Here is a 144,179-nt window from a genome sequence, read left to right on the forward strand (position 1 = left end):
AAAAAATGAAGTACCAGACTTTCGAGAAGGATATGGTTCAGTTGCCAGAGTTATTCCTCTAACTGAGTCCGGAGCAGAATCTCCTGAGTCCCTCATAGTAGAGTACAATTCTGGCTCAGTAGTGCAGGATCTCCAGCCCACACTCAACAGGCAAGCGGTGACCAAAATGTCTCCTACCATCTAGTTACTTTTGCCAGTGTTTACACTCAAAGTTGGAAAAGACATCACTCAAGCTTACCTTGGTGAGCTGAAAACCTTAGGAAAGTGCAGAGGGAAAGATTATGAAGAAATCTTGAGAGAGATGTTAGCACAGATCTGTGAAACGCCTATTATCGAGAGTAGGGGAATAGTTTCAGAGCAGGCTCCTCTGATACTAACCAGTCAGAAATGGCTCTAGCTGTTATGCAGAATAACTCGGTCCCTGTAATACAAACCAGTGATCAAGATATTCAAAGAGTCGTAGTGGAGCGCATTGTGCGCATTAATGACTTGATGGCTCATGGTAACCCACCAGTGAGACTCCAAACCTTTTCTGATAGAGCCCCTCATCCATCTAATGAGGCGGATTATGAGATTTGGTGCTCTAGTATTGAACTGCTCTTGCAAGACCCAAGAGTGTCTGATCTTCATATTACACGGGAAAATATGTGAAGGTATTCTTCCACCAGCTTCTGACATCGTCAATAAGCTCTGGAGTTTTGCCTGTTTATGCACAATTCCTAGATTCAGCTTTTGCCTTCGTGGAAGATGGTGATGAATTATTCATGAAATTTATGAATACAGTACAAAACACAGGTGAAAAACTGTCTGCTTATCTACAGCGGCTACAGGTAACGTTGACTCAGACTGTAAAGTGAGGCAGAGTTGCTGAAACTGAGGCTAACAAGCATCTCTTACAGCAATTTTGTGGACGATGTTGGGACTGCTCCCCAATCTTAGAGCTGTAGCTGGATCAGAAAAAAACAAAACCTGCCATAATTTCCCAAGCAATTGACATTTCTACACACCGAGGAAGACGAGCATGCTTCCAGAACTGCATGCATGAAAAGGCATTTAGGAACAATCAAACAATGTGCTGTTATACAGTCTCAGACCACAGGTGCTGGTGATGTGGTACAGCTAACTTCCTAACTGCATCTGGCAAGATAGCAGTGGCCAAGTCTCAGAAATCTGAGGGAATTGAAGTTCTTCCTTGGATATATTGGATTTTACAACCGACTTAAGGATTTTTCTTGTAAAATTAAGCCGCTCAATGATTTGACATTGGGGTACCCAGCTGCCAGAAGGAACTCCGAGGTAAAGAATGATAGTCAGTAATCATAATCCAAAAGAATCCATTTGGAGGCACGTGGACTACTGCATCTCAAGAAGCATTCGACCTAATCATAAAGGAAATTGCATCTGCTCCTGTATTGCCTTTTGGTACATGCGACAACAATAAACCAATTCCAATGGAAAACCATGTGCATTCAGCTCTCTGTAATAACTCACCAACTAATGACAAAGTAGTACTTCTGTGAATAAACAGAGTTGAGGAATCCCATTAACCCGAATTTCTCTTGTTCCATTATGAACAATCTCTTACAGCAGCTTGTTATGACAAGTTGTAAATTCCACTTAGCTTTGGTGAATGCCTGGGATAATTGGTTATTTGTTATTTTTTTTGTTGCACTCTCTTATTTATGCCTGGCTTCCTAAGATCCTGACCTTTCAAGTATTGTTATGTTGATATTCATGAGGGGAAGCTAATACATTTTAGACAACATGAAAATGCACATGAATAGGCTGAGTATAATCAGTTTCCTTTCTGCAGAAGAAGAAAGGCTGTATCAGCACAGCACAATTCCATTGGACAAGGGCCAGTGGGTATTTGATTGTCATGAGTTCTGCCTTTGTGATCTGACTTCCCTTTGTCTGTTCAGATACCTGTGGTAAAAGCAGTCCAATCTCTTTAAAAACAAAGATTCTATTCTGAACAATTCTAAAATTGTTTGTTAAATTGCACTGAAAAGTAAGCAGAAATCAATAATAAATATAAATGGATTTTGGTTGTACCACAGCTCTGTAGGTTGAGGACTGCTTTGTGTGATTGTTTGCACATTTTCAATGAGAATTTATCATTCCTAATTAAAGAGCATGGGTAAGAAATTCAGGTTCAGATTCAGAAATCCCCCAGCATTTTATGTGTGTGCCTTTGCAGCCATGCTTATAGATGAGAATAAAGTCACAGTCATACCGGCCCTTCAGCTACCGAGTTGCAATATATGTAGCCTGCATTTTAAGCATAGATTTATAGAAAAAATTTAACAATGGAAGTGAAAATTTAATTAGCAGTATTTCTTTATGCATTGGTAATATATCATGCATTTCATCTCAAATTCCTGATTAAAATAATGTCATATGCCCAGCTCTGATGGTGTTCAGGACACCAATGAAGGTCCTCCACCTCTTTGGCAGTGGCCACGGCTTCCTTCATTGCGTCAGTAGCTTCCTCGCGGTTTTCACTATTGTCAGTCATGCAAGTCCCAGGTGGAGATTCCGAAATACCATCACAGACAGATGTTGAAGGATTTTCCATTGCTGTTTTCATAATAGGTTTGTTTTACCAGTCAGGGTTGTTAGCCCTGATCTGGAGGACTAGTGGCCACTCTTAATCTGGCCCCTACCCTTTGACCTTTCTGTCCTACCAAGAGCCAAAGCACAAAGCCCTGACTCCAGCTCTCCAGACCATTGAAGCGCGTTAGCCTCCAAACAAGAGGTTCTGGTCCTCTTGGAGGATAATAGAATAGTATCTCAGAAACGGGCACTCTGGCTCAACTTGTCCATGCTGATCAGGACTAATCTTGAGTTACCCCACTTTGTCTGCATTTCATCCATATCACTCTTTTTATAAAAAAAAAAGTGAATGTTAAAAAGTAAACAGTATAATGCTACTGGCCCTTTATATGTGATGACACCTGGGTGGTGGGAAAGAGTTCAGCTCATTTTAAATGTTAAAATTGTATCTGTCTCTACCACTTACTCTACCAGCCTGTTCAATATACCCACATCTTTGTGTGAAGAACTTGATCTTTGGATTATCCAAAGGAAGATAAATGCTATTAGAGATTACAATCTTCATTCCCAGTTATCTACTGACTGATGAATGGAGAGACAACAGTATTTTGAGTAAATGAATATTGTTTATGTAATTATTCAGATGCCAGCTAGTGGTGCAGTGATACCAGCACTGGACTTTGAGGCATGTGGTCCCTTGTTCAAATCCGGCTGACCCCTTGCATGCTTTCCACCCGTGCTGGGTTGAGCTTTGAACTAGCAACTCCATCTTGTGAAAAACAGACAAGTGCCAAGGAGCAGCAAAAAATACCACTTGATGTGCCACAGCGTGCGAAAAGGAACGGCAGTTTACTTTGAGATACAGTGTGGAATAGGCCCTTCCAGCTGCACTGCCTGGCAGACCCCGACAATCCCGATTTAACCCTAATCTAGTCATGGGACAATTTACAATAAGCAGTTAACCTACCCAGTACATCTTTGGACCATGGGAGGAAACCAGGGGACCTGGAGAAAACTGAAGCATTCCATGGGGAGGATGTACAGGACTTTTTACAGAGGACACAAGTACTAAGTCTGAATTCTGATGCCCCAGCTATAATAGTGTTGCGCTAACTGCTGTTACCATTAACACTGTAATATGAATCAGTTGTTGTTACCTCTTTAATGGAAGATGTGGAAGCTTTAGAGAGCAAGTAGAGGAGATTTGCCAGGATTAGAGAAATGTGTTATGAAGATAGGCTGCTTTTCTCTTTGGAGTGAGCGAGGATGAAACGCAACTCAATAGAAGTATATAAGCTTATGGGAGGCATGATTAGGGTGTACAGCTGGCACCTATGGCAGCAAAGACCAGCACAAGAGAAATCATGTACAGGTTAAACGATAGCATAGCATAACACAACACTTTACAGCACAAGTGACCCGGGTTCAATTTCTGCCGCTGACCGTAAGGAGATTGCATGCTCTCCCCGTGACTGCGTGGGTTTCCTCTGGGTGCTCCAGTTCCCTCCCACATTCCAAAGATGCACCAATTGGTAGGTTAATTGGTCATTGTAAATTGTCCTGTGATTAGCTGGGATTAAATCAGGGGATTGCTGGCTGGTATGACTCGATAGGCCAGAAGGGCCTGTTCCGCTCAATCCAATCTCAATAAAACAATAAAATTGAGTGGAGAAAATTTTAAGGGAGGTATCAGCGCTAGGTTTTTACACAGTAGTGGGTGCCTGGAACACACTGTGCTGGAGTGGTGGTCAAGGCTGATACAATAGGGGCATGTAAAAGACTCTTAATTAGCACATGGATGTATAAATGGAGGGTTATGGGCTCTGTAAGAGGGAAGGGTTAGGTTGATTGTGGAGTAGGTTTATATAGGTCACCACAACATCATGGGCTGCAGGTCCCATATTGTGCTATAGAGTTCTATGTTCTATATTTTTGGAATAGCACATTTCTTCTGCAGTTACAAATAAAAAAAAACAGCTCAAGCAACAGCTGGCTGATATACAACAAAACAAATATGATTATAATCATAAATAGAATTAAGTAATCTCTTTGAATTAACAATGTGATGAAACATGGCAGTTTGATTCCCCATAGCCACTGGAGCAAGCTGTACTTTGGAGAACATTTTGACAGGCTGCATCACAATCTTGGGGGGCGCAGGGGGGGGTGGCTGCTGCACAGGATTGAAATAAGCTGCAAAAAGTTGTAAACTCAGTCAGCTCCATCTTGGGCACTAGCCTCCCCAGCAACCGGGATACCTTCAAGGAACAGTGCCTCAAAAAGGTAGCATGCATCATTTAGGACCCCCATCACTCAGGACATGCCCTCTTCTCATTGCTGCTATTAGAGAGGAGGTACAGGAACCTGAAAACACAGACTTAATGGTTCAGGAACAGTTTCTTCCCCTCTGCCATCCAATTTCTGAATGATCAATTTTTTTTTTTTGCACTGCTTATTTAATTTAACTATTCACATACTACTTACTGCAATTTAGTTACTATTATGTATTACAATGTACTGCTGCCACATAACAAAAATATTCAAGACCAATGCCAATGAAATTAAAACTGATTCTGTTAGGTTTCTAATGATAACAAACATCTTCAAAGGGGTTTACAGGATTAATTCTCTGGATGTATCCATTTGACAAATTATCAACTCTTGTCATTAATGTTGTTTATGACCACGTACCAAAGTTGAATGCACTTTGATGTAATAACTGAACTCAAACAAATGTATTCACTTTTAAATATCATTTACCAGAAACAAAAAAAAATCAGTTAGCAAAGAAGAACCAACTGTCTGATATATTGCAAAGCAAATATAATTAAGCAATCTGCTTGAATTAATGATGTGATGAAACATGGCAGTTTGATTCCTCTTGGCTGGTGCAACAGTATAAATCAGCTCTCAGCACACTTACAGTGATAATACAAACCATGATTTGATAGTTTGTACCTAACTGCTTAACACTCCACTAATTATTAGATTAGATTCTATAGTTATTCCAAGCTCTGTTTAACAAAAGGAAAGATGGTGCAGACTTGTGAAAATGAGTACTTTGTACATTACCAAAGAAAATACAAAGTAGATTGGTAAAGTTCAAAGTAAATTTATTAGCAAACTACAACTTTGTACATATGTCATCATATATAACCCTGAGATTCATTTTCTTGTGGGCATACTCAATAAATCTATAGAATGATAATAACCATAACAGAATCAATGAAAGACTACACAACTAGAGCATTCAACCAAAGTGCAGAGGACAATAAGCTGTGCAACTACAAAAAGAAATAACAGTAAATAAATAAGCAACACACATCAAGAACATATCGAGATGAAGAGACCTTAAAAGTGAGTCCAGTTGAGTGGGAACAGCTCAAGACAACATATACAAAGCTCTTAGAATATAGGGTGCATAAACTGAAGGAGTGGATTGTCACTTGAGACTGGGACATAGCGGCCAATCTAAGAGAAACATGGCTTAGAGAAGGGCAAGGCTGGCAGCTCAATGTCCTGGGATACTGATGGTTCATGTGTGACCAAGGAACATATGAAGTGGACTGAAAGCTGCTATTTTATTAGAGACGACATATTAGCAGTGCTTCGAGATTATATTCTCGAGGAATTAGCTAGCAAAGCCACTTAGGTAGAAATATCATGAGAATAGTAGGGTTGTAGCGGTGTGCTACACGCAGCGCTAAAATTACGACACGGAGTCGGTAACTGCAGTCGAAGGAAAAAACTTTATTCGAAATCTTCAGCCTCACTTTTAAGCCTCCCTCAACCGGCCCCCCGTGGCGCAGAGGCTCCAAAGCTCTGTGCTCGCAAACCCCCCCTAGGCTATCTAATTGTGAGTCGGTTCGGATGTGCCAGGAAATGGGTTGCCACATAACCCCCCCCCCCCCCCCCCCCGAACCGGCGATACACCCCCCCAATGTTCACAGTCTGGGCCAGAACCTGCTTGGGAGGTCGCCTCTGCGCCGAGGTGCCGGAAACTCGGCCGGTTGCGCCAGGTTCACATGGGCCGGTTTGAGGCGGTCCACCGTGAAAACCTCCTCTTTCCCCCCAACATCCAGCACGAACGTGGACCCGTAGTTCCGGAGCACCATAAACGGCCCCTCGTATGGCCGCTGCAGCGGTGGCCGATGCCCGCCCCTTCGTACAAACACAAACTTACAGTTCTGTAGGTCTTTGGGTACGCAGGTCGGGTGCCGCCCGTGCTGTGAAGTGGGTATGGGGGCCAGGTTACCGAGCTTCTCGCGTAGTCTGCCCAGGACTGCTGCGGGATCTTCCTCTTGCCCCCTTGGGGCTGGTAGGAACTCCCCGGGGACGACCAGGGGCGCGCCGTATACCAACTCGGCCGACGAGGCGTGCAGGTCATCCTTGGGCGCTGTGCGGATGCCGAGTAGGACCCAGGGAAGCTTGTCCACCCAGTTGGCTCCTCGCAGGCGGGCCATGAGGGCCGACTTCAGGTGAAGGTGGAAACGCTCCACTAGCCCGTTCGATTGTGGGTGGTAGGCAGTGGTGTGGTGCAGCTGAGTCCCCAAAAGGCTGGCCATAGCTGACCACAGGCTGGAGGTGAACTGGGCGCCTCTGTCGGATTGTAAGACCGTACTCACTCAGTCGGGTGCAGAGTTGACGGAGATGGGACAGATGCTCCTGATGACTGCTGCTGGCTATGAGGATGTCATCCAAATAGATGAACGCGAAGTCCAGGTCCCGTCCCACCGCGTCCATTAACCGCTGGAACATCTGTGCGGCATTCTTCAGGCCGAACGGCATGCGGAGGCTGGTACACCAAAGCGAGATATCCAGGTGGCGATCAGGGCTCGGGCGCAAGATTCGGAGGTGGTGTCGGTGAGCGGGACCGCCTCTGGCCATCTTGTGAACCGGTCCACAATAGTCAGGAGGTGCCGCGCTCTGCGCGACACTGGCAGGGGGCCCACGATATCCACATGAATGTGGTCGAAACGCCGGTGGGCGGGATGGAACTGCTGCGGTGGGGCTTTGGTGTGCCGCTGCACCTTGGCCGTCTGGCAGTGCATGCACGTTTTGGCCCATTCACTGACCTGTTTGCGGAATCCGTGCCAAATGAACCTGCTGGAAACCATCCGGACAGTTGTCCGGATGGAGGGATGTGCCAGGTTATGAATGGAGTCGAAAACGCAGCGCCGCCAGGCTGTCGGGACGACGGGACGGGGCTGGCCGGTGGCGACGTCACAGAGTAGGGTCCTCTCACCCGGGCCCACGGGGAGGTCCTGGAGCTGCAAACCAGAGACTGCGGTTCTGTAACTCGGAATCTCCTCATCTGCCTGCTGCGCCTCTGCCAGTGCCTCAAAGTCTACCCCTTGGGAAAGGGCATGAACGGTAGGGCGAGAGAGCGCATCCGCCACGACATTGTCCTTACCCGAGACGTGCCGGACATCCATCGTGTATTCAGAGATGTAGGACAGGTGGCGTTGCTGGCGGGACGACCAGGGGTCGGACGCTTTCGTAAACGCAAAGGTAAGCGGTTTGTGGTCCATGAACGCGGTGAAGGGCCGACCTTCTAGGAAGTACCTGAAATGCCGGATTGCCAGGTAGAGCGCCAACAGTTCCCGGTCAAAAGCACTGTACTTGAGCTCGGGTGGCCGCAGGTGTTTGCTGAAAAACGCCAGGGGTTGCTAGCGACCTGCGATGAGTTGCTCCAGCACCCCACCGACTGCCGTGTTTGACGCGTCCACTGTGAGGGCGGTAGGGGCGTCCATTCTGGGATGTACTAGCATTGCGGCGTTCGCCAAAGCTTCCTTCGTTTGAACGAAAGCGGCGGCGGACTCCTCGTCCCAGGTAATGTCCTTGCTTGGACCCGACATCAGGGCGAACAGGGGGCGCATGATCCGGGCAGCTGAAGGGAGGAAGCGGCGGTAGAAATTGACCATACCTACGAATTCCTGAAGGCCTTTGATCATGGTGGGTCGGGGAAAGAGGCGGACCGCATCTACCTTAGCGGGCAGAGGGGTTGCCCCGTCTTTAGTAATCCTGTGGCCCAGGAAGTCAATGGTATCGAGTCCGAACTGGCATTTGGCGGGGTTGATTGTAAGACCGTACTCACTCAGTCGGGCGCAGAGTTGACGGAGATGGGACAGGTGCTCCTGATGACTGCTGCTGGCTATGAGGATGTCATCCAAATAGATGAACGCGAAGTCCAGGTCCCGTCCCACCGCGTCCATTAACCGCTGGAACGTCTGTGCGGCATTCTTCAGGCCGAACGGCATGCGGAGAAACTCGAAAAGGCCAAACGGGGTGATGAGAGCCGTTTTGGGGACGTCGTCAGGATGCATCGGGATTTGATGGTACCCTCGGACGAGGTCTACCTTGGAGAAGATCCGTGCACTGTGCAGGTTTGCTGCAAAATCCTGAATGTGCGGCACAGGGTAGCGGTCCGGTGTGGTAGCCTCGTTCAGCCTGCAGTAGTCGCCGCACGGTCTCCAGCCCCCCGTCGCTTTGGGCACCATGTGCAGGGGGGAGGCCCATGGGCTGTCGGACCGCTGGATGATCCCCAATTCCTCCATCCTCTCGAACTCCTCCTTCGCCAGTCGGAGCTTGTCCGGGGGAAGCCGCCAAACGCGGGCGTGGAGGGGTGGTCCCTGGGTCGGGATGTGGTGCTGTACGCCGTGTCGGGGCATGGCCGCTGTGAACTGCGGTGCCAGAACCGATGGGAAATCCGCCAGGACCCTGGTGAAGTCGTTGTCGGACAGCGTGATGGAGCCGAGGTGAGGGGCTGGCAACTGGGCTGCACCCAGGGAGAACTTCTGAAAGGTCTCAGCGTGTACCAGTCTCTTCCTGGGCAGGTCGACCAGTAGGCTGTGAGCCCGCAAAAAATCCGCACCCAGAAGCGGTTGGGCTACGGCGGCCAGTGTGAAGTCCCACGTGAACTGGCTGGAGCCGAACTGTAGCTGCACCTGACGGGTGCCATTGGTCCTTACTGTGCTGCCATTCACGGCCCTCAGGAAGGGGACCCGGTGCCCTGCTGCGGGTGTCGTAACTCGTCGGAGGTAAAACGCTGATCTCAGCCCCAGTATCGACCAAAAACCGGCGTCCCGACCTTTTATCCCACACATACAGGAGGCTATCCCGATGGCCAGCCGCCATAGCCATCAGCAGCGGCTGGCCCTGGCGTTTCCCAGGAACTTGCAGGGCGGGCGACAACGGCGGGCTTCTGCGCCCCACCGCTGGTGGTAGAAGCACCAGTGTTCATTGGGCCGGGGGTTGGCGGGCTCTGCGGCCAGGCCTGGACTGGTTTGCTGCCGGGAGCGTGGCTGGGAGATCTGTGCGATGGACGCCCCGCTCACCTTTTTGGCGTTCCACAGCAAGTCCGCCCGGGCTGCCACCTTCCGGGGGTCACTGAAATCCGCGTCGGACAGCAGCAGGCATATGTCCTCGGGCAGCTGCTCCAGGAATGCCTGCTCAAACATGAGGCAGGGTGTGTGTCCGTCGGCGAGAGACAACATCTCATTCATTAAAGCCGATGGAGGTCTGTCGCCCAAGCCATCCAGGTGCAGTAAACGGGCAGCCCGCTCGCACCGTGAGAGTCCGAAAGTCCTGAGGAGCAGGACTTTGAATTCCATGTACTTGCCGTCTGCCGGGGGCGACTGTACGAACTCCGCGACCTGGGCCGCTGTGTCCTGGTCGAGGGAGCTCACCACGAATTAGTAGCGGGTGTCTTCTGAGGTGATCTGGCGAACGTGGAATTGGGCTTCGGCTTGCTGGAACCATAGGTTCGGGCGCTGTGTCCAGAAACCTGGCAGTTTCAACGAAACCGCATGAACAGAGGCGGCGTCGGTCATTTCTGGTCCAAAAATCGTTTGGACTGTCGGGGTCACCAATTGTAGCGGTGTGCTACATGCAGCGCTAAAATTACGACACGGAGTTGGTAACTGCAGTCAAAGGAAAAAACTTTATTCGAAATCTTCAGCCTCACTTTTAAGCCTCCCTCAACCTGCCCCCCGTGGCACAGAGGCTCCAAAGCTCTGTGCTCGCAAACCCCCGTAGGCTATCTAATTGTGAGTTGGTTCGGATGTGCCAGGAAATGGATCGCCACAGGGTGTGCTAGTCGGAATTTTCACTGATTATAGCAATGACAGGACCAACCGACTGCAGAGGGCCTGGAAAGGTAGAGTTTTTGTGATGCATCTGAGAAGTTTCCTCATGCAATATATAGAGTAACTGCAATACAGCATCTCCTCTCAGAGAGGAGGTGAACTGCAGTGGCAGTTCGGAAAATCCTTAGGTCCAGTGACCACAATCTGTTCTTGATATCCATTCCTTATTATTATTTTTATTTTCTTTTTGTATTTACACAATTTGTTGTCTTTTGCACATTGGCTGTTTGTCCATTTGTCATGTTTCATTGATTCTATTGTGCTTCTTTCCATTTACTGTGATTGCCTGCCAAAAGCATCGTTATGGAATAAGATAGAACTGGTCTACAGGTTAAAGTCCTGAACTCGTGCAGGGCCAACTTTGAGGGCATTAGGCAGAATCCAGCTGAGCTTAACTGGCTGATTCTATTTAAAGGCAAAGAAACAGTAGGCAAGTAAGAGCCTTTTAAAAGGGTCACGTTTTCAGAGTCCAGGGCCACGTATTCCAGTTAGGTTGAAGGGTGAACATACCCTGTTCAGGGAACCCTGGCTGCCGAGACACTGAAGCTCTGTAAAGAAAAAAGTTGGTGTACATTTTCAGGCAGCTGAGTATGAATGAATCCTCAACAAATATTTAAAAAACTTTAAGATGAGGCTTTAATTGGAAATCAGAATGGCAAAAAGGGAATACAAGACAGATTTGTTAGGCATGGGTAAAGATAATCCCGAGGTTTTCAATTACATTAAGAGTAAAACAAGTAAGAGTAAGACTAGGTCTTAAAAACTATCAGGGCTGCTTACATGTGCTTACTGGGGATGGTTATGACTTTTAATGCCTATATCCACTGTGTTTACAAGGGATATTATGGATGACAAAGGAATGTAAGTGTTAAGTAGTGAGATCTTGGATCATACACATATTAAGAAGCAGTAAGTATTTGCAGCCCTGAACCTAATTAAGGTGGGTAATTCCCTAGAACCCGATAAAGTGCATCCCCAGACCATACGGGAGGCCAGGAAAGAAACTGCAGAGGCTCTTGTAGAGAACGCTGCTGCAAGGTTAGGAGTAGGGACAATATACTGCAGTTATACAAGATGTTAGTGAGGCTGCACTTGGTGTATTGTTATAGGAAAGACATCATCAAGCTGGAGGGTGCAGGACAGATCTCTGAAGATCCCTGGACTAGAGGACCTAAGTTATATGGCAAATTTGACAATGTTGAATCTTTGGACACTACCTCACTACTTTTTAATATAGAGTATTCCTGTTTTTGCACATTTTAAATAATCTATTCAATATATCTAATTAATTTACTTGTTTATTTATTATGTTTTTCTGTCTGATAGATTATTTATTGCATTGAACTGCTGCTGCTAAGTTAACAAATTTCACATTACGTGCCAGTGATAATAAACCTGATTCTGATTTATTCCTTGGAGCACAACAGAATAAGTGGTAACCTCTTGGAAATTTGTAGAATATGAGTGGTACGGATAAGGTGGACAATCATTGTCTTTTCCCAAGGTTGAGGAGTCCAAAACTAGACAGCACAAATACAAGAGAGGAGAGACGTAAATAGTTTTTTTTAATATACAGAGAGTAGTGAGCACCTGGAATGATTTGAGGAAGGTACAATTGCAACATTTATTAAGTATTTTAATAGGTACATAGAGGGAAGGAGCTTGGAGGACTATGGCTGAATGCAGATGACTGGTACTAGCAGGAAAGTGGAAAACGATGAGGGAAGGATGATGGGCAAATAAACCAGTGGGGGCAGGGATAGAAGAATCAACTGAATGGGTGAAACTAGATGGGGCAGAGAACACTTGCCAAGCAGCATATGCTAATGACCATCTCGAGACTCCTGGCGGCATGTCATTTCATCTGATAAAGGGCATCAACCCAAAACAGGGGTTCCCAACCTGGGGGCCCAAGGATCTCTTGCCTAATGGTATTGGTCTATGGCATTAAAAAAAAAGGTTGGGAACTCCTGGCCCAAAACTGCAATTGTTTATTCTCCTCCACTGCTGCTGCCCAACTTGGAATTCCTTCAACATTTTGTATGTTTCTCTCCAGACTTCTAGTATCTGAATAATCTGCATTTATTTAATCTTCCCTTCCCAGTTCCTCACCAACCTTTTGACCTCAAGTCATCTCCTCAGCTATTTGAGCCTAAACGCAAACTAGCAATGTAACACCTCTTGTTCCACCAGGATAGTCTACAACCCAATGGAATAGAATTAAACAGGCACAGGCTCATTGACCTATGATATAATGCAAACTATTTTTTATTTTACTCAGAAACAGCATGGAGCAAGCCCTTTGAGCCAATCTGCCCAGCAAACCTGATTTAATCCCAGTCTAATCATGGGACAACTTAGTGACCGATTAACCAACTGATACATCTTTGGACTGTCGGAGGAAACCCATGCAGTCACAGGAAGAACAAACAAGGCAGCAGCAGGAATTGAACCCGCGTCATTCATAATGTGAAGCATTGTACTGATCGTTATGCTACCGTGTTGTCCCAATCTCAGATTTCAGTGAAATTTAATATCATGGATCAACACTGAAGTTCTCATTTTCAGGTAACCCACATCAAATGTTAATTTCACCCTTCTGATCCACCCAGGTTCTCTCAACCCTCTCCTTTCCAAATTCTGCCACCCAGCACCAAGTTACCCGTTTTTTTTCCTCTCCATCTTGTTCCATCTGCCCATCACTCACACACTAAAATTATTGGGCCAACATCCCCTACCCCATTGATTTCATTTGACCATCATCCTATCTTATTTGGTTCTTCTCATCATCTTCCTTCTAGTATTATAGAATCTTACATTGCTTACACTTCTAACTCCATTTATAAATTTTTAGATGATAGCACTATAGGGGACTGCATGACAAAAATGATGAGTTGGACAACAGGAAGGACAAAATTTCACTTCCCCAGTTCATCCTCTTAACAGGTTAGATTGACAACTTGAAGATACTGGCACCTTGTCCAGTTCAATTGTTCAGTGTTAAATATACAGAAATGTTAAATGTAGAAATGAAGAGTCTTAGGCTACTTACATATTTTTATTAAAACAAGCTTAAATACACTTTAATGACTAATTAGACTGCATATTAAAAAGTTTGTACAACTTATTAACATTTTTAAACAATTTTACACAGCAAATCCTCAATGCATTTACAATATCATACATTTACAACAGCTACCCATCCCAATTTTAAAGGGAATACATATGCTTTGAGCGTTCAGTTATGCCCCAAAACAAAGTGCAATCTTTATGGGCTATTTGCTCCAGAGATCACTTTACTGATTTTTCAACCAGACAGTGTTTAAGTGGGCTTCCTAGAATTAGGCTTTCCCCTCCCTCCCCCACTCTAGTGGTTCCCCAATGGTAAACACACAATTCTATACTGCACTCTACATTTGCTGTTATTCAAATCCATCATTAAACTCCAATTATTACCCCATTCAATTAAGACATCTAAGATATCAAACATGTTGTCACTTGCCCATCATTAAATATTGAGTACTTTATTTCCATTAACATTTGTCTTGTCAAGAACCAAATTAGTCTCTCAGGTTCAGCTCTGCACACTTTCAAAAAATATCCTTATCACATTATTATGAAATAGTTCAGTTTTAGTATTTTTAAATCCTGCCTTGCAAAATGGTCAAATCCAGAGAAAATGAGTACCAGGAGAACCCCTTTTCCAATGGGGTAACTAAAACAATACAATCACTCAAAACTGGGGAAAACATTAAATCTGCAACACATTAATAACCAAATTGAAATTTGTTTTCAGGTTTGCAGTAAATTTAATCCATAAATTGTTCATTAGTTATAGCTGATTTCAAGATGTCTGAAGTGGAACAAAGTCACCATTCGACAAGTGTAAACCTCCTTAAGCAGACCGGCTGTTGAAAGCAATCCTTTGACAGTGAGGCAAATGTTGGCAAATTCAAACGACTAAAGTGCAGGAAAAGATCCGTGTTCATTTGGTGACGATATATTTGTGTAATGGCACTTCTAAGAACAATTCTTGCAGGATTTTCTATATCCTCATGGAAAACAATTTGGGTTCAACTCAAAGTTGGGAGATTTATTTAATACAAGTTAAATTAACAATGTTTCAAAGGTGATGGACTAGCTTTGTGGCATTTGTAAAACTATTCTTCAGGCACTGACCTAAACAACTAAAAACTTGGTAAGCCCCAAAACAGGCTATTTTAATAAGAAAATGTGCATTTCATAAAAGTTAAAGATGAACTTTTTTCTTGCACTGTTGTTGATGGTATGGTAGAACAAGACTGCATCCTTGCTACTGTTGCCCACGTTGAGGTTCTGGTGCCCGCAAGCGAGGTTGTTGCTGCCTTTGTCTATATGCAATCACAGTTCCCAAAAGCAGAGCTAGTATAGTCATGAGGTAAAGATCCCACTCGGGGCCCAGTAGTGCATCCAAGTCAATCTGCATCCATATTTCTCGGAACTGCAAAAAAAAATCAAAATTTCATACAATGGAAAACTACTGTGTGGCTTTAGAATTAAACCAAGACTAATATGGGTAGGCCAGAAAGTTTTCAAATCCCAACAGGAGCTTTGACCACTTTCAAACCTTTAACAGATTAGCTTTGTCACCTGTACATCAAATAACACAATGAAATGTGATAGTAAGACATGAGCATAATTAGGCCATTCAGCCTCGAGTCTACTCCACAATTCTATCATGATTGATTTAATATCCTGCTCAACCCCATTCTCGATTGTCTTTTCCCCAGAACGTTCAATGTACAGACTAATCAAGCTCTGCTTTAAATACACCCACTGACTTGGCCCCACACAGCCATTTGTGGCAATGAATTCCACAGATTCACTCCTCTGGCTAAAGAAATTCTTCATCTGTTCTAAATGTACACCCTTCTATTCTGAGTCCCAAGCTCCCCCACTACAGAGAACAATTCTCCACATCCACTCTATCTAGGTCAGGGGTTCCCAAACTTTATGCCATGGCTCAATAGCATTATGGAGTCTGTGAACCCTAGATCTAGGCTATTCAATAGCTTTCATAGGTGTTATTCAACATCAACGATCAACATAGTCTGAAGATTTCTGGGGCATCCCGTAAATGTGACCATACTTCCGGTGCATGTCCCAACTCGCTCCAATCTGGTTAGAAAAGCGGAGCCAAGTATATTCCTACAAAAACGTCAAGTGGATTTTATGAAAAGATCTTGTTGACCCAACTACCTAGATGGGATATTCCCTAGTTGAAACATTAATGGTGAACTGCACAAGTTAAGCAGCCACATGAGCGATTGTTTAAGCCCCACCTGGAGAAGGCTTTTGCTCTGCAATACTGGTGGCGACATCCATGAGGCAAAGTATAGCACAGGATTGTCGGGGGGGGGGGGGGGGGGGGGGGACGGGACGGACGGAAAGCATAATGACATTCCTGGCACGGACATGTGGGATGACAAAAACCCTTCTAAGACAGTTTGAAAGCCACATTGCCCAGAATTCATATGTCCTTTCAAAACCTCCATTTACCATTGCTTGGAATTCTGAAAACTACCCAACAAATACAAGGATCATGAAAAGCTTTGGGCATTGTTACTCAAGTTCTTTTCTGAAAGGGATTAAGATTTGAGTAAAAGGCAATCTACTCAAGTTGGACTGGTCTCATCTACAAAGCTGATTTCTAAGAAACGATTCTCCTATATTGATGAAACTCAGCTTTGTTTAACTTCTGGTCACCGTAGGGTATACAAGTGCAATTTTCCATAATGGCATCATACCAAGTTCCTGACAGAACATTTCATCCACTAGATACTACACTTGCATTTAAGAAAAAGTAATTTCCGTTGTAATCATAAGGTAACAAGGATCCTTTATATTAATAATTGGAGTAAATGCACTTTAACATTTGTTTACTTACTTTGGTTTCACTCAGGTAATCCATCGAGTAGATCATTCCCAGTTTACAAAGCGCTAGGAAGACGGGTACTTGAGCATCAGGACTGGTCTCCGCAGCCATATCATAAAATCGCTTCGCAAGATAAATATCCTTCAAAAGAAGAAGTTCAAGGTCTTAAAATTATCAACTCTTGATAGAATATAGGATTAATTTCCTATGAACTAAATATGCAATATTCTCTAGAATGATTCCTCAATACAATTGACAGTGTTGCCATACAGAAATATGACCAGGTCCTGGAAATGTTACTGTACAGAAAAGTACTTAAACAGGATTCCAAAATATATGGAATTTAAATAACCATACTTCAACACTGTATATACTGACATGATAAGACTAATAGCCAACTCACTCGCTAAGATAAACTTTCCTTTAGCCTCCAAGATAGCAAACTACCAAATTAACTTCCTACACTACTTCCAAAGGCAACCTTTGAGATCAAAATGGCACTCCACGTTTAATACATAATAAATGTTGCATTTAAAAGGACTAATCATGAAAACCACATTAAATTGCGGGAGATTACTACGTGATTAAATTTTCCTTTCCAACTAACGGATCGGAAAGAAAAGAACATAAGATAGAGGAGCAGAATTAGTCCATTCGGCCATTTCATCGCGGCTGATCCATTTCCCTGTCTTCTCCCTGTGTCCCTTCATGCCATTAATAATCAATTGAATTGACTATTTCTTACATCCTTCATATACATGGAGTAAATATTGTTACGTTATGTCTCTGTCTAAATGTGCAGTTTATAGTAATTTGTAATAAATAGCATGTAAACAGCACAGTCAATATAATAAAGAAATTAACTGTATCAACTTGAATTAATCAGTCTGATGGCCTGGTGGAAGCTGTCCCAGAGTCTGTTGGTCCTGGCTTTAATGTTGTGGTACCGTTTCCTGGATGATAGCAGCTGGAACAGTTTGTGGTTGTGGTGACTCAGGTCTCCAATGATCCTTCAGGTCCTTTTTACAGACCCATCTCTGTATATGACCTGAATACTTAGAAGTTCACATTTACAGATGCGCTGGGCTGTCCACACCACTCTCTGCAGTCTTGAGATTGAGAGGAGTACAGTTCCCATACCAGGCAGTGATGTAGCCAGTCAGGATGCTCTCAGTTGTGCACCTATAGAAAGTTCTTAGGATTTAAGGAGTCATGCTAAGATTCTTCAACCTTCTGAGGTGAAAGATGCACTCTTCTTTTTTCACCACACAGTCTGTATGTACAGACCAGGTGAGATCCTCGGTGATGTTTATACCGAGGAACTTAAAGCTATTTACCCTTTCAACACCAGAACCATTGATATCAATGTCAGCCTGTCTCCATTCCTCCTGTAGTCCACAACCAGCTCCTGTTTTTGTGACATTGAGAGGTTGTTTTCTTGACACCACTGTGTCAGGGTGATGACTTCCTTCTCATTTGCCTCGTTATTATTTGACACGAGGCCAATGAACATAGTATCATCAGAAAATTTAATTAGCAGGTTGGAGCTGTGGGTGGAGAAAGTCATGGGTATGCAGAGAGTAAAGGAGGGGGCTTAGGACAAAGCCCTGAGGGGCTCTGGTGTTGAGGGTCAGAAGGGCAGAGGTGAGGGAGCCCATTCTTACCACCTGCTGGAAACCTGACAGAAAGCCCAGGATTTAGCTGCACAAGGCAGGTGAAGGCTGAGGTCTTTGAACTGCTTGTCAAGCCTGGAGGGAAATTGGTGTTGAATGCTGAACTGTAGTTCAAGAACAGCATTCTCATACAAGCATCCTTCTCCAGATGTGTAAGGATGGTGTGCAGTGTTGTGGCTATTGTGTCATCTGTTGATCGGTTGGGCCAGCAGGCAAAATGTAGGGGGCCCAGTGTGGGTGGTGGTATGCTGCAGATTTATCAACCTCTCAACCTCTGCCTGAAATACTCCCAATGACCAGGCCTCCACAGCCACCTGTGGCAATGAATTCTACAGATTCACCAAGCACTGGCTAAAGAAATTCCTCATCTCCATTCTAAAAGGACAGCCCTCTAAATATGGGCAATATATTTGAGAATATACTCAAGGAATGAAGTAATAATACAAGATGACTGCTTATTGGATTAGTAACAGGTAATGAAACACTGCCAGATTATAAAATTTAAACAGCATTCCATATAGATGTAATTCAAAGCCACTGGAAACCATGCTGGGAATCCACAGAAAACCTACAGCACATTACAGGCCCTTTGGCCCACAAAGTTGTGCCGGACACATCCCTACCTTAGAAATTACTAGGCTTACCTATAGCCCTCTATTTTACTAAGTTCCATGTACCTATCCAAAAGTGGCTTAAAAGACCCTATCGTATCCACTTCCACCACTGTTGCCGGCAGCCCATTCCACACAATCACCACTCTGAGTAAAAAAACTTACCCCTGACATCTCCTCTGTACCTACTCCCCAGCACCTTAAACCTATGCCCTCTTGTGACAGCTATTTCAGCCCTGGGGAAAAAGCCTCTGATTATCCATACAACCAATCATCAAATTATACACCTCTATCAGGTCACCTATCATCCTCCGTCGCTCCAAGGAGAAACAGCCGAGTTCACTCAATCTATTCTCATAAGGCATGCTCCCCAATCCAGGCAACATCCTTGTAAATCTTCTCTGCACCCTTTCTAAGGTTTCCACATCCTTCCTGTAGTGAGGTGACCAGAACTGAGCACAGTACTCCAAGTGGGGTCTGACCAGGGTCCTATATAGCTGCAATATTACCTCACAGCTCCTTAATTCGATTCCACGATTGATGAAGGCCAATACACCATACACCTTCTTAACCACAGTGTCAATCTGCACAGTTGCTTTGAGCATCCTACTTGGACCCCAAGATCCCTCTGATCCTCCACACTGCCAAGAATCTTACCTTTAATACTATATTCTGCCATCATATTTGACCTACCAAAACAAGCCACTTAACACTTATCTGGGTTGAACTCCATCTGCCACTTCTCAACCCAGTTTTGCATCCTATCAATGTCCCACTGTAACCTGACAGCCCTCCACACTATCCACAACACCTCCAACCTTTGTGTCATCAGCAAACTTACTAACCTATCCCTCCACTTCCTCATCCACGTCATTTATAAAAATCACAAACAGTAGGGGTCTTAGAACAGATCCCTGAGGCACACCACTGGTTACCAACCTCCATGCAGAATATGACCAGTCTACAATCACTCTTTGCCTTCTGTGGGCAAGCCAGTTCTGGATCCGCAAAGTAATGTCCCCTTGGATCCCATGCCTCCTTACTTTCTCATTAAGCATTGCATGGGGTACATTATCAAATGCCTTGCTGAAATCCATATACACTACATCTACTGCTCTTCCTTTATCAATGCGTTTAGTCAAATCCTCAAGAAATTCAATCAGGCTCGTAAGGCACAACCTGTCCTTGATAAAGCCATGATGACTATTCCTAATCATATTATGCCTCTTCAAATGTTCATAAATCCATGTCAAACAGATCCAAAAAGTGATACCATCCTTCAACTGAAACCATGTCTGTAAATACAAATGATAATTTTAAATGCATACCTGTTTGATGCCCAAACCCTTTTCATGCATGTAGCCCAAGTTAAACATGGCCTGTGCACTATGTTGTTGCTCGGAGGCAAGTCTATAATGAATTACAGCAGTTTCGTAGTCGATGTCTGTACCGTAGCCATAGAAATGATAATCTCCAAGCTTGATTCTTGCAACTGTATAACCTACAACAAAAGTCAATGTTTAAGTACTTTGAGAACTTGATGTTCATCATAATCATACAAAGATGTATGCCCACCCCCACCCCCCAGTACTCTTCCTTTATTCTTGTCATCTTAAGTGCAATAGATGTTATTTGAGCAGATTCTAGTAAGATGAATTATTCTCAAATTAGAGACGCCGAGCTTTCTGCAGCAATTTTCTATTGAACTATCTGAATGAGATGTGGATCTTGCCCTTATTCTGACTGCACTTTAGATCAAACACAGACTTGCTGCTTTTAATTTTAAGGAAATAATATAGTAGCCAAATTAGAATTAGTGTATCAGCTCGCTTACAAAGATTAGAACTGTTAAAAGCATTGGTTAAAATTTTCTTGGTTACAGTTGAGTGTCATTCAGAAAGTACACAAGAACACTTTGAAACTGAACATTTAATACGACAATGAAAAATTCTCATCTGAAACAGCATACCCCAGGCATCTAAACCAAATTAAAACAGCCAAAATTAATCTGCTCCCTAGGACAGTTTAAGTGGAATTAATGACTTGTGCAGGTGCTTTGTAAAAGCACCTTTGGAAGGTGCTTTGTAAAAAATCTGCTTCAACATGCAATCAAATTTGAATTTTACAGAATGCTACTTTATAATTTAAAGTGTACTGGACATTGCATTTGCATTTTGAAGTGTGCATAAACTCAGGTTTCTGAAGGCTTTGTGCCTTAAAATAGGAACGACTCAAATAGAGAATAAACAAGTCCTTCCACTCACTAGGGTTTCAAACATCAAACTGCAGTAAGACTGACCACAACTCACTATACAAGGCTCTTTATGTTCATCTCACCTTGTGCTGCTGCTCTGTTCCAGTGTAGCAGTGCTCGAGGATAGGTCTCATTTTCACCAAAAATGTTAGCTTCTTCTGCAAAAGAGAATAAGTATTTATTCTATTATTGAATTTTGAGGCTGCGAATATAGAGTACGTTACTGAACTTGATTAGATGACTCCTTACAAACTCAGCATACCCAATGGCTTATCCACATCCCCAAATTCACATTAACCCAACCCGAATAAAAATTATTTGATAGAATAGTAGTCAGTAATGATTCTATACCTTCAGTTATAAATAAAGTGTCTGCTGTGCAATATTTCAGAATTCCAAACTTGATTTTTTTCAAAAATAAGATTTGAACAAGCATAAGCCATAAGAGAATATTTTAAAGAGCTTGCTGTTTCTATCAACAACTTGGAGTTAGCAGTGCCACCGCCAGGCATTTCATGGTACAGCAACAAGCCCCTTTAATTAAATCCAATTAGAAGAAACAGTACAGAGGAAAAGGTCCTTCAGCCTATGCGCACATACAAAAACTGAAAAGTGAAGATGCTTTCAAAAATTATTAAATGAAGATCCTGAGAGTACTGGCTCAAAATACTGGCTGTTTACTCTTTTCCCTAGATGCTGCCTGATCTGCTGAGTTCCTCTAGCATTTTGAGTACTTTATTCTGCAGATTTTCTCATGTTTGTAAATGAAAAAGTTTCTAAATATCAAAACATTTATTGTAAAGAGTAAAAAAGGGAACAGTAAAAAAGCTAAATCAAATCAATAGACAATAGGTGCAGAAGTAGACCATTCGGCCCTTCGAGCCTGCACCGCCATTTTGAGATCATGGCCAATCATCTACTATCAATACCCGGTTCCTGCCTTGTCCCCATAACCCTCGATTCCCCTATCCATAAGATACCTATCTAGCTCCTTCTTGAAAGCATCCAGAGAATTGGCCTCCACTGCCTTCCGAGGCAGTGCATTCCACACCCCCACAACTCCCTGGGAGAAGTTGTTTTTCCTTAAATCTGTCCTAAATGACCTACCCCTTATTCTCAAACCATGCCCTCTGGTACTGGACTTTCCCAGCATCTGGAACATATTTCCTGCCTCAATCTTGTATGTTTCAATCAGATCCCGTCTCAATCTCCTTAATTCCAGCGTGTACAAGCCCAGTCTCTCTAACCTCTCTGCGTAAGACAGTCCAGACATCCCAGGAATTAACCTCGTGAATCTATGCTGCACTTCCTCTATAGCCAGGATGTCCTTCCTTAACCCTGGAGACCAAAACTGTACACAATACTCCAAGTGTGGTCTCACCAGGGCTCTGTACAAATGCAAGAGGATTTCCTTGCTCTTGTACTCAATTCCCTTTGTAATAAAGGCCAACATTCCATTAGCCTTCTTCACTGCCTGCTGCACTTGCTCATTCACCTTCAGTGACTGATGAACAAGGACTCCTAGATCGCTTCGTATTTCTCCCTTACCTAACTCTACACCATTCAGTTAATAATCTGCCTTCCTGTTCTTACTCCCAAAGTGGATAACCTCACACTTATTCACATTAAACGCCATCTGCCAAGTATCTGCCCACTCACCCAGCCTATCCAAGTCACCCTGAATTCTCCTAACATCCTCATCACATCACCCTGCCACCCAGCTTAGTATCATCAGCAAATTTGCTGATGTTATTTTCAATGCCTTCATCCAAATCATTGACGTAAATTGTAAACAGCTGTGGTCCCAATACCGAGCCCTGTGGCACTCCACTAGTCACCACCTGCCATTCCGAGAAACACCCATTCACCGCTACCCTTTGCTTTCTATCTGCCAACCAGTTTTCTATCCATGTCAATGTCTTCCCCCTGATGCCCTGAGCTTTGATTTTACCCACCAATCTCCTATGTGGGACCTTATCAAATGCCTTCTGAAAATCGAGGTACACTACATCCACTGGATCTCCCCCGTCTAACTTCCTGGTTACATCCTTGAAAAACTCCAACAGATTAGTCAAGCATGATTTACCCTTGGTAAATCCATGCTGGCTTAGCCCAATCCTATCACTGCTATCTAGATATGCCACAATTTCATCCTTAATAATGGACTCTAGCATCTTCCCCACCACCGATGTCAGGCTGACAGGTCGATAGTTCTCGGTTTTCTCCCTCCCTCCTTTCTTCAAAAGTGGGATAACATTAGCCATTCTCCAATCCTCAGGAACTGATCCTGAATCTAAGGAACATTGGAAAATGATTACCAATGCATCTGCAATTTCCAGGGCCCCCTCCTTTAGTACCCTAGGATGCAGACCATCTGGACCTGGGGATTTGTCAGCCTTCAGTCCCATCAGTCTACTCATCACAGTTTCCTTCCTAATGTCAATCTGTTTCGTTTCCTCTGTTACCCTATGTCCTTGGCCCATCCATACATCTGGGAGATTGCTTGTGTCTTCCTTAGTGAAAACAGATCTAAAGTACTCATTAAATTCTTCTGCCATTTCTCTGTTTCCCATAATCAATCACGAGGAAATCTGCAGATGCTGGAAATTGAAACAACAACACACACAAAATGCTGCCTGGCCTGCTGTGTTCCACCAGCATTTTGTGTGTTAAATCAAATCAATACTTGGTTTGACCACCCTTTGTTTTAAAACACATCAATTCTCTCAGGTACACTGCCATGGTGTTTTAAGAAATTTGCTCCAAGCATCTTGGAGAACTTGCCACAGTTCTTTGGCAGACTTTGGCTGCCTCCCTGCTTCTGCCTCTCCAGGTAACCCCAGACAACGGCACACCATCAAAACCACAGAAAATCTAAGGTGCTTAGGACTTCAGCAGAGTATTGTATGCGCTGACCACAATGCCCAATTAATAAAAAAATCTAAAAAAAATGGGGCACTGTAGCAGCAGAGCAGTTAGCACAATGGTATTACAGCTCAGGGTGTCAGAGATCCAGCGTCCTCCAGAAGGTTTTGTGTCATTCCCATGACTGTGTGCATTTTCTCCAGGTGCTCCAGTTTCCTCCCACAGTGCAAGTTAACTTGTCATTGTAAATTATCCCATGATTCAGCTAGGGTTAAATAGGTGGGTTGCTGAGCAGTGCAGCTCATTGGGCCAGAAAGGTCTGTTCTGCACTGCATCTCTAAATAAATTAAATTGTACATCTGATAGAAAGTGGTCTACATCTCTCCATTCTTTGTCTGTTCACTTATCTGTCCAAACACCTTTTAAATGTTTCCACTTCTATCATTTCCTCTGGAATTTGAGACACCTCTATCCCCAAAAATTGCCATGCAAATCTCCTTTAAAAACTTTACCCCTCTTGCACTCTTCTAGTATGCCTTCTATGATTTTACAATTCCACCCTGACTTTCCATCAACCCAGTCTCTCTCAATTTCACCTACTTCAATATATCACTCAACCTCCAACACCTAAAGAACACAATCCTAAGTTTGTCTAACTTCTCCTTTAGTTAACACTTGAATCCAGACAATATTCCAATGAATCTTTTCTACATCCTCTGAAACCATCACATTTTACAATGTTGCACAGATGGGTTACATTAATTTGCTATGGTTTCCAGTGATCAAGGAAAAGAATTCAGAAAAAGATGTTGCCTGTACTGGAGGTCTTATGTTAAGAGGAGAAATCAGATGTGATAGGGTTGTTTATCTTGGAGTGAAGGGGTGACATGGTAGAGGTATAAAATCAACAATCCCTTTTATTTATTTTTACAACCATTGCTCTGAGCAGGATTTTTTTAATTATTATATACACAGCTTGAAAACTGCATAACACTAAATGCCCATTTTTTGCAAATATTTAGAATGAAAATTGAAAAATCACACTATTAATTGAAGGGTATTGTATAATGCAATACAGAACATGAGAATCTTTCACGTTGTGTTAACTTTCTAGCTGTGCGGCTATGTGTGCAGGACCATTTCAGTTACTGCGTGACCACGCAGCTTAGAGGGAATAGTGAAAAAAACGAAGAAGTGGGTCAGTCTTTGGAGCGTAGAAGATGAGGGGGGACTTGATAGAGGTATTTAAAATTACGAGGGGGATAGAGTTGATGTGGATAGGCTTCTTCCATTGAGAGCAGGGGAGATTCAAATGAGGACGAGTTGAGAGTTAAGGGGCAAAAGTTTAGGGGTAACACGAGGGGGAGCTTCTTTACTCAGAGAGTGGTAGCTGTGTGGAACGAGCTTCCAGTAGAAGTGGTAGAGGCAGGTTTGGTATTGTCATTTAAAGTGAAATTGGATAGGTATATGGACAGGAAAGGAATGGAGGGTTATGGGCTAAGTGCAGGTTGGTGGGACTAGGCAAGAGTAAGCGTTCGGCACAGACTAGATTCCGTGCTGTAATTGTTATATGGTTATATGGTAAAGATAGTAACAAATATCTGTTTCTAAAGCAGAGGTGTCTGAATTAGAGAGCAAAGATTTAAAGTGATAGAGGAGGTTAAAGGTGATTCCGGGAGTACATTTTTCCAGATTAGTTAGCATGCGGAATGATCCCTAAAAGACTGAAGCAGGAGAAATATTTAAGAACCATCTCTCAGTCTTCAGTGATCAATAAATTGACATATGAAATTAATTTAGACAAGTAGGATCAGTAAAAGGCACAAGCACGAGAGTCTGCAGATGCTAGAAATCCAAAGCAACACACAAAATGCTGAAGAAACTAAGGTCAGGCTGCATGTATGGAAGTGAATAGATAGTTCAGGTCGAGACCTTTCTTCAGAACCAACTGACAATAAAGACATGACAGTCAGTATGGATGTAGTAGGCTAAAGAGCCTCTTTCTATGCTTTACCACTATCTTAAACTAGAATATTGATATAACAGCAAGTAATTGTTAAACCACATAGGTCACTTGTTATGCAGCACAGTTTCACAGGAAGGAGAATTTATCCAAATATCACCACACTAATATTTTGAAAGACAAATAAGACAGCTGAAATGCCACTAGGCTTGTATTTCTTACTTTGATCCAGTATGAAGGCAGCGTTGCTCTGGGCCACCTCATAGCCTTGTTCAGCTAACAACAGGTACTGCACCAAAGCGGAATCAGTGTCGCCCTCCTTATAGCTACTATATGCAGACATCAGCCGCTCCGACCAGCGTCCTCGCTCACAGACATTTTTGAATAGCTGCAGACGATGAAGCAATTCAAATCAGAAAATGCAAAGTACGTAGTACAAAGTATAAAGCAGATTATCCCAAGTACTCAAATGAGCAAAACCCACAGACAAAAGAGTTGTAATATGGAGAGAGAAAAAAAACTGCAATCTAAAAATAGTCACCAAGTATTGTACCAACTGAAGCAGGGGCCCATGAAACACACAACCTACATTTCAGTAACATCTTTTACCCCCTCTGCCATCAGATTTCTGAATGACAATGAACCCATGTACATAACCCCCTTTTTTTACACTAATTTTTATATACATTTCTGATTATAATTTAGTTTTATATATAATGCATTACAATATACTGCTATGGCAAAATAACATTTCATGATGACATATGCCAGTTATTCCAAACCTGAGTAAAAACTACTGCACTGCAATAAAGGACAACCCGTGCTAGATGCAGCCCAATGCCACTTACATTGGCTAGATTGAAGACCAATTAAGGACACTCACTGAATTCAGGAATTGCAGTGAGGCCTAATTAGTTACACTGCTGAAGTTTCATCCCAAAACAATCTCAGCAGGCTTTGTTAGGAGCTGAAGTTAAATTTTATAAAAATATGTGCAGAGTTGTGTTTAAAATGATTTGAGATTAGGAGTGCAAGAGCTACTGATTTAGAACAACACAAAAATTTTCAGAAGTGCCAAGATCTTTCTTCCAGCTCATTTTGGACCGACAAGACTGTTGATCCATGATCAGCATTCAGATTTTCCTGAGTAAGCTAATGATTCACTTCTGAACTGCTGATTACACTGGACAACAAATTTTTATAAAAGTGTTGCTTCCTTAGAATTAATTTTTTGTTTATGATAGACTGCTTGAAGATGAACACAAATATAATTTTAGACTACTTGTATCATGTAGGAATTGAGAAACAACTAACTTTTATTGAACATAATGTGTTTAATTGCATAATGGTGCTGCTTTGCAACAGTTCAACTAAGTTAAAATATATTGTTAATGATTTTCATTTGTACTCGGTGTCTGAGGCTTCTCGCTTAAGTGTCCAACAATAATTCGCCAGCATTGTTGGATTCCAGTTGGCCTGGTATCTTTTCTGCATGACTGCAAAGTCCTGGTGAAACCTTTTACCATGCTTGTTAGTAATAGCACCAAGAATAGCAGGGAAGTCTAAATGGGAATGCAAAAAATTAATCTTTCGTGACATGTTGCATTTCATGGTTTTATATGCTTGAAGCATCTTTTCAACCAGCTGCATGTAGTTTGGTGCTCTGTAGATGCCAAAAAAAAATTTCAACAACTTCCCTGAATGCCTTCCATGTGATTTTCTCCCGTCCCACTAGAAATTCTTCAAATTGCCTGTCATTGATGACCTGTTTGATTTGTGGACTAACAAAAATGCTTTCCTTAATCTTGGCATCAGTTATTCTGGGAAGCATCTGTCTCAAATATCAAAATCCTTCAGAAAATTTTTGTGCCTGGTGATAGCAAATTCCATCCTTACAGTCCTGAGCCCAATAATTATTACTAAAACCTGTCCTGCCATGCAGCAGACACGCCACCTAAGCATGCCTGGACAAGATAGGAAACTTTCCAGCTTATATTGTAGGCAACATTTTAATTGACGAATAATGAATTAAAATAATAAACATACATGATTTCAAAAAATGGTGTGTGATAGGGAAATTTCATAGTGATTTTCATGATTAGTAGCTCAAAATTCATAAAATACACCCAAAGGTATTCAAGAAGCAAAATCTTTGTTGTCCAGTGTTATTGGTTAATAATTATGTGCCTGATGAAGTGAGCAATCAGGTTCTTTCCATGAACATGATTGATCTAGGTAAATTTTTCTACAGGTTTGCCATTGCCTTCTTTTGGGCAGTAATTACAAGATGGGTGACCCCAGCCATTATCAATACTTTTCAGAGACTGACTGCCTGGCGTCTGAGGTCACATAACCAGGACTTGTAATATGCACCAGATACTCATATGACCAATCCACCACCTGCACCCATGGTTTCACACGACTTGGATTGGAGGACTAAACAGATGCTACAACTTGCTAAGAGGTGACCTGCAGGCTAGATGGAAGGAGGGATTATACCTCCTTTGGTCGAGATGCATCTCCATCCTGCCACCCACTGATGATAGCCAGCATTATTTGACTCAGTACCAGAGGCCTAATCAAGTGGTGAAACACATTTATGAGCATCTCTTCAACAGTATACACCTACATGTGAAGGCATTAAGGATTAACAGTTAGAAAACCAAAAAACTGGATGCTGGAAACTAGAAAACAAAAGACTAGAAATACTGAGCAGGCTAAGCAGCATCTGGAAACAATTAATATTTTAGGAGGAACTTTTCAGTGACTTGAAATGTTAACCAGAAATATTAACCACCCCCACTTACAAAGAGTATCATGGAAAGTGTTCTTACCTCAACAGCTGTATGACAAGATCGAATCACACCACTGCCTATTGCATGCATCTGAGCCAAGTTATAGAAAGCCAGTATGTGTCCAGCTTGTGATGCGAGGTTAAAGTACTTCAAAGCTTGTTTGTAATCTCTCTTCACACCTATACCATCTATAAAACAAACATTTTATATGAGATGACAGAAAACCCAGCAGCAGCAAGCTTTTTTTTAAACCAGATTTGGAGACAAATATGGTAGAAGAATACCAATCAACTTGTAATTTTGCTCAACAGCTTTTGAGTTGAAACCAAACTTCCCTACTAACTTACCATCCCCACTGCTCTATCAGCTAATGAATTTTATACAGCACACTAAATTTGTTGAGTAGAACGGTTTGCTAGGAGACAGAACTAGCTGTTTTATCAGCAACTGCCCCAAAAAGGTTAATACCTGTTAATATAATATATAATAACGTTGTTGTTGTTCGTCCTTCGGAGTCGAAGACGACCACGACTTCTGTCAGGTGGAGGGTTTGTGACAATGGGTTTGGAGATGACTGATGAGGCCAATCTGGGCCCTGAAAGCTCGCCCACATGTGGGACACATTAGGGTAGGTGCTGCAGTGGAAGTGGAGGTAGCTCGAGCCTTGCGCGAGACACGTTTCCTCTGAGCCTCTGCGGTGCGTCTGATTTCTGCTGCATACGCTCCTTTAGTGGTCCTGCTCCACCAGGTTGGGCGGTCCAGAGCAAGCAATTCCCAGCTACTGGGATTGATGTTGAGGTCTTTGAGGGACACTTTAAGGCAGTCTTTGAAACGTTTCTTCTGCCCTCCAACTGAGCGCTTGCCCTAGCTCAGCTCTCCATACAGCAGCTGTTTTGGTAGTCAACTGTCAGACATCCTGACGACATGGCCAGCCCATCTGGCTTGGGCTTTCTGTAGGAGGGTGTAGGCGCTGTGGGTGCTAGCCCGCTCCAGGACCTCCGTGTCTGGGACTTTGTCCTGCCACCGTACGTGGAGAAGTCTGTGGAGGCAGCTCAAGTGGAAGTGGTTGAGCTGTTTAGCGTGTCTGCTGTAGACAGTCCAGGTCTCGCTGGCATAGAGGAGGGTGGTGAGAGCCACTGCTCGGTAGACCTTCAGCTTGGTGGTAAGGCTGAGTCCTCTCCGCTCCCATACATTCTCACGGAGTCTCCCAAAGGCGGCACTGGCTTTTGCAATTCTGTTGCTGATCTCTGCATCTATGTTCACTGCTCGTGATAGAGTACTGCCCAGATAAGTAAAGCTGTCGACTGCCAGTAGCTTCTGCTGGTTCCTGGTAGGGCTTTCTAGGTGCGGGCTGATACACAACTTGTCTTTTTGGTGCTGATTGTAAGTCAAAAGTTGTCACAGGCTTGAGAGGCAGTCCATTTCTCACTGCATCTTCTGCTCTGTGCTGGCGTTGAGGGCGCAATCATCAGTGAATAAGAGGTCTCTGACAACGGTCTCCTTTACCTTTGTAACAGCCTGTAGACGCCGGAGGTTGAATAGCCTACCGCCAGTCCTGTATCTGATGTGTGTACCATCCTGACAATCGCGGAAGGCATCATTCAGTATAGCAGAGAAGACCATGCTAAAGAGTGTAGGGGCGAGATCGCATCCTTGCTTCACACTGTTCGTCACTGGGAAGGCCTCTGACTCGTCACCATCATTCAAAACTTTCACCATCATGCCATCGTGGAACTGCCGAACAATCGTGATGAACCTGCTAGGGCAGCCAAACTTTTCCATTATCTTCCATAAGCCATCTCTGCTGACTGTATCAAATGCCTTGGTCAGATCGATGAAGGTCATAAAGAGGTCGCTATGCTGGCTGCTCTTGACATTTTTCCTGGAGTTGGTGTGCAGCAAATATCATGTCGACAGTTCCACGCTCTGCACGGAAGCCACACTGGCTTTCTGGGAGGAGACCTTGCTCAAGGTGTTGGAGAAGGCGATTAAGCAGGACGTGAGCCAAGATCTTCCCAGCTATGGACAGGAGGGAGATGCCTCGGTGATTGTCACAAGACTGGCAGTTGCCTTTCCTCTTGTAGATGTGGACTATGCTGGCATCCAATATATATTATTATATAATATAATGTTAATATGTCTCAATATTGAACAATGCAATTCCAGACATTCAAAAAAATGGAGTGAGGCAACTGCTCAAACTCATCATTGCAAATATTAATTTCAAACATGCTCTGAATCAGAAATTTGATTTAATCAAGATGTTTGACATATTCAAAAGTACTTGACAAGCAGCCGATTATCATCAACTAGACTTGCATATTTTTAAGACAGGTCTATAAATAGTAAATATGTAAAGATTCCTTACTGTAATACATGGAGCCCAGCTGAAGTTGTCCATCCACCCAACCCTGCTCAGCAGCTTTCTGAAAGTATTTCAGTGCTAATTCATGATTCTATCAAGAAGGGAAAGACAAAATAACTTGGGATTCGATTCAGTCAAAACACAATTTTAAAGGTACTATAAAATCAGGTTGCAACTTTGTCCTGCTACCACACAAAATAATTTTCAGCTTCAACAATCCTGATACCAATTAGATTTTGGACAGCGTTTATTTTTGGCAAGGTATTGGATATTGCAGGTGGGTACAATTAAGGCTATCTGGAGTACTGCACACAGCTCTGGTTGCCTCATTATAGAAAGGATGCAGAGGCTTTGGAGGTGCAGAAGGGTTTGTGCCTGGATTGGAGGGAATGTGCCAATGAGAGGTTGGACAAACTTCGGTTGTTTTCTCTGGAGCAGCAGAGGCAAGATCTGATGGAGGTCTACAAGATGTGAGGCATAGATACACACGCAGGATCTTTCCCAGAGTTGAAGCATCTAACACCACATGGTATGCATTTAAGGTGGGGGTGGGGCATTTCAAAGGAACTGTGAGGGACAAGTTTTCTTATTGTTTATTAAAGAGTGGTGGGTGCCTGGAATGGTGGAAGTAGCTCTGCAAATGCGAGGAAAATGGAAGGATATGATAATTGCGTAGGCAGAGGGAATTAGATAGGTTGCCCATTTGATTAGCAAGCTGATGGATTGGCACAACGTTATGGGCTGAAAGGCCTGTTTTTGTGCTGTACAGTTCTATGTCTATATACTACAACAGCATATGCTAGATGTGAATGAATAACCATTGAATAATGGAGGAGGGAATGATAGCCTGTTAGAGAAACAAGATTACAGACTACTTGGAAGGCAAAGTGGGGGAGGCATGGGGTGCAAAGTAGAGGCAATCACAGAAGGATATGAATTCAAATATGAATATTTCAAGCACTGTTACTGGGCCTGGAGGACTGAAGCTATAAGGAGAGACTGTAAATGCTGGTATTACTTCCCTAAAATGTTCAAACTTCAAGGGTGACCTTACGAATACATAAAATAATGAGGGGAATGAATAAGGTCTCTTCCCCCAGTCTAAACTGAGAGGACACACATTTCAGAATATGGGTAAAATTTAAAGGGACTCAAGTAGAAAATGAAATTTTCTCCAGAGCATGATCAGCACATGAGAAGGATTGCCAGAGGTGGTTGTAGAGGTGGGTCCAATCACAATAATTAAAAGACATTTAATCATGTGCACAGATGGAAATGGGTTAGAGGGATATTAGCCAAATGGAGTTAAATTGAGTAGCTTATATAGACATCTTGATCAGTATGGACGAGTTGAGGGAAGGGGCCTATTTCCATACAGGAAAACTGATTCCCAGAAGTGAAATATGCTTGCCCTAGATTAAAGATATGATTTGCTTTGAATAAGTGCATATGGATGTTGGAAGTCAACAATGGCCAGCACAGCAAGTATTTACCAGAAATGGCAAAACTACGGATCAGCATTTCAAGAGATAAGAAAGAATGAAGACAAAATCTGGCAGCATGGAGTATTTTTAAGGGTCACAAATTCAAGTCAGAATTGGGTGTAATGCCACAACAGTGAAAAGTCTGGAGCAGGTACATACAGTAACATGGAAGGGAAGGCAAATGCTGTAAGAGACGAAGCTCAACTTGTGACAAAAGCACACAATAGGGCTCCAATACCTCTTTGGCCACCCTGACCTACAGCACTGTGCATAGTCATCATCTTTATTACATTCCTCCTTTCCTCTGAAATCTGGCCTTGGATTAGACTATAAAGCAGCATATTGTGATGAAGAAAATTGCAGCACTCATCCCAATTGCAGCAGAAAACTTGAACTTCATGCAAATTTGAAGTCTGCAGGATGGGCACCAATGGCTCATTTCTTGGTAGTAGTTCTATTAAATGTTCAATTAGAGACATGGACAGGAAATAAACAAACCTTAAGGTCTCAATTGGACACTGCAGTGGCAGTTTTTGATATAAACCGTTGCACAAAGATTCTTAAATTTCCACAATCCTGCCTGCTCACTTTATCTTGAAGAACTATGTTATAGGATCTCTGCTGTTTCATCTTCACAATGAGTTTCCTACTTAATTTGCACAATTTAGGCAGGATTTTTACAACAGATCAAATCATCCTAATTCAGAAAGTTGGTCACAGCTGAAGGAAGGAAGTTTGTATTGAAACTGTAGATATGTTAATCAGATAGTCAAATGCAACGTCATCTTTGTAAAATTGGCTTTGGTAGGTCTGCAATTCAGTAAAGAATACAAATTGTTCCTCATTATACCTCTAGTTCAAAAGTGGAAGAAACAGTGGAGATGGAGGTGAGAGAGTGCAAATAGCAAAAACAACCATCAGTGTTGACAAAAACGGATTTAAAGCTATAATAAATTTCACTTCAGAACTTCCCTGCATATGAAAAGCCAATATCATTTTGATCCAGACAATTACTTATTCTAATCAGATACAATCTGGCCATTAAAACACTCATACATACCACTGGGACACCCTTTCCATACAAGTAAGCCATTCCCAGGCCACTCTGCCCAACTGGATTACCCTGGAAATTGAACAGTTTGTTTTAAAATAAAGTCTCCAAGAGTGATCAAAGAATTAATTGGAGAAGCCCAAAATTTCACATTACAGCTTCCAAAATATCCTGATTCAGAAAAATTGGTGGTCAGTCTTTTCTTCAGGGCTGGGGCATCTCAAACTACAGGGCACAGATACAAGATAAGAGAGATTTAAGAACGGAGGTAACTTCTTTACAGAGGGTAGTGTGTACCTTGGATGGCAGGATGGAAGTAAATCTCTACCAAAGGAGGTGTAAAGTGCTTCTTTCCTCTGCTAGCCTACAGGTCACCCACGGGCAAGATGTAGCACCTGCTTAGCCCCTGATCTGGGTTACATGAAGCCATGGGACAGTTGTGAGATGCACCAGCTGCTCATACAGGTTTGCCATTGCCTTCTTCCAGGCAGTGTCTTTACAAGGCAGGTGACTCCAGCCATTATCGATACTTATAGAGATTGTCCACCTGGCATCAGTGGTCACATAACCAGGACTCACTAGACAATTGTATGACACACATTTCCCTCTGAGGCCATATTCAAATATCCAAAACCTCTTCAGTGATCAGCTATTGATCATCTTGGTAAAGATGGAAAACGCCTATAAGGGTTTATACTGCTTACTTTGTGACTGATCTTGAAGGACTGGTTACGGTGTTTGGTCTTGAGATGACAAGGCAGTATGCAAAACAAATTCCTCTAGTTTCAGTTTGGGTTGTGGGAAGATTATTATTGGGCCAGGACTTCACCTCACATGCTTAGCAGAAATGGAATGTAGTTCATAGATTACAGCCAAGATCACACCCAATATGGGGGTGAGAGGTATAATAAACAGCCATGATGGGATAGCAGATCACACTTGATTGTCCAAATGGCCTAACTCTGCTCCTACATTGGCACAGTAGTGTAGTGGTTAGCATAATGCTATACAGTAACAGTGGCACGGGTTCAAATCCCAGTGCCGTAAGGAGTTTGTACATTTGCCCCATGACCATGTGGGATTCCTCTGGTTCCCTCCTACAGTCCTACTGGCTGGTAGGTTCATTGGTTATTTAAATGGTCCTGTGATTAGGTTAGGATTAAATCAAGGGTTGCTGGGCAGTGCAGCTCAAAGAGCCTGTAGGGCGCTGTGTCTCTTTAAGTAAATGTCCTGTGTTTAAATTTAACATTCATAACCCGAAACTTCTTGAATGGTTTCAAAGAACCCAAACAAACCAAGCTATTGATAGATAAAAGGAATTTCCATTCACCCTCCCCAGTTCAAGGTTTTGTTGCTTTGCTGGTACAAGATACAGTCCATCAAAATCCTTAGCTTTGCTTCTTGGACCAAGTAACTGCCAGAAGTGATCATATACTACTGAACACAGTAAGGAGGGGGAAACTATACCAGGACACCAAAACTTCACATTATTGATTACATACTTGAAAATAAACCATTTGCAAAATTTTAAATCCAAAAGCTTCAGATGCTGAAATCAGAAAATAATGCTAGCAGTAGTCAACATGCCCAGCAAATGAATATCTTGCTGTTGACTTTCTCCAAGACTTATGCAAACTTACAAGAATTAAAGGAAATTATTCCATTTAGTATGATGGGTGTAATGTTTATTTGGTGACAATGAAAGAAAAATGAAATAACATTTTTAACCTTCATTTACACAAACAGAAACTTCTGTGTTTGGTCATGTCCAGTTAAAATAAAGGAATGACAACTGGAATTTGGGAACCACTGATTTTCACTGGAGAAGATAGCTGCTGATACCTTGAGAACATCTGTATTGTTCATTTTACAGGAAGAATTCACTTATGTCTTTGTTAAATATTCAGCTTTGAAATCAGAGCACCAAATCCAAAAATCACTTGAAAGCCACTGAATCTACTTACCATGTCTGCCGATTTCTTGAAGTAATGATACGCAGTGTCATTGTTCTGGGGTACAGCACTACTACCCTCTGAATACATCTGGAAAAAAAAATAGTTCATCTTCAAAATTTACTATTATACCCAGTTTTGTGTGTATGAATTATTTAACCTTGTACTTACTTTTCCTAGAAAAGCCATTGCATGAGCATTTCCAGTGGCTGCTGCCTGATTGAAGTAATCAAATGCTCTCTACAAAAGGAAAGTAGATCAACATGATGCGCAGAATAAGAAAGAAAATTCCTTCTATATAAAGCAAAATGAAAAGAAACAAACACTTGGAATACTGTAGGACATCATGCAGAGGTGGCCAAAACACTTTCTACAGACATTAAAGCAGTTTAAGACTCTGTATCAGGAGATCACAGCACACTATTTATGATTCAGACATCACTTAAAAAGATGTTATAAGTGACAAAGCAAAGTAATTGTGTAAGCAGTACACAAATCTTAAGAATGTACTCTTTTGAAAAAGATACCAAATACAATAGTCACCACTACTTGGAACAATTTTGATCACTAAACTGCTCAATTATTTTCAGATAGTTACCTGATAATTTTGTTCTACACCTCGTCCTCCATGCAGATGTAATTGACCAAGTCCAACCTTAAAGAGATAACATTTTTAATTTCAAACTTTCAGCACCTTTGATCTCTGAATGTTTGACTTGCTTTCAAGCTTTAAACAGGAAAATAATACAATGCATTATGCAAAGCTTCTAACAAAACAGCTTATATTTGAATACATTTAATCTGGGTGAACATTAATAAACAAAATCTGCATATCACTCTAAATTTTACTAAGCCAGACTCCCACAGAACATGTCAAAAGTACCTGTGCTTGGACATCTCCCTTTTCAGCCAGGAATTGGTAATATTGAATTAAATCATCCTCCAGCATTCCACTGCTAACACCAGAGTTCTCAGCTTCATCAAGAAGACGAATTCTCTGAACAACATTACCACCAGTTAAAGACACATCACTGGCAACTAAAAGGAGAAGTTTAAAAGCTGATGAGCTAAAATTAACCAACACATGTGGAAGGCTGTGGAAATTGCTTCTGTTTAATGATAATATTCACCAAAACCACTAAACTTCAAAGTTTTCTGCAGCCACTGCAAGCAGGAACTACAAATGAACAAGGTGTACATTTCACTGTACCACAATATTTAAAAGAGTTTTGAAACCTGAAATAAGAAACCCTGGAAGTAGTCATCTTAGGCAATATTCATGAAAGAAACCATTTCCTAAATAGATTGAGCTGCTAACCTGTATTTAACCTTGCTTTTATCTAACATTTTTTCTCTTCTGTTTTCATGCTTACACTTTATCCTATTGTAACGCACTTTGAACTACACTGTCTATATAAAAAATCATCTATAAATAAGTTACTATTTCAGATCAAAGATTTCTGATAAAAGGTTAATGACTCAAAACTGACCAGCAGTATCTTACTGTTTCTAATCTTAAATTAAGACAAAAGGGCAAAGTTAAGTTCACATAATAGGGTTACAACATTAACAATTTCCACATATCCATTTATACCATATACAATTAAAAGTAAGGAATTAAATACAACTTTGCAGACATTTCAAAGCTAGGAAATTAGATTGGATAGATAGATAAGTGAATAAGGAGCAGGTAGATGCCAAAGAGGTGTCCCTTGAGTAAATATAAACAAGTTGACCTAAAACTGCAACTTAATTGGATGTCTATGATAGTTGGTTCAATAAGGTATGAACTGATTTTAACAAGTTTTTATTCTAATATTTTTTTAAAAATGGCTTGGTAGAAAAATGTCAATATTAGATTGCTTTGCTTAAAGTGGTAAAGACCACACCAAGAGCACAACGTGCAATGCTGAAGGAGGTGAAAAAAACCCAAGGGTAACAGCAAAAGACCTGCACAAATTCCTAGAATTTGCTAAAGTCTCTGTAAGTGCCACTCTAAGGAAAATACCAAACAAGAATGGTGTTCATGGAAGGACACCACAGGAAACCTCTGCTCTACCAAAATAAAAAAAAATTGCTGTACGTCTCAAGTTTGCAAAAGACTACCTGGATGTTCTACAATGCTTCTGGGACAATGTTCTGTGCACAGACGAGACAAAAGTTAAATTTCTTGGTAGAAAAGCACATTGCTATGTTTGGAGGGAAAAGGGCAGTGCTCACCAACACCAAAACCTCACCCCAGCTGTGAAGCATGGAGCCTGAAGCATCATGGTTGGGGGCTGCTTTGCTGGCTCAGAGCCTGGACTGTTTGCAATAGTTGAGGGAACAATGAATTCAAAATTGTATCATGACATTTTACAGGAGAATATCAGGGTAGCAAACTGTCACCTGAAGCTAAATAGAAGTTGAATAATCCAACAAGAGTAATCTAAAAGAGAAGAGTAAATCAACAACAGAATAGTTCAAAAGAAAATCTGTGTTTTGGAATGGCCAAGTCAAAGTCCCAACTTTAATCCTACAGAGGTGTCGTGGAAGGACCTGAAGCAAGCAGTTCATGCAAGGAAGCCTACCAACATCCCAGCGTTGAAGCAGTCTTGTAAGGAGGAATGGTCTCAAATTCCTCCAAGCCAATGTGCAAGACTGATAAGTTACAGGAAGTGTTTGGTTGAAGTTATTGCTGTACAAAGGGGTCACACCAGTTACTGAAAGCAAAGGTTCACATTTTCCAACAAATACATGTAATATTGGATCAGTTTTCACAATAAATAAAAGTATAATGTTTTTTGTGTTGTTTATTTAAGTGGGTTCTCTTTATCCAGTTTTGGGATTTACGTGAAGACCTGATCATATTTAGATGGAAAAAGAAAATTCTACAAGGCTCACAAACTTTCTTGCACCACTGTAGCATTACATACTGATTTGTTATATTAACATCTTCGCCATCTTTTGGATGGAGAACATTTTCTCCAGATCCATTTTCCATTAATCTAGACTCGCAAGCTAATGACAGACTTTTAATCTATTCCCTTAATATCTTTAGAGTCATTCTGGTTTTTTTATGCCCCACTAATCCTACACTGTTACTTGAATACAGGAAGAACATGCAATATTTCTAATAGTACACGCAGTATTTGAGACCAATTTGATTGCTTACCATAATTTGCCACCAGCTTGTAATGAGTTAAAGCGGATTCACAGCTCTGAGGGACTCCAATGCCAGCCCAATATCTATAGCCCTGAAGAATTAAGAAATGTGTTATATTTCCATCAACTAAATGTTCAAAACTTGCTGCAAAATAACATCCATAGAGAGCAATTTAACTTCAGGCAATTATGCTACTAACCTAAAGATTACAGGTTTTAAAAATGACATTTGCACAAGTTAACTCAATTATACTGGATAGCAAGCAAAAATAGTTAACTCTGCCAGGGTTTTGTTACAATGTAGGATTACTTACCAAAATCATATGTGACAACAAGTTTCCTCCAAGAGCTCCAAATGTGTAAAACACTAACGCCTTTAAATGTAAAGGGCAAAAATTAGGAGCAATTCCCTTCTCAAAAATTAACACATTCAGCAGGAAGACAAGTTAGCCTAAATTTTTTTTTGAAAAACATATACAAATACCTTAGCTTGACTTGAATGGACACCCACACCAGATGCATAAAGGAACCCAAGAGCCTAAAGAGAGGATCAGAATCAGATTTAACATCACTGGCATATGTCATGCAACTTGTTTTTACGGCAGTAGTACACTACAATATATAGTAATAAAAAACTAAATTACATTAAAAAAAATTTACTTTGAACTTAGAAATAAATACAAATTAAAGAGTGCAAAAAGAGCAAAAAACAGCTCAGTGTATTGCAAAATCTTTGATTTGCATATCATGGGAAAGTACAGCACAGAAACAAACTCTTTGGCCAATCTAGTCCATGTCAATGTGTATCCTCTTTTTCCAGCAAAAAATTAAACAAAACTGAGCAACAATAAAACTCAGGTTGAATTCAGCTGGTGCTGTTGCTTCAACTCCAGGGAGATGAGTTTGATCGTAGTTCAGATGCTGACTATGCTGGTAGAGTTATTGGCTACTAAATTTATCTAGTGTAGCTAAGTGATCAAAAATATCGTTGTTGAAGTGAGAAGTAAAAGGTTACTTAGTAGCAGAGAAGGGAGATCAAATGATTTCTCTCCTGGAAGCTTAATAACCAATCTCCAGCTGTGTTGCAAGAAGCCAATAGGGGCAAGGAAGTCAAGTCTACCAAAGGGATCATATGTGCAGCAATTGAACATGGATAACAATGGTAAGATCAGTTTGGTATTGCTCAAAACAGGAAAGTGCCAGGTGGCTGAAGCACAAGGAAAGTGATATGGTGGGAGAGTCTAAGATCAGAGGGGACAGCCACAGAATAGAGGGGCGTCCTTTTAGAACTGAGATAAGGAGGAATTTCCTAAGCTAAAGAGTGGTGAATCAATGGAGCAACACACAAAATTCTGGAGGATATCAGGTTAGGCAGCATCAATGGGGAAAAAAAAAGCACAGTTGACATTTTGGGCCAAAACCCCTTGGCAGGACTACAAAAGGTGAGAGGAGGAGAGAGAGAGAGAGAAACGCTAGGTGACAGGTGAAATTTGGAGGGGGAGGGATGAAGCAAAGAGCTGGGACATTGATTGGTGAAAGAGACAGAGGCCATGGAAGAAAAAAAAAGAGGGGGGAGCATCAGAGAGAGGCGATGGGCAAGCAAGGAGATAATATGGGAGAGGGAAAGGGATGGGAAATAGTGATGAGGGTGTTGGAGGCATTACTGGAAGTTTAGGAAATTGATGCTCATGCTATCAGGTTAGAGGCTACCCAAACGGAATACAAGGTGCTGTTCCTCCAACCTAAACATGGACTTATCCCGACAGAGCATGGATGGACATATTGGAATGGGAATAGGAAGTGGAATTAAAATGGGTGGTCACTGGGAAATCCCATTTGTTCTGGTGGACAGAGTGCAGATGCTCGGCGAAACGGTCTCCCAATCTATGTCCGGTCTCACCAATGTACAAGAGCCACACCAGGAGCAGCAAAACAGTATATGACCCCAACAGACTCACAGGTGAAGTGTCGTCTCACCTGGAAGGACAGTTTGAGGCCCTGAATGGTAGTGAGGGAGGTTGTATAGGGGTAGGTAAAGCACTTGTTCTGCTTGCAAGGGTAAGTGCCAGGAGGGAGATCAGTGGGGAGGGACAAATGGACAAGGGAATCATGTAGGGAGCGATCCATGCAGAAAGCAAAAAGTTGGGGGCGGGGCAGAGATGTGTTTGGTGCTGGGACCCAGTTGGAGGTGGAGGAAGTCTCGGAGAATTATGTGCTGGACATGGAGGTTGGTGGGGTGGTAGGTGAGGACAAGAGGAGCCCTATCCCTGTAGCATGATGGGAGCATGTGGTAAGAGCAGACGTGTGTGAAATGGAAGAGATGCGGTTGAGGGCAGCATTGATGCTGCAGGAGGGGAGGCCCCTTTCTTTGGAGAAGAGGACATCTCCTTCATTCTAGAATGAAGAGCCTCACCCTGAGAGCAGATGTGGCAGAGATTGAGGAATTTAGGAAAGGGGAGAGCATTTTTACAAGTGGCAGGGTGGGACGAGGTAGCTGTGAGAGTCCGTTGGTTGCTAATAGACATCGGTGGATAAGATGTCTCCATGGTCTTTCTCCCATGGCCTTCTGTCTCTTTCACCAATCAACTTCCTAGCTTTTGCATCATCCCTCCCCCTTCGTTTTACCTTTCACCCGGTGTTTCTGTCTCCTCTCCCTCACCTCACCTCCTCTTCCTCAGCTTTTTTTCTGCAGTCCTGCCAAAGAATTTCGGCCTGAAACGTTAGCTATAGTTTTTTTACCACAGATGCTGCCTGGTCTGCTGAGTTCCTCCAGTATTTTGTGTTGCTCAGATTTCTGGCATCTGCAGATTTTCTCATTTGTTGGTGAATCTGTGGAATTCGCAACTGAGAGCTCTGGAGGCCAAGTCTTTATGTATATTTAAGGAAGGTGTTGATAGATTCCTGATTGATCAAGACATGAAGGGCTATGAAGGGGACAACAGAGGATTTGGGCAGAGGGGAAAAATGGATCAACCTTGATGAAATGGCAGAGCAGACTCAACGGGCCAAATGGTCTAATTCTGCTCAAACTAAAAGCTTTATACGTTTGCTCGTAAGTGTAGCAGTTTACTGCTGGCTCTTTGTCATCAAGACACCTTGGAAGATTCAAATTGACATGCTCTCACCCCTTTCCTCAATTCAAATAAATCTGGCCAATTGAAGAAATAATCTGAATCAATCACTTCAAAAACCAAATGGTACAAAATAACAGCTGATAACTGCAACGCATTTTTGCTCTGAAGCGTCAACAAAATTTGGAAACTTGACTACAGCCCATTTTAGATACATCTATAGATGAAGTCACACGTTACTGTGTAGAACTTCAGATTCTGATTTTAAAATACCAAAATTGTTTTTAAACTTTTAAAATTGTAGCTCTAAAAGGGAACAGTGCAACAGATCCATTTTTCCACCGCTGTTAACATTCAGTTCAAGGCACTCAGCTTTTGCTATTAGCTACAAGACTTGATGAACGAAAATTGTGTAAAGCACACCTACTGTTTGACCTTTCGGTGAACCCTGTTCTGCAAGCTTCTCAAAGAAACCCTTGGCAGCTCCAATGTCCAACTTCATATAGTCACCCAGTAGCATGGCATAGCCCACCTTCTCCATGGCCTTAATATTTCCCAGCTCAGCAGCTTGCATAAGTATTTTATAACCTCTGAAGTAAAAATGAACGGGAAAAAATACAAATGCAAGATAAGCATTATAAGCAAAGTATTGACGAGGTGATCAAAATACTGTGATGTTAAAGGTGGATTGCATTAATTTCATTGAATGTCATGACACAAAGATTGTTAGCTCAATCACTTGCCTAGCAGTCATTATTCCATCACATGTGCAAACTTTGTAAATGTGACAGCATGGTAGCGTAGTGGTTGGCACAATAGTTTACAGTACCAACGACATGGGTTCAAATCCCATCACCGCCTGTAAGGAGTTTGTATGTTCTCCCCATGACTGCATGGGTTTCCTCCACGTGCTCCAGTTTCCTCCCAAAGATGTATGGGTTGATACGTTGAATGGTGATTGTAAATTGTCCTGCGATTAGGTCAAGATTAAACTGGAGGAATTCTGGGCGGGGCAGCTCAAAGGGACGGTCTATTCTGCACTATTGCAATAAACAAAAAATAAATAAATTATCAAAGTACATATATGTCACCATATACAATCCTGAGACTCATTTTCTTGTAGGCATTCACATTTTTTTGTTTTGTATGTCAGGTGTTCTTCTCTTCACTAATTGGATTATGTCAAGCCACTCCTGCAGCTAGCTGGTGGTCGCATCGAAGGACCGTGGCAAAGCTGTCTTGGATCTTGGTGAGAGGGCACGTTTGGATCATGTGCAGAATGTCCTGGGTTGGGGCACCACATGGGCAAGCTGGGGTTTGTCAGGCACTGTGTTGGTGTAGTGTTTGCACTGTTTTGGCATGTTGATTTCCAAGGAGCCGAGGTTCTTCCAGTTGTAGAAAGATTTGAGATTTTAGTTGAGAAGTTGGAGGAACATTGAATTTATGAACTGGAACATTGTTGGTCATAGTTTGGATATGCTTGCAGAATTTTGCTGAAGATGCTCTTCTACAAAATCTTCAAGGATGCCATTCCGCTCATTATTGGGAACCATTGGGCACGTGTGGATTTTAGGGTTCCTGAGATTATTCTCATACAAGTATGGAGCTGTGTATTGATGACGTTTGTGTGAGCATTTCTCTCCAGGTGGGTGCACAATATTCAGAAACCGTGCTAGGCTAGATGTTTGTTAGTATCCCATTTGGTTCCTGCTATCTCCTGATTTTGGCAATCCTAGATTTTAGTTTCTTTGCAACACTTTGAAGTGGATCTTGTGAGAGTGTTCTATCTACTGTGACTCCCAAGTACTTTGGGTGTGAATCACTGGGTAGAAGTTTATCATTTCATTTGATATCAAGTTTAAGCTTTGTTATTTCACAATATATTCACAATAAATACAAAGAAACAAGAGTCAATGAAAACTGCACACAAGCAATTTGTGAAAGACAACTGCAAACGCAAAAAAAAAATGAAGAACATGAGATGAAGAGTCCTTTAAAGCGAGTCCACAGGTTGTAGGAACAGTGAGATGTTGAAGTTAGTGAAGTTATCCCCTCTATTTAAAGAGGGGGTTCCCAACTTAGGCATCCACGAACCCCCCAAGTTAATGGTAGTGGTCCGTGGCACAAAATGGCTGGGGACCCCTGATCTAAAAGAATTAAAGTTTCCACATGAAGATAGCAACATTATAGAAAACAAGCTCTTAAGTTTATCAACCTCCCAAACTTAAAAATCAGCCAGATTTGCCATGCTTAACCTGACACTTGTCAATTGTAATACAAACCAAATGCTGGAGGAACAGAGTAAACAGTCAATACTTTGGATTAAAGTCCTTCATCAGGACACCAGACACTTCACTTTTCATTAGATGCTGCCTGACCTGCTGAGCTTCTCCTGCATTTTGTGTGTATTACTTTGATCACCAGCATCTGTCATGTGTGGTTTCTCATTGATTCCATTTGTCTCTTTCTATTTACTATGAACATCCACAACAAAAGAAGTCTCAGGGTAGAACATGGTGACATATGCACTTTAATAAACTTACTTTGAACTTTGATTCATAAATATATTACCATAGTTATCACGTTATTGAAGATAACCAGGTGGTTTAGATTAAATGCGCGACTTCAAATTGGGAAATTTAATCCAATTAAATCTGGATTAACAGAGTTTCAAGTAATGGTGACTATGAAATAAAAGCTCTCACCTAGCTGATTATGTCTTTGGCGAATTAAATTGCTATCCTGATCCAATCTTCACTTCACACTATAACAGTAGCTGAACAACTACCCTTCAAAATGGCCCAATCAACTTCATTCAACAGATGCTGGAACTATCAGCTTGCAGGTTGTTCACATCCAGTGAATAGAGCACAACGACCAATTCCAAATGAGATCAGGATACTTACTCTTTCTTTTGGTTCTTTTTACTTGTAGTATTGATCATTTTCATTCCATTATGGTAAATTCTCTCTGCTTCCTGTGCAATCTTGCGTTGACTGGCCTCTTCATCAGCTAGAACAGAGGTAGTAGAGTAAGTGAGTGAATAGCCAATGTGAGTTTTAATTTTAAAATTACCATTACAATAACTCAAGACTTCTTGATTTAATATGAATTAAAATAAACTGACTTATAAAAGCAAAAACTTGAGTGGCAAATTGAGAGAAAATTGTTTACTAGCCGGTTGAGGCTAGATTTTAGATGGGTTAGGGTGTAAAATTGTTATTTTTTCTTGTTATTTAATTTTCCTATGTTTATTTAAATTTTACACGATCACCTATATACTGTATGTGTAATCGTTCAGTGAATTTTCAATAATTGTAGCATTCCTGATTCTATATATTCTAGAACTTTTAGTTTTTCTGTAATAGATGCCACACCACTTGATTCTGGTCATTTCAAAGGTTATATCTTAATAACAATATGCTTCACTTCTGGTCATAGTCATTGAACAGAAACAAGTCTTTTGACCCATCTAATCCATGTCAAGCTGTTAATCTGCCTACACGCATTCACCTGCACCCAGACTACAGCCCTGCATACCCCTACCATCCATATACAGTTGAAAGAGTGATCCATTCACCTGCACCCAGACTACAGCCCTGCATAGCCCTACCATCCATATACAGTTGAAAAGTCTGAACCCTTTGCAATCACCTGGTTTTCTACATTAACTACTAGTAAAATGCAGTATGATCTTCATCTAAGTTACAATAGACAAACATAATCTGCCTGAACTAATGACACAGACGATTATACTTTTCATATCTTTATTGAATATATTGTTTAATCATTCACAGTCCAGGCTGGGAAAAGTATCCAAATGCTTGTATTTAATAACAGGTAGAACCTCCCTTAGCAGCAATAACCTCCACCAAACGCTTCCTGTAGCTGCTGACCAGACTTGCACAACGGCAGGGAAAAATTTTAGACCATTCCTCCATACAAAACTGTTTCAGTCCATCAATATTTCTGGGATAACATGCATGAACAGCTCTCTTCAGGTAATGCAACAGCATCTCAATTGGGTTTAAGGTCTGGTCTGAAATTCCAAAACACAAATTTAAACCATTTTTTAAAAAAAACATTCTGCTGCTGATTTACTCCTGTTTCAGATCACTTTCCGGTTGCATCATCCAACTTCTATTGAACTTTAGGTGACAGACTACTACCTTGATATTCTTCTGTAAAATGTCTTAATACAATTTTCGATTCATTGCTCCTTCAATGACTGCAAGCTGTCCAGGCCCTGAGGCAGTAAAGCAGCCCCAAACAATGATGCGCCTTCCATTATGCTTCGCAGATTGGGATGAGGTTTTAGTGTTGGTGTGCAGTGCCCTTTTTCCTCCAAACAAAGCTGTGTGCATTTCTGCCAAAAAAATTCAACTTTTGTCTCATCTGTCCACAGAACATTGCTCCAGATGTGTCGTGAAACTTCGGGGGTCTTTTGCAAACTTGAGACACGTGGCAATGTTTTTTTTTTTGGAGAACAATGGTTTTCTTTGTGATATCCTTCCATGAACACCATTCTTACTCGGTGTTTTCTTTGTAGCGGACACATGAACAGAGACTTTAGCAAGTTCTAGAAATTGCTGTTATTCTTGGGTTCATGTTCACCTCCTTCAGCATTGCACATTGTGCTTTTGGTGTGATATCTGCAGGATGCCCACTCCTAGGGAGTGTAGTAACAATACTGAGTTTCCTCCATTTGCAGACAATTTCTCTTACTATGGAGGGTTGAACACTGTCCTTAGAAATGCTCTTGTAGCCTCTTCCAGCTTCATTTATCTCTACAATTCTTCTTCTAAGGTCCTCTGAAAATTGTTTTGATCGAAGCATGGTGCACATAAGTAGATTTTTTTTTTTTGAATAGCAGGCTCTGTCAGTAACCTGTGTGTCTTTATTTAATATAAATAGGGCAGGGCATGTCTACAACCAACATCTCCAATCTCATCTCATTGACTGGAACACTGGACCTCTAATAGCTTTTGTAGAAGGCACTACCCCAGAGGCTCACATACTTTCTTCTAACCTAGACTGTGATTGTTTAATTGTGTACTCCGTATTGATGAGAAGTACAATTGTTTGTGTGTTATTAGTTTAGACTATATTTGTCTATCATTGTAACTGGATGAAGATCAGACCATGTTTGATGAGTAATTAATGCAGAAAACCAAGTAATTGCAAAGGATTCACAAACTTTTTCTTGCAAATGTTAAAGTTGTACAAGGCATTGGTAAGGCCGAATTTGGAGTATTGCGCACTGTTCTGGTCACTCAATTATAGGAAAGATATCAACAAAATAGAGAGCGTACAGAGAAGATTTACTAGAATGTTACCTGGGTTTCAGCACCTAAGTTACAGGGAAAGGTTGAACAAGCTAGGTCTTTATTCTTTGGAGCGTAGAAGGTTGAGGGGGGACTCATTTAAAATAATGAGGGGAATAGATCAAGTTAACGTGGATAGGCTTTTTCCATTGAGAGTAGGGGAGATTCAAACAAGAGGACATGATTTGAGAGTTAGGGGCAAAAGTTTAAGGGTAACACGAGGGGAAATTTCTTTACTCAGAGAGTGGTAGCTGTGTGGAACGAGCTTCCATTAGAAGTGGTTGAGGCAGGTTCAGTATTGTCACTTAAAGTAAAACTGGATAGGTATATAGACAGGAAAGGAATGGAGGGTTATGGGCTGAGTGCGGGCCAGTGGGACTAGGTGAGTGCAAGCGTCAGCATGGATTAGAAGGGCCAAGATGGCCTGTTTCCGTGCTGTAATTGTTATGGTTATATGGTTAACTGTAACAAAGCAAATTGCTCGAACTTTTGAAATTCGAACCAGCATCCACCACTTCCATTGGCAGCTCATTCCATACTTGTACTACCCTAAGTTCCCTCTCATATCACCCTTAAACATTTCACCTTTCATCCTTAACCCATGACCTCTTCCTCATCTCACTCAGCCTCATTGGAAAAGGCATGCTTGCATTTACCCTATCTATACCCCTCAATTTTGTATCCTTCCATCAAATCTCCCCTAATTTTCCTACAATCTAGAGAATCAAGTCCTAACCTATTCAACCTTTCCTTATAACTCGTGCCTCAAGTCCTGGAAACATCCTTGTAAATTTTCTCTGCGCTCTTTTGATCTTATAGACAGAGTATGAGATGGCCATAACTTATTTTCATTGTCTTTCCTTTTGTTGTGCTTATAACATTCAACCATGAAGTCTTATGCCTCACTTTTGACTTCCAAAGAAACATCAAAATCACCTCATCTTACAGTTAAGAACAAAAATCATACAAGCTTGGCTCATATTGAAGGGTCTCTTGGAAGGTGGGTAAATAAGATGAACAATAAGAGCATTCACTCAAACTGTCTGCAGGGTCAATATTTAAACATCGCTGCATCAATACACAAGCTGAATATTTGTAGATAAAAATCAAACTAATACAAGCCAATAACTCCAGAAACAGACCAAACTGCCTTCATGGTAGAGGACTCAAGGGGGTGAGGAAAAAATATAAATGTGGAGACAAAAGTCAACCAGTATGTGCTGCCCAAAGGATATTGCGACTTAACTACAGGGGAAAGAAACATGCTGATCAAGATCTTAAGATTGCTTCAACAAGAGGAGAGAGTCCATATTTATAAACTTAATATGTTGACTCTTACATTGCCTGGGTACCCACCACAATTTTGGCCTGTCAAGAGCTATTCTGTTATGATCTATTGTGTCATTACATGGAAGTTAACAACTTGCCCAAATCTTTGCAATGCACTTCAGAACCTGAACATATAATATTTAAGTTTTAAATATGTTGAACCTTTCCAAAATCACCTAGATATGTAAAATGCACAATAAAAAGTACCCACTTTCACAAAATCCCCATTTCTTGTCCTGATTATAGTTGTATGTTGTTGCACACCAGAGTCTGTCATCATTTCTTCCGTCGGTGGTACAGCTCAGATATTCCTGGCTCATGAAGAGGAAGGGAAATACACAGGCTTCTCCATCAGCAGTCCCACCAATTGCTAAAGGATTTAAAGCAAAATATATTAATTTAATCAGAAAGCATCACTGGAAGGAATGTAAAAGAATTACTTAGTTTTACTTGCCGTACACAAGCTACAGTCCAATTAAAAGGTTATGAACTGTGAAGAGTTTGCTTCTCCACATAATCCTTCCTGACCCAAGTATTCAATTCCGATTTCTAAAATACATGTTACTTTTTGAAACTAATAGCTTTCAAATATTCTTCAACTTAGAAAAAGATGCAGCATTTAGAACATAACATATTCAGTAATAAAAGGCAACTTGAAAGGAGATGCTATAGAGAATACAAAATGAGATTAACAGAAGTTCAAAGTACATTATCAAAGTATGTCTCCATTACAAAATCTTGAGATGCATCTCCAAACAGGCAGCCACGAAACCAACACAAAAAATAATTAAAAAAAAGGTCAAGCATCCAATGCCCAGAGAAAAAAAATGAATCATGCAAACAATAATCACAAGCAAATATTATTCTGAACTGAAGTCACCGAGACTCCATCCTCAGACCCTTAGTCCAGCACAGAGTGGTGTAGAGGTTACAGAGTAGTGAGCTGAATCGGGCCCCAACAAACTGAATTTCTTAATTTGGTTTGGCACCTAAATCGTCATCATTGATATAGATGACTAAGATTAAAAGGACAGTTAAAACAGTTGCTTAAAAATAAAATTGTAGTTTAAAAAAAGTAACAAATTTTATTAAAAAAAAGTTACTTCTACAAATAAATTGCAGAAATCTGACTAAAATTTTGTACGAGTTCCAAATTACTTTGACAAGCAACCTTATTTATCCAATTGATCAAGTGATAAGAAGAAACTTTTATCAAAACTTGGCACTCCCCATCAAACTTTTGCATTGTGTACAAGAACTTTCCCTTTGCATACGTGGCACAAGATTAATCATGGACGAAGGAAAGAACTAAGCACCTGCTTAAATTACTGCTCATTATAGCATACAAGTGATAGAACCGAAATCTTATTTTTAGACAAAGAGTTTCAGATGGTTTCAAATAAAAGCTGTAGCTTGCAACAACATTTTTTTTTGCTGGTAACCATAACATTATGAAAGGCAAACTTTATTCTGAAAACTAAGATACAGCAAGCTAAAAACAAATACATTCGTTTTGGTTAATTGGGAAACACCAGGTCCAGTACATTTTGGCTCAATTAAGCAGATGCCCCAATTAACCAAAGTTCCATGAAAATAGTTTAAAAAGGTATAAAAAGACAAACTACTGTTTAACTGAGTAAGAAATTATGGATTTAAATGAAATACAGCCCAATTTCAAACATTTAATACTACTACATTACTATAATACTGTATTAGTTCCTAGTAGTTCATTAAGAGTATGCAGCCACTTGCTTTTGATCGAGTGTAAGTGAACAAAATCACCACAGACACCAAGTGTAGATAAAGGACTGCCTTCAAACAATGCTATCAACAATTGCATCTTCATTTTACTGGAACATTCAAGATGACTGTCAACACCTTCAAATTCTTAACTTGTAGTGTAAGTTTCATATTCACTCCCAGCTGTTTCAGGCATCTACCATTCAGGGAAACAAACAGTCCTTCCAGATGAGGCAACACTTCAACTGAGAGTCTGTCGGGACTTGCTCCCAGTGTGGTCTCCTGTATATCAGTGAGATTGGGAGACTTCTTTGCCAAGCACCTTCGTTCCATCCACCATAAAAAGCGGGATCTCCAAGTGGCAACTGACTTCAATTCTACTTCCCATTCTGACATGTCAATCCATGGCCTCCTCTACTGCCACGATAAGCCCACATAGGTGGGAAGAGCAACACCTTGTATTCCGTCGGGGTAGCCTTCAACCTGATGGCATGAACATTGATTTCTTGAACTTCTACGAACCCCCTTCCTCTCTATTACCATTCCCATTCCTGTTTCTCGCTTACCCACCTTATCTCCTTATCTGCCCATCACTTCCCTCTGGTGCTCTTCCCACTTCCCTTTTTAAAATGGTCCTTAGTCCTCTCTCAGACTCCCCCTTCTCTAGCCCTTTACCTCTTTCACCAAATTCCCAGCTCTTTACTTCACTCCCTTCACTATCACCTGCCACCTTGTACTTCTTCCAACCTCCCCTCTTCTTTCCAGTCCTGAAAAAAGGTCTCAGCCTGAAACGTCAACTGTTTACATAGGCGATGCCTCCAGTAGTTGAGCTCCTTCAGTATTTTGTACGTTGCATTAGATTTCCAGCATCTGCAGATTTTCTCATGTCAGACATCTCCAAACCTGAATGCTTGAAACTGCAGTGAGCAAAACAGTTCTGAATCATCGCAATGCTTTATCTCTTACTATCAGTGACAAAAATCACTGCTTTTTGAACACAAGCATAGGCACCCAAAGCTATTTAAAATCTGCTTGCTCCAAGCACATTGTAGTGTCTAACAGTCACCTTACTCACCACTCACATTTGGAGAGGCATAATACGATTAGGAATAGTCAGCATGGATTTGTCAAAGACAGGTCCTGCCTTACAAGCCTGATAGAATTTTTTGATGTGACTAAACACATTGATGAAGGTAGGGCAGTAGATGTGGTGTATGTGGATTTCAGCAAGGCATTTGGTAAGGTACCCCACGCAAGGCTTATTGAGAAAGTAAGGAGGCATGGGATCCAAAGGGACATTGCTTTGTGGATCGAGAACTGGCTTGCCCACAGAAGGCAGAGTAGTTGTAGATGGGGTCATATTCTGCATGGTGGTCAGTCACCAGTGGTGTGCCTCAGGGATCTGTTCTGGGATGCCTACTCTGATATTTTTTTAAATGACCTGGATGAGGAAGTGGAGGGATGTGTTAGTAAATCTGCTGATGACACAAAGGTTGGAGGTGTTGTGGATAGTGTGGAGGGCTGTCAGAGGTTACAGCGGGACATTGATAGGATGCAAAACTGGGCTGAGAAGTGGCAGACGGAGTTCAACCCAGATAAGTGTGAGGTGGTTCATTTCAGTAGATCAAATATGATGGCAAATATAGTATTAATGGTAAGACCCTTGGCAGTGTGGTGGATCAGCAAGATCTTGGGGTCTGAGTCCATAGGACACTCAAAGCTGCTGCGCAGGTTGACTTTGGTTACGAAAGCATATGATGCATTGGCCTTCATCAATTGTGGGATTGAGTTCAAGAGCCAAGAGGTAATGTTGCAGCTATATAGGACCCTAGTCAGACCCCACTTGGAGTTCTGTGCTTAGTTCTGGTCGTCTCACTACAGGAAGGATGTGGAAATCATAGAAAGGGTACAGAGGAGATTTACAAGGATGTTGCCTAGATTGGGGAGCATGCCTTACGAGAATAGGTTGAGTGAACTCGGCCTTTTTTCCTTGGAGCGACGGAGGATGAGAGATGACCTGATAGGTGTATAAGATGTTGAGAGGAACTGATCGTGTGGATAGTCAGAGGCTTTTTCCTCAGGGCTGAAATGGCTAGCACAAGAGGGCACACATATAAGGTGCTTGGAAGTACAGAGGAAATGTCAGGGGTAAGTATTTTTTAATACAGAGAGTGGTGAGTGCATGGAATGGGCTGCCAGTGACAGTGGTGGAGGTGGATACGATAGGGTCTTTTAAGAGACTCCTGGACAGGTGCATGCTCAGAGAGTCATGGGTAACCCTAGGTAATTTCTAAGGTAAGGACATGCAGGTTCAGCACAGCTTTGTGGGCCGAAGGGCCTGTACTGTGCTGTAGGTTTTCCGTGTTCTACTGACCTTGGAAGCAGTTGTGCTTTTTAACTGTAACAGGCTGAAACGGGAATATTTAATCGTATCCATTGAGAGTACTGCTGCTACTCGAGTCGCACCTAAGTGCCTCTCCAATCATGATCTGCAACCCTCCAATCCTCTGGAACCTTTCCTGTCCCCATTAATAATGCAAAGAGCATTGCCAGAGGCTCAGCAATCACCTCCCTCACTTCCCACAGTAGCTTCGGGTATATCTCATCCGGTCCCGGTGACTTATCCAACTTGATGCTTTCCAAAAGCTCCAGCACATCCTCTTTCTTAAAAGACGTATTGTGATATATTGTATGATGTAGATAAACATGCTCTTTCCATGACCATGACTCTCTTTGGCAGTTTTCCTAAAGAAGTGGATTTCCATTTCCTGGGGTTTGTCTTTACAAGCTGGAAGACCCCAGCCATCATCAATACTTTATAAATTGTTGCATAACCAGTACTTGTGATATGCACCAGCTGCTCATATGACCATTTGCCACCTGCTTGCATGGCTTCATGTGACCCTGATCAGGGGCACTAAGCAGGTGCTACACCTTTGCCCAAGGGTAACCTGCAGGCTAGCAGACAGAAGGAGAGTCTTACACTTCCTTTGGTAAAGACTTGCCTCCATCCCGTCAACCTAGCATTACAGTACTTGCCTATATTAGAATAATGTCATTGAGGTGCCAGTATAATTAATTGGTCCATGTATAATTAAATTCACTTTAATTATACATGGACCAAACGTTCAAAAACTGAAGCCAAGCCAGCTACTTTCATGTGACATACAGGCACAGCCTTGAGGTGGTCAATAAATAACAATCAGGATTAATGGCAACATACACCAAATGCTGGAGGAACTCAGTACGTTAGGCAGCATCTGCAGTGCCCACCTGCAACGCAAATCCAACAAACTGCGGTTGCATTTGGCTCAAAGAAACCAAGATGTTCGTGATAAGACCATAAGACAAAGGAGCAGAAATAGACCATTTAGCCCATTCAGTCTGCTCTGCTATTCCATTACGGCTGATCTCAGATCCCACTCAACCCCTACTCGCCATCTGCTTTGATTCCCTGTTCCACTTAAACATACGCACAGACTTGGCCTACACCGCAGTCTGTAGCTTAGCATTTAACAGATTCACTACCCGGCTAAAAGAAAATCCTTCTTACCTCTGTTCTGAAAGGTCACCCCTCAATTTTGAGGCTGTGCCTTCTAGTTCTTGATACTCCACTATAGGAGACATCCTCTCCACATCCACCTTATCTAGTCCTTTCAACATTTAGTAAGTTTCAATGAGATTCCCAGGCAATCTTCTAAATTCCAGTGCCAAACACTCATCATATGTTAACCCTTGCATTCACAGAATCATCTTCGTGAACCTCTTCTGAAATCTCTCCAATAAGAATACATCTTTTCTAAGATATGGGGCCCCAAATATGATGAGGGTGTGGCAGGGGGATGAGTTGATTAAATACACAATGGCTCCTCTCAGAATCAGAATCAGACTTTAATCGCCAAGTACCTGTACACATACAAGGAATTTACTTCCGGCAGATGTTGTCTCTCTGCTCATAACAATAATAATGATAAATATAAATGAAAATATAGATTATACATACAGGTAGTGCAATCCAAGTAATAGTTAGCCGACAGTTAACCGGCAGTTAACTGTTCAGCAAAGTGACCGCAGTAGGTAAAAAACTTCTCCAGTGCCTACTAGTCTTAGTCTGGAGGGATCTGAAGCGCCTACCAGACGGAAGCAGTTCAAACAGTCCATGCGCAGGATGGGAGGAGTCCTTTATGATGTTCCCTGCCCTCTTCTTCAACCTGGAAGAGTACAGGTCCACAATAGAGGGCAGGGAGGCTCCAATGATGCGCTCGGCAGTCCTCACTGTGCGCTCTAGTCTGGTTCTATCCTGCTTGGTAGCAGCTCCAAACCACACAATGATGGAGGTGCACAGGACAGACTCCTTGATAACTTAATAAAATAAATTACGAAGCAAACTAAAGCATGATTTCAATGTCTTGCCTTTTTGAACATCTTTATCTGTGTTTACACTTTCTTCTTCAGAGGCAGCATCATGTTTGTCGGGTTTACTTTCCTCAAAATCTTCTGTGTCCATGATCTGCCCAGCAACGACTCTGGTTCCTGTTGGCTGATCTCTCATTTGATCACTTTGTTCATTTGGCTGAAAGGGAATATGCAAGTTCATTATTCAATCACTGACAAATACTGCATGTTTTCTAATATAAAATCAATGGCTAGAAGCAGAGAATCCACTCCCCCCCACCCCCCCGCCAGAGAAGCCATGCTTCATCATCTGAACAAAAATACGTTTACCTCTGTAGTGTCTGGTGAAGATTAAATGCTGACTCAGAAGTTATAGAATATTCTGAATACAAAGATATTTAAATTGAAGTGTTTGCAAAAGGAGTTGAATGGTGTTCACATAAAGCACACAAAATTGCAAGACAAATTTAGAACATGTCTAAAACCCAGTACATTCCAATGATCATGCCTTGTCCTCCGAATTCGAAGGAAGGAGATCGGCACTCCCTTCAAGAACAACATCCCCATCACTTGGAACCTACTTACGTAGCCAGCTTTGACATTCAGGTCAGTTTTTGTTATCATATGTCTGACACCAAGCCCCGAAAACAGACCACTGCAAGCTCTGTCAAACAGACTACCACTCAGTCAGGGGAAAAGATAGCCTCAAAGCCTCCCTGATAAAAATGTAACACCTCACTAAATCCTGAGAATCCTTGTTCCAAGAGGTGACAGAAGAGTATTTGGGATGGGACAAGGAAACTTGATATTTAAGGCAGGAGCTTCATGAACACCGTGTAACTGTAAAGGTAGTACAACCATGTTATCCAATGAGGCACATGTCGGACATGTGGACAAGTGTGATATTAACTTGTCACCACAGGATCCACATGAAGACAAGTCAACCTCAATCCTGAGGGGCCACTTATGGACCACTATGATCATTGCAGCAACCAAATAAGATTAATGGCACAATTTTGCTGCCTCAACAGATATATTCAACCATCTTATATTATTCAACTCCTTTCCTCAAAGAAATACAAATTTATCTTCAAGTAAATGGAAAGTTTAAACATCTATACCATTTGCCTTAATTGCATGAGATGGCTCATAACACTTTTACCATTCTGTATCAGGCATTTGTCACTTGGGATCATATTATCAATCTAGCCCTGTTGTAGCTTCTTGACATAGCATAGATGTAAGCTTACCTTTGACTCCAGTGACTCATCAATTTCTTGCACATCTGGGGGAAAAAAGTAGATACACATTATTAACTTGGAGTAAAAGCACAAGACAGTCACACTTCAAACATTTAAACCCATATACTGAAAAATGAATTTAAAAGTTTTTAAGACACTGGAAAATAGTTATTCCGTAAACAAATGTCCACACAATACTGTGAATTCCTCAACAATGTTTCCCAAACCAAGTTAATGTTTACTTTACACAGCAGAAAAATTTCTTGTAATCATTCAAAGCATCAAAAGCATCCAATAAACACCTCTAGGGTTAAGTATATTTTACAATAATACATATCGATACAAGTGGTCAGAATGTTAAAATATGGTGGAGTAAGAAACTATCTCATTCCACTTCTATTTACAAAGTAAATGTGACCGATACAATGATTTGAACTTTCAAGCATCACTCTTTTATAACTTAGGCTTTTCAGCCCACCAAGTTCATGCTCCATTCTCTGGCTTTCTCCTGCAAACTTACATTATCAAGAGAGCCTGTATGAGACACCAAAGTACTGGGTGGACTAGGGACTGTAGTTTTTGATGAACTCCAGATCAAGGTCTCTGGGGGTGGGGCTTTTGCTAAGTGGGTCAGTACTTCTGCTGACTCAAGTGTGGGGGAAGGGGAGAGCCATTGTTTTTGCTTGTGCGTGGGAGGGCAGCAGGATCTTTGATGTTCTAATGTTTCTATCATTCGTTCAATGTGGAGTTTCTTATTGCATGGATATCTGTGAAGAGTAAGATTTCAGGTTTGTTACGTACCCCGTAACTGGGTGTCTTACCAGCAAAGACATAAGTATCTGTTGGAGTCTGGTACTATTTTCAAAACAGTGTTTATTAGTAAACTATACAAATCGGGGAGAGGGGGAGAGGGGGAGAGAGAGAGAGGGAGAGGGGGGGGGGGGAGAGAGAGAGAGAGAGAGAGAGAGAGAGAGAGAGAGAGAGAGAGAGAGAGAGAGAGAGAGAGAGAGAGAGAGAAAACAGTGACAGCCAGTCAAACCTTCCTTTACGTTCGTGATCCATCGATGTGTTGTTGTGGCCATTCAGGTATGACCCCTCTTGCCTTTAGCTAGACCGTTCTTCTATGGTGGACTCGTCACCCAGGCAAGGGTGGACACACACACAAGCCCCCACCGGCCTCGCTATAAACACTGAGTTAAAATTGACCGATCCTTTGTTCGGTCTCCGACTCTCCACACTTTCTCGTGGGTTCCAACACTTAAGCAGTGCTCACTAGTGTGTCTCCTGGTGCATCTCTTGGTGTGTCTGAGGGGTGTCTCCCCAGACCTCACTTTTATCCCTACTCACGGGGTCTCAGGTGTCAATCAGTTTTGAATGGCTTAGTCCATCAAACCAGCCCACTCTGGCTGTCCACTGAGGAATTTTAATGAACAGAATGGTACCAAGTAAACAATCCTTCTCCGAAGCCATAAATCTTTTGGGAGTCATAATATGGTGGAACAACAAGTCTCTTTCTCCCTGTGTTATCTATCCCTTATCTGAAGCAAATGTTCCAGTCCCATAATGTTTTTGTTCCATCTCTTTCTCTCTCATTAGCAGTCTGGCAACAGTAACGGTTTGTAATTCTCCCAGGGGAGGGGGACATGGGCAACCCTGCACCCTTCTGCCCATCAGTGCTGTTCATCCTTCGTAACAGGTAGCATACTGTATACATTCTTTGATTGAAGTATGAACCATTTGAGTTGGAAGAAAAGGACAAAGATGCAAAGATAATCCAAAGATCCTTATCTGTGGATTCCACTAACTGTGGATCTGGAAAACCTGGAAGTTCTCTCTCCAGCATTCATTGTTTGAGCATGTACAGACTATTTTTTCTTGTCATTATTCCCTAAACAATACAGTATAACTATTCACATAGCATTTACATTGTATTAGGTATTATAAGTAATCTAGAAATGACTTAAAAGTACAGGTAGTCCCCGGGTTATGAACGAGTTCCATTCCTGAGTCCGTCTTTAAGTCGGATTTGAAGACAGAACAGTACATCCGGTGTTATTTAGTGTCAGTCACACATTTTTCTTAGTATATAGTACATATTTTACCTTTCCATGCATATAAAACACTTAAGAAACATATGTATTTCAATAATTAAACCACTGCATTGCTTAGTAATAATTGTAGCTTTCATTGGGGCAGGGTTTCATTAAAATTGTTCCAGTCGTTGACCGACTGTGGCAATGACTGATGGTGTTTCACCTCTTTCCAATCGCTTTATTACTTCCACCTTATTTTCAATCATGATCGTGGTTATTTTCGTGAACAGAAATACCATGGGTTCAGAGCTGCACCGCCAGGTCATAATGTCCACCGCACTGAGCCAGGTTAAATAAGGGACTTGAGCATCCGCATTTTTTGATATCTGTGGGGGGGTCTCGGAACCAATCCACCAGGGATAAGGAGGGCCAACTGTATTGGAAAGCAGGATTTTACAACTGAATCTTCATGTTTTGTAAAACAATCACTGAAGAGTAGAAACACAGAAAACCTACAGCACAATACAGGCCCTTCAGCCCACAAAGCTGTGCCAAACATGTCCTTACCTTAGAACTTCCTAGGCTTACCCATAGCCCTCTATTTTTCTAAGCTCTATATATCCATCCGGGAGTCTCTTAAAGGACCCTATCGTTTCTGCCTCCATCACCGCCGCTGGCAGCCCATTCCATGCACCCACCACTCTCTGCATTAAAAAATATTTACCCCTGACATCTCCTCTGTACCTACGTCCAAGCACCTTAAAACTATGCCCTCATGTGCTAGCCATTTCAGCCCTGAGAAAAACCTTCTGACTATGCACATGATCAATGCCTCTCTTTATTTTGTACACATCTATCAGGTCAACTCTCATCCTCTGTCGCTCCAAGGAAAAAAAGCCGAGTTCACTCAACCTATTCTGATAAGGCATGCTCCCCAAGCACTGGCTTGCCTCATTAAAAAACTCAAGGCAATGTACTGAAAATGCAATATTTACTTCTCATCTCATGATTCTTAAATACATAAAGCTCAACTACTTTATAAACACTGAATAATAAATATTGTGCCTCTGGAGCAAGACCAACATTTCACAATGTTAACAAGAGTTAAAAGTAGTTGTCAGTTAACTAGCCTTGTTAACTATAAACTTATTGGCACTGAACGTGTTTCACAACCATCTCCATTCCAAGCTTCTAAGTCGAAGTAAATTTTATTTTGAAAGTACATACATATGTCACCACATACAACCCTGAGATTCATTTCCCTGTGGGCATACTCAGTAAATCTATAGAATAGTAACTGTAACAGGATCAATGAACGATCAGCCAGAGTGCAGAAGACACTGTGCAAATGTAAATATAAATAAATGGCAATAAATAATAAGAACATGAGATAATGAGAGAGTCCTTAAGATGAGATCATTGGTTGTGAGGATCATCTCAAATGATGGGCAAGTGAGTGTAGTTATCCCCGTTTGTTCAACAGCCTGATGGTTGAGGGGTAGTAACTGGTTTTGAATCTGGTGGTGAGAGTCCTGAGGCTACTGTACCTTCTTCCTGATGGCAACAGCAAGAAAAGAGATTGGCATCAGCGGTGAGGATCTTGGATGCTATTTTCCTAGCACATCCCCCAAGTTGCATTGCAGGAGGCAGGTAGCTGGGTGACTGACAGAATGTATAGGCAGGTGAATAGACAGTTGGCCTGGAGCACCTCAGTGGCCTTCAATGATTTTGATACTGTTGAGGGAAGGCCTTCCCAGGGGAACGACACCATGGAGACCAGGTTATGGCACTGAGCAGAAGGGGGGAGTAATGGTGATAGGCAACTCAATAAGAAATCAGACAGGAGATTCTGCGGACATGAACGGGACACCCAAATGGTATATTGCCTCCCAGGTGCCAGGGACATCTCAAACCGTGTCCACGGCATTTTGGAGGGGGAGGGAGAGCAGCCCGATGTCTTGGAACACATTAGTACCAATGACATTGGAAGGAAAAGCAAAGAGATCCTGAAAAGAGAATTTAGAGAGCTAGGCAGAAAGCTGAGAAGCAGGATCACCAGGGTAGTAGTTTCTGGATTGCTGCCTGTGCTGCGCACCAGTGAGGGTAGAAACAGGATGACTTGGCAGATTAATGTGTGGCTGAGAAGCTGGTGCAGGGGGCAGGGCTTCAGATTCTTGGAACATTGGGATCTCTTCTGTCAGAGTATGATCTGTACAAATTGTTGCAGCCGAACCCGAGGGAGACAAATATTCTCGCTGGCAGGTTTGTTACAACTGTTGGAGGGGGTTTAAATTAATTTGGCAGGGGCATGGGAACAGAAGTGAAGGGTCTCAGGATAGGATGGATGGTTAAAAAAAGACAAAGATAACATGTGGTCAGGCTGTCAGGATGATAGTACAAAATTACGGCCAGCATGGTGAATATCAGTGCATTAGGAATGCAGTATCAAAAAGGGTAGCAAATACAACACTCTAAGTGTTATTATCTCAATGCATAAAGTACAAGAAATAAGGTGGATGACCCTGTTGCACTCTTACAGATTGTCAGGTATGATTTTGTGGCCATCACTGAATTGTGATTGAAGGATGGTTGTAGTTGGGAGCTGAATGTCCAAGGTTACACATTGTATCAGAGGGATGGGAAGGTAGGCAGAGGGGGTAGTGTGGCTCTGTTGATAAGAAAAAAATCAAATCATTAGAAAGATCTGACATAGGATCAGAAGATGTTGAATCTTTGTGGGTTGAGTTAAGAGACTGCAAGGGTCTCCGATGACAATTCTAAACAGGCCTCCAATCAGTAGCTGGGATGTGGACTACAGATTACAACAGAACATAGAAAAGGCACTTCAAAACGGCCATGTTATGATAGTTATGAAAGATTTTAACATGAAGGTAGATTGATAAAATCAGATTGGTAATGGATTTCATGAGTGAGTTTGTTGAATGCCCACAAGGTGGCTTTTTAGAGCAGTTTGTCATTGACGCTACTAGGGGATCAGCTATATTAGATTCAGTGTTATGTAATGAACCAGAGGCAATTAGGGAGGTTAAGGTAAAGGAATCCTTAGGAGACAGTGATCACAATATGAATTGAGTTCAACCTGAAATTTGATACGAAGAAAGTAAAGTGTGACATAGCAGTATTTCAGTGGAGTAAAGGAAACTACAATGGTAAGAGAGAAGAGTTTGCCAAAGTTGGCTGCCAATGACTAGCGGTCTTCTGCAAGAATCAGTGTTAGGACCACTTTGTTTTATGCTATATAACAATGATTTAGATTGCTTTGTTGCCACGTTTGCAGATTATATGAAAACTGGTGGATCAACAGGCAGCATTGAGAGAACAGGAAAACTGCAGGATTTAGTCAGATTAGGAGAATGGGCAAGCAAGTGGCAAATGGAACACAATGTTGGAAAATGCATCATCATGCATCTTGGTAGTAGAAATAAATGTACAGCCCATTTTCTAAATGGGGAGAAAATCCAAAAATCTGACATTTTTGTGGGAAATCTGGGATTCTTTGTGCAGAAAATCCTAAATTTTAACTTGCAGGTTGAGTTGGTGGCGAGGAAGGCAAATGCAATGTCAGGACTCATTTCAAGAGGTTTAGAATACAACAGTAGGGATGTTATGCCAAGGCTTTATAAAATACTAGGAAGGACTCATCTTGATATTGTGAACAGTCTGGATTCCCTATCTAAGAAAAGATGTGCTGGCATTGAAGAGGGTTCAGAGGGAGCTCAGAAGGATGATTCCGCGAATGAAAGGGTTATTACATGAGTAACCTTTGATGGCTCTGGGTCTGTACTCACTGGAATTCAGAAGGAAGAGGGGGGAATCTCATTGAAATCTTTCAAATGTTGAAAGGCTGAGAGAGAGCAAATATGGACAGAATGTTTCCCATGGTGGGGGGGGGGGGGGGGGGGAGTTTAAAATAAGAGGACACAGGCTCAGCAAAGAGTGGCGTCCATTTAAAACAGGTGTGGAGAAATTTCTTTAGCCAAAGTGTGGTGAAATTGTGGTATTTGTACTTAAGACAGAGATTGATAGATTCTTGATTGGCAACCACAAAGATTATGGGGAGTAGGCCAGGTCTGATGAGGGAGAAATAAAGTTCAGCCATGATTGAATGGCAGAGCATACTCAATGGAACAAATTGCCTCATTCTGCTCCTATGTCTTATGGTCTTAGATGTATATGTGCTTAGTGACTGGGAGTGCTTTACCCGTGATGTACTAGGCCAAATTCATTACCTTTTGCAGGATTTTCTATTCAAAAGCATTGGTGTTTTCATACCAGGCCCAAAAGCAGCCAGTCAATACACTCTACACTACACATTTACAGAAGTTTGCCAAAGCTTTTGATTTCATGCCACATCTCCGCAGACTCCTATGGAGGTAGTGGCCGGGTGTGCTTTCTTTGCAAATGGACTTGCATTCTGGGTCCAGGACAGTCTCCGAAATAGTAACACCCAGGAGCTTATTGATTAGGTTTGAGGGGATGATGGTATTGAATGCTGAGCTATAGTCGATTAAGAGCATCCTGATGACGCACCTTTTCTGCCCAGATGTTCCAGGATTTAGTGAAGACCCAATGAGATTGCATCTGCTGTGGACCTGTTGCTCCAATAGGTGAAGTGGAGTGGATCCAAGTCACTTCTCAGGCAGAAGCTGATATATTTCATTACGAAGCACTCAAAACACTTCATCACTGTGGATGTAAGTTCTAATTTGTTAGGTAGAATATTTTTCATTTAGTATGGTTGCACAAAAATTAATTTTGGTTCTTAAAAATTCAGTTAATCAACTTTACCTTTCAATGCAACAAAACAAATGCATGTTCACCATGGTGAATTTGCTGCTTGAGGATTGGTACCACTTCCTTCTAAGAACGCTACCTCCTTTAAAGTATATTAGGCCAGTCTTCTAACAAGTAAGCAGGGCAGCAACCTATGTAATTTTTTTTTACTAAAAAATCAAAATCTTTTCTTTTAAACCAGGGATTCCCAGCTTGGGCTCCACAGACCCCTCAGTTAATCGTAGTGGTCCGTGGCATAAAATAGGTTGGGAACCCATTTCAGAAAACTGCTAGCTAACTGTAATGTGCCAGTTAACACATCTACAGCTACTGTACCAATGCATAAAATGAATCAAGAGAAACACAAAGCCAAATGCTAGTCAGTCATGGAACTCATGGCTAGCAGGAAAACCTTGTCCAACAGGAAATATCCATGCTGATTAGTTTTATCCTCATAGGTAGGAGCTAATTTCTTCTTGCTAGCATTACTAGCTCAATACTAATTGAGCCTACAATTTCATTTAAATCCAATTACTCAAACGTTTATGATGAGACATTTAAATAGTTAATGGTCTGCCACCTGCAAACAGTTGATTGCGGGACAAGGTAGAACAGTAAAGTAGAGAACACAAAATGCTAGGGGAACTCGGGCCAGGCAGCATTTACAGAGGGAAACGAACAATCAATGTTTTAGTCCAGGATCCTTCATCTGGACTGGACAGGAAGGGAGCCAAAGCCAGAATACGACAGTAAGGGAAAGAATGGAGCATAATTTGTGGAAAAGGCGACTCCAGGTCAGAGGAAAGCTATAGGTGGGTGTGTTGCCTTTATGGCAGTTATTTAATTTATAATATCTTCACTTAGTAATTCATTTGTTAGCATTCTAGTTAAAGTTAGGATTGTTTAAAGTAAATTCATTGTGAGATATTGCGGCATGCGATGACGTCACATCCAGTTTCGCCGCGTCCTGTGGGAAAATACCGGTTTGGAGAAACAGGAAGGTGGGGGTCGAGACATGTGCGAGCGCAAGCAGCAGCAACGTTTTCTCTCTACGCACCAGAAACATTGTGAAAGCAACGCTGTGAGTTATGAGATTCAATATGTTGAATTAAAATGTTAACGCCGATCCTGTTTAAAGTAACGACGGTCGATAATGTTTACGTTTTCATTAGTTAAAGAGTTGTGGATAGTTTGTGTTGAAGTGTATTTAAAGCAGTCAATGGCGTAGGTAGATTCTGACTGTATGCTGCACTTTAATGTAATGTAGTTGTTGTAGTTTTACTTTTGCAAGTATTTACGATGTAATTGTAATATCAAGGAGGAAACAAATGCTGTACAAATCTTGTATTGTTTTATCAACAGTTTTCACCATACGTTAATGTGGAAAAGTGAACAGTAAACGGTTAATCTTACTAGGATCCTGTCGTCATTGACAAAGGTTTAACTCGGTGTTTAGCTCAGCATTATCTTAACATGCCGAGCGAGAACACTACAGTGAAAAAGTGGCATTATCAGGTGTTTCAAGTGCTGCAATGACATCTCGATCCAGCGTCAAGTCGTTGTTACCCAGCGAGGGGGGCAGTAGGACATCGTCAAGTAAGGCCGCCCATGCAAGAGCTAAGACAGAAGCTGCCAGTGTGCGACTGCGCTACGCCAAACAAGAAGCAGAATTGAAAATGGAAGCAGCTGCCAGAGAAGCCCAAAACCAGTTGGAAAGGGCAAGGATAGCGTCAGAGTTAGAAATGCTGACGCTGGAACGAGAAGAAAAAGCTTCCAGGGTGGAAGCAGAGTTTTTGGAAGATGCTGAAGAAATGCAAGATCTGGTTGACGTAAAATCTACTTCAGAAAAGACCAGATTGGAACACACAAGCGACTATTTCCAATCGCAAACAGACTAGAAGATTCGTTCTTCCACTCCATACTTATACGATAACGCCCCACGTCATGAGGAGTCTCAGAGAGACCCAATTGCATCACATCCATCCGAGGAAGACAATTAACCCTTACAACCCCGTGATGAAGTCAAGAATGAAAGGGCTGATGACAAATACTTCTCGACACCAAACTTACAAGATTTGGCTAGAAAAGAGGCAAAGGCTGAATTCAGAACAGCAAAGTCCATAACAGAGGTACGCCCTCGGTCATATACCCGCCGACATACTTCTCCAGGCCGCAGGCCACTTGCAATTGAACCCCTGGCACAGCATTTAGCACGACGAGATCTCATCACTTCAGGACTGTACCAGTTTGACGATAAACCTGAAAATTACCGTGCATGGTACTCCACATTCACCAATGCTATCGACGGAATCCAGCTCAGAGCAACCCAAGAGTTGGATCTTATGGCGAAATGGCTGGGAAAAGAATCATGCGAACAGGTGAGACGCATACGTTCAGTGTACATCAACAACCCCGAGCTAGCCTTAAGCAAAGCATGGGAGAGACTTCGGGAGGGCTATGCGGCCTCCAAAATTATTGAAACGGCGCTATACCAACATCTGGAAAATTTTCCTAAGGTGTCAGCCAAGGACCACATTAAGTTAAGGGAGCTCGGAGATTTACTCATGGAGATCCAAGGAGCCAAAGAAGATGGCTACTCAACTGGGCTAGTATACCTAGATACTCCATCCGGGATTAGGCAAATCGTGGACAAACTTCCATTTGGGCTGCAGGCAGGTGGGTGTCTGTTGCCTCAGAGTACAAAGAAGACCACCATGGTCGATTTCCTCCCTTTGAGTATTTCAGTAGGTTTGTGTGCAGGGAGGCGAAGAAGTGAAACGACCCTAGCCTCATGGGTCAAGGAAACAGTACAGTTTACACCAAGCCAGATAAATCCTCTTCAAATAATTTCAACATTGATAAACCCGTCTCAGTGCTTAAGGCTGAAGTCTTTACAACTAACAATGACCCTAGCAAGAATTGTCCATTGCATAACAAACCCCACCCCCTCAGAAAATGCAGAACGTTTAGGGGAGAATCCTTTGAAGAGAGGATGTCCCTTCTCAAGGAGAAAAGAATATGTTTTAAGTGCTGTTCCTCGACCTCTCACTTTGCTAGAGAGTGTACAATCACCGTGAAGTGTCCGGAATGTGATAGCACTAATCACGATGGGGCCATGCATCCCGGCCTGTTACCGCAAACCGACAATGCTCCTTCACCCCCACAACAGGACGGCGGGGAGGGAGAGGCTCATTCCAGGACAACTGTTGTCAGCTCGAGCTGTACAGAAGTTTGCGGTCAAGCTCAGTCAAGCCGTTCTTGTTCAAAGATCTGCATCACTAAGGTGTACCCTAAAGGAGCCAAAGACAAGGCCATCAAAGCCTATGTAATTCTGGCTGATCAGAGCAATCGCTCACTAGTCAGCCCAGAGTTCTTTAAATTGTTCAACATTGAGAGCGAGCAGTTCCCATACTACCTTAGAACTTGCTCAAGTAACGCGGACACTCATGGAAGGAAGGCAGAAGGCTTCCAGCTCAAGTCCCTGGATGGTAGTCGTCATCTGTCTCCCTCCACTCTTAGAGTGCAATGAAATTTTGAATAACCGCACTGAGATCCCGTTGCCAAGTGCGGTGCTACACCAGCCACATCGCCAAACACATCCCAGAACTGGATCCAACAGCAGAAATACTCCTGCTATTAGGAAGAGATGTTCTTCGGGTGCACAAGGTTAGACAGCAGGTCAATGGACCACACGACGCCCCCTTTGCGCATCTTGGATCTAGGCTGGGTGGTGATAGGAGAGGTGTGCCCTGGCAATATACACAAACTGACGGTTAGCACACTCAAGACCAATGTGCTAGAGAGTGGCCGCCATTCAATTTTTCAACCCCGCACAAGTGTCACGTGTATTAAGGAAGCACGACAAGGCTTTAACAAATGTAAAGTAACTGACAAGACGCTGGGTCAGTCAGTCTTCGCTCAAATTGAGCATGATAATAAACTCGCTCAATCAACTCAAGATGCCATTTTCTTAAAAACAAAGGACACCAAGGTCTACAGAGATGAAGCAAATAATGGGGTCGCCCCACTGCCTTTCAGAGAACCACGCCAGTGCTTGCCAAACAACAAAGAGCAGGCAGTCAAGCGGTTCACACCCTTGCAAAAAACCCTGAAAAGGAAACCTGAGATGCAGCAAAGCACCCGATTGACCCACGAGGTACTGTGCACACTAATGGCAGAGGTCACAGCCATTATAAATGCACGACCACTCCTACCCGTGTCTTCTGACCCAGAAAACTCCTTCATACTCTCGCCATCAATGCTCCTTATGCAGAAGGTAGGAGCACCCCCTCCACCAGGGGACTTCTCTGATAAGGATTTGTACTTAAAGCAGTGGAGACAGGTCCAGGCTCCGGCAAATCGGTTCTGGTCTCACTACATTCCCTAGCAGGGACGGACATGTCAGGAAGGTTGAGCTGAAAACTACCAACCAAGGTGATGTGAAAATATACCAAAGGCCCGTTACAGACGTCATTCTACTTCTACCTAAGGACTGATTAGAGACTAAAGTTTTGTATTATGTTCATTGTGACCTTACGAAGGTCAAGCGGGGAGTGTGTTGCCTTTATGGCAGTTATTTAGTTTATAATATTTTCGCTTAGTAATTCGATTGTTAGCATTCTAGTTAAAGTTAGGATTGTAAATTCATTGTGAGATATTGCGGCATGCGATGACGTCACATCCGGTTTCGCCCTGTCCTGGGGAAAATACCGGTTTGGAGAAACGGGAAGGTGGGGGTCGAGACATGTGCGAGCGCGAGCAGCCGCAGCAACATTTTCTCTCTACGCACCAGGAACATTGTGAAGGCAACGCTGTGAGTTATGAGATAATCGATATGTTGAATTAAAATGTTAACACCGATCCTGTTAAAAGTAACGACGGTCGATAATGTTTACGTTTTCATTAGTTAAAGAGTTGCGGATAGTTTGCGTTGAAGTGTATTTAAAGCAGTCAATGGCGTAGGTAGATTCTGACTGTATGCTGCACTTTAATGTAATGTAGTTGTTGTAATTTTACTTTTGCAAGTATTTACGATGTAATTGTAATATCAAGAAGGAAACAAATGCTGTACAAATCTTGTATTGTTTTATCAACAGTTTTCACCATACGTTAATGTAGAAGAGTGAACAGTAAACGGTTAATCCTACTAGGATCCTGTCGTCATTGACAAAGGTTTAACTCGGTGTTTAGCTCAGCATTATCTTAACATGCTGAGCGAGAACACTACAGTGGGGTTGGGGAGATTAAATGGAATTGCATGAGAACCTTGGAAGTGAAAGGAGAGGAAACCATGGAAACGAAAGAGAAGTGAATGGCTGGATAATGAACCTTATGGGAGACTACAGTTGTTACGAATGGGAGCAAAGTTGCCCCCCCCCCCCCTTTAAGAATCGCAAAATCGCTATTATTTCGGGTCTGATACCCAGGAAATGAGAGAGATACACATCATGTCAGTAATGAGAGAGAGGGAGACGCAGGATCACAGCAAAGGCAACGCAGAATACACAAGGTGGAATGTCTCCTAACAAAAAGCGGAACGGAACCACTGATTACTGCTATTGTCTCTTGGAGAAGGAATTGTGTATTGGGTACTGTACTATTCATTGAAACCCTCAGGGGGCAACCAGAGTGGTCTGGTTGAGGGATTGTATCATCCCAACCTGATTGACATCTGAGACCCCGTGAGTAAGGATAAAAGTCGGGTCTGGGGAACAGCCCTCAGACAAACCAGAAGAAACGTAGGAGACCAGTGGGGGGCTTGTGTGTGTGTCCATCCTTGCCTGGGTGGCGAGTCCTCCACGGAACGGTCTAGCTAAAGGACGGATACGGATCAAGATCTTAACAAGGAAAGTTGGCAAGTTTTTCATTTCTCTCTCTCTCCAACAATTGCAACACAGCAATCAACAATGGCTGCAGCCTGTATGAACTGAACTGAACTGTATATTTCCATCGGACAATTCATTATCCCCTAGACAACGATAGAGCTTATTTCTTATTGACGATTATTATACCCGCACTTTTAGGTTTAGTATTGATTATTGATAACGTATATTACCTGTATATTTGCATTGATATTATTTTTGTGTATTTTTACTAATAAATACTGTTAAAAATAGTATCATCAGACTTCAACGGCTACTCTGATCTTTGCTGGTAAGTGACCCAGTTACGGGGTTTGTAACACAGTAGACCATCGAATAAATGGAAGGAGATGGGGAACCAAAGGGAGGTGATGAACAGGTCAAGAGTGTGGAAGAGGAAGAGGGGAGAGAAGACTACCAGAAAATACAGGCTTCCAGGTTAATCAATCCCACGATCCACTAAATGGTCACAGGGAAAGCAGAGGTTGATCACAAATATAGGCAGAAGTTTAGATCAACACCGAGCAAGCCTAAAATTGCCGGATTTCCAAGAATAGTTTCTCGAGAGCGGGAATTTTATGCTTGTACAATTCCTACTTCAGACTTTACAATACTTGATAGCATTGAACTTACAGATGAGCTGTCATATTTCACAGGGGGTTGCATCAAGGATTTTTTTTATGGAATTACTTGTCTCACTAGAAGACCAATCATTTTAAAAAATGTGTGTCAAGCATGCATTTAGCAAAGGTCTCACGGCAAAGGCCCTTTAGCAAAACAACTTGCAGTGTTTACGTGTCTGACACAATCGAACTCTTATTGCACCATTGCCTTAACTGACATCATACATCCTCTTAGCTTTCTTTTCATTTCTGAGAATTTTGTTAGCTACAGTGATGCGCAGTTGAGTCCAGCTTTTAAATTCAAAAAATAGTGCTCACACATCAAAATCCAACAACTGGTTTTGCCAGTAATTGCAAGAGAATACAGTAATGTTACGGGTGGCAGAGTGGAGACACTTCACTATCAAAAGTATAAAGTGCTCCTTCCCTCCACTAGCCTGCAAGTCACCGTGGGCAAGATATAACACCTTGCCCCCGCACTCCCTCCCATCCCAATCAGCATCACATAAAGCCATCACAAATCCCAGTTATGTGCCCACTGATGCAAAGCAGACAGTCTCTGATATAATGGCTAGGGTTACCCATCTTTTAAAGACACATCTGTAGAATTCACCAAGAACAAACATGGTCAGAGCATCACAAACAAGTGAAAATCTGCAGATGCTGGAAGTCCAAGCAACACACAAAATGCTGGAGGAACTCAGCTGGCCAGGCAGCATCTATGGAAAAAAAAAAGCACAGTTGACGTTTCCGGCCAAAACATTGACTGTATTCTTTTCCATAGACACCAACTGGCCTGCTGAGTTCCTCCAGCATTTTGTGTGTGAGGGTCAGAGCACGATTACCAACAACACGGCAGTTAACGATGATGATAACGACAGCAATGAGTTCTGCAAAGTAGGATAGTAGTTAGCATAATACTTTACAGCACCAGTGATCAGGGTTCAATCCCCACTGTCCTCTATAAAGGAGCTTCTATGTTGTTACTGTGACTGCCTCGGTTTCCTCTGTACACTCCAGTTTCCTTCCCTAACCCTATGATTACGGCCAGTTATGCTACGTTCACCATGCTTCCAACACCAACTCGCACCCAGCACACACTTGCAGTGTTGCTGCTTCTCACTGCATGTGCAATGAAATATCAAAAATGTGGCAAATAATGTTCATCTTTATATTTAAGAATTCTAGACCAAATCACACTCTTGCTTTTTTAAAAAATTATTGAGACACAGCACAGAACATGCCCTTTGAGTCACACTGCCCAGCAACTCCTGATTTAACCCTAGGCTAATCACAGGACAATTTACAATGATTAATTAACCTACCAAATGATACATCTTCAGACTATGGGAGGAAAACAAAGCACCCAGAGGAAACCCATGCAATCACAGGCAGAACATACAAACTCCTTGCAGGCAGCGCTGGGAATGGAAGCCCAGTTACTGGTACTGTAAAGCATTGTGCTAACCATTACACTACCATTAGTAATAATCTTTTCCACTGTTACACCAATTAACAACTCAAATGCAAACAAGAATGATTTGTATTGTACCAGGAATTTTAAAAAGGAAGCCAAAACAAGCTATGTAGTTACCATTAAATACCATTGCAGTTTTAATAAAAAGCAGCATTTTCCTGAAAGCAATCAGCTAAATTTTGCTAAAATTCTAAATTATTTAAAAAAATTATTTCCACAGTAGATAATGAAACTTACAAGAGACTAAGGGAAAAAACAGTGAGACAAGACAAAAAACATTGAGTGGTGGGGCAAAGCAAGCAGAGACTATTGAAATAGATATTTGTTTGGAAAACTGAGTTACTAAATTCAACTCAACAACTGTGTTAGAAATGAAAAGTAGTTCAACACTCGATAGAAGAAAGATTCAGAGGCTGGGATTCCTGGAAAATTATGACTCAGACCTCAGTCTTTCCACAGGTTATGATGACACTGTTAGACTGCCGATTCGGAATCCAAAAGGCACAACACCTGCACGAACTAAACAGCTCACTTGTTTCAGCATTTGAAGCTCAATTTTCTTTTGCACTGGCTCAGTGATTGAAATGCGTTATCTACATTAATTACTCAAAACCAGTGGTTCTACTGGAGGGTGGATAACAGGTACATGGGTCTAGCTGTAATTTCCCGTTGGCAAACATTGCATTAACTTTTCCTACTTTAACTAGAACCTCCAAACAGTGAGAATACCTTCCAAACAGGAATGCAAAGTTGTGCAATAGAAAGAAAAATCCTTGTAATTTTCAGATGTGATTTACATAACCCGCATTTGTGTTATGATATGAGAGTTAAACTTGGATGAGAGTCCAGAGTTCTGGATCGTTGATCCATAGAGATAACATTTTAAATTTCAGGCAGCCGGGTTCAAATCCCCTGGAGAGTCTATACGTTCTCTCTATGATTGCAAGGGTTTCCTCCAGATGCTCCAGTTTCCTCCCACAGTTCAAAGATGTACTGGTTGATAGGTTAATGGGTCCCGTAGCAAGCAGAGGATTAAATTTGGACGGCATGCCTCTACGGACCAGAGGGCCTACCCTGTGCTATATCTCGATAGAACTTTTAAAAAATGGTCAAGTCCTTTACGGTGGCTTGGAATTTAATTTTAAAAACAATATTCTCAGTAGCAGTAACTGTGAAAGATTTTGATTGCTACAAATAATCATTTTAGTTCACTGGTGCCCTGGAAGAAAACTGTCATAGTTTGGCCTACATGCAACTTCAGATCCCTGATGCATAACCGGCTGCTCAATTCAGGATCAAACGGGGAGAAACAAGAAATGTTGACGCTCCCCATTGCTCTGGTGTCACAAAAGGGCAGTCTAAGACAAAAGCTGTACTAATTAATGGATACCATTCTTATTTCACAATAAACATAAAGGGGCCAGTGATATTATGAAGGATCCCACACTCACTGCTTACAGCCTGTCCCACTCCGATTAGGAAGGAGGCTATGTAGCATCCACGCCAGGACCACCAGAATCAAGAATAGTTACTTTCCCCAAACAGTAAGGCTAATCAACACCACCACACACTAACCTTCATTAAAAGGTCTTGAAGGGGAATTTTTAAAAACAGGCTGCAACTAAGTTGTTTCTGGGATAACCAGATCTGTCAACTCAAATGAGTGGCACATGTATAAATCTATGGACTAACATTATATATAAAACTCAAAATTAATATGCATTTTAAAAATCTACATGTGTAACATATGCCATTCTCTGACCACTGTTGTCTTGTGATTTTCTTGGCAGAGCGCATTTAATTTGGATTAAAAACAGAAAAGAACTAGACTATAATCTAATCTTAAAGGGGCACATCAAAACCAGAACAAAATTCTAGTACAGTAATCACTATATTTTAAGATACAATAAAGCAAATGTTTCCTAAGGTGGGCAAGTCTAAGACCGGAGGACACAGCCTCAATATAGAGGGACAGATGAAGAATTTTGTTAGCCAATGAGTGATGAATCTGTGGAATCCGTTGGTACAGGCAACTGTGGAGGACAAGTAACCGGATATTTTTAAGACGTTGATAAATTCCTGATTAGTCAGGACATGAAGGAATACAGGAAGGCGGCAGGAGTCATGATGAAGGGGCAGAGCAGACTTGATGGGCCAAATGGCCTAATTCTGCAACTTTTCAGCTGCCCACTACTGTCTGTCGAACTGAAACCCAGAAAACCAGACTCTAGTGCCAAATCATAAGGGCCAAAGAGGAGCATGGTCAACCTATCAAACTGATTTTCTGAATAGAAAACATTCCAGAAATGCAGTGAGAAGCAAAAATACAGATAGGACAACTGGGAAAATGCTGGAATATTTTAGTGAAATAATAGCTGGCATTAAGACTAAATGCATGCTCAAGCAAAGTATTAAAGAATAAATTTCTAATTGCTACAGATACAAAACTCTGTTGCAGTGCTACATTTATTCCACATTGACACATGGAAATGAATGTTGGACAATATCGAAGCAAAACGTGGGAATCACAAACACCAGAAATCTGCAGATGCTGGAAATATAAAACAACACACACAAAATGCAAGCAGGCCAGCCAGGCAGCATCTACGGGAAAGAGAAAACAGTTGTCCTTTCAGGCCAAGACCCTTTTTCAAGACTAGAGAGAAGGGGTGAGCTACCTGAATAAAAGGGGGAGGAAGGGAAAGATGCTATTTGGAATGTGAAAGGTGAAGCCAGGTGAGTGGGAAAGCTGATAGGCTGAAGACAGATTCTGATAGAAGACAGTAGATAACAGGAAAAAGGGACGGAACCCAGAGGGAAGCAATTGACAGGTGAGTAGTAAAAGTCAGAGTGGGGTTTGGGGAATGGGTAGGAGAGGATTATTTTTGCTCATCGAAAGGAGAAGAATGAAAATATTGTCTAAGGACAGAAAAACAAATGAGGAAGTGTTGCCATAAACCAGAATAAGTAGAAAGCCGATAGCATCCAATAGGAAACGGCAGCTGGAATTTCTGGGATATGTTCTGCGGAAAGAAAAGCTCGAACATCTGGCAGTGACAGAAAAAAATGACAGAATAAAAAGTCGCGCTTGACAGCGCATGAGATTCATGGATGAGATGGACAGGCGAAAGTTTTTTGAAGAGTTTATTAGAACTTCTCAGATTAGACTAGACTGCCCATATACAACAGGGCACATAATGATAAAGAGCAAAAGAAAACATTGCACGAGCAATAGACAACTTAGGCCTGCGAAGTGTTTGTTGACGAGGAGCAGGTGGAGCCAATGGCAAACTGGGCCATGGTCTTAAAACACGGCAGAACAGGATGAAAGTCCTAATTTCATTTCTTGCATTATGTTAGAAACATTCTTCCTCATTCCACGTTACTCCAAAACACATTTCCACGCCACTGCCGATGCGAGACGGGGTCCACCCAGGCACACCGACCGAGGCAGCACCAATCTGCCCCTCGTTAGCCCCCTACCTTCGGCTGCACCTAAACAGCCTCCCCATCAGCCCTGTCAGGGTATGAAAGCGGCAGCCCAACCACTATTCGGACACGGCGGGGGAGAACGGCGCCTCTACCCGGGGCCTAGCTCCAGGCGATGCTTGCGATCAAGACCGCCCGCCCGCCTCCCTCCCGTCACCCAGACACTCACCCCCTAAAAGCGGCTTCAGCCTCGACACCAAGAGCAGCAGCCAGATGCAGAGCTTGCCTACTCGGTTCCCGGTCATCTCCCGCTCCCGCACCCGCACCCGCACCCGCACCGCTACGACTCCGGCTCACTCAAACTTCCGCCGCCATGAGCCCGTCGCATTCCTTTTAAACCCTTCGCAAATTCGTCCGCAGCTCGACGGCCAATCGGGAGGCCCCACACATCTCAGCGTAGGGAAAGTAAAGGGACGCCACGTATTCTTCTACATGTCACATTGCGATTGGTCGACGGCGACCGCGTGGGGCGGGGCGCCGAATCCTCCAGGACGGAGCGAAATGGTCACGTGTCACGCCCCCCCCCCCCCGTATCTTCGCGGGCGTGTGGGCTGAAGGTACGCGCATGCGTACAGAGCAATTGAATTGCATTGTGTATTAATGGTGACCGTAAATTCTAATGGATATTGACAAAGCTAAATGCGTTCAGAGGGTTGATGTATGGGGAAAATATTTTGTTTGAAAAGTTTGTCCAAGACGTAATAAAATCACAATTTATTTCATCAATTATTGCATCAATGAAAATCAGAAAGTATATCTGAGAACACCAATAATTACAAACAAGAGAAAATCTGCTGATGCTGAATATATAAAGCAGCACACACAAAATGCTGGAGAACTCATCAGGCCAGGCAGCATCAAGTGAAAAGTGTACAGGTATGATTTGTGGAGTGCTATTTCAAGGGTGAACGGACAATTTCCAATGAGGGTGGAGGTGACATCGGGTGTAGGACATCTTTGGCAGGATTTGTAAAACATTACTTCCTACAAAGTGAAATCCAACAGTATGAATGGCAGTGATGCTTTACTAACAGATTATAGACAATAGACAATAGGTGCAGAAGTAGACCATTCGGCCCCTCGAGTCTGCACCGCCATTCTGAGATCATGGCTGATCATTCACTATCAATACCCAGTCCCTGCCTTGTCCCCATATCCCTTGATTCCCCTATCCATCAGATATCTATCTAGCTCCTTCTTGAAAGCATCCAGAGAATTGGCCTCCACCGTCTTCCACACCTCCACAACTCTCTGGGAGAAGAAGTTTTTCCTCAACTCTGTTTTAAATAACTGACCTCTTATTCTCAATCCATGCCCTCTGGTACTGGACTCTCCCAACATCTGGAACATATTTCCTGCCTCAATCCTATCAAATCCTTTAATTATCTTAAACGTTTCAATCAGATCCCCTCTCAATCTCCTCAATTCCAGTGTGTACAAGCCCAATCTCTCCAATCTCTCTGCGTAAGACAGCCCTGCCATCCCAGGAATCAACCTAGTGAATCTACGCTGCACTTCCTCAGTTGCCAGAATGTCCTTCCTTAAACCTGGAGACCAAAACTGTACACAATATTCCAGGTGTGGTCTCACCAGGGCCCTGTACAAATTCAAAAGGACATCCTTGCTCTTGTACTCAATTCCCCTTGTAATAAAGGCCAACATTCCATTTGCCCTCTGCACTGCCTGTTGCACTTGCTCATTCACCTTCATTGACTGGTGAACTAGGACTCCGAGGTCTCTTTGCATTTCTCCCTTACCTAACTCTACACCGTTCAGACAATACTCTGCCCTCTTGTTCCTGCTTCCAAAGTGGATATCTTCACATTTATTCACATTGAATGACATCTGCCAAGTATCTGCCCACTCACCCAGCCTATCCAAGTCTCCCTGTATTCTCCTAACGTCCTCTTCGCATGTCACACTGCCACCCAGTTTAGTATCGTCAGCAAACTTGCTGATATAGTTTTCAATGCCCTCATCTAAATCATTGACATAAATCGTAAAGAGCTATGGTCCCAATACAGAGCCCTGTGGTACCCCACTAGTCACCTCCAGCCAGTCCGAGAAACACCCATTCACTGCTACCCTTTGCTTTCTATCTGCCAACCAGTTTTTTATCCATGTTGAAACCCTGTCCCCAAAGCCATGAGCTCTGATTTTACTCACCAATCTCCTTCTAGTCCTGAATTCAACGCCTTCTATACCTGCTTTGAAAGGGAGAATATAACTACAGCTGTGAAGATCACTACTGCACCCGGTGACCCTGTGATCTCTGTCTCGGAGGCTGATGTTAGGCAGTCCTTTAAAGAGGGTGAACCCCCACAAGGCAGAAGGCCTCAACAGAGTACATAGCAAGGCTCTGAATACTTGTGTCAACCAACTGGTGGGAGTATTCAAGGATGTTTTCAACCTCTCACTGCTATGGGCAGAAGTTCTCTCTTGTTTCAAAAAGGCAACAATTATACAGTGCCTAAGAAGAATAATACGAGCTGCCTTAATGACTATCACCCAGTAACAATCAAATTGACAGTAATGAAATACTTTGAGAGGTTGGTCATGACGAGGCTAAACTCCTGCCTCAGCAAGGACCTACACCCACTGCAATTTGCCTATTGCCACAATAGGTCAATGGCAAAAGCAATCTCAATTGCTCTTCACACAGCCTTAGACTACCTGGACGATACAAACACTTGTGTCAGAATGCTGCTCATTGACTAGAGCTCATTTCCACAGTCCTGATTGATAAGTTACTGAACCTGGCCTCTGTACCTCCCTCTGCAATTGACCCCTCGACTTCCTAACTGGAAGACCACAATCCCTACGGATTGGTGATAACATATACTCCTCACTAACAATCAGAACTGGAGCACCTCAGAGATGTGTGCTTAGGCCACTGCTCTACTTCCTCTGTACGAAGGTATAGCTCAGGTACCATCTACAAATTTGCTGATGATGCAACCATCTGCAACCCAGATAAGTGTGAGGTACAGTAGTTCATTCTGGTAGGCCAAACATGATGGCAGAATATAGTATTAATGGTAAGACTCTTGACAGTGTGGAGGATCAGAGGGATCTTGGGGTCCAAGTCCATAGGACACTCAAAGCTGCTGCGCAGGTTGACCTTGTGATTAAGAAGGCATTCAGTGTATTGGCCTTCATCAACCATGAGATTGAGTTCAAGAGCCGAGAGTTAATGTTACAGCTATACAGGACTCTGGTCAGACCCCACTTGGTGTACTGTGCTCAGTTCTGATCACATCACTACAGGAAGAATGTGGAAACTAAGGATGTTGCCTGTATTGGAGAACATGCCTAATGAGAATAGGTTGAGTGAATGTGGCCTTTTCTTCTTGGAGCGACATAGGATGACAGGTGACCTGATAGAGGTGTATAAGATGATGAGAGGCATTGATCATGTTGATAGTCAGAGGCTTTCTCCCGGGGTTGAAATGGCTAACATGAGAGGACACAGCTTTAAGGTGCTTGGAAGTAGATTCAGAGGGGATGTTTTTTACGCAGAGAGTGGCCAGTGACGATGGTGGAGGCGGACACAACAGGGTCTTTTAAGGTGCTCCTGGATAGGTACATGGAGCTTAGAAAAATAGAGGGCTATGGGTAACCTGATATAATTTGTTTGGGCTGAAGGGCCTGTTTTGTACTGTAGGTTTTTTATGTTTCTATGCCAGTGATATTACACCTGATTCTGATTCTGATTCTGACAGTTGACATTTCAGGCCGAGAACGCTGAAACAAAAATATAAAGAAGCTCTGGTCAGGCAGCATCAGTGGATTCAAGCATCTGAGTGCATGTGGCCAACACAGAGCAGAGGTGGACGGAATCAGTGGGTCAGATAGCACCTATGGAAGGAAATTGACGGTCAACATTTGTGTTACAGCTGACTTTTTTGCTGACCACTATTCTATCTTCTAAGATCAAAGTGTAAAGTTCCAAATAAATTTATCATTGAGGCACATGTACGTCACCATACATAACACTGAGATGTAAATATATTTATATATATATATAAGTAATAACTCAGTAAATAAAACAAACAAAATAAGATCAATGGAAGTCTGACTCAAACAGGGTAGACAAACGCAACAAAATGTGCAAATACAATAAAGAAAATAATAGTAATAATGAATTGGATGAAAATTGGGTTTCAAATCAGAAACAACAGAAGAAATTATATAAAGACACACCTATTCATGGACAATTTGAATTTCTACATTCCTTCCTAAGACCAGAAGACATAGGAACAGAATTAGGCAATTTGGCCCATCAAGTCTGCTCCTCCATTTAATCAGGGCTGATCCTTTTTTCCATTCCTTAAACCCCTGACCTTCTCCCTGTAACCTTTGATGCCATGTCCAATGAAGAATCTTATCAATCTCAGCCTTAGATATACCCAACGACCTGTCCTCTGCAGCTGCCTGTGGCAAAAAAATTCCACAAATTCAATACTCTCTGGCTAAAGAAGTTTCTCCACATCTCTGTTTTCAATGGACACCCCTCTATCCTGAGGCTGTGCCATCTTGTCCTAGACTCCCTCACTATGGGAAACATCCTTTCCACATCTTCAGTGTTTAGTCCTTTTAACATTTGAAAGGTTTCAATCCCCATTCTTCCTTTTAAATCCCAGTAAGTATGGACCCAGAACTTTCAAACATTCCTCATATGATAACCCTTTCATTCCTGCAATCATCCTTGTGAACCACCTCTGTACCCTCTCCAATGCCAGCTCATCTTTTCTTCAATGAGTTCAAAAACTGTTCACAACATTCAAGATGAGGCCTCACCTGTGCCTTATAAAGCCTTAGCATCCCATCTCTGCTCTTGTATTCAAGACCTCTTGAAATGAATGTTAACATTGCATTTGCCTTCTTCACCGCCAACTCAACCTGCAAATTAACCTTTAGTTTGTTCTGCAGAAGGACTCCCACGTCCCTTTGCACCTCAGATTGTTGGATATTCTCCCCATTTAGAACATAATCTTAACATTTATTTCTTCTACCAAATGACCATGTATTTTCCAACATTGTATTTGATTTGCCACTTTCTTGCCCATTCTCGTAATCTGTCTAAGTCCTTCCACTGCCAACCTGTTTCCTCAGCTCTACATACCTCGCCACCAATCTTCATATCATCTGCAAACCTGGCAACAATGCCACCTATTTCACCATCTAAATCATTCATATACAGCAAAAAAAGATGTGGTCCCAACACTGAACCACGTGGAACACCACTAGTCACTGGCAGTCAACCAGACAAGGATCCTTTTATTCCCGCTCGCTGACTGCTTACCAGTCAGTCAGTGTTCTAACCATGTTGGTAAATTTCCTGTAATACCATGGGCTCTTCGCTTGGTAAACAAGTGTGGCACCTTGTCAAAGTTCTTCTGAAAGTCTGCTTACATAACATTTACTGCATCCTCTTTATCTATCCCACTTGTAATCTCCTCAAAGAATTCCAACAGGTTCATCAGGCAAGATTTTCCTTGAAGGAAACCATGTTGACTTGGGCCTAACTTGTCCTGCATCATCAAGTACTCCATAACCTCATCCTTGACAATTGACTCCAACATCTTCCCAACCACTCAGGTCAGGCTAACTGGTCTATACTTTCCTTTCAGCTGCCTTCCTCTTTTCTGAAAGAGTTGAGTGATGTTTGCAATTTTCCAGTCCTCGGTCAATATCCCAAAGTCCAATGATTATTGAAAGATCATTGCTAATGTCTCCATAATATCTAATGCTACCTCTTTCTGAATCCTAGGGTGCAGTTTATCTGATCCGGGTGCCTTATGTACCTTTAGGTCTTTCAGCTTTTTGAGCACCTTCTCTCTTGTAATAGTAACTGCACCCACTTCTCTTACTTCACACACTACAACATCAGGCACACTGCTAGTGTCTTCCGCAGTGAAGACTGAAGCAAAATACTCTTTAGTTCATCTGCCATCTCCTTGTCCCCTGTTACCTCTCTTATTTTTTTACATACTTGAAAAAACTTTTACTGTCCACTTTGATATTGTTTGCTAGCTTGCTTTCATATTTTCCCTCTAATGATTCTTTCAGTTGCTTTCTGTAGGTTTTTAAAAGCTTCCCGATCCTCTATCTTCATGGTAATTTTTGCTTTGTTGTATGCCCTCTCTTATGTTTTTACATTAGCTTTGACTTCTCTTGTTGGTTGTACTATTTTGCCATTTGAATATTTCTTCTTTTTTTGGAATACATCTGCCCTGCACCTTCCTCATTTTTCTCAGAAACTCACATTGTTGCTGCTCTGCTGCCATCCCTGCCAGCAGCTCCTTCCAACCTACTTTGGCCAACTCCTCTCTCATACCACTGTGATTTCCTTTACTCCACTGAAAACCTGTTACGCCAGACATTATTTTCTCCCTATCAAATTTCAAGTTGAACTCAATTCATATTGTGATCACTGCCTCCTAAGGGCTCATTTGTCTTAAACTCCTTAATCAACTCTGGTTCATTACATAACACCCATTTCAGTATAGCTGATTCCCTAGTAGGCTCAAAAACAAACTGATCTAAAAAGCCATCTCGTAGGCGGTGAACAAACTCACTCTCTTGAGATCCATTACCAACCTGATTTTACCAATTGACCTGCATTTTAAAATCTCCCATGACCATTATCAGTAAAGCTGAAGCAATTAATTCAAATAGTAGAACTATATTTCAAAAGATATAAACATGAACTGGACTAGATAAGTGCAGAACATTAAACATAAAGAAAGATGCAACATAGCTAGTAAAATATAAAACAGAGCAGCAGGGTACATTTGATGAATATGAAACATAAGTATTTGGGATATCAACAAGCAAGGAAAATAGAAAAGACTGCGATAAAGAGAAAACTTCCAATATTATTTAAAGCTTATGAAAATCTGCCAAACAGAGCTCAACAGTAAAAATATAATAAAGACAATGAACACTTTTGGTATACCCATTTTAACTTATTCTTTTGGCATAATATCTTGGTCTGAAACTGATCTGGAAAATTTACAAAGAAAAATAAGAAATTCAATGACAAATTTTAGAAAAAGCAATGCACACTTGAACACACTTAGGTTAACACTACCTAGGACAGAAGGAGAAAGATAAATAACAGACAAAAATTTACACAACAGTCAGATAAAACTTCTACGGATATATTTTTGTCATTGAAAACTGGATTCAGCACTCCATGCGAGCATATACAATTCTGATAAGAGCATAAGATAGAGGAGCAGAAGTAGGCCATTTGGCCCATCAAGGCTACTCCACCATTCAATCCTGCTCTGACCCAATTCTTCCCATCATCCCCCACTCCCCTGCCTTCTCGCCATATCCTTTGATGCTCTGGCTAATCAAGAACCTATCTATCTCTGCCTTAAATGCACCCAAAAACTTGACCTCCACAGCTGCTCATAGCAACAAATTCCACTGATTTACCATCCTCTGACTAAAGTAATGTCTCTGCATCGCTGTTCTAACTGGACGTCCTTCAATCCTGAAGTTGTGCCTCTTGTCCTAGACTCCCCTACCATGGGAGATAACTTTGCTACATCTAATCTGTTCAGGCCTTTTAACATTTGGAACGTTAACACGACAAAATGAAAGCACAACCTAGAAAAATGAAGAAATTAACATTATTGAAGAAAAAGTTAACCAATGGAAGAGTATGACCCTCCATGGACAACATCCTCATGATCCGAACAGACAGGATGTCAACAAGGAAGTGTTGAACACCTGGATCAGAGTTGTAGATCTCTTTCCAGAAACAGAAGGTTCCTTGTTACAAAACAGGATCAGGTGGTTAATACAAAACAAAATCAAAAATACAAAAAAAAACAACAAATTTAAGATGATAAATGCAGAAAATGCCAAGAGAAACTAGAAACAATCCAGCACGTTACAGAATCCTGCAGAAATTTAACTCAATCTGACTTATTTACAGAGGCACAATCAAGTGGCAACATTAGTCACCAAAACCTTACATTAAAATACAAGCTTATGAAAGACCCCATGCCTCACTATAAATACAAACCTGATCCAGTTTTAGATCAGAATCCTGCAAATTATATTACAACTGATCCATTATTACTGATATGCTACACAGCAATATTTGTGTAAATCTTCAGAAAGCCCCAGTACTAAACACCACTAAAATAGTCTGAAAGTTCTGAACAATTGAGAAATGAGTGTGCTTGGCTATATTTATTGCTTGAAGCAGGTGAAGCAAGCTTCCACCCTGACTGACTAACTCATAATGAAGGATCCTGACAAAGGAGCAACAGTATCAAACTACCGGCCTATAAACTGCCTGTCAACAACATGGAAGTTCCTATCAGGCATCATAGACACCAAGCTGAAGGAGCATGTATGTAAATTCCTGAGTCCTGCTCAGAGGGAGATTGGTGATGGAACCAGAGGCTCCAAGCACCAGCTACTGGTAGACAAAGCAGTCATGCAAGACTCCAAGACCAGGCAAACCAACCTAAGCGCAGTCTGGACTGACTACCAGAGATGCCCCACACATGGATCCTGGAATGCCTGTCTCTGTACAAGGTCAACATGACACTAAGGGCCTTCATCAAGAACTCAATGAACCATTGGAGGACAACGCTACAAGCTAACTCAAAGCCAAGAGCACAAGTGGCCATCAGATATGGAATATACCAGGGTGATGCACTACCCCACAGCTGTTCTGTGTAGGCTTAAATCCGCTCAGTACATATCACCTTCTGAATGTCACTCAAAATCAACCTTGAACAAATGGGCTCCCCCTTGGGAGTACTGGTCCTTCCTGCTTGGAGCCATTCATCTGCACAAAGCCCCTTGTGCAACAGGGATGGCATCTTCAGCTGTCTTCCTTCCCGTCTTCCCCCAGCTCCCACTGAGAAAACCTCGACCCACACCAGTGTCCCTCACAAAACCCTCTCAGCTCAGTGCTCTCCAGAGCCTTCTCCCAATTCCACCATCCTGATTGGCTGACACAACATTCCTAAGTTGAACAACAAAGCCCCTTAGCTCAAACCCAAACATGCTAGAAGTAGAGCAGACTGCACATACAGAACTGCTAAAATGAAATACCTACAGTGTAGCAATAAAAATCTTAAACATGGCATTGCACTCTCCCCCGAGCAAAAATCGTCATGTCCTCATGACTCTGAACTTATAAACCCATCCTTAATAACACAGTTTTCCAAGGAATTTCATGATGTCAGGATCTCCAATCTGTTTGTAAATGCTAGTGACATATCTCACAGGGGGATAGACTCTATGCTCCATTCACCTGGTGTGTCTTTGAGACCTCTTTATCCCATCTTCAGCTCCTCCAACTTCAAACACCACTTGTGACCTTTCCTGTCTACTACAGAGTGCCTCCCCTGTCTATCACTCATGTTTTCCATTGGCTCAGGTCCCTTGCACTGTGACTGAATTTAACCTCCATCAATTTAAGCTGGTATTGCCAAACAACTTCATTCTCCAGCGCTGCTAACCGATGAAAACTCCTCTCGGAAAGGGGTGTCCTGAGTCACTCCAATAATGTGGCAAGTGCTCCTGGAGTAACCAACATCAGACTCATCAGTAGAAAACTCACCTTCACATCCCAGCTTCTTCTTAGTTAATCGCCTTTTGCAATCCTCAGACATTCCAGCAAATTCAGGGGCTCCTGTAACTTTAGCTACTCCTCCAAAATGTAACATGACAGGGTTAGACTGGGTGTACTTCACAATTCTTCATTTCTGCTCGTCATCCTGTTTAGGAGGAACTTGCACCTTCTCAAAAGCAGTTCTGAACACAGTGTTCAGAAAGGTTTTCAATAAGTTCTATTTGTTTCTCTCCTCTCATACTCCCAGTTGTAACAGAAAATACTGATCGCTTCCCTGGTCAAGAGACCCTGCTCAGTTGCAGCCCTCACCCTGATACGTCTCACCAGTGGATCCAGCTTCCTATTGGCCTTATTGTGCTTGGTGGCAGCACCAACAGATATCATCTGAAATACCTCAGCCCTCCTATCTTTCACACCATCCTGAAAAACCCCCACTGGTGTGACATTAGGGGTTGCTTTGGCAACAGAGGCTACTACCAAGGACTGTACCCTGCTGATGGAGGCATCCCGCTCCTCCATCATGTTTTCCTCCTCTCTGACTTCTCTGGGTAACTCGGTAGAAGATGGAGGAGGGCTCATCTTGTGGGTCATTCAAATATGTAGAGCAATTACGTCATGTGACAGCGTTCCCTTCACAACTTGCTCTGTCCTCAAGCAATTTCTCTCAGACAGTGGAACGCCCCCTTTGTGACACAAACAGTGCTGCAGCTTCTCCAACCTGACAACATAGGCACACAACTTCTCTCCTTCCTCCTGGAATGTGTGCCTAAACTTTATCCTAAGATCGGCTGCACATTCCGCAATGCCAAAAGCATCTTCCAGAACTTGCAGGTAATTAGCTGATGTGGCTAAAGAATTGTCTGCCTTGAGGAGTCTCACTATATCAGTCACTGGTCCCTTTAAGCTGTCCACCAGTGTCTGTTTGTTCATATTATCTGAGCACTGCCATTCATCCAGTAACTGAGATGTCTGCACAGCCCAAGCCTCATTTTCTTCTTCCCCATCGGGTGTGGGCTTGACCCCAGAGGACACTCCCAGCCTACAATAACTTTGGCTCTCTGCAGATACACTTCTGCATTTATCAGCCAGTGATGTAATAGCCAAAACCAGCTCAGAATGTAAATCAACAGCTGAAGGACTCATTACACATTGGACAACTCCTTGTCCTCACTCCGCAGAAATTAGAGCAACATTTTTTTTAAATCTCCACCCTCAGCTACGGGAAACTCGATTTCCAATTCAGCACCCTCGCCTACACTCACCTCTTCTGTGAAAGTAGTCAATGAAAGCAAGCATGCAGGTACAGCAGGCAGTGAAGAAAGCTAATGGCATGCTGGCCTTTATAACAAGAGGAATTGAGTATAGGAGTAAAGAGGTCCTTCTGCAGTTGAACAGGGCCCTGGTGAGACCCCACCTGGAGTATTGTGTGCAGTTTTGGTCTCCAAATTTGAGGAAGGACATTCTTGCTATTGAGGGAGAGCAGGTTAGGTTCAGAAGGTTAATTCCCGGAATGGTGGGACTGTCATTTGTTGAAAGATTGGAACGACTGGGCTTGTATACACTGGAATTTAGAAGGATGAGAGGGGATCTGATTGAGACATATAAGATTATTAAGGGATTGGACACGCTGGAGGCAGGAAGCATGTTCCCGCTGATGGGTGAGTCCAGAACTAGAGGCCACAGTTTAAGAATATGGGGTAAGCCATTTAGAACTGAGATGCGGAAAAACTTTTTCACCCAGAGAGTGGTGGATATGTGGAATGCTCTGCCCCAGAAGGCAGTGGAGGCCAAGTCTCTGGTTGCGTTCAAGAGAGAGTTAGATAGAGCTCTTATAGATAGCGGGATCAAGGAATATGGGGAGAGGGCAGGAACGGGGTACTGATTGTGTATGATCAGCCATGATCATAGTGAATGGCGGTGCTGGCTAGAAGGGCCGAATGGCCTACTCCTGCACCTATTGTCTATTGTCTATTGTATGGACGGCCCACAGCACCACCTCCCCAGGTACCCCAATGGTACCAGGCAGATCCACTGCCATCACGTCATAGCTAGCCTGAACTAAAATGACATATTTGCTCACTCTTTGGTCAAATTGCCATTCCCTGATCGTAACTTTCCCAAATACTCTAATGGTGCTTAAAACCCGAATCAACAATTCTTCTGGGCTCCACCCCGCTCAGAACACAAATGTTAGTAACAGGTAATGTCTTTGAATCACACCAACTCTTGATCCCTGCAGCATCCATAATCATGTATCTTAATCACTTTCCCAGACAATAGCTTAACATGGCTTAAACACAAAAACACTCAATCAATTCTTAGAGCAATTATACAATATTCAATGAGTTCAATCCAGGATGATAGCCCCTACAATGAAACCCCTTTTTACTGGGCATCCCGAGAGATGAGGCTCATTAACGTCTCACTAAAAGCCACCGTTCTCAATGGTGAGACTCTTGTGTCTTCTATTGCACCAACATTTTAACGCAGTTGTTTCAATCTTACATTTACTCTCCTTTCTAAACCCACGCTCGTGTTTTCAACATTGTGTATGAATATTCTGTACAATTTATGCTGTCTTTGATAATATTCAGAATCTGAGACTATTTTAAATCTGGTGGTGCAGCTTAACTGTTGTCAATACTCAAATTGCTGGAGGAACTCAGCAGGTCAGGCAGCATCGATGAGAAAGAATGAACGGTCGAAACCCTTCATCAGGATGGAAAGGAAGGGGTGGATGCTCACCTGGCGTCACCTATTACCTTCTAACTTGCCCTCCTTCCCCTCCCCCACCTTTCTATTCTGGTCACTTCCCACTTCGGGCCAAGACTTTTCATCAGGACTAGAAAGGAAGTGGGGGTGGGGGAGAGAAGGCCAAGTAGAAAAATGGTGGGGGGGAAAGAACAGAGTACAAGATGGCAGGAGATATGTGAAAGCATGTGAGGGGGAAGGTAGGTGGGGGATGAGGTGAGAAGCGGGGAGGTGATAGGTGGAAAACGTAAAGAGTCAAAGTCAAAGGAATCTGATAGGAGAGGAGACTGGACCATAGGAGTAAGGGAAGGGTGTTGGGCAGGTGGGGAGAAGAGAAGACACAACAGGGGAGCCAGAATAAGGACTGGATAAAGAAAGAAGGGGAGAGGGACAGAGAAGGTCTGAGTTTTTGGATCTATCACTGACAGGACAGCATGCTGATGTGAAATATTTGTTAATTAACTGTGTCCTATGAAATGGGTGATCACTGTCTTTCCATGACCATGATTAGTCCTGGCATATTTTTCTACAGAAGTGGTTTGTCATTGCCTTCTTCTGGGCAGGATCCTTTACAAAACAGGTGACCCCAGCCAATATCAATACTCTTCCGTGATTGTCTGCCTGGTGTCAGTGGTCACATAACCAGGACTTGTGATATGCATCACCCACCTGCTCCCATGGCTTCACATGACTCTGATCGAGGGGCTAAGCAGGTGCTACACCTTTCCCAAGGGTGACCTGCAGGCTAGAGGTGTGAAGGAGTGCCTTACATCTCCTTTGGTAGAGAAGTATCAGGGATTTTAGAGATAGTGGTAGCTAAAACAAGCCCTTGCAAATGACTTTCTAGAGATGACCGCCGGTGATGACTGCAAAAGAATGGAAGCAAGCAAGTACCTGTTGGACACTAATGGAGAAATGTCGGGGGGAAATAATACTGATCAAGTAAGGAAAAGAGGGTCAGATTAACTTGATCACTTCATGTAGGTTGTGATCCGTGACTTGATCAGAGATGTTTTGTTACAGGGACAAAGGTGAAAATGTGAACAGTTCAGAAGTTCAAAGTGCATTTATTATCAAAATATGTGTACCTTATACAACCTCGAGACTTGTCTCCTTACAGGCAATCACAAAACAAAGAAGCCCAATCCAACCCATTGAAAAAAGGACAACCATCGAACATCCAATACGCAGAAAAAAAACAAGTTGTTCAAACAATAAAAGCTAGCAATTAGCATTGAGAACTGAAATTTAGTAAAGTGAGGCCACAGCCATGATCCTGGAGTCCAATAATTTCTTTGGCCACAGCCTCAATTTAGTGCAGAGATGAATAAAACTTGCCGATCAGGAATCTGAACCACCCCTGACATCCTGACCTTTTCAATCTAACATAAATTGTCCAACCTCGAGTCCTTACCTGCTCTTGGATCTGGGCCCTGCCACTTCAATATGCTCTTGGGCTCAGAACTGAGGAATTGTAGGTGACAATGGGGTGGCACGGTAGTGTAATGGTTAGAACATCGTTTTACAGTACAGACGATCCAGGTGCAATTCCTGCCTCTGCCCGTAAGGAGGCTGTGCATTCTCCTTGTGTCCGTGTGGGTTTCCTCCCACAGTCCAATTGCCCTGTGATTAGGCTAGGGTCAAACTGGGGGTTGCTGTGTGCTGTGGCTCGAATAGCTAGAAAGGCCTGTTCTGCACTGTATCTCAGTAACACAAAAAATAAAAACAATTGGAGATTTAACTACAAAAACCTGAATGACTGCCTCAGACAAATGATATAGACATTTCTACATCCACATCCTGCAATGTTATAATGCCTGATAAGGAATGTTGCATGAATGGTGTGATTTTTATAAATAAAAGTGTTGCATCCAACATGTTTTTGTCACACACAAGAGTTTAATTGACTCCATTCTTCCGGGATCAGTCAAATAATACTTGCATCACTGTTTCTGAACACATCACTCAAAAATATTTTTTCCAAACCTTTTGAATTTTTTAAGTTTAGAGGTACGGCACGGTAACAGGTCCTTTCGGTCCAGTCAGGTTATGCTGCCTAATTACACCCACGTGACCAAATGATCTACTAACCCATGCATCTTTGGAACGTGGGTGGAAACGCAAGCACCTGGAGGAGACACACATGGTAACGAGGGGAACATACAAACTCCTTCCAGGCAGCAGCAGAACTGAAACCGATTCACCGCAGTGTAATAGCATGATACTAAACGCTACAATTCTGTGTCACTCCACCAAGGACCTATTGATCTGCAATCAAGTGCTCTTTGATCCTTTGAACACTTAGCAGTTAAGGACATCTAGCCATTTATACGGCCTGCATCAATTAACCTAAGGAAGATGTACCTGTGGTGGAAAAGCAGAGCTGAAATTCTGGAACAAAAACTAAAAATGCTGGAAACACTCAGCCAGTCAGTCAGCATCTATGATGAAAGAAACAGACTTACCATTTCAAGTCAATGATCTCTTACTGCAATTAACTCTGTTTCTCTCCTCACAGATGTTGCCTGACCTTCTATTTCCAGCTTTCTCTATTTTTATTAGAAATACCAACTGCTTTGCTTTTGAAAGGAACACAGCAAGTTATATACACTCAGTGACCACCTTACTAGGTATGGCCTCTAACCAATAAGGAGGACACTGAGTGTATGTTCATGGTTCTTCTGCAGCTGTAGTCCATTCAATTCAAAGTCAAGTCACGTCACTTTTTATTGTCATTTCGACCATAACTGCTGGTACAGTACACAGTAAAAACAAGACAATGTTTTTCAGGACCATGGTGCTGCATGAAACAGTACAGAAACCACATTGAACTACATGAAAACAACATGGAAAAAAACTAGACTACAGACCTACCCAGGACTGCATAAAGTGTACAAAACAGTGCAGGCATTACAATAAATAATAAACAAGACAATGGGCACAGTAGAGGCAGTAAGTTGGTGTCAGTCCAGGCTCTGGGTATTGAGGAGTCTGATGGCTTGGGGAAAGAAACTATTACATAGTCTAGACTTGAGAGCCCGGATGCTTTGGTGCCTTTCCCCAGACGGCAGGAGGGAGAAGAATTTGTACGAGGGGTGCATGGGGTCCTTCATAATGCTGTTTGCTTTGAGTGTGGTGTAAATGTCTGTAATGGTGGGAAGAGAGTGATTATGCAGAAAGTTTGAAGTTAATAACTCATCGCCTTCTATTGTAGGCCACAAACTTATCAATCACCCGGATAAGTTATTAACTGATGAATTATTAACTTCAAACTTTCTGCATAATCACTCAAAAAGTTGAACTGCATGTGCATGTAACGAGAGCTGTATAACTCATCTCCTTCTACCATTGCTCACAAACTCATCAATCACCCCTGCTGTGCACACTTCCTGGAGGTCCAGGATCTGTATGCTGCACGACCACTGGACTAAGTGTGTAAATGTGGGGGGGGGGGGGCTATGTTGAAAAATAAATGTGCTAGGTTTTCTAAAATTGACTCCTTCTACCTTAGGCCATGAACTTATCAATCACCCCTCGTATAAATGAAGTAGATTGTGAGCAGATGCTTGAACATGAAGTGATATTTTCAGAGTTGGTTGGTGTTTGGGTCCAACAAGTTACGAAAAGGGTGGTAGGTAAAGAGGGCACAATTTGGAATCCTTCGATATCAAAGGTTTGATCAGGGAATTAATGCAATGGTGTCTTGTGCCCTGATGTGTCTTACCTACAGACCAAAGCAGCAAGCAGAACTGCTTACACCACACCCTGTACCAGACAGGCCATACTTTAAAGTTGGAGTGGATTTGTTTGTTTGTAATGGAAAGAGTCACATTGTTGTAACAGACTAGTTTTCCATTTACCTGGAGATTATAACACTGCAATCAACATCCAACAAAGCGGTCATCACCTTCCTGAAAGCTGTGTTTGCGAGGCATGGACTTCCATGTGGACTGGTATCAGACAAAGGTTTACAATTCTCCAGCTGTGGATTTGAGTCCTTTGCCAATGATTGTCGGTTTCAACATATAACTTCAAGCCCACATCACCCAAAATCTAATGGCCTAGCAGAGAGTTCGGTCAAGGCAGTGAAGGGTCTCATAAAGAAAGTGCAAGGTGGACAAGAAGGTTTGCACAAAAGTTTGATGATTTGCAGAAGTGCGCCACTGTGTAATGGCCTTTCACCAGCCCGAATGCTGATGGGTCAACACTTACGCACTAGTGTATGATAACCGATTAACACCTGGAGGAACACACAGGGTCAACTTGGCTAAGTAAAAGGGAAAGAAAAACGGAAACAATGTCATGATAAGCCCACCAGTCCTGAAGCCTGGAGATTAAATGCGAATCCAAGATCACAATTCTGGCATGCAAGGATACGTGCAAGAGGATGTTGCTCCACCTTCCTATCAGATCCAGGCAGAGTGAGAATCACCCCTGAGAAGGAACCATGTGGATCTATGACTCCAACCTCCAGCCTGTGGCATGTCATCTGTCAGTACACCAAAGGGGCCAGCAGATGTAAAAAATGAACATGTTGATCGGACTTCTCAGAAAGAACAAATATTAACACACGATATGCAAGCAATACATCTGTGGAAACAAATAGCAAGCCAAAAAGCATCAATAAAACATAGAACCATAGAACATTACAGCACAGAAACAGGCCTTTTGGCCCTTCTTGGCTGTGCCAAACCATTTTTCTGCCTAGTCCCACTGACCTGCACCTGGACCATATCCCTCCATACCCCTCTCATCCATGTACCTGTCCAAGTTTTTCTTAAATGTTTAAAGTGAGCCTGCATTTACCACTTCATCTGGCAGCTCATTCCACACTCCCACCACTCTCTGTGCGAAGAAGCCCCCCCAATGTTCCCTTTAAACTTTTCCCCCTTACCCTTAAACCATGTCCTCTGTTTTTTTTCTCTCCTATCCTCAGTGGAAAAAGCCTGCTTGCATCCATTCTATCTATACCAGGGGTCTCAAACTCGTTTTAGGTCACGGGCCGGATTGGGCAAAATGCAGCTTCATGCGGGCCGAATCAATCAGGCGCGTGCGAACTCAGCTTTCATTGCCTCCGTTTTTTCAGCCTGTTCTCATGTGTCTCAGTCTCTGCTATAACTACAAAGTGTTTCGCTTCACAAATTCTGTTTCTTATGAAGAAGACTGCTGAGCAAGCATTACTTTTATGATTGGTATTAACTTACAATCATAGGCTTCATATCGCCGGGCCATTAATAATTAAAATAATAGATCTATCTAAAATGATCTCGTGGGCCGGATATAATTGTACGCCGGGCCGGATATGGCCCGCGGGCCTTGAGTTTGACACCTATGATCTATACCCATCATAATTTTATACACCTCTATCAAATCTCCCCTCATTCTCCTATGCTCCAGGGAATAAAGTCCTAACCATTCAACCTTTCTCTGTAACTCAGTTTCTCAAGTTCCGGCAACATCCTTGTAAACCTTCTCTGCATTCTTTCAACCTTATTAATATCCTTTCTATAATCCAGTGACCAAAACTGCACATAATACTCCAAATTTGGCCTCACCAATGCCTTATACAACCTCACCATAACATTCCAACTCTTATACTCAATACTTTGATTCATAAAGGCCAATGTACCAAAAGCTCTCTTTACTACCCTATCTCAGAGACTGACTGAATTTTGCTAAATGAAAAAGGGACTGGCTACTGAATGTAGAGTCTTTGTGGAAATGATTAATGTTCCTTGCAGGTTTACTAGTATTGTGTTTGTTTTTCTTTAAAGGGGGAAGATGCATTATTATGTACGCATAAAGAACTTCAGCTCCCAGAGGGCAATGCAGGCAGTTCACCCCGAACTGGAAGCTTCGATGGGGAGCCAATCTCACACATTCAGTGTTAACTAGGAGTCGTTCCTGTCCGTGGAGCGATTCAGGAACAGCTTCTTCCCCTCTGCCATCCAATTCCTAAATGGACATTGAAGCTTTGGACACTATCTCATTTTTTTAATATACAGTATTTCTGTCTTTGCACGTTTTTAAAAATTATTCAATATACACAATTGATTTACTTGTTTATTATTATTATGTTTTACTTTATTTATAATTTTTTCTCTCTCTGCTAGATTAGGTATTGCACTGAACTGCTGCTGCTAAGTTAACAAATTTCATGTCACATGCTGGTGATAATAAACCTGATTCTGATTCTGAGTTCTGATTCTGGTTCTGAAGTAAAAATGTTTTGGCATTTATCCATGCTAAGTTTGTCCTTATTAAGAATAAGCATAACAAGGACCTTTACCATCTAGGACATTCCTCTTCTTTGTACTACTATCAAGGAGACTAAAGACACATTCTCAACAATTTCAGAACAACTTCCTCTCCACTGCCATCAGATTTCTGAAAGGTCTGTGACCACTTGAAAACTACCTCACTATTCTCTTTTTTACACTGGTCATTTATTTTTCTAATTTATAGATTTTTATATCTTTACAGCTGCAAAACAACAAATTTCAAGTCATATGACAGTGATAGTAAACATGAGTCTGATTCTGAATAGTCATATCAATTTGTCAGAGCTAGGTTTGCATAAGTAGCTTTCATATTTGCTACTTAACAGCAATGCTATTTTAATGGCTCTATCCTCAGCTGTCTCCTGTATGGATGTGAAACCTGGGAAGTACCGTATATGGAAGGCACCTCAAAGCGCTGGAGGGATCCCATATGGGTAGTCTGCAATTGATCCTTGGCATCCATTTGCAGGACCACGTCACAAACCTAGAGGTCCTCGGCAGGGCAGGGTCGATGAGTGTTGAGGTAAAAACACAGTTTTGGCGGACAGGGCATGTCATAAGCATACGCCATTCCTGAATAGGTGAGTTTTTGATGGGCAAGAGGAATCAAGGCGAGGTTCAAGAACTGCATGAAAGCTAACATTGCACACGCTGGGCTTGTAACAAAATGGCTGGAACAGAGCGCACAAGACCAGAGTGACTGGTGAGCCTTAGTTAGGACCGCTCACAGCAATCTGGAGGAGAGGTGCCGAGCCGTGCTAATCACTGACCGACAAAAAAGGAAAGCAATAGCAGTGGCTCCACTTCCAGATCCAGCAAAGTTTTCATGTCCTTATTGTGGACATCTAAATCGCTCACAGCTTGGACTTAGCATCCAACTGCAAACCCACAACAGAACTGTAGACATCTGTCATCGTCCGATATGATAGACGATCAATCATGAATCTTAGAATTAAATTGCTTTAGAACACTACGGAAGGAAAATTGCCTAAAAGTTGGATTTCACCAATTTCTGGGCTGTTCTGTGGAAGATACGTACAGCTCCAATTTCCCATCAGGGATAATCCAAACAGTACTGTTGAAATCTCTCTTGAAAATAGTCTCTTGTTCTCTGTCACAGCATACACAAAATATTGTTGGAACTCAACCGGTCGGGCAGCATCTATGTAAAAGTGTTAACAATTGATGTTTTAGGCCGAGACCCTTCTTCAGTACTGAGAAGAAAAGGGAAAGATGCCCGAATAAAAATGTGGGGGAGGGGGAGTGGATTAAGGTTAGCTGAAGGTGATAGGTGAAGCCAGGTGGGTGGGAAAGGTCAAGGGCTGAAGAAGAAAGAATCTGATAGGAGAGGAGAGTGGACCATAGGACAAAGGGAAGGGGAGGGAACCCAGCAAGAAGTAATAGGCAAGTGGGAAGAAGTGAAAGGTCAAAGTAAGGAAGATAGGAGGGGTGGGGGAAATTCATTCACCAGAAGGATAAATCAACATTCCCCTGTCCCCTCGTTTGCCTTCACTGGATACATTTCACAATGGAGTGAATTGCACCTAGAAGTACAATTTCCCAATGTGTGGGAGTGCCGTGGAAAATAGGGCATTGCTTTAAAACACGGCAAATTGCTTTTATGGCCTGACTGCTCCAGCGTCAAGCCAAATAGATTTAAACCAGTCTGCAGGATTCTCGGTGCTCTGACACAATTACATTGAATTCTAACCCAATCTTGCCAGCTGAGGGCACTAAAGTACTAGGAAAGGAATTTGCTCACTGTATTGGTTGCAGATTTGTATCTCGATGTTGAGACAAATACAAGTCAATTTTAAATGCATCCTCAGGATATGGAATTGTGAAGTACTGTATCTATAGAAAGTAGTTTCACACCCCATGCACGTTGATTGCCACTGCAGAATGTACAGACATATGTTATTTTCCATCTGGGTAGCCTCCAACCTGATGCCCTGAATATCGATCTCTCCCTCCAGTAAAAAAATTATTCCTCCACCCCCTCCTCTATTCCCCACTCTTGTACCTCTTCTCACCTGCCTATCACTTCCCCCAGGTCCTCCTTCCCTTTCTCCTGCGGTCCACTCTCCTCCCCTATTAGAGTCCTTCATTTCCAGCCCTTTACCTTTCCCACCCACCTGGCTTCACCTATCATCTTCTAGATATTCTCCTTCCCCTCCTGCCCCTCCTTTTTATTCTGGCATCCTCCCCCTTCCTTCTCAGTCCCAAAGAAAGGTCTCAGCCAGAAATGTCAACTGATTATTCATTTCCATAGATGCTGACTGACCTGCTGAGTTCCTCCAGCATTTTGTGTGTGTTGCTTTGGATTCCAGCATCTGTAGACTTTTTTTGAGTTTAACATACATGTTCAGCTGGTTGAGTGGTGTCTCAGCAACAACCTTGCACTAAACATCAGTAAGATCAAGAAATTCATTCAAAGTAAGTTTATTATCTAAGTACATACAGGTCACCATTTGCAACCCTGAGATTCATTTTCTTACAGGCCTTCTCAGTAAGTCCAAGAACTGCTGTAATAGAATCAATGAAGGACCACACCCAATGGAGCAGACAAATAATCAATGTGCAAAAGATAACAAATTGTGCAAATACCAAACAAACAAACAAACAAACAAACAAACAAATAAATAAATAGATAGATAGATAGATAGATAGATAGATAGATAGATAGATAGATAGATAGATAGATAGATAGATAGATAGATAGATAGATAGATAGATAGATAAATAAATCGGCAATAAATATTGAGTAGATGAAATGAAGAGTCCCTGAAAATGAGACAATAACCTATGGGAACTGTTTAGTATTGGGGTGAGTGAAGTTATCCCCTCTGGTCCAAGAGCCTGATGGTTGAAGGGTGATAACTCTTCCTGATCCTGGTGGTGTGGTCCTAAGACCCCTGTAGCTTCTTCCCGATGACAGCAGTGAGAAGAAACCCTAGCCTGGGTGGTGGGGGTCCCTGCTGATGGATGCTGCTTTCCTGTGACGTTGGTTCATGTAGGTGTGCTGAATTGTGGGAAGGGCTTTACCCCAATGGACTAGGCCATATCCATTTGTGGGATTTTCCATTCAAGGGCATTGGTGTTTCTACACCAGGCTGTGATGCACGGTCTATATACTCTTCACCACACCCCTGTAGAAATTTGCCAGAGTTTTAGATATTATGCCTAATCTTTGCAAACTTTTAAGGAAGTAGAGGCACTGTCATGCTTTCTTTGTAATTGCACTAATGTGTTTGACCCAGGACAGGCCCTCTGAAATGATAACACTGAGGAATTTAAAGTTGCTGATCTTTTCTGCCTCTGATCCCCCAATGAGGACAGGCTCATAGATCTCCTCTTTCCTCCTCTTGAATTCAATAATCAGCTTCTTGGCCTTGCTGACAATGAGTGAGAGGTCGTTGTTGTGACACCATTCAGCCAAATTTTCAGTTTCCCTCCTGTATGCTGATTTGTCAGCACCTTTGATATGGTCGTCAGCAATCATAAATATGGCATGGGAGCTGTGCTTAGTCATATAGACATAAGTGTAAAGTGAGTAAAGCAGGGAGATAAGCTCTCTGCCTTGTGGCGCACCTGCACTGTGGGAGACTGTGGAGAAGATGTAGTTGCCAGTCTGAACTGACTGGGGTTTGCAAGTAAGGAAATTGAGGATCCAATTGCTCAAAAAGTTATTGAGGCCAGTGTCTTGAAGTATGTTAATTATTTCTGAGGGGATGATAGTATTGAATGTTTAACTTCAGGAAGGGGACATGAAGGGAAAACATATCAGTCCTTATTGAAGCATCAGCAGTGGAAAGAGTTTCAAGTTCCTTAGTGTCAACATCTCTGAAGATCTATCCTAGGCTCAATATAAAGATGCAATTTCAAAGAAAACATGACAGCGACTATATTTCTTTCCGAGTTTGAGGAGACTTGGTAAGTCACCAAAGATTCTCATAAGTTTCCTTCGATGTACTGGGAAGAGCATTCTAACTGGTGCATCACTGTCTGGTATGGAGGGACCACAGCACCAAATCAGAAAAAGCTGATGAAAGTCACAAACTCAGCCATCTCTATCATGGGTACTAGCCTCCTTAGCTTTGTGGGATAGCTTCAAATAGGCAGCATCCTTCATTAAGGGCTCCCATCACCCAGGGCATGTTTGCTTCTTATTACTACCATCAGAGAGGAGGTACAAGAGCCCGAAGACACACACCCAATGGTTTAGGAACATCTTTTACTCCTACATCATCAGATTTCAGAAGAGACAATGAACCAACTCATGAAGACTACCTCACTATTTTTAAAATGCTGCTTACTTTTCTTATTGTAATTGATAGTACTCTTTATATATTGCACAGCACTGCTGCTGCAAAAACAAACTCTTGACAACTCACAACCGGTTAAAAGATATTTGCAGTTGTGTTGTTTTGGTATCTTTGAATAACATTTTAACGTTGGTCTTTTTAATGGAGGAAATGGAGGAGAAAGTGATTATTTAAGGAAAATATCACCAATTTTGTTTGGCGTCCCCTAATGGGGTATTGGAGATATACATAACTACCAAATTGTGCACCAAAAATGGGTAAAATCCACTTTTAAACAATGTTGCCTGTCTGAATGTTCAGGGTCTCAGTACTGCACTGAATAGTCTACCAAGGTTCAAGATTCAAGATCGTTAAATGTCATTTCCAGTACACAAGTGTAAAGGATAATGAAATAATTGTTAGCTAGGGCCTGATGCAGCACAAAAACACAACAATAATAAACACACAATAAATATAGATACATAAGATAACTTATATAAGTAGATAGATTGTATGTCCATGAAGTGATGACACAGAAGTGTCTGTACATAAGGTGCCTCTGATAGGAAATGATAAAGTAGTGGTGGTTGGTGGTGTGGAGGGTTGGGTTAGTGGGTGGAGGTGCTGATCAGCTTTACTGCTAGGGGAAAGTAACTGTTTTTCTGTCAGGTGGTCCTGTGGATGGCACATAGCCTCCTCCCAAAACAGGAGTGGGACAAACAGTAAAGTACTCAAGCACGTGATAGTACTCAAGAATTTGCACTAAGTCCTGACCCTCCAAATCTCATGTTTACTGGCACAACAGATAACACACATTTACTCCTGGAGGATTTTTCAGCTAGAAGAAAGAAGAGTTTGAACTAATGCAATGACTGCTCCCCCAAAGCTCTTCACAACCTTGTAGGAGCTTTTTCTGAGCAACTGCAATTGATTCCTGTGGCTTATTTGTGAAACTCAGTGGAATCATGACAACAATATAAAGGAAATACAGTAGTTTTGATATCATTCAAATGAAAAGTCTCCGTTTTAATTTTACTCACAAAAGCTGTGCGGCAAGATCTGGGAAGGAGGATAGTCTATGACGAGCCATGGGCTTCAATGTCATAAATTCAATGTCCAGTAGGAGCACTAGACTCCATGTTGTACCAGGGACCGGCTCTCCAGTGTTCACTCCCTGGAAGACAAGCTGGATTGCCTTCTGCTGGCAGGCTGATTTGTCTGCTGAACCACTGCGAGATGAGGAACTGTTACGTGCTTGTTCTTGCAGAAACGTGACTCTTGGACAACATCCCAAGCGCTATCAATCTACAAAGTTTGCACATGCCATGCTATTCAAAGAGTTGTGCTAATATTATTTTTGTGACTACATGTGCTGTGTGCTTTGTGTGACTGTTATGTGCTGTGTTTTGCTCCTTGGTTCTGGAGGAACGCTATGTTTTGCTGTATAAAGGTTGAATGACAACTAAACTTGAACTAGAACTTGACATTTCCATGAGACTGGGATTCCAGGTACAATAATGTATAACACTATTTATTAAAAATAAATGGAAGTTAAATGATAACATTCATTATAGATCATCTTTTGCAATGTTTGTATGTGTTATGGTATTGTGTAATGAATGTGGTCACTATCATCATAGAAACATAGAAAATAGGTGCAGGAGTAGGCCATTCGGCCCTTCGAGCCTGCACCGCCATTCAGTATGATCATGGCTGATCATCCAACTCAGAACCCTGTACCTGCTTTCTCTCCATCCCCCCTGATCCCTTTAGCCACAAGGGCCATATCTAACTTCCTTTTAAGTATAGCCGATAAACCTGCCTCAACTGTTTCCTGTGGCAGAGAATTCCACAGATTCACCACTCTCTGTGTGAAGAAGTTTTTCCTCATCTCGGTCCTAAAAGGCTTCCCCATTATCCTTAAACTGTGACCCCTCGTTCTGGACTTTTCCAACATCGGAATCAATCTTCCTGCATCTAGCCTGTCCAATCCCTTTAGAATTTTATACGTTTCAATAAGATCCCCCCTCAATCTTTTAAATTCCAGTGAGTATAAGCCTAGTCGATCCAGCCTTTCTTCATATGAAAGTCCTGCCATCCCAGGAATCAATCTGGTGAACCTTCTCTGTACTCGCTCAATGGCAAGAATGTCTTTCCTCAGATTAGGGGACCAAAACTGCACACAATATTCTAGGTGCGGTCTCACCAAGGCCTTGTACCAAGGCAGTAGAACCTCCCCGCTCCTGTACTCAAATCCTTTTGCTATGAATAGTTAAGTATGATCATATTCCAAGGGTCTTTTGGTGGGTCCTCATGTAGCTTTAGATCCCAATCCGGGCTCCACATATCCGGAATGTTAGGGTGAACATCCCTTAATGGTGAATGCCTGTGCATGACTTTGCTTAACATGGGGAAGCTGATGCATGGGTAGCCATCACACACCCCTTGACACATTGGGTCATGGGATAAATACTTATCCTATGACTCTGCACATATTATCAAGCCCTTCTTCAAAACAGCGTCACCCAAGAGACCAAATCTGTTCCTGATTTAATGCATTGTCAAAGAAGATTATACTTTCAGCAGAGCAGCTCACACCCCTGCTCCCCCACCTCAGTGCTCCAGCAGAGTGTCAGGGGAGTAATTTTTTCTTTGCTAAGTTGCAGAACACACAGCTTCTAATCCAAATGCAAGAATGTTTTTAATTAAACTTTACACATGTTGCAATGAAATAGTGACTGCAGCTTGAAAAACTAACAAGAAAGCCAGTAATTGTTAAATGTGGTGTATCTACACTTATCAGAAAGTTCCATGTTCAAAAGTTCAAAGTAAATTTATTATCCAAGTACATACTGTATATGTCACCATACAGAACCCTGAAATTCTTTTCCTTGTGTGCATTCACAGTAAGTACGAAGAAATGCAACAGAATCAATGAAAAACTGCACACAAACTAAGGCTGACAAACAACTAACGTGCAAAAGATAACAAACTGTGCAAATACAAAAAGAAAAAAAATCAAAATAATCATACATAAATATTGAGAACACGAGTTGTAGGAGTCCTTGAAAATGAATCCATGGGTTGTGGAATCATTTCAGTGTTGGAGTGAGTTAAGCTATCCACTCCGATTCAGGAGCCTGATGGTTGAGGAGTAATAAATGTTCCTGAACCTGGCTGTGTGGGTCTTGAGGCTCCTGTACCACCTTCCTGATGACAGCAGTCAGAAGACTACTCAGCCTGGATGGTGCTGGTCCTTGATGTTCAATGCTGCTCTCCCGTGTCTCCTTATAATTGTGCTTTTTTCTGTGATGGACTGGGCTGTGTCCACTTCTTTCTATAGGCTCAAGGGCATTAGTGTTTCCATACCGTGATGCAATCAATCAAGATACTGTCCACTGTGGACCTACAAAAGTTTGTCGAAGTATTTGATGACATGGCGAATCTTTGAAAATTTCTCAGGAAGTAGCAAATAAAGTCGCTTTCATTAAATGGTAGGTTTTTTGGGGGGAAAGCTGGGAGCAGGCATCTTAATGGAGAAATTGATTTATAGACCTTGGGAAAGATCTGTAAATCACTGAGTACGATACAACATTCCTGCACCTTGCACTTGGGAGAGAAGTTTATTTGTAGCTGGTATTTACATTTTTGGCTGTGGAATAGTTATCTTAAGGACTATAATTAAGTAATAATGGATGGTTCCTAGTTCAGTACTGGGGAATCGAGAACATGCAGATCAACTGAAGGACAAGATTTCATTCTCCCAATATATCATTAGCAGGCACCCATCATTGCTCAGAAAGCATTTCAATTGTTATTGTATGTTATGATAATATTCTACTGGGGTGTTCAAGTTTACATGTAATTACCAATTGCCTTGGAAAAATGTGAAACTATCTGGTGAAGTCTTTAAATGTTACACCATTCACAAACCCTACAGCATATATTGCACCATTTCCTATGCTAAAGTCAAATCAAACCTCTGTTCCATAATTACTTTAAGCATTGGACCACTTCAGGTCATACCCAAAGCTTCACTATTACTTTACAAGTTGCTTTATGATGATGTGTTTTACACTTCAATTAACTCGCTTATATAAATACAATTTTCTTGCTGTTCGGATAAATTTACATGAAGATTCCTGATTCAAATTACTCAGGAGAAAACAGCAATCAATCATTACTCTCATTGGTTCACTAATAAAAATAACTGTTAGGTGCTAAAATCCATTTGAAAATTTGAAAGCTTCACTCAGAAAGAAATGTGCATAAAGCTATTGTGATACCATTACCAATACATTGGACTCTAATTCACATTATGATGTGCTTTTAGTTTCCCTGACTGCTCCTCTTTTGATGCTAGTTTTTAGACGATTTTGAATTGGGGCAGCCTGCAGATAAGGAATGCTGAGATGAACTGGGACATGCTTTTTGATTTTGTGTTTTATATTCTGTGCTTTTTGCTTTTTTTTTGTTGCTTTTTGCATGTTGGGAGAAGTGGCGATTGGTGGTTTGATGTTTTCTTTCTTAGAATATGATCTGTGGTTTTCTTTGTTTCGTGGCTCTCTGAGAGGAAGATGAATCTTAGAGTTGTATACTGCCTACATACTTTGATAATAAATGTACTTTGAATCCTTTGAAGTGGTTAAACATGTTACGCTCATCACTATGAAAGCCCAGCACAGATTGTTCTTCCTACGCCAGCTTAGGAAACTGAACGTCTCAGGAATTATTGAATTACTCAGCTATTGTTGAGAGTGTTGTGACTGCCTCTATCATCATTTGGTTTTGCACCGTCTTCTCCTTCTCCAAGTCCAGTTTGCAATGAGTGGTGCGCTCAACGGAAAAGATCAGTGGCTGTCAGCTACCGCCATTAGAAGACCAAGTAGAAAAAAAGGGCTGGAAAAATTACTGCTGATTTCACCCACCCTAGCAGTCACCTATTCACCAAGTTGTCTTCTGGAAATACTACAAGTTGGTCCCCACCAGTACTACATGTCATCTCCAAAGCTTCTTTCCTGTAGCTATCCAGGTTCTCAACAAAACTCACACAGGAGTAGTACCCTAACATCCCTACACAATATCCATTAAATGGTCTTTCCTGCTCTCCTTATTCTGTTGATAATTATTGTCTGTTCATATGATTACATTTATTTAAGTTTGATTATTGATACTCATGCATGTGACCACTCTGCTGATTGTTAATTGCTCGTGGTTGTTTGAACTATTGTTTTGTAAACTGCTGGTTGCTATTGTGTTGTTCATTATGGTATTGGCCTGTGTTTTATGCTTGGCATCAAACTACAATCAATTCTGATTTACTTCACATACTTGCAATACAGCGATTCTGATTCTGATTCTGAAATTACTAGAAAGTGTAGAAAGTGATAAATAGTGAAGCAATAATTTTCCACGTGCAACCTTTCTAGAGTGTGAAACATTTCCATCATGAATTAGTTTTTGTCAGATTCAAAGAGCTGTACAGCATTGAAGGTAGTGGAGGTGGATGCAGTTATAAAGTTCAAGAGGCATATAGATAAGTATTTAGATAGAAAAGGTATAAAACACAGGCAAATATGATTAGCATTATAGGGCACCACAACTGGCATTGATGTGGTGGGCTGAAGGGTTTCATTAATTCTATCATTATTTGATCAAATATATCTAACCCTCCTGTCTTTCAATAGTAATTTTTCTGGAATTCCACTGTCCCCATCCCTGAATTCTCCAACTGCAATGATTTCAAATTTCAGGCCTCACCTATGGTATACCCTCTGGGTCTATGCACAGATTTCACCTTTAGTCCTTATTGGTTTCTATTTACCTCTTGGTTACCTATTTGCCTTTAATGTACTGATAAAATAGTTTGATATTTTATTTTTTCTTGTCAGTGTTATTCCATGCCCCACTTTGCCATCATAATTACATTTATAACTACCCCATGACAATTCCTATAATCCCGTGGAGCTTTCCTGCGTTCAATACTCCAAACCTGTCATGAGCCGTCCTTATTTTATCTAACTCCCAATGTCTCCTGATATCTCTTGTTGACCATCTGCAGTCTGAGGGCAGTGAGAGTGTGGAACAAGCAGCCAGTGCGAGAGGTGCATGCAAGCTCAATTTCAATATTTAAGAGGAATTTGATAAGTACATGGATGGGTGGAGTATGTTGGGCTATGATCTGGGTGCAGGTCGTTGAGAGTAGGCAGTTTAAATGGTCCAGCATGGGCTGGATGGGCAGAAGCGTCTGTTTCTGTGCTGTATGTTTCTATGACTCTATGACCTTGACCTTTATCCTTATGGGAGCCCACTGGCACTAAACATGACTATATCATTTCTTGACTGACTTCTATGATTATCAATAAACTTACTTTCGGGTGACTGCACCCACTCCACTTTTGCCAGATTCTGTCCTATGATATTAAAAGCATCTTGTTTTTGTTCTCCTTAGCTATTCCAAAACTTTCTACTCTCTGTATAATATTCTCCCACTGACCTCCCACCACTTTCTTAGGATTCTGGGGAGATTTGGCACAACATCTGAAATGTTGTGAATCTTCTATAGATATGTAGAGGAGAGTGGATTGACTGGCTGAATCATGGCCTGGTATGGAAACACCAATACCTTTGGATGGAAAATCCTACAAAAGGTACTGGATTCAGCTCATTTGGTCCTTCCAACCATTGAGCACATCTACATCATATGCTGTCGTAGGAAAGCAGCATCCATCATCAGAGACCCCCCCCACCCCCCATCATTCAGGTCACGCTCTTTTTTCACTGCTGCCATCGGGTAGAAGGTACAAGAACCTCAGAACTCACACCACCCAGTTCATGAACAGTTAATACCCCACAACCATCAGGCTCATGAATGAAAGGGAACAATTCCCTTGCCCATCTATTGAGATGTTCCCATAATCAATGATCTCACTTTAAAGACTCTTTATCCTGTTACCTCATGTTCTCATTATTTATTAGAATTTATTTACATTTGCATTTACGCAGTGTGTTCTCTTCAGCACCCTGGTTGGTCTTTCATTGATCCTGTTACAGTTACTATTCTACAGATTTGTTGAGTATGCCACAGGAAGATAAATCTCAGGGTTGTGTATGATAAGATTATGTACTCTGATAATAACATTTTCTTTGAATTTTGAACAAGCCCCACTCCAAAAATAGGGATTCGATCCAATACTGCTTCCTCTTCTATTGTGGGACTAATGCTCCTGCTGGACGGATTTACTCATTCTAACAGTCTAGGCATGTTGTTTTAAGCCAATCCCATTTAATTCTGGAGAAAATGAAATCTTCTACCATCATAATCCCGTGGATTTTATTCTTCTTTATGAATTTTCTACTTAACTGCTCCTCTTCTAATGATTGCTTCCTGCTTAGAGGCTAGTGGTATGCCCTGAAGCATAGGAACTAGAGTCATACAGTACTACAGTACAGAAACAGGCCATTTGGCCCATATAGTATATAATAAACTATTTTTCTTCTCGTCTCATCAGCTTGCACCAAGAGTATAGCCCTCCATGCTTCCCCCATCTAAGTTAAACTTGAATATTCATGAAGACAGTCAAATGAAACAGCGATTCTCTGAGGCTAAGGTCCAAAACACCATTCTAACAGACAGATACAGCACAGGGCACATATACGACAGCAGTAAAATACAGTCACACACAAAAAAATACACTCCAAGTCCCTGAGTCTACGAATGTTGCAGAATTCTTTAGTTGAACATGATACACCTTGCCTTTTGCCAAGCTTACACTGAAGGGGGCACCAACTCCAGCAGGTGTGCTGCGCCACACTGCCTCCGCCGGAGTGCACTAACTAATACACCTCTCCCCTGGGTGGCTGCAAATGGGCAATACTGCAGGTTGAGGACTAGGTCCTCATTACAGACCGAACAAAGAGTTAAATTGTACCACAGAGGCAAAATTCAAAAGGGTGAAGAATGCTCTATTTAAATGCGCATGGCATTTGGGATTAGGTGGATGAACTCATGGTGCAATTAGAGATTGATTGGTATGACGCTGTGGGCATCACTGAATCTTTGCTTTGAGGCTTAACATCAAAGGATATATTTTGTATTGAAAGGACAGGCAGGAAGGCATAGATGGTAATGTGGCTCTGTTGGTAAGACATAGAATTACTTCTTTCGAAAGAGGTGACATAGGATCAGAGAATGTTGAATCTTTGTAGGTGGAGTTACGAAATAGCAAGGGTGAAAAAAATATGGGAATCATATATAAGCCTCCAAATTGTAGCCAAAATGTGGGGTTGAGATTGAAAAGGGAGCTGAAAAAGGCATGTAATAAACATAATGACACAATTGTAATGGGAGAATTCAATATGCAAGGGGATTGAAAAAATCAGGTTGGTGTCGGATTGCAAGAGAGGGAATTTGTTGAATGCTTATGAGTTGGGCTTTTAGAGCAGCTTGTGCTTCAGCCTACTCGAGGAAAGGTTATCTTAGATTGTGTGTTGTATGATAACCCAGATCTTATTAGAGAACTTAACATAAAAGAACCCTTCGAAGGCAGTGACTATCCTATGATTGAATTCCTACTATAATTTGAGAGGGAGAAGCATAAATCATATGTGATACACCATCAATAACTCTCGGAGATGGGAGGCGAATGATAGGCTTTTATTAGCTGCAAGAGACCACGATTAGCAGCAAGAGACCACCACACAACATCCTGGAGACTGAGGGGGGAGCAGTGCCTCCAACCACCTTTATACAGGGGTCTGTGGGAGGAGCCACAGGAGTAGACAGCAGAGGGGCGTGTCCAGACAGGTATATGTAGTTCACCACAATATGTATCTATATTGCAATGGAATAAAGGGAATTACAGAAGCATGAGAGAGGAGCTTGCCAAGTCGATTGGAGGAGAATACCAGCAAGGATGACAGCAGAGCAGAGACGATAGAAGTTTACTGGGTAGTTTAATTCGTCATTATAAATTGTTCCATGATTAGGTTAGGGTTAATTGGGTTTGTAACGTGTAACTGAGGTGCTGTGGCTCAAAAATCCATAAAGACTTACACTGCGGTACATCATAAAATAAATAAATAATGTTTTACAACTTTGACATAACATCCCAGCTTGTGCACCTAGTACTCAGGTTTTTGAAGGCCAATGTACAAAAATCTCTCTTTTGCCCCGTATCTACCTATGATTGCTCCCTTTTGTTCTCTAGGAGCTATTCACATGCCCTCATCAAAGGATTTTCCCTCCTTACTACAATAATAGACTCACTGATTAAAACTGCAGTACTATAATGTACCTAAAGATTCTATACCCGGAATTTTGAGTTGCCAGTTGAGTCTGTTTTGAAATTGCTTCTTTGCCTTATCAGCAATATAATTACCAATTTTATTGCATTCAGAAAAACTATTCACAGCTTCTTAAATATATTAGCTGCCTCTTTGCAATAGTATTAGCATAGGGTAGATCTTAATTGATTATCCCTATGAATTTAATTAGACTGTAAATTAGATACGCTATTTTATGAGCATTTAATTTTTGCTCCTTTGCTGCCCTGCACGAATCTCCAATTATTCCATTTACCTTCCTACCCAAGTGCTTTAAGATCTATTCTTAACCAGTTCTCTGAAATATCCTTTCTTCTGTAGTTTGGAAGTTTCTGTAGCACTCTGGGATATTCAGCTACACTAAGGAGACTTGCTGTTCAGTGTTCATCACCTTCAGCCAACACAGATCCTGGCATCACACAGGCTCCAGACCATGAACAATGAGATTCTGCAGATCCACATAAAATACTGGAGGAACTCAGCAGGTCAGACAGCATCTATGGAAATGAATAAACACTTGATGTTTTGGGTCGACAATCTTCATCAGGATTGGAAAAGAACATAAGAAATAGGAGCATGACTACACCATCCAGCCCGTCAAGCCTGCTCCACCATTCAATAAAATCATGGCTGATCTGGCCATGGACTCATCTCCACCTTCCTGCCTTTTCCCCATAACCTTTAGTTCTTCTGCTATGCAAAAATCTATCCAACCTAGTCTTAAATATATTTACTGATGTGGCCTCCACTGATTCATTGGGCAGAGAATACCCCAGATTCACCATTCTCTGGGAAAAGCATTTCCTCCTTATCTCCGTCCTAAATCTACTCCCCTGAACCTTGAGCCTATGTCCCCTAGTTCTACTCTCACCTAACAGTGGAAGCAACTTTCCTGCCTCTATGTTTCTATAAGATCTCCTCTCATTCTTCTGAACTCCAGTGAGTACAGTCCTAGGTGACTCAACCTCTCCTCATAGTCTAACCCCTTCATCTCTAGAATCAACCTGCTGAACCTCCTCTGCACTGCCTCCAAAGCCAGTATACCTGTGGTGAACTATGTGCCTGTCTGGACACGCCCCTGCTGACTGCTCCTGTGGCTCCTCCCACAGGCCCCTGTATAAAGGCGATCTGAGGCCTGACACTCGGCCTCAGTCTCCAGGACATTGTATGGTGGCCACTCACTCCTGGTTCCTTCTTCCAGTCAATAAAAGCCAATATCTCGCCTTACATCTCAGTGTGTGTTATTGATGGTGCATCAATACCATTCTTCAAATAAGGAGACCAGAACTGCACCCAGTGCTCCAGGTGTAGCCACACCATTACTCAATACAGCTGCAGCATATCCTCCCTGCTCTTGAATTCAACCCCTCTAGCAATGAAGGTTAACATTCCATTTGCCTTCTTGATAGCCTGCTGTACCTGCAAACTATCCTTTTTGTGATTCATGCACAAGCACTCCCAAGACCCTCTGCACAGCATTCTGCAATTACTTTTACCATTTAAATGATAATCTACTCTTTCATTTTCCCTTCCAAAGTGGATGACCTCACATTTACCAACATTGTACTCCATCTGCCAGACCTTGCTCACTTAACCTATCTATATCTCTCTGCAGACTTTCCATATTTTCTGGACAATTTGCTTTTCCACTCAATTTAGTATGATCCGCAAACATAGATATACTACATTTGGTCCCCTCTTCCAATTCTTTAATGTATAAAGAAGGGAGAAGACGAGAGAACAAGAAGGTTGGGGAGGGGAAGGAGCACAAACTCTAAGTTGATTGGTGAAGACAGGTGGGTAGGTAGGGGGATGACATAAGAAACTGGGAGGTGGCAGGTGAAAAATGTAAAGGGAAGGGGAGGAAGGAATCTGATAGGAGTTGAGAGTGGACCATGGGAGAAAAGGAAGAATCAGGGACACTGTTGGGGGGTGGGGGTGATAGGCAGGTGAGGAGGAAAGAAGAGATAAGAAAGGGACCAGTGGAGAATTGAAGAAGAGGGAGAGGGGGAGGGAGAAAATTACTGAAAGTTAGAGACGTCGATGTTCATGCCATCAGGTTAGAGGCTGACCAGAAGGAATATGAGGTGTTGCTTCTCCAACACACGAGTGCCATTATTGTGACAGTTGAGAAGGCCATGGACTGACAGCTGTACATATACAAAAGAAAAAATAATAAATAAATAAATAAACAAACAAACAATGATTATCGAGACCATGAAATGAAGAGTCCTTGAAAGTGAATGATAAGTCATACTATTTGACCTGCTGAGTGCTTCAAATAGATTTTGATTTGTTTTTGTTATTTAACGTGATAGCCACTGCTATTTTCTTGGTTTCCAGAATTGTATGTAACTGTGATGGTTGTCTCTTGGGGTCCAAGGAAGATGACATTGTGCAGGGTGGCAGTGTTGTTTACGAGGCTGAGTTGCGAGCTTGACATCAACCTGGCACAGATGGCTGGGGAACGGCCTGTCACTGGATCGAACTCCAGAACCTCCATTCTCGAGCCCGGCGCTGGTCTCACTGCACCACCAGCCAACCTTTTGCACAACGCAACCAGTGCGTGAAAGGTAGTAAAGTGGAAAAGCCTTGCACAGAGACGATCCCACTCTCGCGGCCTCAGAAGTCAGAATCTAGTGGCACGAAGAATCGTTACATCTGGCAGCTTCCTTGGCTGCATTGGATGTTCGCGTTTTCTTAAGCGCTCTGCCGCGTCCTACGCACTCCACAATGTGCTGCTGCAACGCCTTCTCAGCCATTGAACCCCCGGGGTTTCCTCCGTCTGAACCACCGAAGCAGTCTTCGCATTCTGGGATGAGCAAATTCCCATCTCACCAAGGGTTTCAGACCTGTTGGTCTGTTACCCTCACCTGGTTTAGCTGGCCTGTCGAGGCCGTTGCCTGGTGTGTGGCTGCTGTCGCACACAGGCAGCTACCAGGAGCCACAGGTGAGAGCTGGGCATTGGTGGGGACCAATAGATGGCGAACCACTCCAAGGAGTGGGACAAGCCCCCCCCCCTATCTAGAGGTGCTACCCCTCCCATGCACCCCATGTAACTGTGAAGGAATGAGAAAAACCCTTCTAGGCTATTTCATAATTTGCATGCAAGACCTAGTACATCTTATCTTGGTCCCTAGCAATGTCATGAGATGAAATTAAATAGGAGAAAATATGTTTCATAGATAATTGTATCTTCCTTAAGTACCTCTTGCACCATCTGTTAGATAATTTAGTTATCTTGTGATGACCTAATCTGTCAAGGTTCTGTCTGATTGGCTAAATTGTATTCAGCACAAAAGATTAACACTTGAATTAGTTTTCTTACATCTTTATTTTTCAACCAGCAATTATAAATATTGATTTAAAGACTGGGGTGCAGACAGACCTTTCCCTTCAATATCAACTTCAAGCTCAGTAATGGATATGAAACATTTTTTTGCCTGCTCCAACTCTTGCTTCTAGTACTTTTCTGAAACCCCACCATGGATGGTCCCAAGCCCAGCTGCGAAAGGCTGCGAGGTTTGAGTAGGGGGCTCACAAACTGATCTCCTAAAAATCCAGAGCTACAGTAACACCAATAGAAGCTGCAAAGACTTCACTCCAGACAGAAGGAAGGTCCTTTGCCCAGAAGATGCAAGACATTTTGTGGTGAAAGTGGAAGTCACCAGACCGGTCAACCTTCAGCCCAGGACTGAGGACTCCAGTGAGTTGCTGTTGGCAGCCTATGCATCAGTAGGAGTGATGCGGTTAAGAAGAAGAGGAAGATTTCAGAGTTCCCTTTCTGATGAACAGGATTTCTAACTCCCTTACTAACTAGTGTTGGCAATGACCATTTCTAGGTAGGTAAATATAGAGCATTTACTACTTCACCCAGACATTGTCTGTATTTCACATGAAGTCAAGTACTCTGGGACTAGTTACATTACTGCGCTTGCTCTACATTACTTTAACATTGTGTTTTTTTAAAAAAAAATTACAAACAATGTCAGCATCGAGGCTTCATTTTGCAGATAAAATCCACTGCATTTCCTCAATTGGGTGGTGGGGTGGAGATTTGTCTCTATCAAAGGATGTGTAAGGAGCTCCTTCCCTCTGCTAGTCTGTAGGTCACCCTTGGGCAAGGTGTAGCACCTGCTTAGCCCCCTGATCAGGGTCATGTGAAGCCATGGGAGAAGGTGGTGGATGGTTGTATGAGCAGCTGGTGCATGTCACAAGTCCTGGTTATGTGACCGCTGACAACAGGCAGACAATCTCTGAAGAGTATTGATAATGGCTGTGGACACCTGTCTTGTAAATACACTACCTGGAAGAAGCCAATGACAAACCACTTCTGTAGAAAAATTTGTCAAGAACAAGTTGAGTGAACTCTGCCTTTTCTCCTTGGAGCGACGGAGGATGAGAGGTGACCTGATAGAGGTGTATAAGATGATGAGAGGCGTTGATCGTGTGGATAGTCACAGGCTATTTCCCAGGGCTGAAATGGTTGCCACAAGAGGACACAGGTTTAAGGCGCCGGGGAGTAGATACAGAGGAAATGTCAAGGGTAAATTTTTTACTCAGAGAGTGGTGAGTGCATGGAATGAGCTGCAGGCAATGGTGGTGGAGGCAGATACGATAGAGTCTTTTGGATAGGTACATGGAGCTTAGAAAAATAGAGGGCTATGGGTAAGCCTAGTAATTTCTAAGGTAGGGACATGTTCGACACAACTTTGAGGGCCGAAGGGCCTGAATTGTGCTGTAGGTTTTCTATGTTTCTATAACAATCATGGTGATGGAAAGACCATGATTAGACACTCTTATTCTACCTTAATGTACCGGTATAATGAATTGATCTGTATGAAAGATATGCATTATTTATATCTCCTGCAGATAGAAATCCACTATATTACTACAACAACATGGCACATAGAGAATGAATGATATTACCACAATGGTGCATGCAACAGCTCATCCATCATGTTTTTCCTTTGGTTTCATTGACTGGACCCTATTTGAGAATGATATTTTTGTATGGTAGCTGAATAACATTTACGTCTTCAACATCTTCCTCCTCTAGCCTACTATTTGAAAGGCGCTGGGTAATTGTTGCTCACCGTGGACTCTGATAAACCTAGAATCATGCTACAATAACAAACCATTGGATACGATGGAAATTAAAAATAAAATTTTAGATTTTATTTTAAAAATTGAGCCTGAATCCATGGTGTAGAAGGGAAAGAGGAAGAAGAGGAATGCGGTAGTCATTGGGAATTCCATGGTGAGGGAAACAGACAGGAGGGTCTGTCAGCCTGATAGAGATACCTGCATAGTGCTTTGCCTCCCAGGTGCCAGGGTACAGGGTGTCTCGGATCGGGTGCAGAGTATTCTGAAGGGAGAGGGTGAACAGCCAGAAGTCTTGGTACACATTGGTACCAATGACATAGGTGGAAAAAGGGAGGAGAATCTGAAGAGAGTATTCAGGGAGTTGGGTAGGAAGCTGAAAAGCAGGACCCTTAGGGTAGTAATCTCTAGATTGCTGCTTGTGCCATGTACTAGCAAGGGCAAGAATAGCATGATCACGCGTATTAATGTGTGTCTGACAGACTGGTGTCGAGAGCAGGGCTTCAGATTCCTAGATCATTGGGGCCTCTTCTGGGGGAGGTACGACCTGTACAAAAAGGATGGGTTACACCTGAACCCAAAGGGGTTCAATAACCTAGCAGGGGCATTTAATAGAGCAGTTAGGGACGGTTTAAACTAATTAGGCAGGGGATGGGAATTGGAGTGATAGGGCTGAGGAAGGGGAAAACAGAAGTAAATCAAAGGTAGTGTGCAACAGAGATTACAGAAAGAACAGGCAGGAAATGAGACATAATCACAGCCAGTGGCATGAGTTACAGGGCAATGGAGGCATGATGCAGTCAAAACAGAAATCAGCAAGTCCTGGACTGAAAGTGTTATATTTGAATGAATGCTGCACAAGGAATATAATGGACAATCTTGAAATTCAGCTACAGATTGGCAAATATGATGTTGTGGCCATCTCTGAAACTTGGCTAAAGGATGGCTGCCATTGGGAGTTGAAGGTCCAAGGAACTACGATGGATCAGAAAGATAGGTTAGTAGGCAGAGGGGGTGGTGTGGCTCTGTGTATAAGGAATAATATTAAATCATTAGAAAGGGATAACATAGGATTGGAAGGTGTAGAGTCTCTATGGGTTGAGATAAGAAATGGCAAGGGTGAAAGGACCTTAATGACAGTTGTATACAGGCCTCCAAACAGCAGCCAGGATGTGGATTACAAATTACAGCAGGAGATAGAAAAAATGTGTCAGAAAAGCAATGTCATGATTATCATTGGGGATTTTAATATGAAAGTGGATTCCGAAAACCAGGTCAGTACTGGACCTCAAGAGAAAGAATTTGTAGAATGTCTAAGGGTTGGCTTTTTAGATCAGCTTGTTGTTCAGCCCACTAGGGGTTTGGCTCTGCTGGATTGGGTGTTGTGCAATGATCCAGAGGTGATAAGGGAGCTTAAGCTTAAGGAACCCTTAGGGAACAGTGATCACAATATGATCAAGTTCACAGTGAAATTTGAGAGGGAAAAAATAAAATCTAAAATTTCAGTGGAATAAAGGAAATTGCAATGGCGTGAGGGGGAAATGGCTGAAGTTGACTGGAAAAGGACATTTGCAGGAAGGACAGCAGAGCAGCAATGGCTGGAGTTTCTGTGAAAAATGAGGGAAATGCAAGACAGATATATTCCAAATAAGAAGAAATTTTCAAAGGGAAGAAGGACACTACCATGGCTGACAAGTGAAGTCAGAGGCAAAGTAAAAGCAAAAGAGAGGGCATACAAGGAAGCCAGAGCTAGTGGGAAGATAGAGGATTCGGAAGTTCTTAAAAACTTGCAGAAGGAAGCTAAGAAGATCATTAGGAAGGAAAAGATGAATTATGAAAGGAAGCTGGCGACTATATCAAAGACGTTTCTAGAAGCTTTTTTGGGTATATAAGGGGTAAAAGAGAGTCCAGGGTAGATATAGGACCAATACAAAAAGACGCTGTAGACATTGTAAAGAAAGATGCAGTGATGGCAGAGGAACTGAATGGATATTTTGCATCGGTTTTCAAAGTGGAAGCCATCGGCAGTATATCTGACATTCAAGAGTGTCAGTGAAGTGAAGTTTGTGCAGTGAAAGTTATGACTGAGAAGATGCTCAGGAAGCTTAATGGACTGAGGGTGGATAAATCTCCTGGATCTGATGGAATGCACCTTCAGGTTATGAAGGCTGGAGAGATTGCAGAGGCATTAATGATGATCTTTCAAGAATTGATAGAGTCTGCCATTGTACCGGATGACTGGAAAATTGCAAATGTTGCTCCACTATTTAAGAAAGGTGGAAGGCAGCAGAAAGGAAACTATAGACCTGTTAGCCTGACATCAATGGTTGGGACATTGTTGGAATCGATTGTTACGGATGAGATTACAGAGCATCTGGAGACACATGACAAGATAGGTCAAAGCCAGCATGGTTTTCTGAAAGGAAAATCCTACCTGACAAACCCACTGCAATTCTTTGAGGAAATTACAAGCAGGGAAGACAAAGGAGATGCAGTAAATGTGGTGTTTTTAGATTTTCAGAAGGCCTTTGGCAAGGAGCCACACATGAGACTGCTTAGCAAGGTAAGAGCCCAGGGAATTACAGGAAGTTACCAGCATGGGTGGAGATTTGGCTGTTCGACAGAAAACAGAGAGTGGGAATAAAGGGATCTTATTCTGGCTGGCTGCTGCTTACAAATGGAGTTCCACAGGGGTCGGTGTTGGGACCGCTGCTTTTTGCAATGCATGTCAACGATTGGACTACGGTATTAATGAATTTGTGGCTAAATTTGCCGATGATACAAAGATAGGTGGAGGAACGGGTAGTGTAAAGGAAACAGAGAACCTGCAGAGAGACTTAGATAGTTTAGGGGAACGGGCAAAGAAGTGGCAAATGAAATATAATGTTGGAAAGTGTATGGTTATGCACTTTGATGGAAGAAATAAATGGGCAGACTATTATTTAAATTGGGAGAGGATTCAAAATGCAGAGATGGGAGTCCTTGTGCAGGGTACCCTAAAGGTTAACCTCCAGGTTGAGTTGGTTGTGAAGAAGGCGAATGCAATGTTGGCATTCATTTCTGGAGGTATAGAATATAAGAGCAGGGATGTGATGCTGAGGCTCTATAAGGCACTCGTGAGACCACACTTGGAGTATTGTGTGTAGTTTTGGGCTCCTTATTTTAGAAAAGATATACTGACATTGGAGAGGGTTCAGAGAAGATTCACAAGAATGTTTCCAGGAATGAAAGGGTTACCATATGAGCATCGTCTGGCAGCTCTTGGGCTGTAATGCCTGGAGTTCAGGAGATCGAGGGGGGATCTTGTAGAAACATTTCGAATGTTAAAAGGCCTGAACATATTAGAAATGGCAAAGTTATTTCCCATAGCAGGGGATTTTTGGACAAGAGGGCACAACTTCAGGATTGAAGGACATCCATTTAGAACTGAGATCCAGAGAAATTATTTTAGTCAGAGGGTGGTAAATCTGTGAAATTTGTTGTCACAAGTTGTTGTGGAGGCCAAGTCATTGGGTGTATTTAAGGCAGAGATAGATAGGTTCTTTAATAGCCAGGACATCAATGAGTATGGGGTGAAGGCAGGGGAGTGGGGATAACTGAAAGAATTGGATGAACTCATGATTGAATGGGGGAGCAGATTCAATGGGCCAAATGGTCTACTTCTGCTTCCAAGTCTTGTGGCCGTAAAGTGGCACACGTTCTTCTCTCTGGTTCTACATCTGCAGAGCGAGAGAAACTGGTTTGGCTTAAATTGGTATGCGAATTGTCATTTATATCTAGATACAGTGAAAAGCTTGCTTTGCATAATGTTCATATAGATCATTTCATTATTCAATGCATTGAGGCAGAACAAGGTAAGACAATAACAATGCAAAATAAAATGTTACAGTCTGGAGAAAGTGCATTACAGGTAAACAGTAAAGAGCAAAATCATAACAATGCAGATTAAAAGGTCAAGAATATCACACAATGAATACATTCAATGGTCTCGTAAGAGCAGAATAGAAGTCATCCCGCCAAAGTTTTCCAATCCATGTACCTGCGCACGTCTTTTAAACATTCTAATTGTACTCAGTGTTATCATTTACTCTAGCAGCTTGTTCCATAAGCCCATCACCTTTGTGTGAAAAAATTGTTCTTCAGATCTCTTCTAAATTCTCCCCCCACCTTAAGCTGGTGTTCAGCAGTTTTGGCCTACAGTATCAGAGGAAAAAGACAGTGACCATTCACCTTATCTATGCCCTTCATGATGTCATAGGCAGGTCAAAAGAAATTAGCAATCTGGAGTATGAGTTCCCGAAATGTACAAAAGATGCTGTTTCAGATCAGTATACAAGACCATAAAATGAGGGAGCAGGATTAGACCATTTAGCCCATTGAGTCTGCTCCACAATTCAATCATGGTTGACCTATTATCCCTTTCAACCCAATCTCCTATCTTAGAGTCATAGAAAAGTACAGAACACAAACAGGCCATTCAGCTCATCTGGTCCATGCCAAACCATTTAAACTGCCTAATCTCATTGACGTGCACCCAGTCCATAGCCCTCCATACCCCTACCATCCATGTACCTATGCAAATTTCCCTTAAATATTGAAACCAAGCTTATATACACCACTTGTGCTGGCAGCTTGTTCCACATCTTCTGACTGAAGAATTTTTCCCTCATGTCCCCTTCTTTCCATAACATTTGACACACTGACGAAACAAGAACCTGTCAACCTCTGCTTTAAATATACCCAATAACTTGACCTTCACAACTGTCTATGGCAATGAATTCCATAGATTGACTACACTCTGTCAAAAGAAACTCATCCTCACATCTGCTCTAAATGGACACCCCTCCATTCTGAGGCTGTGGCCTCTGTCCTAAATTCTCCCACTATGGGAAACATCCTCTGCACATTGAAAAAGCAAACACAGAACCAGCTATCCTGGATTTGGTTTTGTGCAATGACAATGGGTTTGTTAATAATCTTGTTAAAATGGTTAATAATCTTGTTAACCTTGTTAAGGAAGACTATTGAATTGAATTGAATTAACTTTATTAATTACATCCTTCACATACATGAGGAGTAAAAACCTTTATGTCTCCGTCTCAATGTGCAATCTACAATTTATAATAAATTGTAAGTACAACAGGACAGTCAATATAACATAGAAATATAATTGTATGAGCTTGAATTAATCAGGAAGAAGCTGTCTTGGAGCCTGTTGGTCCTGGCTTTTATGCTGTGGTACCTTTTCCCGGATGGTAGCAGCTGGAACAGTTTGTGGTTGGGGGGACTTGGGTCTCCACTGATCCTTCAGGCCCTTTTTACGCACCTTCTTTATAAACTTCTAGATGTGCTGGGCTGTCCACCCTACTCTCCACAGAGTCCTGTGATTGAGGGAAGTACAGTACCCATACCAGACAGTGATGTAGCCAGTCAGGATGCTCTCAATTGTGCCCCTGTAGAAAGTCCTTAGGATTTGGGGACCCATACCAAACTCTTCAACTGTCTGAGGTGAAAGAGGTACTGTTGTGCTTCTTTTCAATGTTAGCCTGTCTCCATTCCTCAATAGTCCGCAACCAGCTCCTTTGATTTCGCGACGTTGGGGACAAAATTGTTTTTTTGACACCACTGTGTCAAGATGATGACTTCTTCTCTGTAGGCTGCCTCGATATTATTTGAGACAAGGCCAATTAATGTAGTATCATCAACAAGTTTAATTAGCAGGTTGGAGCTGTGGGTGCCAACACAGTCATGGGTATACAGAGAGTAAACAAGGGGCTTAGGATACAGCCCTGAAGGGAACCTGCGTTGAGGGTCAGGGGCAGAGGTGAGGGAGCCCACTATTACCACTTGCTGGTGACCTGACAATAAGTCCAGGATCCAGCTGCACAAGGCAGGATGAAGGCTAAGGTCTCTGTGCTTCTTGTCGAGCTTGGAAAGAATTATGGTGTTGAATGCTGAACTGTAGTCCAAGAACAGCATTCTCACATAAGCATCCTCCTTCTCTACATGTGTAAGGATGGGTGTAGAGCTGTGACTATTGTGTCATTTGTCGATTGGTTGTGTCAGTAGGCAAATTGTAGGGGGTCCAGAGAGAGTGGCAGCATACTACAGATGTAGTCTTGACCTATTGAGGTGAGCGCAATAGGACACCAGTCATTCAGACATGTTACCGTGGTCTTTTTCCATGATTGCAATCTTCATTACAAAACATTTTGCTACCATTTTGATCTAAGACTTTTCTTCTCAGTTTAAACAAAAACAAATATGAGAGTAAGTTCAGTGATTTAGCTCCAAAATGGATGGTTCCAAGCCTGGCTGTGAAAGGAGAAGGGTTGGACATGGGGCACCCAACAGGAACTCCTCATCCTTGGGAGAAGAGAAATCTTTGAAGATAGGATACATTTGGGGACAATTTGAAAGATTGGCTCAGGACAGAAGGCTCTGGCAAGCTGTTATCAGCAGTGTATACACCTGTAGCAGTGAGATGGGCTAAGAGGCACAGTGATTTGCCAAAGGTAGATTGGAAACATCATTAGCAGACATGATAGTAGGTAGATATTGGTTAATATTTAAGGGATAAAAGCCATAAGACCATAAGATATAGAAGAAAAATTAGGCCAATTGGCCCATTGAGTCTGCTCCACTATTCCATCATGGCTGATCCAATTTTTCTCTCAGTCCCAATCTCCTGCCTTCTCCCAATATCCTTTCATGACCCTGACAACATGAGAATCTATGAGCCACTGCTTTAAGTATACCCAAAGACTTGGTTTCTACAGCTATGTATGGCAACAAATTGCACAGATCCACTACTCTCCTGCTAAAGAAATTCCTCCTCTCCTCTATTCTAAAAAGAGGGTGTGTCCTCTGCTCTTAGGTTTCCCTACCATAGGAAACATCCTCTCCACATCAAGCCTTTCAACCTTCCATAAGTTTCGATGCGGTCAACTCTCATTTAACTCTTCATATGACAAGCCTTTCAATCTCAGAATCAGTTTTATGAACCTCCTTTGAACCCTCTCAAACGTCAGCACATGCTTTCTTAGATAAGGGGCCCAAAACTGTTCACAGTATTCCAAGCAAGGCCTCACCAGTACCTCATAATGTCTCAATATTGCATCCTAGCTTTTATATTTTAGTCCTCTTGAAATGAGCACTAACATTGCATTTGCCTTCCTCACCACAAACTCAACTTGCAAATTAACTTTTGGGAATTCTGCATAAGGACCCCCAAGTCACCTTGCACCTCAGAATTTTGAATTTTCTCTCCATTTAGAAGATAGTCTACCAGACTGAATGCATACTTCCCGACAGTGCATTCCATTTGCTGCTTCTTTGCCCATTATCCTAATCTGTCCAAGTGCAAGAATTATAAGATGAACTTTTCTTTCTGAAGCAACAACATTGCAGGAAAAATGGTGGAACCAAGGCTTAGAAAAGAAGTTAAGGATAGTATTAAGTAAAAAGTAGAGAGATAATGTTGACAGATTATGTTGCAGGCCTAAGGATTAGAAGAAGTTTAGAATTCAGCAAAAACAAAAGAAAACAGGAGCTTGGTTAAGAAAAATTCAGAATCAGGATCTAATGTAATATCACTGGCACATTTCAAAATTTGTTGTTTTGCAGTAGCAATACATTAAAAAAACTAAATGACAGTAAAAGATATATTAAAACAATTAAATGCAGTGCAGAAAGAGAGCAAAAATAATGGAGGTATTTATGTGTTAAAAATCTGGTTGCATTGGGGAAGAAGTGATTCCTATACTCCTCTGACACTCACCAGAGAACATGTCCTGAGTGATTTGGGTCCTTAATGATGGATGCTGCCTTTTTCAGACATCGCTTTTGGAAAATTTTCACAATGCTGGGGATGCTAGTGCCCGTGATGGAGCTGACCGAATGTATGACTTTCTGCACCCTTTTCTAATTCTAGGCAGAGAACTAGAGTAAGCTGGTAAAAGTATAAATGTAAACTGGAATTGTTTCTACAAGCACTTAAAATAGGGGGAAAAAGATTTAATGCAGAAAAATGTAGCTTCCTTGCAGTTAGGAACTCAATGGATTACGCAGCATCTCTGGAACTAAATAGAGAGCTGGGGTTTGGGTCGAAACCCTTCATCTGGTTCAGATAAAGGATCTCATTCTAAAATATCAGCTGTCCATTTCCCTCCGTAGATGCTACCCGACCTGCTGAGTTCCTCCAGCTCCCTTTGCATTGTCCCAGATCCTGGTTGCTGCAGTCTCCTGTGTTTCCCTTACAGTCAGAAATTGGACCACAAAGAAATGACAGACATTATACCTTGGTTCTGTCTTCACAGCAGGGGACGTTAGCAACTTCCCAGAAATGCTGTAAAGCTGAAAAACTGATGGAAAGGAGAAATTAAGAGGAAGTAGTGTTATTAAAAATAAGTCATATGTAATTAGTGGTTCTGAAACCAATAAATCCCTTGGACATGATAATCTGCTTCCCACAGAACAAAATGTGACTGTCAATTAATTAGTGGCTGTTTATTCCCTGTTATTTCTCTGGATTATGGAGCAGTTCCTGCAGACTGAAGTGTAGCAACTATACATAGGTAGCATAGTGGTTAGCAAGATGCTACCGCTGCTTAGAGCATCTGAGTTCGCAGTTCAGTTCCGAAGTCCTCTGTAAGAAAGTTTATACGTTCTTCCCATGTGTGCGTGGGCTTTTTCCCACAGATGTACCAGTTAGTAGGTTAATGGGTCATTGTAAATCGTCCTGTGATTAGAATAGCATTAAGTAGGTGAGTTGAAGGGTGGTGTGGCTCATTGTGCCAAAAGGACCTATTCTGCACTGTATTTCCAAATACTTTTTTAAAAAAAACCTCATTATTGAAATCAAGGAGAAGTGGATAAAACAGCAAGCTATTGGCTATTTAGCTGATCTCCAGCAGTTGGGACAATGCTGAAGGATATTCTAAAGATATTATACAAGATATTCATGAAATATCAACTGGATTAAACAAGGTCAACGTGGATTTCAAATATAGTGACCTTGTTGAACAAGCGGACTGGAGATTTAGAACTGAAAGTGGTAGCATACGTAAAAGAAACATCATGGATTTGCTATATTTTCAATTTTAGAAGATTCCACAAAATAAGTTAGACTGATAAGTTAAAGACCATAAGACCATTAGAGCAAAAAAAGGCCATTTAGCCCTTCAAGTCTGCTCTGCCATTCAATTATAGCTGAATATTTTCTCAACCCCATTCTCATGCTTCTCCCTTCATCCCATAGCCCCCTTACCAATCAAGAACCTAGAAATCTTTGCCTTAAATAAATCCAATGAATTGGCCTCCACAGCCCCCTGTGCCAATGAGTTTCACAGTTCATTCACCTTCCAGCTGAAAAACATCCTCCTCTTTGAAGTGTTAAAGGGATGTCTGTTCCTTCTGATGCTGTGCCTTTGGATCCCAGACTCTTCTATTAATGGAAGTAGGGGCAATATATATTCAGTGGCTACTTCATTTATGTATGTTCGTGGTCTTCTGCTGTTGTAGCACATCCATTTCAAGCTCTGATGTGTTGTGCATTCAGAGACGCTCTTCTGCACACCACTGTTGTGACACATGGTAAATTGAGCTTCTGTCATCTTCCTGCAGCTTGAACAACTCTGGCCATTCTCCTTGGACCTCTCTCATTAACAAGGTGGTTTTACCCATAGAACTGCTGCTCACTAGCTGCTCTTTTGTTTTTTTTCCCCCAACATTCTCTATAAACTCTAAAGACAGTTGTGAAAATCCTAAGGGGTTCAGCAATTTCTGACATGCTCAAACCACCCCATTTGGCAACAACAATCATTTAACAATAAAAATAAAACTTAAAACCCATTTCTAGGTACATGTGGGATGTCAGGGTAAGTTTTTCACACAGAGAATGGTGGACGTGTGGAATGCACTTCCGACGACGGTGGTGGTGATGGATACAATAAGGTCTCTTATGAGGCGCTTAAGTAGGTACATGGAGCTTAGACAAATAGAGGGCTATGCAATAGGGTAATTCTAGGCAGCTTCTAGAGTAGGTTACATGGTCAGCACAACATTGTGGGCCGAAGGGCTTGTAATGTACTGCAAATTTCTGTGTTCAATGTTCTTCCCCATTCTGATGTTTGGTTTGAGCAACAGCTGAACCTCTTGACCATGTCAGCATGCTTTTATGCATTGAGTTGCTGTCACATTTTGGCTGATTTGATAGTTGCATTAACAAGCAGGTGTATTAGTCCAGCTAATAAAGTGATCACTGACTGTACTTGAAAATTGGTTGACAGGCATAAGCAGAAAATGGGAATAAATAGGACATCTTAGGGATTGGCAGGATCAGTGTTTGGGTCTTAGTCATTCACAAAATACATAATTAATTAGGATGAGGGAATCAAACAGAACAGTTTTGACGGTAAATCTAAACTGGGTGGGATTGTGAGTTGTGAGTTGTGAGGAGGGTGCAATTTTGGCAAATTGAGTGAGTGAAGAAATACATGGTGGATGCAGTATTGCTTGGATGAAAATGACACTATCATTACGGTAGGAGAAGCCCCCCAGTAAAGTGTTATATATGTGGTGATAGATTGAGAAATGTTGATGAACAAAGAGATCAGCTGGTGAAGTGTCCCTGTCATTGATAACAAATATGCTGGTGAGCAAACAGTTAAAGAAGCAAGTGATATGCCAGTCATTCTTTAAGAAGTGATAGTGATGCAGGTGGATGCTTCCCTGGTGTCATGGATTATTGATTACCTGACTGGCAAACTACAGTACGTGCGCTTGCAACACCGTGTGTCAGACAGAGTGATCAGCAGCACTGGGGCTCCACAGGGGACTGTCCTGTCTCCCTTTCTCTTCACCATCTACACCTCGGACTTCAACTACTGCACAGAGTCTTGCCATCTTCAGAAGTTTTCTGATGACTCTTCTATAGTTGGATGCATCAGCAAGGGAGATGAGGCTGAGTACAGGGCTACGGTGGGAAACTTTGTCACATGGTGCGAGCAGAATCATCTGCAGCTTAATGTGAAAAAGACTAAGGAGCTGGTGGTGGACCTGAAGAGGGCTAAGGCACCGGTTACCCCTGTTTCCATCCAAGGGATCAGTATGGACATGGTGGAGGATTACAAATACTCGGGGATATGAATTGACAATAAACTGGACTGGTCAAAGAACACTGAGGCTGTCTACAAGAAGGGTCAGAGCCGTCTTTATTTCCTGAGGAGACTGAGGTCCTTTAACATCTGCCGGACGATGCTGAGGATGTTCTAGAAGGCTGTGGTGGCCAGTGCTATCATGTTTGCTGTTGTGTGCTGGGGCAGCAGGCTGAGGGTAGCAGACACCAACAGAATCAACAAACTCATTTGTAAGGCCAGTGATGTTGTGGGGATGGAACTGGACTTTCTGATGGTGGTGTGTGAAAAGAGGATGCTGTCCAAGTTGCATGCCATCTTGAACAATGACTCCCATCCACTCCATAATGTACTGGTTAGGCACAGGAGTACATTCAGCCAGAGACTCACTCCACCGAGATGTAACACTGAGCGACATAGGAAGTCATTCCTGCCTGTGGCCATCAAACTTCACAACTCCTCCCTCAGAGTGTCAGACACCCTGAGCCAATAGGCTGGTCCTGGACTTATTTCCACTTGGCATGATTACCTTATTATTTAATTATTTATGGTTTTATATTGCTATATTGGTTGGTGCAACTGTAACGAAACCCTGTTTCCCTCGGGATCAATAAAGTATGTCTGTCTGTCTGTCTGTCTGTTTTGAGTACAAGGCAAATGTACAGGACCTTTGTGAGACCATATTTGGTAAGTCAACATTTGTAGTATTGCATGCAATTTTGGGTTCCTTTTGTAAAAAATGATGTCCTTGACATAGTGTGAAGTTGGAAGGGCTGCCAAGTATGGAAAAGTTGGGTCTGTGTTCAAGAGAGTTTGGCAGAATGAAGTAATCACAATGAAGCGGACAGAATGCTGACAGGTCTGCACTATAACTTTTTATGTTGTGGGGTGGTCTGGACTGGGAGAATCACAACTCAGGATACAGGTGAAGCTGAGGAATTTTTTTTCGCCGCCAGAAGGCATGAGATCTAACTGGTGCATCTTTGGACTGTGGGAGGAAGCCAGAGCACACAGAGAAAACCCATGCATTCCAGAGGGAGTACGTACAGACTCCTTACAGAGAATGGCAGGATTGAACTTTGAACTCATATGTCCCATAATCGTGCTAGGCACTATACTACAGTAGTGCTCATTTAAGCTATAACTAGCTTAGATGGGCATCTTATTTGACATGGGCTGGTTGCAGTCAGCCCGGCCAAACTTGAGAAATCTTGTTTGGGTGGATGCTGCGTGATGAGTTCCCCTGTTACAAATCAGTACCCCGGAATAACAAACAGTACACAATATGTAATTAAATGACTGAGCTTTATAATTTTTAATTTAACTCTAAGGTTAATAAAAAAAAAACAACAAATAGGGCCGATTCTCATGAAACAGTCTATTTCACAACGTTGGAGCTCATAGTTTTCACGTCTATCGTTCTCCATCGATTTCCCCCCAACTGTCAACTCCCGACCCCAGTCCAAGCCCATTCCGTCCTGCAATCTGCGACTTCCCCATTCGGGCTTCTTCTCTCTCCATCTTCCACCAAACAAAAGATGCAAAATCCCTTCTCTCAGACCCACAAGAAAGAACAACCTGCCCCTCATTGGATGGCACACATTCCAAAGCCCCTGTTATCTCTAGTCATAACCCAAGCATTGATGCTACAGAGAGACCATTATATTAGCCGTGAAACCTTACAGCGTGTTACAACTGGAATGTGGGAGGGAACTGGAGCACCGGGAGGAAGCCCACACCATCATGGAGAGAACAGTGACAGGAATTGCACCTGGGTCAATAGTGCTGTAACAGTGTTACACTAACTGCTGAAGTACCATGCCATCCCAGCATTTTACCTCAATATATAAGTCATTATGCTATATACTAATTGTTAGATAAATCATTACAGTAGCATGCTGTCCCAACCTATTACCTCAATAGATAGATCATTACACTAGATACTAATCATCACACTATTCATTACAGTGCCGTGTATCTCAACATATCACCTCAATATATTCAGCTAGAAAAACACTTCTGCATTCCATGAATTCATTTTCATACAATATTACAGCTAATTTAATAATATGTTACTTACTGCTGATAAATTATTTTTCAGATAAAATTGTTCCTAGGAGAATAGGTGAGAGAAAAATTGTTCAAATTTACACAAGTAATTAAAATTGTATCATCATCTTTATAAAGTGATGTTTCTTCTGTTTACTTTTGAAGAGGAAATAATTTCTGAAAGAACATTTCAATGTGCCATCCAGTCAACAGTGAAGTTACATAATGTAGCACTCTGTGACTTAGTGAAATTAAGTTGATCAATGAATGTAAAAATAATATTGAAACAACTATTGTGACTCAGTTGGCAACACACATGTTTTTGTATTAAAAGCCTCCCCAGAATCAAGGACACCTTCAAAAGGCAATGCCTTGTAAGGTGGCATCCATCATTAAGGACCCTCATCACCCATGGCATACCCTCTTCCCATTGGTACCATCAAGGAGGAGGTACAGAAGCCTGAAAACACATACTCAATGTTTCAGGAACAGCTTCTTCCCCTCTGCCATCAGATTACTGAATGGACAATAAGCCCACGTATGGGGTGGCATGGTTGTGTAGTGGTTAGCACAACGCTTTACAGTACCAGTGACCTAAGTGCTGTTTGCAATGAGTTTGTATGCTCTCCCTGTGACCGCATGGCTTTCCTCTGGCTGCTCCGGTTTTCTCCCGTAGTCGAAACACATACTGGGTGGGAGGCTAACTGGTCATTGTAAATTGTCCTGTAATTAGGCTAGGATTAATTCAGGGTTGCTAGGTGCCATGGCTTGAAGGGCAGGAAGGGCCTATTCCACACTGTATATCTCAATAAATAAATTACAAATTACCCTGCTATTCTTGCTTTTGCTCCCTTTTTGCACCACTTGTTTAAATTAATTATATATATACATAATGCGTATATTTCTTATTTTAATTGTTTTCTTTATTACCTATTGCACAGTACTGCTGACACAAAACAACAAATTTCACATTTTTGAATAATATTAAACCTGATTCAGATCCTGATTTTATAATTTAGTGAAGTAGGTGAATTGTTGAACAATGAACAAAAAAGTAATATTAAAACTCAGACTGTAACTCAGTCAGTGGCACACATGAGAAGTCCCTGTTCAAAAGTTCAAAACTCCCCTTAATGAGTCATGGGCAGAAATTTCTCACCTGGCCATCAAGTGGAGGATTGTAGTGCTGTATTTTTATATTATTTTAAATTCAGGTGGGTATGAAAGGCCCTAATTTGACAGAGAAGTAGCTATTTCTCTGGCAAATTTCTACAGATGTACTATGGAGAGCACTCTAATTCTTTGCATTGTTGTTTGGTCCGGAAGGGCCACTGCATAGGATCTTGGATGCAACAAGGACATCTTCAGAAGGCAATGTCTCAAAATGGCTGCCCCAAAGCATAGAACGTGGCCTCTTCTCATTTCTACCACCAAGGAGGAGATACAAGAGTCTGAAGATACCGACCCAAATGCCTGTGCTATTAAGCTTCATTCTGATATTTAGCTTTGAGTGAAGATAATGGCAGGTTATCAAAATACTATTTGTGGGAGTTTGCTGTGAACAATTTGTCAGGTTCCCTACATCACTTCCATGGTTACATTTAATAAAGTGTTAAATGGTTGTATGGCGATTTGGGTTGCCTGTAAATGAAAGGTGCAGCACAGAAGTAGATCTTTCTTTCAATAATGAAAGAACATTACAATTCCAACCCCAATACTCGTCAAATCGTGCAAGCACTAAAAAGAAAACAAATAATATGAACTACAGAGTCCCCAAAAGTGAGTCCACAGCCATAGAGTTAATTCAGCGCTGAGGTGAGCAAGGTGTCTGGAGTATAGTGAGCTGAACCTTTGTCCTCATCCTCGGCCTCGAAGTCTTAATCTCTTAAATCTGACTCAATACTTAAATCAGCTAAACGTCGGTTCATTTTTCACTCCTGGGCCTAACCCCCGCTGCTTCAATCTGGCCTGAAGTCCACTCCAGCAATGGCCACTGCAGCTATACCTGCATTTCAGGGAGAGGTTCAACAGGTTAGGCAGCGTCAGCAGACTGAGAAGCAGAGTTAATGTTTAAGGTTGCTAATCTGCTGAGAACTGCCAGCATTTTCAGCTTATATTTTCAATTCTCCGTATCTGCACCTTTCTTCATCACTGCTGCGATAGCTTCAGCCAAAAATAGACGAAAGCTTCTTTGTTTGTGAATCATCAGCCTAACCGGATTGGAATTTATTTTTAATAGCTTCTGGACTAATCTAAATCAAATTTGAAAGCAAAATATAGACTTCAATTTCAAAGCTTTATCATTCTGGATTAGAATTGGCACAATCAGGAGGATATTTTACTGAACTAATACAAACAGGTATTATATTTGTATGTGTTGCTTATCCTTGAAATAAATGATTGTACATTGAAAGCCACTAATCTTGAGACCACACAATCTAAAGGTTTGAGTGCTGGTATCACAGGAACAGATGATTTTACAAAGTGCTGATGTGATCTACAGGTGAAGCTTCACACACACACACACACACACACACACACACACACACACACACACACACACACACACACACACACACACACACACACACTCACACACACACACACACACACACACACACACACACACACACACACACACCCTGTGCATGTGCTGCGATACACCTGTCGACATTCTGCTAGCATAAACAACTGATGTCAAGTGATCTTCACTGCCAGTTCAGCTCTGTGACAGGCTAACAAATGCAGAGGAACCAGCCCAGTCCTGTTATAGAAGGCAAAGCAATTGGTCTGGTATTGTTAATGAAGACAAAGAAGCTAAGTCAGTGCCGCTAATGAAGATGAAAGAGTTGGCCTGGTGTAGTTGATGAATGCAGAGGAGTGGGTCTGAACCTATTAACTGAGGCAAACAAATTCTAAAGCTCTCCAGTAAGCCGGTTCAGACTTACTTTCAATGCACTGGTAAACTAAGTATTCATGAAATTCCCCAAAGGTTACCATCAATGCGATAGATTCAAATTTTCTATTTTCATTCCACCGACCAGGTACAACTCGATCATTGCATAAGTGAGAGCACAGCTGTTTATAGAAACCTTAATTGAATGTAACATCAGTTATTGAGGATTATTAGATTGAAAAAAAAAGCCTAGGTTTTCTAAAGTACCTTTTGTAAACATATCAGGATATCTTAAATGTTCTACCAGAGAATCAGAATCAGAACCAGGTTTAATATCACCATTAAAATGCTGGAGGAACTCAGCAGGCCAGGCAGCATTTTGCATGTATTGCTCAGATTTTCAGCATTGCAGATTTTCTCTTGTTTGTTAATATCAAGTTCATATATCTTCAAATTTGTCTGACCTCTCTCACTGTGCTAACAATGTGTTTTCACCCATAGAAGTTCTGCTTACTGGGTGTATATTTTTTATTTTTTTTGCACCATTCTCTGTAAACTCTAGAGATTGTTGTGCATGAAAATCCTAGGAGATCAGCGGTTTCACAGATACTCAAAGCACCCCATCTGGCATCAATCATTCCACAGTCAAAGTCATTGAGTTCACTTCCAGGTGAGGCAACGTTTCATCTGTGAATCTGCTGGGGTTATCAATTGTTTCCAGTACTCCTGATGCAGCTTCCTTGAAATTGGAGAGACACATTGTAAATTGCAGTGGGTGGGTGAACGCTTCATCGAGAACCTCTGCACCATTCAACACCAACAGGATTCCCCAGTGGCCAAGCATTTTAATTCCAATTCCCTTTCCCATTCCAATGTGTTGGTCCATGGCATCCTCTTGTGCCAAGATGAGACCACCCTCAGGGTGGAGGCCTACAGCTTATCTTCCGTCTGGGTTGCCTCCAACCTGATGGCATGAATATTGATTTCTTCTTCTGACAAACAAATCTCCCTCCTCCTCTTCCACTATTCCCCACATTAACCTTTCACCTCTTCTCACCTGCCCATTACTTCCCCTGGGTTCCCGTCTCCTTCCCTTTCTCCTATTGTCCACTCACCTCTCCCATCAGATTTCTTCTTCTCAACTCCTTCTCCTTTCCCACCCACCTGGCTTCACCTATCACCTTCTAGCGAGCCTCTTTTCCCTCTCTGCACCTTTTTATTCCAGTATCTTCCTCCTTCCTTCTCAGTTCTGAAGAAGGCTTGGCCAGAAACATTGACTATCTATTCATTTCCATAGATACTGCCTGATCTGAGGAGGTTCCCCAACATTTTGTGTGCGTCACTAAGACCACATTTCTTCTTCATTCTGATGTTTGATCAGAGCAGCGGCTGAACCCCTCAACCATGTCTGCATGCTCTTATCCCGTGAGTTGCTGCCTCATGATTGACTGATTAAATATTCGCATTAACGAGCATGTGTACTTAATAAAGTGGCCACTGAGTGTATATTGTAAGCTTGATTCGTGATCAAGTAAAATTATTAAATTTTGCAGCTTATCATAAAAAATATCACTGCTTGCTATGAAATGTTTCAAGCTGCATCTTTTTCAATTAAATTAATGTTTATTCAAATAATTTATCTACATAAATATTTTAATATAATGTGCAGTTTTAGCTAGAATTACAAATATGCCAATTCTAATTCTAGCTAATACTGTGCATTATGTTGAAGTATTTATTTAAATAGCTGAGTTTATTTTCTTTCAGCGAATCACCTGATAGCAAGTCAAGCTCAAGTTTAGAGAAGGGAGAAATTAAATGTCACTGGATAGAGTTAGTAACTTCACATTACTTGAACTTAACACAATTGTTTAGTGTTTCTTGTACATGTGCAAAAAGAACTACATTCTTTGAATTGATTTTGGTTTCAGATGGATATTACAGAACAATAGAGAGGGAAAACACAGGAAACGAAGGAAAATTAAGATTAAATATAAAAGAAACTATAAGCTGAAGAAAATTCAGAGCAAAATAAGATCATAAGACCAGAAGACAGACGAGTAGAATTAGGCCATTTGACCCATCAGGTCTGCTCCACTATTCAATCAAGGCTGATTTATTATCCCTCTCAACTCCATTCTGCTGCCTTCTTCTAATAGCCTTTGACACCCTTACTAATCAAGAACCAATCAATCTCTGCTTTAAGTATGTCTAATGATCTGGCCTCCACAGCCATCTGTTGCAATGAATTCCACAGTTTCAACACCCTCTGACTAAAGAAATTCTTCTTCATCTCTGTTTAAATGGATATCCCTCTAATCTGACTCTGTGTCCTCTGGTCCTAGACTCCACACTATAGGAAACATTCTCTCTACATCCACTTTATCTAAGCCGTTCAATATTCCATAGGCTTAAATATGATCCCTTTCTCATTCTTCAAAACTCCACCGAGTACAGCCCAGAGATATCAAATGCTCCTCATAGGATTATCCTGTCTTTCCTGAGATTCCCGTAGATTTCCTCTGGGCCCTCTCCAAAGCCAGCACATCCTTTCTTAGATCATCCTTTCTTGGATGATCAGCCATGATCATACTGAATGGTGGTCCAGGCTCAAAGGGCCAAATGGCCTACTCCTGCACCTATTTTCTATGTTTCTATAAGGGGCCCAAAACTACTCACAATACTTCAGGTGCGATCTGACCATTGCCCTATAAAGCCTCAGCATTATGTCCCTGCTTTTATATTCTAGTCCTCTTGAAATGAATGCTAACATGTATTAAGACTAGGTAGCGGAGGAGGAAGGGGCTACAGTGGAAGAAAAAACATGTCCTTATGATAACTAGCAATAGGCTGATTATTTAAACACTATTTTTAATCAATCAGATGTGGATATAAGAATCACTGTGATAATATTGTCAATATCCCTGCCACCAACTACTGTTGCAAAATCTAAACTGATAAAAAGAGACATTGATCCAGCAAATCACTTTCCCTTCTTGACCTTCTGTTCATTAGGTGAAGTGAAAATGATCAAATAGCTTGAAAGTTCATGGACCATGTATTTGTTAGATAAATAAAACTCATCATTGGTAATCATAGCCAGTACGATTTTTATACTCTGGAGATTCTGCACATGCTGGAAATCCAGAGCAGCACACATAAAATGCTGGAGGAACTCAGCAGATTAGGCAGCATCAATAGAACTGAATAAACAGTCAACGTTTCAGGACAAAATCCTTCATCAGGACTGGGAAGGAAGGGGGAAGAGGTCAGAATAAGAAGGTGGAGGGGAGGAGAAAGAGGTTCAGCCAGAAGGTGAAAGTGAAGCCAGGTGGGTGGGAGATGATAATTTTTCATGTTTTATCCTTCATTCTTGATTTTGTATCTGCCCTTTTTAACTCATATTAACTCATAAATTTGGACTGGTGAGCATTTGTCTCTCGAGTATTGTGGATGACAGGAAGGATGCCAATGCTGAAGATGCTTTAGCAGCACTGAGATGTGAGGAAGCTTGAACTATGTAATGTAGATTAAGTATTCAGCTGAAACTTCAAAATATAGAATTCATTCTGCTCACAAGGAAGATTTTAATTTCCCATAAATTCTACTTATGATTTTAAAATAATTTTATCTTTATATTTCTCTTGTCTTCCATGCAGAAGTTCCCAACCTGGGGTCCCTTGGACCCCTCGGCTATTGGTAGGGGTCCATGGTGTAAATTTCCTCCGGGCGCTCTGGTTTCCTCCCAAGGTCCAAAGATGTATCTGTTGGTTGGTTAATTGGCCATTATATATTGTCCTGTGATTAGACTAAGGTTAAATTGAGGGATGTTGGGTGGTGTGGCTTGAAGGACCAGAAGGGTCTGTTCCACACTGTATCCTATAAATAAATAAATAAGTAAATAAATAAGGTTTGGAATCCCTGCTTTAGTGCAGTATAATTCATTACCATGCAGTACAATGTCAGAGCTATAAATTCTTTCTCACTATCATATTGCTACTAACATGTTAAACAATACGGAAAAAAAAGGACTGTCAGGGACAAAACAAAACTGGCTTGATTGAAACTGGCAACTGAAGAGAGTAGGTAAGAAACCGTTAATCATATTTCTTCACTAACATTGCACTCAACAGCTATTATAAATCATCGAGTTATTAGTGAGGTTCTGTGCACACGCATGATCACCCAGATGCGAACAGTTACTTGCAGGAACATTCTGAGCTTCGCAAAACTTGTTGGAGCCTTTTCCATTGATATTCTGATAGGATAACTAATGGAGTTTGAAGTGTATTTTATACTAGTTTACCAGAGCATCTGTTGTGGAAATGCTGAACATGTGCAAGACCATTCTCTCCCTTGAGTCTGCTTCACCATGCAGTTAGATCATGGATGACCAGCAGCTCATCTTGATTCAGCAGCTCTAGCTCCATATTCCTAGTTCTCCTTTTCAAAAAAATCTATTACTTGCAATGCTGAAATATTAAATTGTTCTGATGTTTACAATATACTTTGTGACAGTGCTATCGGCTGGAAGAAAGGCGGAGGGTTCCAAATCAAATTTCCAATACACTATGGCGGATGGGGGGTTTTGCATAGAATCTTAAGAATCTGCAGAGAGTTGTAAACAGACAGACAGGCATACTTTATTGATCCCGAGGGAAATTAGGTTTCGTCTCAGCTCCAACATGGACACTATCCTCCATAGCATCCAGGACATCTTCAAGTGGCGATATTTCTGAAAGGTGCTATCCATCATTATGGACCTCTACCACCCAGAACATGCCCTCTTCTCATTGCTACCATCAAGGAGGAAGTACAGAAGCTTGAAGGCACACATTCAGCAATTCAGGAACAGCTTCTTCCCCTCCACCATCAGCACCATCAGATTTCTGCATGGATATATATATATAGTGGAAAAAAAGTAGTGAGGTAGTGTTCATGGGTTCAATGTCTTAATTTAATGCCTTACCACTGTAATTCACAGCTTTATTATTAAATATTGCATCGTACTGTTGCTGCAAAAACAATGAATTTCATGACATAAGCCAATGATATTAAACCCAATTCTGATTCTTTACTTGTGAAAATGCTTCCTGGATTCCTTCACTACTAACCAGCACTAATTTTAAGGTTACATCCTGCATTGTTGTTCATTTATCAGAAGAAATAGTTTCTCCCTCTCTATCCCACTGAATCCTTTTAATATTTTAAACACCTAACAGATGGGCCATGAGTCTCCTGCGTTTGAGGGAGCACACAGAGGATGCAGCAGCCTGGCTCTCATCATCATATCAGGAAGAAGCTCCTGATGTGACTGAGTAACACATGAGAAGTCCATGGCGAAAATAAAAATTATTAGAAGATGATATCAAAGGTGACAGAAACCCAGTAGAATGATGGTTACTGATTGTTACGTTGCAGGCGCTTAAGGCAGTAGCTAAGGTCCTCCATCTCCATCTGCCTTCGTCTTGTCAGTGTTCAGGGCTTCTTTCATCATGCCAGTAGCGTCCTCCTGCTTTTCACTACCATCAGTCATGCAAATCACAGGAATACTATCAGACATAGAAGGATCTTTCATTGCTGTTTCCGTAACTATTTTCTGTTAACTGTCTGGGTTGTTAGCCCTGAGCTGAATCCCAGAAATGGAGGACTGGCGGATCACTCTTAGTCTGGCCTCTGCCCTTTGACCTGTTTGGCATGGTTGACCCTACCAAGACCCAAAGCACAAGGCTCTGATGCCAGTTAACATAGCTCTCCAGGTCAACGAGGCATACAAGCCTCCAAACTCTACATCGAGGTTGTAGTTCTCTTGGAGGTTGTAGAATTATATTTTGCTTGCATGTGTGTGGCTGCTTTTGTTCATACATGGCTAGACAATGATGAACTAACTCAGCTAAATATAATTGCAAATGTAAGGCAGACAATTAATAACTTGCTATGCGTCATGGTTTAATTGCCGTGGATAGGATGGGAAATTAAAGTCGAGTGAAAAGTTCAGCTATGAATTTATGGTATGACATGTGGACTTATGGTGTCCAATAGTGCACTGGTACTCCTTGCCTGGTAGTAGTTATTTTATATTTGAATATCCTGAAATATTTACCAATGACATGGCTTCTGTTGTTGTGATTTATTGGTTCCTTATATGTGCTTGCTATCCTGTATGTGTGAGGACTAGACCTCAGCCCTCCAAACCGCAGGGGATGTGGATTACAAATTACAGCAGGAGATAGAAAAGGCAATATCATGATAATCATTGGGGATTTTAATATGAAAGTGGATTGGGAAAACAGGCCATTACTGGACCTCAAGAGAGAGAATTTGTAGAACGTCTAAGGGATGGCCTTTTAGAACAGCTTGTTGTTGAGTCCACTAGGGGATCGGCTGTGCTTGGACTGGGTGTTGTGCAATGATCTGGAGGTGATAAGTGAGCTTAAGGTCAAGGAACCCTTAGGAAACGGTGATCACAATATGATCGAGTTCACACTGAAATTTGAGAGGGAAAAAATAAAATCCGATGTGACGGTAATTTAGTGGAATAAAGGAAATTCCAATGGCATGAGAGGGGAACTGGCTGAAGTTGACTGGAAAGGGACATTTACAGGAAGGACAGCAGAGCAGCAATAGCTGGAGTTACTGTGAAAAATGAGGGAAGTGCAAGACAGATATATTCCAAATAAGAAGAAATTTTCACAAGGAGAGAAGGACATTACCGTGGTTGACAAGTGAAGTCAGAGCCAAAGTAAAAGCAAATGAGAGGGCATACAAGGAAGCCAAAGCCAGTGGGAAGATAAAGGATTGGGGAGCTTTTAAAAACTTGCAGAAGGAAGCTAAGAAGGTCATTCAGATGGAAAAGATGAATTATGAGAGGAAACTTGTGACTAATATCAAAGAAGATAACAAAAGATTTTTTAAGTATATAAAGGGGAAAAGAGAGTCGAGGGTAGACATAGGACCAATACAAAATGATACTGGAGATATTGTAATGAGAGATGCAGAGATGGCAGAGGAACTGAATGCATATTTTGCATCAGTCTTCACAGTGGAAGATGTTTGTAGTATACCGGACATTCAGGAGTGTCAGGGAAGTGAAGTTTGTGCAGTGAAAGTTATGACTAAAAATGTGCTCAGGAAGCTTAATGGTCTGAGGGTGGATAAATCTCTTGGACCTGATGGAATGCACCCTTCGGTTCTGAAGGAAGTAGCTGGAGAGATTGCAGAGGCATTAACAATGATCTTTCAAGAATCAATAGATTCTGGTATTATACCAGCTAACTGGAAAATTTGCAAATGTTACTCCACTATTTAAAAAGAGTAGGAGGCAGCAGAAAGGAAACTATAGACCTGTTAGCCTGACATCAATGGTTGGGACATTGTTGGAATCGACTGTTACAGATAAGGTCACAGAGCATCTGGAGACGCATGACAAGATAGGTCAAAGCCAGCATTGTTTTCTAGAAGGAAAATCCTACCTGACAAACCCACTGCAATTCTTTGAGGAAATTACAAGAAGGGTAGACAAAGGAGATGCAGTAGACATGGTGTACTTGGAACTTCAGAAGGCCTTTGACAAGGTTCCGCACATGTGGTTGCATAGCAAGGTAAGAGCCCATGGAATTACAGAGAAGTTACTAGTTTGGGTGAAGCATTGGCTGATCAGCAGAAAACAGAGAGTGTGAATAAAGGGATCCTATTCTGGCTGGCTGCTGGTTACCAGTGGAGTTCCACAGGGATTGGTGTTGGGACCACTGTTTTTTACAATGTATGTCAATGATTTGGACAATGGGATTAATAGATCTGTGGCTAAATTTGCTGATATTTCAAAGATAGGTAGAGGAGTGGGTAGTGTTGAGGAAACAGAGAACCTGCAGAGAGACTTAGATAACTTAAGGGAATGGGCAAAGAAGTGCAAATGAAATACAATGTTGGAAAGTGTATGGTCATGCACTTTGGTGGAAGAAATAAACGGGCAGACTATTATTTTGATGGGGAGAAAATTCAAAATGAAGAGATGCAAAGGGACTTGGGAGATCTTGTGCAAGATACCCTAAAGGTTAACCTCCAGGTTGAGACTGTTGTGAAGAAGGTGAATGCAACCTTGGCATTCATTTCTAGAGGTATAGAATGTAAAAGCATGGATGTGATTTTGGGGCTCTATAAGGCACTTGTGAGACCACACTCAGAGTATAGTGTGCAGTTTTGGGCTTCTTATTTTAGAAAGGATACACTGACATTGGAGAGGGTTCAGAGAATACTCACGAGAATGATTCCAGGAATGAAAGGGTTACCGTATGATGAACGTCTGGCAGCTCTTGGGCTGTATTCCTTGGAGTTCAGGCGAATGAGAGGGGAATTCATGGAAACATTCTGAATGTTAAAAGGCTTGAACAGATTAGCTATGGTAAAGTTTTTTCCCATGGTAGGGGAGTCTAGGACAAGAGGGTGCAACCTCAGGACTGAAGAACATCCTTTTAGAACAGAGATATGGAGAAATTACTTTAGTCAGAGTGTGGTAAGTCTGTGGAATTTGTTGCCAGATGCGGCTGTGGAGGCCAAGTCATTGGGTATATTTAAAGTAGAGATAGATGGTTTCTTGATTAGCCATGGCATCAAAGGGTATGAGGTGAAAGCAGGGGAGTGGGGATGACTGATTGAATGGCAGAGCAGACTCAATGGGCTAAGTGGCCTACTTCTCCTCCTAAATCTTATGCTCTTGGTCTTAATCTCAGATAGCAACAAGAGGCTTACAGGATTGAGATAGATCTGCTGGTTGAGTGGCATTGCAACAGCATCCTCAAAGTTCAAATTCCAAGGTAAATTTATTGTCAAAGTATATACTTATCAGCACATACAACCTTGAGATTCATTTAATCAGTAAATCCAAGAACCAGAGTAGAATCAATGAAATATTGCACCCAGCAGAGAGGACAGACAAAGACTACAACTGTACAAATATAAAAGAAAAAAATAAATAATAACAATAATAATAAATAAGTAAGCAATGAATATCAAGAACACTGGATGAAGAGTCTTTCAAAATGAGTCCATAGTTTGTGGGAATAGTCCAGTGATGGGCAAGTGATGTTCACTGAAGTTATACACAAAACCTTCGATTGTTTTCTATTTTCCACAGATGCTGCCTGACCTGTCGAGTTCCTCCAGTGTTTTGTGTGTGTGTTGCTTTGGATTTCCAGCATGTGCAGACTTTCTTGTGTCAGTGAAGTTATCTTTACTGGTTCAAAGCTTGATGGTTAAGTTGTAATAACAGCTCCTGAACCTTCTGGTGTGAGTCCTGAGGCTCCTGTATCTTCTTCCTGTTGGCAGCAGAGAGAAGAGAGCATGTCCTGGGAGTTGGAGGTCTCTGATGATGGGTTCTGCATTCCTGTGACACCACTCCATGTAGATATGTTCAATGGCGGGGAAATGCTTATGGACTTCAGGAAGCGGATGTCATGGGAATTGGCTCTGGTCCAAATTGAGGGGTCAATGGCAGAGAGGGTGAGCAGCTTCAAGTTCCACGGCATCAACATCTCAGAGGATCTATCCTGGGCCCAACACATTGATACAACCATGAAGAATGCATGCCACTGGCTCAACTTTGTTCTGAGTTTGAGGAGATTTAGGGTGTTACCAAGACTATTTAACATCTATACATGTATAGTGGTGTGCATTTTGACTGATTGTTTCACAGCTTGGAACGGAGCCTCTAATGCTCAAGATTATGGACTCAGCCAGCTCCATCAGGGGCACAACCCTCCCCACCACTGACAACATCTTTAAGAGGTGGTTCATTAAAAAGGTAGCAAAAATCCTCTCCATCCGGGGTATGCTCTCCTCCTTCTTGCTATCATCAGGGAGGAGGCATGTGAACCTGAAGATCCACACTCAACAATTTAAGAACAGTTATTTCCCTGCTGCTGTCAGGTTTCTAAATGGCCCACATCCCATGAACGCTATCTTGCTATCATTTTTTACACTATTTGTTTATTTTGCAAGTTATAGATTTTTGTGTCTTGCACAGTACCACTGCTGCAAAATGACCAATTTCAGGTCATTTATCAGCGATAATAAATCTGATTCGGATTCTGAGGCTGAAAAATTACTTTTGTTCTACTTAGCTGAAGTTCTAATCTTGTTTCTCTTCCCCAGATCCTGCCTCACCTGCTGAGTGTTTTTAGCAGTGTTTTGTTTTAGATGTACACACTCCAGGGGGTTTTGTTCCATTTTCGGAATATCTCACCTGGCTACTCCACTCAGAATGACAGCAGAGCTGATATTGAGCTAAGGGTGAGAGCTTGCTCTGTTTTGTCCTTTAAATCAATTAGTGAACAATCTGAACTCCAGCATTTTGTGCGTGCTGTTTGAGATTACCAGCATCTGCAGAATCTCTTCTGTTTATGAGTTAACGATTTGGGTGTTAACAGTATTTGTCACAAGTTCATCATCATCATTATATCCCATGTTGCATGACGTAGGTGATCATGGTCCCAAGATCATGATAGCTCTTGGCAAATTTTTCTGCAGAAACGGTTTGCCATTGCCTTCTTCTGGCAGTGTCCTTACAAGATTGATGCACCATCAATAACTCTCGGAGACGTGAGGCGAGAGATAGGCTTTTATTATCTGGAAGAGAGCACTATCAGCAGCAAGAGACCATCACACAACATCCTGGAGACTGAGGGAGGAGCAGTGCCTCCAACCGCCTTTATACCGGGGTCTGTGGGAGGAGCCACAGGAGCAGTCAACGGGAGGGGGGGGCGTGGCGTGTCCAGACAGGCACATGTAGTTCACCACAAAGATGGATGACCCCAGACACCTGTAGGCTAGCAGAGGAAAGGAGCCCCTTACACCTCCTTTGGTAGAGATATACCTCTACCTCACCACAAATTATAGGTTTTATTAATCTTATTTGTCTATTTTGCCTTGCTGGATTTGAACTGAATTGAATTGAATTAACTTTATTACTTACATCCTTCATAAACATGAGGAGTAAAAATATTTACATCATGTCACCATCTAAATTTGCAATATGCAATTTATAGTAATTTATAATACATTGTATGTACAATAGGACAGTCAATATAACATAGAAATACAGTTGTGTCAGCATGAATTAGTCAGTGTGATGGCCTGGTGGAAGAAGCTGTCCCAGACCCTGTTGGTCCTGGCTTTTATGCTGCAGTACCGTTTCCCGGATGGTAGTAACTGGAACAGTTTGTGGTTGGAGTGACTTAGATCCCCAATGATCCTTCAGACCCTTTTTTTCACACCTGTCTTTGTAAATGTCTTGAAAAGTGGGAAGTTTCTCTTGTTTGTAATATTGGATACATGAAGTTTAATATCAGAACTGAAAACCAGAGCTCAATGTCGAATTTGTATTTAAATGCTGATTAAAGATTTTTGTCTTGAAAGTTTGGAAAATTCTACTGTAATTGACTAAAAGTAAAAGTATTTACAAATTATGCTTAAAAGATATTCCTGTACATTTAAATATTTACAGAAAAATTTAATACTATGGGCTGTAAACTTGTTAAGTGGCCTCATTGCCATAGTATTACAGGGAGGATACTAACATGGATAAAGCAGTGGCTGATTGACAGAAGGGAAAGAATGGGAATAAAAAAAGCACTTTCTGGTTTGCTGTTGCTGACTAGTGGTGTTCCACATGAATGTTTGTTGGAACTGATCCTTTTTAAACATAGAACCATAGAAAACCTACAGCACAATACAAGCCCTTCGACCCACAAAGCAGTGCCGAACATGTCCTTACCTGAGAAATTACCTAGGGTTACCCATAGCCCTCTATTTTTCTGAGGTCCGTATACCTGTCCAGGAATCTCTTAAAAGACCCTATTGTATCCTCCTCCACCACCGTCACCAGCAGCCATTCCACGCACTCACCACTCTCTTGCCTTCTGGAAATCCAAGTAGACAATGTGAACTGATTTGTCTTTGTCATTTTTGCTTCCAAAGAATTCCAACACATTTGTCAGGCAAGATTTTTCCCTGAGAAAACCATGCTGACTATGGGCCATTTTATCATTTGTCTCCAAGTACCCTGAAACCTCATCCTTGATAGTCTTCCCAACTACTGGAGAAACTGCTGGCATGATCCAGCATGATTGCAAGTCTTAAGGGTTATCGGAGTTTGACTGTACTCTGTTGGGGTTTGAATGCACAAGCATCCAGTGTGCTGGATTATCCGAGCTTTGCAGTGACAATGAAGTATGAATGATTCAAAGATTCAAAGTCAAAGTACCTTTATTATCAAAGTATGTATGCAGTATACAATCCTGAGATTCATCTTCCTGCAGACAGCCACACAGCAAAGAAAACCATGGAACCCCGTTTAAAGAAAAGCATCAAACCTTCTTCCCCCAACACGCAATAAAAAACAAAACACAATTAGGCCTCTGTTATACCCAAGCATGAAAAAAAATCAAGTGAGAAACACAGAATACAAAACAAAAAAGCACGAGTCCAGGCAGACTCTATGCAGCTCAGTTCTAGTTCAATCTAATGCTGGTGTTGATTATTATTTGTAGGCTTCTCTGATCAAAATCACCCAAAATTGCAACAGAAAAGGAGTGACCAGAAACCAGAAACATATCATAATGTGAACTACAGAGTGCAATCCACAAACTGCGTCAATTAAACCTTGTCCAAGACCCAAGACTCCAGCACCATCCTTCGATAGCATTGAGGGAAACGGAGACCATTCAAATGCAGGGACTTTCTTCTGGGAACAGCGAAGGAGAGGGAGAGAGAGACAATCACATGCAGACACCTTCCTCTGCCAGCAGCAAGCAAGAGGCTAGTGGATGGTGCTGAAAACCTGCTCGCCTGCCACCCTTGCCACGATGTTTTCTATCTTCCTGGACACTTTATTCAGCAACATCAGCGCCAACTGGAGTCAATCATGCAGCCGTCTCCAGGCTTCTTGGCCTCAAGGCCGCATGTCTCACTGAACACCCTCAGAGTCACACCGCCAAAATGTTGATCACAAGCTCCAACAGTAGCAGAACCAAAATTCTCAAATTATTCTCAGCTTTACTTTCAAAGGTCTCTAAGGTACATTTAATGTCAGAGAAATGTTATACATCCTGAAATGCTTGTTCTCTGCAACCTCCCACCAAGCCAGAGTAGTGCCCTAAAGAATGAACGACAGTTACATGTTAGAACCTCAAAGTCCTCCACAGCTCCCCTCCCTCCCGCACGTAAGCGGCAGCAGGTACGGTTCTCCTTCCCCCCACCGGCAAAAAAAAGCATCAGCACCTGTCACTGAGCACTTAAGCATGCAGCAAAAGCAACAATAAAGACACAGACTTTCCGTACTCCAAAGACTACTTTGTTCAAACAGCACTCGACATACCACTGGCTCTCTCTCTCTCTCTCTCTCTCTCTCTCCCTAATAAGAGAGAAAAAGATGTCACCGCTTCACAGTGAGAGGGAAGGCATAACAAACCACTCGATGGTTTACGATGTTAGAAGTTTGTTGCATTGCTTTTTTGGAGCTCTGTGCCCAAGAATCTCAAGTGTCTGGGCCCACAGCCAAAGATGTTCCAGCTCTCACGACACACCGGTCCGGGACACCGACCTTCGATCCACCCGTCTCCAGAACCCCGAGACCCTTGGCCTCCAAAGCTGAGCTGAACTTGTAGTCTGAGCCCTTGGCATGCTAACCAACGGCCAGTTATGAAACCCCAAGAGTGGGTTTCATTCCCACAAAGAACCGTAGGCAGCGTGTAACTCCAGGTCAGGGTCTTCAACAGAACCCCAGGGAAAAGTGGAGATATTAAAGGTGAAAGTAGAGCTGTTCCCAAAGATGCAAGCAAAGAAGTTGGCGTTTAGCACCATCATCACCTCACTCCACCTCCAATGAAAACATCAAAATATATCCTATCCTGTCTTTTTACAAGCAACTCTCTTTTTGCATAAAGACCAAAATTTGATTTAACCCAAAAGATTCAAGCTTCAAGTTTATTTAATGTCATTTCCAGTACACAATTGTAAAGGAGAACAAAATAATTGTTACTCCGGATCAAATGCAGCACAATAATTTAAAAAAAACCTAATGATGTACAGAGTAGGATCTTTCTTAAAAGAATGCTTTGTGCAGTGGCCAAGAGAAGAAATTGTACCACAGTTAACCTGTCTCAGGTTTGCTCTGCTGTTTAGGAAGGACATTGCTGAATTTCCAGGTCAACCTCACATTCCCAACATTTCCTCATTTCCCTTAATTTTCTTAGCTTATCTCAATAAAATCTCTGCACCCAACCTGGTGCCAACTTTATTGAACAAGTAGTGAGTGGGGAGGAAGGCTATCAAAGCTTGCAGTGGGATCTGGACCAGTTGAAAAATAGCAGATGGAATTTAATGCAGCAGAGACAATTGTGAGGTGTTACACTTTGAGAACAATCCGGGGTAGAGACGGAACCATAGAACACTGATGGAACAGAGCGATCGGGAATACAAATCCACAGTTCCTTGAAAGTGGTAGATTTGGCCATAAAGTGAGCTTTTGACACGTTGGCCTTCTTAAGTCAAAGTTCTGACTACAGGAGTTGGGATGTTATGGTGCAGTTGTACAAAACTTTGGTAAGTCCAAATTTGGAGCATTGTGTGCAGTTCTAGTCACCTGCCTACAGGAAAGATTTCAATAAGATTGAAAGAGTGCAGAAAAAATTTTCAAGGATGTTACCGGGACTTGAGGACCCAAGTAATAGGGATAGCTTGAATAGGTTAGGACCTAACCCTACTCCCTGGAACGTAGGAGTATGAGGAGAGATTTGATAGAGGTATACAAAATTATGAGGGCTTGGATAGATAAATGCAAACAGGCTTTTTCTACTGAGGTTGAGAGAGATTAGAATCAGAGGTCGTATCTTAAGGGTGAAATGGGGAATATTTGAGAAGAAACTGAGGTGGAACATTTTCACTCAGAAGGTGGTGCGAGCATAGAAACATAGAAAATAGGTGCAGGAGTAGGCCATTCGGCCCTTCGAGCCTGCACTGCCATTCAGTATGATCATGGCTGATCATCCAACTCAGAACCCTGCACCTGCTTTCTCTCCATATCCCCTGATCCCTTTAGCTACAAGGGCCATATCTAACTTCCTCTTAAATATAGCCAATGAACCAGCCTCAACTGTTTCCTGTGGCAGAGAATTCCACAGATTCACCACTCTCTGTGTGAAGAAGTTTTTCCTCATCTCGGTCCTAAAAGGCTTCCCCTTTATCCTTAAACTGTGACCCCTCGTTCTGGACTTCCCCAACATTGGAAACAATCTTCCTGCATCTAGCCTGTCCAATCCCTTTAGAATTTTATATGTTTCAATAAGATCCCCCCTCAATCTTCTACATTCCAGTGAGGATAAGCCTAGTCGATCCAGTCTTTCTTCATATGAAAGTCCTGCCATCCCAGGAATCAATCTGATGAACCTTCTCTGTACTCCCTCTATGGCAAGAATGTCTTTCCTCAGATTAGGGGACCAAAACTGCACACAATATTCTAGGTGCGGTCTCACCAAGGCCTTGTACAACTGCAGTAGAACCTCCCTGCTCCTGTACTCAAATCCTTTTGCTATGAATGCCAACATACCATTTGCCTTTTTCACTGCCTGCTGTACCTGCATGCCCACCTTCAATGACTGGTGTACAATGACACCCAGGTCTCGTTGCATCTCCCCTTTTCCTAATTGGCCACTGTTCAGATAATAATCTGTTTTCCTGTTCTTGCAACCAAAGTGGATAACCTCACATTTATCCACATTAAATTGCATCTGCCATGAATTTGCCCACTCACCTAACCTATCCAAATCAGCCTGCATCCTTTTAGCATCCTCCTTACAGCTAACACCGCCGCCCAGCTTCATGTCATCCGCAAACTTGGAGATGATGCATTTAATTCCCTCTTCTAAATCATTAATATATATTGTAAACAGCTGAGGTCCCAGCACTGAGCCTTGCGGTACCCCACTAGTCACTGCCTGCCATTCTGAAAAGGTCCCGTTTACTCCCACTCTTTGCTTCCTGTCTGCCAACCAATTCTCTATCCACATCAATACCATACCCCCGATACTGTGTGCTTTAAGTTTGTACACTAATCTCCTGTGTGGGTCCTTGTCAAAAGCCCTTTGAAAATCTAAATATACCACATCCACTGGCTCTCCCCTATCCACTCTACTAGTTACATCTTCAAAAATTTCTATAAGATTCGTCAGACATGATTTTCCTTCCACAAATCCATGCTGACTTTGTTCGATGATTTCACCTCTTTCCAAATGTGCTGTTATCACATCTTTGATAACTGACTCTAGCATTTTCCCCACCACCGATGTCCGACTAACCAGTCTGTAATTCCCCATTTTCTCTCTCCTTCCTTTTTTAAAAAGTGGGGTTACATTAGCCACCCTCCAATCCTCAGGAACTAATCCAGAATCTAAGGAGTTTTGAAAAATTATCACTAATGCATCCACTATTTCTTGGGCTACTTCCTTAAGCACTCTGGGATGCAGACCACCTGGCCCTGGGGATTTATCTGCCTTTAATCCCTTCAATTTACCTAACACC

General features: G+C 42.0%; 1 protein-coding gene across 1 annotated transcript; it reads right to left on the reverse strand.

Moving 5' to 3' along the window:
• Positions 1 to 13,748: 13,748 nt before the first annotated feature.
• On the reverse strand, positions 13,749 to 74,412 carry sel1l (SEL1L adaptor subunit of ERAD E3 ubiquitin ligase). The gene is made up of 21 exons (XM_059962461.1): positions 74,321 to 74,412; positions 55,884 to 55,918; positions 54,652 to 54,811; positions 48,710 to 48,868; positions 44,752 to 44,857; positions 42,273 to 42,435; positions 39,259 to 39,312; positions 39,089 to 39,148; positions 38,785 to 38,866; positions 36,514 to 36,668; positions 36,229 to 36,285; positions 35,802 to 35,870; positions 35,643 to 35,720; positions 33,688 to 33,750; positions 31,147 to 31,234; positions 28,818 to 28,966; positions 26,206 to 26,371; positions 21,239 to 21,313; positions 20,230 to 20,402; positions 16,630 to 16,758; positions 13,749 to 15,183 (listed from the first exon to the last, which is right to left on the reverse strand). The coding sequence occupies exons 1-21, from the start codon at positions 74,394 to 74,396 to the stop codon at positions 15,016 to 15,018; spliced, it is 2,265 nt and encodes a 754-aa protein (XP_059818444.1). The 5' UTR covers positions 74,397 to 74,412; the 3' UTR covers positions 13,749 to 15,015.
• Positions 74,413 to 144,179: the final 69,767 nt, after the last annotated feature.

This window comes from Hypanus sabinus, chromosome 2, assembly GCF_030144855.1.
Source record: "Hypanus sabinus isolate sHypSab1 chromosome 2, sHypSab1.hap1, whole genome shotgun sequence".
Classification (NCBI taxonomy): Eukaryota; Metazoa; Chordata; class Chondrichthyes; order Myliobatiformes; family Dasyatidae; genus Hypanus; species Hypanus sabinus.

Bases quoted from the DNA above. Each gene is read 5' to 3' on its own strand.
- sel1l (XM_059962461.1), bottom strand. From the start codon at position 74,396: ATGACCGGGAACCGAGTAGGCAAGCTCTGCATCTGGCTGCTGCTCTTG. The intron at 55,919-74,320 runs GTGAGTGTCTGG...TTTTTCCCCCAG, and splicing joins GCTGAAGCCGCTTTTAGGGG to ATGTGCAAGAAATTGATGAG. The intron at 39,149-39,258 runs GTATTTGTATAT...TTACATTTAAAG, and splicing joins TCCATTCAAGTCAAGCTAAG to GCGTTAGTGTTTTACACATT.